This window comes from Phyllopteryx taeniolatus, chromosome 11, assembly GCF_024500385.1.
Source record: "Phyllopteryx taeniolatus isolate TA_2022b chromosome 11, UOR_Ptae_1.2, whole genome shotgun sequence".
In the NCBI taxonomy this organism is placed as follows: Eukaryota; Metazoa; Chordata; class Actinopteri; order Syngnathiformes; family Syngnathidae; genus Phyllopteryx; species Phyllopteryx taeniolatus.
Window position 1 is genome coordinate 17040085 of NC_084512.1, and position 144179 is coordinate 17184263.

The 144179-nt window shown below is 40.6% G+C and overlaps 5 protein-coding genes and 2 non-coding genes across 14 annotated transcripts; 5 read left to right on the top strand and 2 right to left on the bottom strand.

Moving 5' to 3' along the window:
* Positions 1 to 390: 390 nt before the first annotated feature.
* On the bottom strand, positions 391 to 9291 carry slc25a28 (solute carrier family 25 member 28). Its single transcript, XM_061790044.1, has 4 exons — positions 8733 to 9291; positions 4202 to 4430; positions 3570 to 3626; positions 391 to 1892 (listed from the first exon to the last, which is right to left on the bottom strand). Exons 1-4 carry the CDS (start codon positions 9072 to 9074, stop codon positions 1342 to 1344), a joined length of 1179 nt encoding a protein of 392 aa, XP_061646028.1. The 5' UTR covers positions 9075 to 9291; the 3' UTR covers positions 391 to 1341.
* Positions 9292 to 10597: 1306 nt separating this feature from the next.
* On the top strand, positions 10598 to 20840 carry pyroxd2 (pyridine nucleotide-disulphide oxidoreductase domain 2). Of its 2 annotated transcripts, none has more exons than XR_009790890.1 (18): positions 10598 to 10799; positions 11681 to 11756; positions 12464 to 12625; positions 13048 to 13067; positions 13171 to 13264; positions 14325 to 14398; positions 14468 to 14623; positions 14718 to 14871; positions 14961 to 15022; positions 15101 to 15198; positions 15624 to 15765; positions 15870 to 16004; positions 16080 to 16152; positions 17633 to 17786; positions 17889 to 18040; positions 19367 to 19547; positions 19902 to 20008; positions 20200 to 20225. XR_009790890.1 is itself a non-coding variant. In XM_061790613.1 (18 exons), the coding sequence occupies exons 3-18, from the start codon at positions 12496 to 12498 to the stop codon at positions 20464 to 20466; spliced, it is 1743 nt and encodes a 580-aa protein (XP_061646597.1). In that variant the 5' UTR covers positions 10612 to 10799; positions 11681 to 11756; positions 12464 to 12495; the 3' UTR covers positions 20467 to 20840. The 2 variants fall into 2 exon arrangements, 1 of the variants encoding a protein (XP_061646597.1); XM_061790613.1 differs by lacking the exon at positions 19367 to 19547 and adding an exon at positions 20396 to 20840 and having other exon boundaries at positions 10612 to 10799; positions 20200 to 20320.
* Positions 20841 to 20952: 112 nt separating this feature from the next.
* Positions 20953 to 21024, top strand: trnaq-uug (transfer RNA glutamine (anticodon UUG)). The gene has a single exon. It is a non-coding gene; the product is annotated as a tRNA-Gln (tRNA).
* Positions 21025 to 21995: 971 nt separating this feature from the next.
* Positions 21996 to 22067, bottom strand: trnaq-uug (transfer RNA glutamine (anticodon UUG)). The gene has a single exon. It is a non-coding gene; the product is annotated as a tRNA-Gln (tRNA).
* A 2248-nt stretch (positions 22068 to 24315) lies between these two features.
* Positions 24316 to 51833, top strand: zgc:123010 (uncharacterized protein LOC641500 homolog). Of its 5 annotated transcripts, none has more exons than XM_061790450.1 (16): positions 24316 to 24571; positions 39590 to 39672; positions 39769 to 39849; positions 41841 to 41897; positions 41968 to 42159; positions 42943 to 43056; positions 43503 to 43548; positions 44561 to 44651; positions 44785 to 44926; positions 45016 to 45120; positions 45193 to 45286; positions 45395 to 45428; positions 46394 to 46468; positions 47202 to 47304; positions 47365 to 47489; positions 49383 to 51833. In XM_061790450.1, the coding sequence occupies exons 1-16, from the start codon at positions 24514 to 24516 to the stop codon at positions 49516 to 49518; spliced, it is 1536 nt and encodes a 511-aa protein (XP_061646434.1). In that variant the 5' UTR covers positions 24316 to 24513; the 3' UTR covers positions 49519 to 51833. The 5 variants fall into 5 exon arrangements, with proteins under 5 accessions (XP_061646434.1, XP_061646433.1, XP_061646438.1 ...); XM_061790452.1 differs by having other exon boundaries at positions 24317 to 24571; positions 47380 to 47489; XM_061790449.1 differs by having other exon boundaries at positions 47202 to 47489.
* A 6094-nt stretch (positions 51834 to 57927) lies between these two features.
* On the top strand, positions 57928 to 92558 carry loxl4 (lysyl oxidase-like 4). Of its 2 annotated transcripts, XR_009790891.1 has the most exons (16): positions 57928 to 58076; positions 59368 to 59695; positions 61641 to 61945; positions 62026 to 62240; positions 70878 to 70916; positions 71943 to 72156; positions 72241 to 72418; positions 80778 to 80932; positions 81020 to 81187; positions 81462 to 81624; positions 82307 to 82550; positions 84930 to 85045; positions 85342 to 85478; positions 85832 to 85980; positions 88853 to 88964; positions 89049 to 92558. XR_009790891.1 is itself a non-coding variant. In XM_061790620.1 (15 exons), exons 2-15 carry the CDS (start codon positions 59389 to 59391, stop codon positions 89117 to 89119), a joined length of 2424 nt encoding a protein of 807 aa, XP_061646604.1. In that variant the 5' UTR covers positions 57928 to 58076; positions 59368 to 59388; the 3' UTR covers positions 89120 to 92558. The 2 variants fall into 2 exon arrangements, 1 of the variants encoding a protein (XP_061646604.1); XM_061790620.1 differs by lacking the exon at positions 85832 to 85980.
* Positions 92559 to 112902: 20344 nt separating this feature from the next.
* Positions 112903 to 141331, top strand: crtac1b (cartilage acidic protein 1b). 2 transcript variants are annotated; one of them, XM_061790781.1, is made up of 15 exons: positions 112903 to 113026; positions 117688 to 117875; positions 119004 to 119200; positions 120106 to 120242; positions 123866 to 124022; positions 126455 to 126589; positions 127577 to 127719; positions 130723 to 130859; positions 135130 to 135212; positions 135408 to 135508; positions 135610 to 135778; positions 137494 to 137639; positions 137749 to 137791; positions 137888 to 138031; positions 138825 to 141331. In XM_061790781.1, the coding sequence occupies exons 2-15, from the start codon at positions 117694 to 117696 to the stop codon at positions 138950 to 138952; spliced, it is 1902 nt and encodes a 633-aa protein (XP_061646765.1). In that variant the 5' UTR covers positions 112903 to 113026; positions 117688 to 117693; the 3' UTR covers positions 138953 to 141331. The 2 variants fall into 2 exon arrangements, with proteins under 2 accessions (XP_061646765.1, XP_061646766.1); XM_061790782.1 differs by lacking the exon at positions 137888 to 138031.
* The last annotated feature ends 2848 nt before the right edge of the window (positions 141332 to 144179 follow it).

The window sequence follows — 144179 nt, forward strand, 5'->3', positions numbered from 1 at the left end:
CGGTGCAGGCACTTCAGTGTCCAGACTTTCTTTTATACAGCTGTGGTCTCATCAGGAGCATGCCCGGCTCCGGACATTGATGGGGTGCAATGAGGTGCATTCAGGCACATGAGGTCGCACGCTATTAGTTATTTTTAGGAAATTGACAGTATGGCACCTCATTTTTTTCACCGTCCTGAAGACTTGCCTACCTCTTCTACATTTGGGCTTGTGTATTTTCACGCTGCCTCCTGCACTAAAGACAAAACCATTTTACTCGTTTCAAACTTAATTGAAATCCAAGTTTGATGTTCTACTGTAAGCTGGAATCTTCCAATGTCCCACTGGTATTGATTCTAGGAATAGTACTTGTTTGACTTTATCTAAAGTATTCAGAAAGAAACGCCAACACAGTTTTTATTTATTTATTATTATTCATGAGCACTGTCCACTGCTCACATATTATTATTTGATGAGTGCAATTCAGAATCAGTAAGAATGTCAGCTTCCATTTACTCAACAGGGGTACGATTTCAACGTTTTCCAACATAGTTTATTAAGATGACTTAAACGCTTGATTTTTGGGCTGTGGCCTATTCCATACAACCTCCACCTTCAAAGAACATTAGCAGACTTAGCAGCAGCAGTGAGAGAAACTAAGATCAGCCTCAGAACAGCCGTCTGCAGACAAGGCAATAATGGTGAATAGCTGAGAAGTACAAGGGGTTGTCAGTGGAAGCGCCACAAAGCAAACTATCCTAATAGGTTCCTAATTATGGATTACATTTTTATGTGGGTGAAATTGAAAATAAATTAAATAAGATTTAGATTACTCCGATGTCTACTTGTGGACGTAAAACGGCGCAAACAAAGACCAAAAACTTGACCCATGGTCTCATCTCCTCAAAAATGCAGATTTGTACATAACTATTTAAATTACTTTTTCCGGGGTTCCAGTTTACCCTATAATTTTGTAATTTGAGGTGGGGGGGGCGGGGGGGGGGGGCGGGATGAATGATAGTTTTGTGTGGCTTAAAAAAAAAAAACCCTGATCTGCAAACTTAAAGATTTGGCTGTGTTAAAAAAAATAATAAAAAAATTAAAAAAAAGGGTGAGCCGTAACAGCAAAGGTTTAGAAAATAACACTACTGCCCTCTTCTGGCGACAACCCGTGGCCTCAAGTTGAACAATTCTAATACTGTGACATTACTTTAGCAACATAAATCAAAGTGTGCGTAATCAGCAAACAGCGGTTTAAAAACTCTTTCTGAAAATGCCTGTCTGGCCAAAGGGACAGTGGAGATGGGTCTTAATGTAATTTCATGAGCTGTGCGTTATAAGCTGCCTTCCCCCTGGCAGCATCTACATCTCCGCCTCCATCTGCTGCGCTCGCCTCTTGTCGTGCTGGTGCTTGGTGAGTCCGTACTTGAAGAACTCGTACACGGACCAGCTGATGGCCGTGGAGGGCATCTGGTAGATGACCCTGGCCTGCACTCCCTTGAAGAAGCCCCGCAGGCCGCCCAGCCTGTAAACCGTCCGGAAGGCGTGGGCCAGGCCCGTGATATGTCTGTGGGCTCCTTGGTTGGCCGACAGGGAGTTGAGGGCAAGCGACTCTTGGGTGTTGAGCAGGGTCTTGCACACGTCCAGCGGCGTGGTGGCGGCGGCGGCCAGGGCCCCGGCCAGGGCGCCGGACAGCATGTGGGACGAAGGGTTGTATTGTCTGTGGGGGTTGAGCAGCTCCTGCAGGTACTCGTAAGTCATGAAGTGGAGCGCTTGAAAGGGCACGTTCATGGTCAGCTGAGTGGTGTAGCTGCGGTAGAACGCGCCGGGTCCTTCCTTCTGCCACACGGCGCGTATACAGTCCAACGCGCCGCGGTATGGCGAATTATACATCTGCATGCGCTGCTTCACAACTAAAAAGGACCACGTGATGACCATGAAGATGTCAGAGGGGGTGCGGCGGAGAGATGAAGACGGAAAAAAGAAAACGGAAATGAGTAAACAGTAGAAAACTCACTCGAGTTTCTGTACAAATAAAGCAACAGTAATAGTTCATAATACAGTAGAACCTCTAAAGCAGGCGTGGGCAAACATTTGTCCTCAAGAGTCAGATTTGAGTTTAAATATGAACAGATCGCCCAGGTCATTTATATATATATATAAAAAAATAAAAAATAAAAAAAATAAATAAATAAAAAAATAAAAAAAGTTAAAATTTGTATGTAAAACAGTTTTTCAATAATAATGCAGGATGGCGGACATAATTGTGTTAACAAGTTAACAGCAGCAGTTTCCCCGTAGCTATTTGGCCAGATTCACATACTCACTTTTGGCTGTTCAAAGTTTGAGGTTCTATTTTATAGTTCACAACAGTGGCAAATTCAACAGCTACACATTAAGGGCCTGATTTACTAAACGTTTGGACGTTCAAAAACGGGCGCTAACTTGCTCACACACAGAAGCTGATCTACTGACAGGGCCCACTGCATCTGCCAATTACACTAAATTGCCAAACGGTTAATTCTCCATGTTTGAGGACTTTGTGCAAATAGATGAAATTAGCACACACGTGACTCATCAAACCTGAGACGAATTGCGATGGCTGATTTTGCGTCTTTAAGTAGCATGTCCGAAATGGCAGAGGTGCACATTAGGCGCAAAGTGGTGACAGTATAGTGCAGGCTAATCCAATTTTAAAGCTTCGAGTGATTTAAGAACTGACTTGTAGCCTGTCACAAGAAGGAGTCATGCTATTTCAACTATGATAAAACTCCTTTCAACTCTATTTCTTTGCACATGGGTCATTTCAGCACACTGGAACAATTGCTGCTGGTCTCTCACAGAGCAGTTTTCTGGTTGTGCTTTCCCAAGTTTTAAATGCAGGGTTATGCATGACAGGCATATGCATCCAACTGTCACACACTAGGGTCGAGCTAAACAAAACATGGCTTGTATGCGGTTGCTGGCTTCCCCCAAAATTATCAGAGCAATCGATTTTTCTTCTGTAACTCAGTAATATGATTGTTTCTCTTCCACTGACACTTCACATTGCATCAATTCAAAGTTTCATTTTGCGCTTGCGGTACACTGCCAAATTTCCCACAGGGAAAACAATTAGCGAGTCCAAAATCGTATTTTAAATATTACAGTCGCCATCACGTTTACAATTGCTGGCAAAAGCGCACGGAATCTATAGCTACAATCTTAAATCACACGTAACATGCCCACCAACAGCACCCACATTCTGTTATTGAACACGCAATTTAGCACCCACTATTTGCAGTCTTAGTAAATCAGGCCCAAACACTCCTCCAACTGACCATAGGGATCAGCATTTTACTAAATATCATTTTTCAACTATGGAAAATAATTAACAATCATTCAGTAATATTTTTTCAACGGAGTAGGACAATCTTGCTGAATAGCCTGAATGTCCTGCACTCCTGTTTCATTGCCAGTGCTTTGAGCAGAATAACTCTGCCATTTTCTGACAACTGCTCCAAGTTGTGATAAATCAACAATCGACATCACATAATTCTGAAGTTTGGCTCATATAAAAGTGCTATTAAGGTATAAAAAGAGGCCTGTACCTTCTGATGGGTTCATGGATGCATCGTGAAGCAGAGTGGCCACACATCCGGCTGCTCCTGCAATTAACACGACTCAGACATTAAAACGATCTCGAGACAGCCAGTGAGCATTCACAAGGCATACTGACTGCTGGAAAGAGGTAGGAAAATATCAGTATGAAGGCTTTACTAAATAACAAACAAGACATTGGCTTGTATTACTCAGCAAGTCATCCGCTCATGAGAGACATTAAGTGGACAACACCGTTCATCGCCTCTATGAGAGCAAAAGAAACATGGTCAAAATGGGAAGGAAAGAGTAGTTTGGAGGGCAGAAAGAGGACTTACCCAGCCTCCCAATACTCTGGAAAGACGGAAGAGAGAAAGTAGGGAAAACAAGGAATAAGGGACAATGGCATTCAGTATAAGGATTTCCACACATGGGAAATGAGTCATATGTAACTGGAATTTAGCTACAGAGGAGTGGCTACAACAGTTGCAACGGAAATGCTTCATTCAATCAAGATGCTGGAGGGTTATAGCATGTACTAATGGGCCTACATCAGAAATGGGACTATTTATTAAACATTGGGATGGTATTGTATCATCATACATCACTGCCTATTTGTGTAATCGGTGAGTTTTATTGGTACCATTAGCCAAATGGCTGTTAGCGCCGGGATGGATCACATCACTCAGTGTCTTTTTGATTTTCTCATAGCTGGCAAAATAGAGGGCATGGGCAGGCCCCGCCCCGATGGCGGTCACATTCAGCCCTCTCATTGGCCGCCATGCTCCTTCTGTGGCCACGATGCGGCGGAGGGCATCCATCACGTTCCGGTAGCGGGCGGCAGGGTCAGGCTGGAGGCTCTGCATTCTTGTCTGGGGAAGAATTAAAATGGGGCAAAGTCAACAATCATACAGCTATGAAAGAGCCTCGTGAGCAAATAACGGTTCAGGTTCAAATAGGGAGCGTGGAGTGTGTCAGTGTACATTACATTATTGAATAGAAGGAAGCATGAAGTTACAAGCTCCAAGGTCACGGCAAATTTCCTGCCTATGTTCCCACTGACCCGAGATCACAACTTTCTTTGTGTCCACAATTGTAAACAGTGATAAATTAATCTAAGACTGAGTCAATCATGTGTTTTTGGGTGGTGGGGCCAAGTAGCATTTCGAAACCGAGCAGTGATATAGCGGTAATCCCCGAGTAGCAGTGTTCCAGCTGGATGGACAAATTTCCACCCGCCCCTCGGTCTGTATGCACATGCAGGGCTTGGGCAAAGAATAAACATGGCCTCATGAGACCCTGTGCTAACAAGAGAGGAATGCAGGGTGAATAGACCTGTGGTACAGGGCTACTCGGTTTATAGCGGTTCCTAATGGTGCGCATCAAACTAGTTTGCGAAAGAATACGCCTGGGGGTCACCAACCTTTTGGAAACAGAGAGCTACTTCTTGGGTACAGCTCAATACAAAAGGATTCCAATATGATAAAGACTTCTGAATTAATTTCCCTCAAATTACTTTTTATTATACATTATTACTGGTAATTCTCTGCAAGTGTTGACATTGTCAAATGATCACTTCTACAACATTCCTAAGAAATCACAATGTCCCATATCATTGGTGAGGTATTTTAACAACAGGCCCAAGGGCTACTCATATCCTGGGGGGGGGGGGGGGGGGGGGGGGGGGCTGGAATACATGGTCATGCAGCATGCTCGGTTTTACCGTTTTTCATTTGATTGTTTCATATTTATGACCGAGAAGTGTTTTTTATATAAATATTCCCTATATTCATGAGTTCACTACTGCTTTAACATAGATTAGTCAAATCTGTCGTCAACCGACCCTTCACAATATAGATACTGACTGTAAGAATACTATGAAAGACGTCTTTAATTGTAGGACTAATTTCAAGCCAATTAAGGTGAGGTTTAAAAAAATGAAGTGCTCACAAAAATTTCTAAAGATGCAAAATTCACTGCAGACAATCGTCGACCAGTCAAGGGAGAATGACAATCTGGACAGACACACTCCAGGGTATATGCAGCCTCTCACCAAAGTCAACTGGTTCCAGCTCAACTAATGAGGATAAGTTAACTTCTTGTTACATTATTATGACAGTTAAGCAAGTTAAAATGCTTCCCAAAACCGTCCCTGTACAGTTAAAGAGTTTTTTGACGACAGGTGACATTTTGACCCATGAACGAACTATATATACAGCTTCTCCTTTATTTCCCAAAATAAAATAGATTGTGTTGAAGCTTAGAGGTTCCGTTGGAGGTTTTAGTTCATGTGCACTGTGCAAGGATTTCCTGCTGAGCTCCATTAGCTGCGTAGCTCCAAAATAAATCAGTAAACACAAGCCTCCACTCGGTCCGTACAGGCTGTGAGAAAAAAACTACAGGTGTTTAAGACGTGGCTGAAGGGTGGGCGTGCGAGCTGCTTTTCGGTGTGACACAGAGAGCTGGATGTCCGAAGCTCATTGTGTCATCTCGCCAATGCACTGATCAACAACAACAAACAGAAGTGCAAATGTTTGCACGTGATTAAAACACTGCCATATAACGCACTTAGAACTAAGTGTTTGTGGACACAGTTTAACTAGCATTCAGCACAGGTCATGTGACTAGTACAAGTGAAATGTGATATATGAGTTTATTTGCCAGATAAATGACTGACAAAGTAATCATTCAGTACTTCTAACATAAGGTTAAGTGCTACACAATAGCAGTCCCAGCTCTGGAAACACTGGTACCTTTGCCTCTTGTATAATGCTTTTTAGAATACACTGCTGTTCAAGTTTGGGATCACTTAGAAATGTCGTGATTTTTGAAAGAGATCATCACGTGTGCTGTGGGAAATAATCTAGTTTCACCTTATTGGTCAGAAAATTCTTATTCATTTACTCCAAATAATGTATCTTTGTCCATTTATCAATGCCAGCGAAATGCTCTTCCACTAGATGGAAGAAGGTAGAATTAACCTGTGTATTCACCTGATGCCATTCATACAAAAGTATAATAGCTATGTGTTCAACTACACAGGCCCAAATTTCACACTAAGTAAGTTTGCAAGTAAACTGAAATTAGACCATCATTATTTCAGTATACAGTGTCCCCTGCATGTTTGCGGTTCACCATTCAAAAATGTGCATATTTTTGGGGGGAACCAATCCTTCGTTATTTGCTGGAAAACTCACCTGCCTCAGGCCAAGGCAATAAGAGTTTCTTTGGCACCATCTTGTGGGACGTTGGTACCAAGGAACTATGGTGAACTGAGCTGAGGAGCTTCATGTAGTGCTTTGCCGCCATCTTGTGGCAGTTTGGTGCCAAGGAACTATGCTGCAATGAGTTAAGGAGCTTCATGTAGTGCTTTGCTATTTTGGGGCATGGAGGCAATTACAAACCTTTTGGGGGGGGCGTCACTTCCACTGAACCCTCGATATTCGAGGAGGATTGGGAAGGAGCCCTGCCGCGAATGGCAAAAGTGCAAATAATCGACACTCCCGCCTGTAAAAGGGTTGCAATTGTGTATCGATACTAGTACTTAAAACAGAGAGGACCATAAAGCATCAATGCCGTGCTGCTACCGTGTACGCAAACACAAACCTGTTACATTATTACATATGACAGTATTCAGTAGTTTCAGAATTCAACAAAAAAAAAACACCTTCACATGAGGCTCATCAATTGAATCAGCTAGCATACTAGCCTAAATAACATACAAATAACAGAAACATACTTTCAGTTACACTTTTGACTGTTTGACTGTGCATGAGGTGCATTCAAGGACCACCAACAAAACAGGACATCTCAAAAGCTGACGAATAGCACAAGCAATGAATTAGAACAAGATTCCATCATACAAATAATACTTAATTATTTTGGCCTGAGCACAGAAACTGCAAATAAACGTGAATTTCCAGGGAAGACAAGTTAGGAGAAAAAAATCTGCGGCTATGTCACTACGGGAATACCAAACAGAAAATATGTGGGGATTCACTGTCGTCGCTGATTTTTGCTATTTGCAGCAGGGCTTGTTCTTGGACATGAATGACCCGAGCTGGCTCCTGATTGGGAGCTGATTTCTTGGGGGGGTTTCGGTCAAAATTTCCATCATTACATCGATTAGATCGGTGTTAGTTAGCAGGTCCACAAATTTTACTAGGGAGTCTTTACCGATGTTGATGGCAATCAAGTGGGTCGACAAGATCTTAAGGATAACAGCAATGACAAAGATAACTTGACTGTGCAATCCGCGTGATTTGGCTCCTCTCCCTTCAAGGGTTAGGATTATGGTCTTAATTCAAATTAGGTTAAATGTTAGTTCAAGAGATTGTAGTTGTAAAACACTCACCTGTTAATTATTTGTAGTTACAAGGAATAATACCACTACAGTGTAATTTTATAGTTGTGTGAACATTATGGAGTTGTTTGATTTTTAAGAAAAATGCTTTCTTGGAGTTGTCGAGCTTTGCCACTTCTAAGACCTCCTTGAAAGACCTTTCAATAAATTTGATCCCCCCCCCCCCCCCCGATTATCTTCTTACTTTATATTAACTTAGACTACCCAAAATAAAAATTGTTAGCTTTAACTTAGAACCAGATATAAAGAAACCCATTTTACTCAATTCACCCAAACATGGACGTCTGCTTTTGCGTGTAAACTCTTCTATACTGTGCTTTCTTAGTCTTTGTAAGTCGCTATCTGCTTTCCATTGTGTAGCCTATTTAGTTACTCCTTGGACCTGGAGTGTGTAAATAAAGCTGATTGATTGCTCGATAACCATGAGGCTCATTTGTTGACTTGTGTTAGTAACTTTTTTCAAATTAAGTTTCCCTCCAAATAAACGCGTACACGTTGGTTACGAAACAAGCTAATGGAGGTTTTGACTTGATTTCGTGACGAGCGAGACACCGAAAGGGCGACTCGGTTCAAAAAGTGACTAGTAAATGTTCCGGTAACTAGGCGACGTTGGTTATCTGGTTAAGGCTAGCGTGCTAACGGGTTACCTAGGAGAAGCTAACCGCTGACCTTGCGCACAGCTCTGACGCGTGTTTGGGTTAGCATGGGAGGCTAACGAGCTATGCTAACAGCCAGGGAATTCTATCAACATCTATGGCGCAGAAAAACGCTACATTGTGTAAAAAGTTAGCCGCCGAGCCAGCCAGGCTACCTTGACACAATCGATGGGGAACATGAGGCAGTGCTCCATGATCCCGGCCACGGCTCCGGCCAACATGTGGGTGCTCGTGGAGGCTCCCTGTGGCAAGCCTTCGTAGTCCGGTTCCGAGTCATCACTTTGATCCTGTCCGTTACGGGTGAAGTCAACACTCTGTAGTTCGGTCTCGCCCCCGATCCTCGGCGATAGACTTCCAACGATACTTTCCGAAACTCCCAGAAATCTGCCCCCCAGCCATCGAACTTCTGCCCCGGCAGATGCGCCAGCTACCCCGGGATCGTTGCCTGCAGTCTCCGCTGTCATCCGACGCCTCCTTACAAATCCATCCGCTTCCATGAGAAACCGAGGGACGAGAGGAAGTGGGCTCTTCGGCCGCGTACAAATGTCTTAATGTGTACAATTCGGCTACGAGGTTTTGCATTCCCTTAGGTGGGGTTGGCAGCTACTTGCCCGCTACAACATTCCCACCGGCGTCGTTACTTCCCAGCCGCAGCAGCCACGCAAGGCCGTGGAAGGACGGGAACACACGGAAACACTACAAGTGCCGAGAGACGAAGCTGATTGGCTCCAAGAGGCATGCCCTCCGCACGCTATTGGCCGAAAGACCTGTCATTCAAAACGCGGACAGCGTACACTCTTGGGCCACTCCAGGCTTAAGTAATGGTTTGTGGCCTTATGTTTGCAAGAGTTTTACCTTGTTTGTTAATAGTCTGCGCTTACACTCACGAGTACACTTGTCAATGTTATAAGTTTGATATTTACCATCATATTTATGTACAAAGAACTGTTTTTTTTTTTTTTTTTTGGGGGGGGGGGGGGGGGGGGCAGCATGGTAACCTACTGCAGTGTTTCCCATCTGTTTTTGAGCCAAGATACATAATACATTAGAAAACTCACTGCACACCACCGAACACAAATGTCACGAGAGCTATATATACTGACATAATGATGATCTTGTCTCAATTTACTTACAAATGTACTTAGTGTGAAAGCTGAGCCTGTGTAGTTGAACACAAAAAGCTACTATTCTGTTTGAAGAATGGCAATGTGTCTGCAGAGGTTAATTGTACCTTCTGCCATCTAGTGAAAGAGCATTAAATTATTCTGCCGGTGATTATACGTTGCCGGCATTGATAGGGAAATTATCCACTTTCACTTGCCCTTGAATCATCGGTATGGTGGTTAGCACATCTGCCTCACAGTTCTGAGGTTTTGGGTTCAAATCTCAGCTCTGGCCTTCCTGTGTGGTGTTTGCATGTTCTCCCCATGCTTGCATGGGGTTTCTCCAGGTATTCTGGCTTTCTCGCACATTTAAAAAAATCGGATCTATAGTTCAGAACATTCCCAGAGAATCTCCCATCCCATTAAAATCAATTAATCAAATAATGGTTGTTAATTTTTTTCACAGTCAATGGATGGAAATATTCCATTCTATTGCGAAGTGTACTGCACCTAATGAAAAGGCTGGCGAGCATATGGGATTAACTCACACACACACACACACACTACACATGATTAGATAAACTTTATGGTTCGGCACTTCCTCATTGACTTCCACTTTATTGAATGAGAGGCGTCCTGTATTGCTGCACAAGAAGAAGTATCTATTAATGACACACTCAAAGGTCAGCAGTAAAGAACACACTATTAAAATATGATAAAATATATCAATTTATACTCAAGAGTTCTCACTTAAATGTAAATTTGATGCAAACAATTTAGTGTTGTCTTGGCTATCTCAACCTCTTGAGCCATATTTGTACACCCATTATTCATCAAGATAAGATATCTACTGTATAGGTATTTATGTCTGCTGTCAGTTTATATTAGTTACCGAAGCTGGTCTATGTCAAGCTGTCAACATAGAACTTGTTGATCAAGTTCATTGTTTATCTAGTGTTTTGTTCTGCCAGGATGCTTTCTCTACCTGCTCCCCACAAGTTTGCTTTAGCTCTTTACAAGAAAAGAAATCATCGCGGTGGATGCCTAAAACAAGTGGAAATGGTCGCCGCGAGCCTTAAAATAAAGCACTGGAATCCTGAAGCCAATCAGTGAAGAAAGGTAAAATCTTTCCTGCAATACAATCTATTAAATGTGATCTGACAGTTCCATTCCGAGGTTGGATTTTGTTTTCGTATCAACAGTACTGTCAATGAAGCAGTAAAATATAATGTATTTTAAGTGGCATTTGCTGAACATATGAATCAAATATATATGATTTAGTTTATTCTTATAAATGAAGTACTCAGCTTCATTATAAGTATGTTGCTTATTCATGGTTGAATTATTACAGCTTATTCTAATTCTATGATACAATTATGAATACTTCCAAATGTCAGTACATTGACTGTAGGTCATTAGTTTGTCAGCCTGTAGAGGAAAAAGTCCCCCGCCCCCCTACAACTGATGCTATGGTGTTTTGGTGTGGGGCTGTAATAATACCATAATTGAATTTTCCCCTTTAATGCCTGAGAGAGCCTTGGCTGGCTGGAGTGTTGAATTTCTGCTGACAAAGGGAAATGAAGTGTTAATTTCTGCTTACAAGAACAAAATCTCCTCTTGTGATCTCGTTAAGGCCGATTGCAGACGTTCCTTAACGGAAAAGCGAAGCGTTCAGCCTGTCCGGATCATTTCTCTTGCCTGTTCTAATCCACCAAGGGAGAAGGGTGGAGGCTCAGGAGAGAAATCTTAGAACACCCCTTACACCTCATTTTACTCCCTCAGCCAACAGAATGCATCATCAATGCAACCAAGAAGAATTATTTTTCACCGTGTAAGCAAAATACAATCCAGAATTCCCCTCTATGAGGAAAGGATTACACTATGTGGTTATTCTGTTTTTTTTTTTTTGCCCCGAGTAAAACTATTCCTTCATCATACCCATAGTGACATTTTCCCTGTGGACTTCTATTGATGATGATGATCTATGGCTTTTCAACCAGGTCAATATTTTTCGAGCGGTAATGCCTGAAGAGCTCATCTCAACACAACCCTACCTGACATCCTCAAATTAACCAGGTCAAGTACACCATACACTCTACAGTACACTACTTATCATTCAGTAACATGAGCAGGTATATTAGAGCAGTTATTGATAAAGTGTGTCCCTCTATAGTGGTATGTGAAGGATTTACTGCCTAAGTACAGCCCAGTTGTATTTAACTTTTGAGTACAATACATTTGCATTTAATCGTTAAGCGCTGTTTAATTGAGTGATTGAATTGAATCGTTATAAGTACAGTTGATTTTATTTTCCTATATTTAAATGCAACCAGTTCAGGGTGAACTGTATGTATATAGGGGATGTGGGAGTTGGCCCCAGCCCTTTTAAATTCTCTGAGGGGGTTTGACTGTCCCACAATCCCTATTCTTGCACTTTTTTTTTAGCAACTGTTGTAGATAGTGGTAGTTTAGTTTCATAACTTGAGTTTTGCTGACGTGGCTGTTGTGACTCCCTGTATGGAACAACTGCGTCCTCAAGTGGTCAAAGTGGATAACGCCAAGCAGCGGAAACGCTTTATTTTATTTATTTTTAAATAAATATTTTGTCACCATTGATGTATGCATGGCTTAGTCTAGTGTTGAAAATTAAATTAATGATGTATCGCTTGTATAGTTAGTAGAATAGCGACTATTTGAACTTCAACATGTCCAGTGTGTGTCCAGTGTGTGTCCAACCTTTTTATTTATTTATTTATTTATTTATTTGTTTTTTTCTTCTTCAGTGTCTCGGTAGGTGGGATCTAAAATTCTCGGAATGGCTGCTCGTGCAATGTGGACTTATCGTACACAGAGACTTCCGACCGTCTTGGGCACTGTGGCGAGATGCAGAGCCTTTACACACATCGGTTGCAAATCACACTATGATGCACTGGTCATCGGTGGAGGTGAGGTCCGACGAATTTTGGTAAAAAAAAAAAAAAGTGTTGGGTTTTGCAACATTTAATGCAACGTTGCGTCTAATTGTACTTCAACTTAAACGCACGACAAGGTTTGTAATTATTTTAATATTTGTCTCGTAGAAAGTTTACTCTTTGGTTAACATGTAACTGTGCAAATTAAGTTGGAGCTTGAACTTTGTGCGTTTGAACCTCTTCAGCTTTGGACTGAAATAAACTGAACTGGGGGAATACTTATGCAATTTCATTTTATACATTTATCACTGACTTTCTGCTAACTTTATTACCAAAGTTCTTTAAGCAATTATATATATATATATATATATATATATATATATATATATATATATATATATATATATATATATATATATATATATATATATATTTCTTTTTTTATGTCACTGCAGGACACAATGGACTGGTGGCAGTGAGTCAAGACATTTTTTCTGTAACCACCATACAGTATTATGGCCCGTATGATTTCCGGTCAAAGGTAGTGTTTTGTTTTATTGTTCTTGTGTGTGTACCAGGCTGCCTACCTTCAGAAGGGAGGATTACAGACAGCAGTGTTGGAGCGCAGACATGTGCTGGGAGGTGCAGCAGTGACAGAGGAAATCTTCTCTGGTAAAATGCTTCCATCCTCTGGACTGATCCTTAAACAGGACATACAGGGAGTCCTCGGATTTTGTAAAATTACACGAAAACATCACATGCCATATAAATTCAGTCCACTGGTTTACCAATAGGCAATTGGGTGTAAACAGTAGGCAGTTTTCTATCACGTGATTGGGTATTTGTTTGTGCACCATGTTGGAGGTCAAGATTGGAGGACAAACTAGGTTTGTAACAGAAAGGCGAGAAGATGGACTTGTTTGTTCAAAAATCTCTCACCAACCGGGCGAAGACAAGCGGTCATAATACTGCGACTGTTTCACTTAATGACCCGAAATACTGTAGTTGACAGTTTGGTTGACTTTATGTTATATGTTGACATATAATGTATGTTTATATATACATTGACTTTGGATAACATTCGCCTCAAGGCGAGATGGCAGTTACCATGGTGGGAGTCAGCTGCCAGATTTGGGATTCAATCAATCCTACATCGTTTAATATAATGACATGGTAACAATTGATCCTAATGAAATGTCCTAATGAAAGGAGACACCTCCTTTGAAAAGTTCCTCAAATAGCAGTTGGGGTTGTTTTTGTATTCAACTGCAGAGAGTACCCGGCATTATTTGAGAGGAATATTTGAATGAAAAAACTTGAATGAAGTTTTGCTTCAGCCAGACTGTAGCAAAAATCTATTCAAGTTTGCCCTTGCTGCACGACCATGCTGATGTTTGGTGCATGTTTAATTAAAGACTCATTTATGCTCCTAGTGCGTAATGAAATAGATGGAATTTTAAACATTGTGGTTTTCCTCCCCCTCTAGCTGCATTTTTAATCTATATGTACAGCAAAATGCAATAAGCTCGGCACACGTGCCATCCCTCCAAGAGTTTGATAGAAATTGGTAATGCAGTTTTTGCATGATCCTGCTGCTGGAGGTAATAAATACCCCTCTGATGGTTCATATAAAAACCCTTATTATTAGGTTATTTTCCTTATAGGTGTACTTAATGAAGTGTCCAGTGAGCGCACATTAGGTCTAGTTGTAATACCACTTTTGTGTGTGTAGGTTTCCACTTCTCAAGGTGCTCCTATTTGCTGAGCTTATTACGGCCCCACATTTACGCGGACTTGGAGCTGAAGGTAAACAATGTACGCTCAAGGATTCAAGGGATGTGTTTTTGAAGTGCCCGTTGTATCGTTTGTTGTCAGAAACATGGGCTGAAGGTGTACACGAGGGACCCCCATGCTTTCACCCCCATGTTGGAGGAGGGGGTAAGGGGTGGCCTGCCAAGGTCACTCACCCTGGGCTCGGATCTCGCCGAGAACCAGAAGGAGATTGCCAAATTTTCCCAGAAAGATGCAAAGGTGATTCAAGCATCATGACGCATGCACACATGGTTTTATTTACTGTTATGTATTCTGCTGCAAATGGATCATCTTGAACTCTCTTTGCTACCAGGCTTTTTCAGAGTTTGTTTTGCACCTTGAGAAGCTAGCAGGCGCTATCCACCCACTCCTGGATGCCCCTCCTGTGGACATTCCAGGTGTCACAACTGGCTCACTAAAGAGAAGGCTGGCTGCTGCTAAATCATTGAAGCCTGTTGTCAAATGCGGTGTGTAACATGCCTCGGAAGTCCTTTTAAACATAGATGTCAGATAAATGAGTCACCTTAGGCTGTATTTTTTTTTTGGGTTATTGTAGGCTTGAAATTAGGCCGAAACATTCCAGACTTTTACGAGATCATAACAGCGCCAATCATGAAGGTTTGTCGTTAATTATTTAGCTGAATATTTACTGTCTCTAGCTGGCGTCATAATGATGCCTGCGTTTTCTCGTTATAGATCCTTAATCGCTGGTTTGAGTCGGAACCACTGAAAGCAACCCTGGCTACGGACGGTGTGATTGGAGCCATGACCAGTCCCAGCAATCCTGGTAGTGGGTGAGTCAACTTGTTAAGGAAACAGAAATGCTCCAGAAGTGGGACAATTTGAAGTTTAATCAAAATCTTCTGGAAAAGCAGTGGAGCAGTTTCTGGTTTGAATCTCAGCTCAGGCCCTCCTGTGTGGAGTTAACGTGTTCTTCATGTGTTTGTGTTTTTTTTTTTTTATGCTCAAGCTTCCTTCCACATTACCAAAACATTGATGTTAGACTCCACTCTTGAGGAAAAGCACTTTAGAAAATGAATGGATAGTTAGGAATGTTAAAATGTTACTGAAATCATTGCCTGTACAGAATGAATGTGGTAAAAGTAGGAATGGTGAGATTGCAATATTGTACTTTTTTTGGCTTCATTTGGCACTTGTTAAAAACAGTGTAGGATCCATTTACTGTAAGCCACTCTGGGTGGAATTTTGCATGCTGTAGGTATGTGCTGTTGCATCACCTGATGGGAGAGTTGGAGAAGGAGAAAGGTGCCTGGGGTTACGTTGAAGGCGGCATGGGAGGCGTGTCTAAAGCTTTAGCCAATGCTGCCCGATCTTATGGCGCTGACATTTTCACAGAGAAGGTAACGCTTAATTATAGAAAGGAATCCACCACTCGCATATCACGACTGCATAATTTATCATCTCCAAATGTGATCTTTGCTTATAAACCAAGTGTGACTTGCAGGATGTAGAGCACGTTGTTGTTGACTCAGATGGTGCAGCCAGGGGAGTGGTGCTGAAGAATGGCACACAGATTCATAGTAGAATAGTTCTTTCAAATGCTACCCCTTATGTCACATTCAAGAACCTCATGCCACAGGTAATAATAATTACCAAAAAAACATTAGCATGATTAATGACTGCACAAGATTTTTTTTTTATTTTTTTTTTCTAGGGTGCCCTTTCTTCAGAGTTCTTGAAAGCTGTCGATCAAATCGATTACACTTCACCTGTCACCAAGATCAATGGTAAACATTTAGGCCTGTCATGGAAATGTCAAATCCACACAAAAAACAAACTGATTTCAAATACAGTAAAATGGTAGTTTCATACAGGAAGAAATAGAGCAACATTATTTACACAGCAAGGACCCATATTTGGAAACATGAGTCCAAATGGATGCCATACATTTAAGTCTTATTTTATGGCGTGTGGTCTTTCGAAGGCTTATGAAATATGAGAAGTAATGACAAAACAATATTTTCCTTTCAAAAAAATAATATTGCATTCATATATTACTATAAATAAACATTTATAATACAGTATAACTTTTATCCCAAAATTCCATTTCCAATGTTTCAGTCTCAATACCTAAAAATCTATTTTGTAAATTTATAGTTAGAAAATTATTAATCTCTTGCACAGTTTGTCTTTTGCCATTTTCTGCTAAAATATACCATCCATCCATCCATTTTCTGAGCCGCTTCTCCTCACTAGGGTCACGGGCGTGCTGGAGCCTATCCCAGCTATCATCGGGCAGAAGGCGGGGTACACCCTGAACTGGTTGCCAGCCAATCGCAGGGCACATACAAACAAACAACCATTCGCACTCACATTCACACCTACGGGTAATTTAGAGTCTTCAATTCATGCATGTTTTTGGGATGTGGGAGGAAACCGGAGTGCCCGGAGAAAACCCACGCAGGCACGGGGGGAACATGCAAACTCCACACAGGCGGGGCCGGGGATTGAACCCCGCTCCTCAGAACTGTGAGGCTGACGCTCTAACCAGTCGGCCACCGTGTCGCCTAAAATATACCAATTCAACAAAAATAAAAACAAATTTTAGCCTAAAATCTGGACAGATCATGTTCAGTAATATGGGCATTATGGTAACTATATTATAAATATTATGTTACAAATTTTACATTAATAAAAAAAAAATCCAGTAATGTACTACAGTAATTTTCTGGAGTTAAAATGAAAAATGTCAAGTATTTAGTTAATTAGTTTCAAGTATTTTAATGAGTAAGGGTTAAGAAGGATAAGGCCCATATACGGTACATGGTAAGATTAAAGTCCCTGTAAAGTGAAAATAAATATTTTATAACTGACACACTTGTCTTTGCTCTCAAAGGCCCCCAAAAAATCAGCACAACTGAAATTGTTTAACACTATATCTGCACAATTGAGTACTATGTCGTTCTCTGTCTTTTCACATTTTCAGCAGTTATCTTCAAACATGTCTTTAGAAACAACTCTCCAAATTCCCTTTACAGGGTCTTTAAGTCACTGGTAAAGCTCTTAAAGATATATATATATTTTCTTACATTGAATATTCAATTTAAGGGCTTTTTGCACAATTGCTGTGGTTGTAATTCAAACATATAATCAATTTAGTCAGTCTTTACTGTTAAAACAGAAATTTCAAGAGTGAGGATACCCACGCTAGATGCAAACATTGTTTTAAGTGTGATTTATTTATCCCCCCCATTGTGTTATTAACAGTGGCAGTGGACAAGCTGCCAAACTTTCTCGCAGCTCCCACACCAGACAAAAAGCCAGGACCTCACCATCAGTGCTCCATTCACATCAATTGTGAGAGTGTGAACATACTGGAAGTGGCCTACATGGAGGCCATGAATGGACGCCCCTCAACAAGGCAAACCTGTCTCATTATCTCACCAACACTCTGAAACCGTTTGACTGCTTTGCAGAAGCTGTAGAGTAATCTAATCAATTTGTCTTGTGTTTTGTCTTTCAGGCCTATGATCGAGATGACCATTCCGTCTGTGTTGGACCCCACGTTGGCGCCCTCTGGCAGTCATGTGGTGTCATTGTTCACACAGTTCACCCCCTTCCACATCGAGGGCAGAGAGTGGAGTGAGCAGGACAGAGAGGCCTTCGCAGATAACGGTTAGAAATACATGCACAACATTCAAAACACGATTAAATGTGGTGTCTACACTATGCGCATATCACTCGATTTCCTCAAAATGTTTTCACTAACTGAGAAGGATCGATCAAATTATTTTAATCGCTAATTAGTTTGAAGTTTATTTTGAAAAAGCGAGTCAAATGTTAACTTGTCTGAAATTGGAGAGGTTAAATTTCATTTTATTTGCAGTTTTCTCAATATGTTGCTTCAAGTTAAGTTATGAGTCCAAAATTACAACTAAATATTTAAACTCTTTAAGTACTTTTAACCATCACAAGAGGGTCTGGGACAAATTCTTTTGCTCTTTTTGCGAACTAGATGCAAACATTATTTTGGCAATTTTAAATGCAGATGTGAACTATCTAGCAATTGGCACACATAACTCATAACATCTGTTAGTTGTTTAGTAGCTTGGAATTTATCTTTGGTATACACATAAAAGGCAGCATCATCTGCATAAAATTGGCAAGTGACGGTTGGTGGACAACAATCTGTTTCTGGTCAGTGTTCAAATGTTTAGCAAATTTTGCTCCGGAGTATCCACACTACATACTGAAGCAGTTACACCTGGCTGCAAATGTCAGCTTTACAGATGCTATGTCTGCTCTGCAGGTGGTGTCTTGTGGTAAAGACACATGGTGGTATCATTGGGAAGGTAATTACGTCCTGCTAGTTGCACATCGGTTGTTCTTTTTCTTCCTGAGGGGAAAAATTAGGCAGCATCTATAGCCGCTTTTCCATCAACCGGCCCAGGAACTTTGAGCTCCCGGTAGCAAAAGTTCCTGTGGCCCATGTGGTTTGCATTTCCACCACATCTCATAGTTCAGAGTGACTTATCCAAATGGGATTGCTGAAGTAGAAGAGGTACTGCGTTTTTGTGTTGCTCATTACTGATAATTGCTGGATCTAAAAAAAAAAATCATTGCAGCCAACTCAACCTCTCAAGTTTATGTATTATTTTATATCTTAATCTTGTAACTTGTAAATGTATCACGTTGTACAGTTTGTATACCACTGCTGTATATATTTGCTTTTATTTTGCTTTGTTTTATTCTGCTGTCTGCAGCCAAGTCAGCACTGCAAACACATTAAAATAGCTAAAATACCAAATACTTGAAAAAATACACTACTTCATGGGCAGCTCTTATTGAGTTTTTAAATACAACAGTGTGAAGTATTTTGTTACTTGTAAATGTGTTTGCATGACCAGTTAAAAAAACAAACAAACAAACAAAAAAAAAACAGGTTGTACATCGCTAATTTGTATCTGTGCACGTACAAACATACAAAACAAACACCAACAGACAGCCGGTGTTAAATTCCTTGCCTTGCGCCATGGCCAACTCTACATTTTCTGGCAAGTATCCCACTGTCAATGCTGACCGATTGGCACTGATGACCCGCCATCAGAGGGCCCCCGCCAGCCGGCCTCGGACGGCTCCTCCCGCCCACGGTGTCGCCTCTGAAGTGGAAAAACTTAATCTGGTTTGCAGTTTTCCTTTTCAGTGTGTTTTTATGAGCCGTAAAATGTTAATTTTGACTCGCCAATTGTGATATCATCTTAACCCATCCCACCCCACCATCATCTTTAATGATTTGCAGATAAATACCATTTATTTTATGTATTTGTGGGTAACGTGGCTGGCAACTACTTGAAACAGCATTTATTTGAGGGTTTGCTACTTTAGTGGTCTCAATAAATATGCCACAGTAGTTTTTGCTTTTTTGAAAAACTACATACCTGAGCGTCATTGTCAGACATAGTCAGAATATTTGAACTGGAATCTTTTATAGTTCAACCTGGTTAACTTTTAAAATGCATCTGTGTATTTGTTTCAGTATTTGACTGGGTGGAGAAATATGCCCCTGGATTCAAACAGTCAGTGGTGGGCAGGGACATCCTGACTCCGCCTGACCTGGAGAGGATTTTTGGGCTCACCGGAGGGGTAAACACTTGTGACTCGTTTGACACTCGCAACTGTTCATACACGCCTATGTACTTAAATCCATGTCATTCGACTCTCCTGTAATGAAAACAACGAGTGTTTGAACTGAGTCAGCATATTCGCTCGTTTACTGTACTCACACACATACTTATCCATGCCAAAGCAAACAAAATCTAAAAACTGCTTTACAGAATATTTTTCATGGATCAATGTCACTGGACCAGCTGTACCTAGCACGACCACTGCCCTCACTTTCAGACTACCGTACGCCAATTAAAGGCCTGTATCTTTGTGGCAGTGGCAGTCATCCAGGTTTGCTTGGATTGGAACACTCAAGAAACTGGTATAATATTGCAAAAATGTAAACTAAACTTTTTTTTTTTTTAGGTGGAGGTGTGATGGGGTCTAATGGCTGGAACGCCGCACTAACTGCCATGGCTGACCTGAAACGCCACTGACAAACTATTAATGTGTCCAGTAAAAAGACTCTCGACACATCGATCTGATCAGGTGCTATGCTGTGCACACTTTATAGCGTACATAGGTAATACATATGGGTTGCACGTCTGTGACAAGTTATGATCATAATGTTAATTGCGTATTAATGCCAAAGGCTCTCTCGTGGGGAAAAAGTGAGATCACTCCAAGTAAAACAGTGCAATATTGCCACACATAAATATAGTTGCTTTTTAAATTGTCGTATCAATGTATGCATGCAGTGCCTGCTTGATATTGTAAATTGGTACCAACATGCTTTCTCATCATCACCAAATGTGCATCTGTTGAGTGTTTTTAATGTGAAATAAAGTTAATAAAGCTGAATTGAATTTTAGTAGCACTTGTATTTGGTTTTATTATTATATGCACAATATGGGGACAGCAAACATTTTGATTGCATGGCAGGATTATTTTTCCTGCTCATGTTATACGCTTACCTGCTCATGGGTTCCATGGTGTAATGGTTAGCACTCTGGACTTTGAATCCAGTGATCTGAGTTCAAATCTCAGTGGGACCTTAGCTACTAGGGATACCCTGATCAGAAATGTTTGTGCTGATACCTCTGCAACAATATACAATATCTATCTAGCTATCTAAACAATACATTTCTCATACATAGTTATTTAAAAGTGACATACTTATTGAAACGCGTGACTTAAAAGTGTGACTTAATTCAGTGTATAATAAATGCAGCTGTGTAGTTGGTGTGCGATTGTTTTGATTGGTATAATTGCTGTATATTATACCAGGCTGCACAGTTTGTAACATTTTTTAGCTTGCCCTAACTGTTGGCCATGTAAACAATATGTTCCCACTCGTTGGTCTTCTGTTTGAAGGGAAGTTGTTTAACTGTCTCACATTTGTTAACTTGTTGCTCTTTCAACTCTTCAATGATTACATTCAGCGAGCTGTATCAGGCTTTGCACAGTTTGTAACATTGTTTAGCTTGTCCTAACTGTCGGCCATGCAAGCAAAACGTTCCCACATCTCACTCTGAGCCTGTTTTTTTCTGAACAAGCTGCAGAAAGATACTGGGTCTTTGTATATGCATTCAAGGTTCCACCAAGACTTGAAGTCGGAGCACTGGAAGTCCAGCGTGTTAACCATTACATCATGGAACCAATGAAGTTCCACACTGTGTGTCAATTTGTGTTCTTTTCAATTCCTGATGTACAATTATACCCCCGAACCCGACCCCATTGAATCACAACCCTGTATTAACTATAAAATACACATCGAAAGGAAAAAAGAATACCACCTTCTGAATATGCTGATAAGCTCCCCAGGTCTTAAATGCATATTATGTCAAAATTTGGTCAGTTTAATATATTTTCACAAATCGATATTATTGGTCAGATCCCACATGCTAATGTCAGGTTTACAAATGATTTACCAAAAATAAAGTGTTAAAAATGTTTCGAAGATGCATTGTGTTCCCACTCAACACAAGGAACTTATACTGTATGTAAACATACTGAGGACACATTAAGGTTCCACTGAGATTTGAACTCAGATGACTGGGTTCAAAGTCCAGCATGCTAACCATTACACCATGGAACCAATGCCTTTAGGTACTACGTGTCAATTTCTGTTCCTTTCACTTTCTGATGCACCATCGCCGCAGAGGCCAACTTCAAAATAAAAGCCACACCATCACTACATGGAACATCAATGCCTTGTTAGGCCTTTATTTTGAAGTTGGCCTCCGCAGCCCATCGTAGGCTTCCAGCATGAGCAACCACCATTCGCCGCCGGCCCGGCCATGACTACTTGAGTGGATGCTGTCCTGACCGGAGTTTATATTACCATCATATACAGTTTCCACCACCATCAATGCAACACCATTCCAAAATCATGTTCAATCGCTAATTCAATACACTACGCTGTCATTGATTAAATGATAGGATACGCCGCTGGCTCGATGGCATAAGTGGCTAGCAGCTGGCTACCTTAGTACCCGCTAGGCTCGCAAGTCGCGACAGCCGGCGGACTACTTTTCCGAGGCAATTTAATAGGAAAAAATGATTATTTGATTTGATGCCTACAGTCTGACAAAGTTCCAGTTCCGGTCGATTCATTTTTAACAAACTAGGCTTGCTCAAATATAAGGGAAGGCACTAGGTAGTAGCTACATTGGCGGCGATGTCACTTTCTCCCTCTCACTTTAAGGAGGGGCAGATTAACCTCATATTCTAGCTACTTCAGAAAATGGAATCGTAAAAATGGCAGCCCCGATGCAGTGTTTTAAAAGTATATATTTTTTTAGAATAAATACTTTGTAGATTTAAATAAATGGCATCAGACAAAGAAGATGCAGCCATTCACAACACAACACAACAGGAAGGTTTGCCTTGTAGGGTTTTGACCAGCTTTATGGCTCCACTGAGATTTGAACTCAGATCACTGGATTCAAAGTACCGAGTGCTAACCATTACACCATGGAACCCATGTGACAGCACATTGTGTATCATTTATGAGTTTAATGACTTCAGAATTTTTATTTTTCTTAGCGTGTGTGCGTGTAATCGATGCTATGGTGATCTTCGAGTCAAATTCGACTAATTGATGACGCAATGTATTCCCCCCCACCCCCCAAGACGAGATGGGGGAATTTGCAGCTTTTTTTTTTTGTGTTTTGTTTTGATTTTTCTTTAAGAAACCGCCATGCCTGAGTCAGATCAACCACATCAGAGACAGATGGCGTGACCGAGGTGTCAGTCATTCGCTGTGCACTCAAATGCCAACTTAGTATTGTTAGCCCTGCTATTTCGTTGAAGTTGGACAGTTTTCTCTCCTTTATGAATATTTATCACAACTATTCACTTTTATAATTGCATGTCGTTATGAATGGCCACGTTTGACAATCGCGCTTGTTCACATCAGTGAGGGGAGCGAGCGGCTTTGGGCAGACTACAGAGGGGGTAGGGATTAGTGAAGTGAGGCTAAAAACTACAAAACCCCTCTAATACTTTAAATTTGTCAGGGTTGTTTACAACATTCTTCTCTGTGGGGTGTCAAATTTATAAAACATTTATGTTCACTTTACAGTAGCAACGTGACGAGTGGCCGCCATCTTTGTGGAATTTTCTAAAAAACAATGAGCACTATATATTATTAAATAAATTCACGAAAAAACGATTGGTGAAGTACATCACCTATGACATCATTAGAAACATCGTGGTAATTTTGACACGTCGATTTCTCGGAATGCGCGATGGGTGAATATTTTTAACTGAAATTTGTCAGCCAATCGGAGAAGGGTGGCGAACCCCTTGTCCGATTGGAGAATAGCAGACAAATTAAGACGGTCGAGGAGATAAGTTGAGAAATAATTACGTTTTACCCAAATTTGAAGGCATTTTTCTGCAGGTGATATCACACAAAAACGTTCCCCAAATCGGCAATTTTTTCATCTCATTTTCTAAATTCTTGCTGCGTTGTACACCTTTTAAAGTTTCCGTTCCAACCACTCAAATCTAGTCAAGTTTCAATTTTATAAGGACTTTAAGAAAATCAAGTGTTAAGTGCAGCTACACAGAGCAAGAGCATATTGAATTACAACTCTGTTAATCTGGAAAGACAGAACAAAGAACACCACTGCAGGATCTGACTGGGTAGTATCCAGTTTTTTTTTAATTTTAATTAAAAAAAAAAAATTGTTTTTATTGTGTATTCCGAAATGTGATCTTATCAAAATGGAATGTGGCTGTCAGTGCAGTGGAATGACAACTATGCGACACGGGGTAGGAGGGGGGGGGGGGGGGGGGGGGGGGGGGGGGGGGGGAAGGTGCACTGCGGCTTTAAGACGCCGCTCCAGCTCGTCCAACGCCCGCGCTTGACTCTCAGGAAGCGGCTCGGAGGCTCATCCGCCGCGGGCAGATTCCCATAACCGACACGGACTCCGACAATCCCGATGCCACAGTCGTGCGGTGTCTACGCCGTCTGTCGTCTGTGGTAAAAGTGACTCTTCGGCACGGCTTTCTTCTACTGTAGACGATAATGCTGGATGGTTGCGCTCAGGAAAATCACCAGAGACATATGTCGCCTGTTGGGGCTCGCCGGCGGTAAGAAACACTTTACCACAAACTTTTGGAAGTAGGCATAAAGTGAGCAAACAACCCCCCCCCCCCCCCCCCCCCCCACCCCCCCGACCCTCAGAGTCGTTGGCGAACACTAGCCAGTAGACTGATTCTTAATTAGTCGTTTTGTGTTCGGAATGTAGAAATACAAAGTGTGTTTTAAGATGAGTTCTTGTTTGGCACAATGCCAGCTACACCCTTTTCCTCGCACCACCTTCAGTCCATGCCATAAAAGTGAACTTGTGCACGTCTTTAAAAAAACCCTTCCCGTTCCGCGGAATGTGGAAGAACGAAACACACAAGTGTGGCTTCCTACTGAAACAATATGAATGAAAGAAATGAGAGCAGAGGGAGCACGTAGGAATGACACCGATGCCTCAAATCGTTGCTAGCGCCCTGGAGCTAAATAAAAACACAAAAAATAAGGACATTTGTGTGGGGTATAGCATTGTCGGTTGTCACTAGGGATGGGAATTGATAAACATTTATCGATTCAGATTCCATTACTGATTCTTTTACTGATTGTCATTGGGTAGGGGAATGAAATGATATATTATATCATATGATAACACAAAAGATGTTTCTGCATAGTGCTGTGAGATATGGACAAAATGTCATATCCCTATATAGGTACTATTGTCTCTCGATTTTATATATATATATATATATATATATATATATATATATATATATAATATTGGCAAATTTCTCTGATCATATTTCCCTTATTTATAAAACGTTTTGTATTGAAAAACTAAAAGGGATACAAGATAAAAATACAGCACAAATCCTGGATAAATATCTTGTAGTCAACCAGTTTTCAAGAAATGTACTCTCTTTTTGTACATTGTCCATCCATCCATTTTCTGTACCATTTCTCCTCACTAGGGTTGTAATGGTTTGTAATGTACAGTGTTATTTTAATCCATGCTCCTCTAGCAGTGAGGCCTCCTCACTGGAGGACATAATCAATAAATATTGTCCCAACCCTGCAATTGTATTGATCAGATTCTACTTGAGTTCTATAATTTACAATTGCCTGGGAGGCCATAAAGGTAACAGAGTGCGATTTGTAATTGGATGAGGGCGTCGAGGGGTGGGGAAGAGGAAGCAGAGAGTCCGACTCGAAGGCTGACGGTTGTGGGAAATACTGTACAGTACGAGTTTAATGTTGTTTTGGCGTGATTGTGGCCGACAGTAATCATTTGTTTTGAAATAGTTTGTCGATAGCTCACTGCTCATCCTGGTTCCTTCGTCCAAGCTGCCGCACATAGCATTTGAAAAAGTTGGGTACAGTTGCAGGTTGTGCAGGCAAGAGGTTTAATTGCAAAATGAAACAATGAAGGGCTCCAACAAACTATTAGCATGGTTTCAGACTACAAAGTAAAGTGTGGATTAAGGGAGTGATATAGGCACAATCATTGAAGGAGAGCAAGCCAAGCCCCCCGCCCCCTGACACCCCACTATAGTAGCAAACGGCACAACTTGAAGCCTTTGAGAAAATATGACCCCTGACTACAGTTGACCCCCACCGACTCGCGGTTCGGCAATCGCGACTTCACCCGCCCACACATTAATTTTTTTTGGTGTCTTATCCCAGTATATTTTTGACAAAACAAAGTCTGAAAATGCTTTAAAAATTTTTTTTGTGGCAACATACTGTTATAGTATGTATGAAATGTATTTAATTTAGTAATTATCTTATTATTGTGATAAATATCAATAAATAAAATGTTTTCTTTGTGTACATGGTGTCCCCATGCAGCGAACATGCCGCCGCTCATGCACTTCTCGTGTGATCAGTAACAGGTGCAGGTCCCTACAGTAGGCTACATGTGCTGTAAATCTCTGCTTATTTTTTGGGCTTTTCGCCAACACATCAAGATGCCACGCAAACGTCATGCTCCTACAAATGCTTCTGACAAACAGACGAAGCGCCGGCAGAGAGTAATGACGCTCCAGGAAAGTGTTTACGTCCTTAAATTTTTGAAAATCTGATATCAAGTAATGCTGCAGCAGCACAACATTTTGGAGTTAACGAAAATATTGTAAGGTCCGTCAAGAAGAATGAAATTGCAATAAGGAAGACTGTACAGGTTAGTTTTTTTGGGAGTGCTAAAATGGTTGGAGTGGTGTGTGGCAAACTCATTGTGTGGATGGAGTCTGCCTTGGCCGTGTGGATTACAGAGTGCAGCAAAAAGAACGTTCTCGAGGACAGCAACATTATCCAGGAGGAAGCAAAGAATATATACATGCAATTCTAGCAAAGCCCAGCCAACACATAGGAAGCGGGACCATCATTGGCACCACAAGTGGAGTTTCAAGCAAGCAAGGGATGGTTTGAACGCTTTCAGAAGCAGTTCAAACTCAGGAATGTTTTATTGCACAGGGAAGAGTCATCTGCCGACACTGAAGCAGCAGAGAATTACCTTGAGGCTTTCTAAAAAAATGATTAATGAGAATGAGAATGTCTGCCTTCCGCAACAGGTTGTTGATAAGAAGACTCTCATGTTCTGGAAAAAGATGCCTTCCCAAATAACATGGAGGAAACCAAAGCCTTGGGATTCAAGGCACCGAAAGACAGAGTAACACTTATAATGTGTGGCAATGCTACTGGCTTCATGCTCAAACCAGGACTTATTTATAAGTCTGAAAACCCTAGGGCCCTTAAAAATAAAAACCTGCTACCTGTGTTCTGCACGCACAACGCACAACCCCAAAGCTTGGGTCACCAAATAAAGTCCTTGCTTCAAACTGGTTCCATCAGAGCTTAATCTCTCAATTCAAGGATTACTTGAACAATTTACGCATCAAATTGAAAATGTTGCTCATGATGGACAATGCTGGCAGCCACCCAATGGATTTATATTACGAGGGAGTTTAGATCAAAATTCGTCCCAGCCAGCACCACTTCCCTAATCCGGCCTATGGACCAGAGTGTGATTTATGCCTTCAAGGCGCTTTACACACTCAACTCTCTGAAACTCCTTGTGCAAGCAATCGATATGGACAATGAATTTATGCTGAGGCAATATTGTTGTAAATTTACGATTGCCACGTTTAACTGTCATCGGTCTATCTCTGAAGGACATGAAAAAAAACTAACAATGCGTGTTGTAAAAAATTGTGGGCAGGGTAACGCAGCGATTATTAAGGCAGTCACTTTAGCGAAAGCACTTGGTGGGGACGGCTTCGATGACATCACCGAAGAAGTAGTAAGCACCCTCATCGATAGCCACTCGGAACCCCAAGCAAACACGGAATTGGCGGAGTTGACCGAGTCTGCTAGCGAGGAAGAAGATGATACATCGGTTATAGAGCCTCAGGAGGATGAAGGTCTAATATTGGAGCGTTTTTATGAACTTATGAAGCTATCCAAGGAATTAACAGAGAAGGCTGAAAAATGAAATATCCCTCTATGGAACGCTCCCCAAAATTCTGCAATGCCGGCAACGCTATAATTTAGATTTCCAAATGCTTTTTGTCATGATGAAGAAACAGCGATAGCAGCTGCTGATCACCATGTTCTTCAGGCCGAAAGCCGCTGACAAAGTGAAGAAGAGATAAAACTACTGGTTTGCTGTTGAATGCTTATTGCTCTACAAGAACTGTTGCTTGTTCTACACCACCTCTCTAATTTTTTTTATACATCAGAATTGTTGAAGTGTACGTACACAGGTATGTTGTAAATGCCCAGCTGGAAGCTGTTTGCTCTTCAACAATGAATATTTAAACATAAAGCAGTGTTTGAGGACATTTGAACCATTATTAAAGTGTTTTGTGAATGTAGTTTGTGGTATATTTCAACTATTAATACCTGGATAGTGCATAGGCAGTTATAATCATTTTTTGGAGAGTGTCAATTTTATGTGGAAATTCGCTACCCGCGGCTTGGCGCGGTCCTTATCCCCTGCAGTTAATGGGGGTCGACTGTATATGAAATGTGGTTTTATTTGGAGTGTGAGAGAGAGAGCCCAATCTGCAGTTTGTGGCCAAGTGCAAAGCAATGTATTCATGAAACCATCGCAATTGCCATCTCGTAACAAAACACAACACTTATGGACAAACTCGAAAGCATCGTAATCGCCATCTCGTAACAAAACACAACACTTATGGACACACTGCCAGATTTTCTTTAATGAAAAGGTGGTGAATTGAACACTACAGCCTCTTGATCGCCAGAGCAGGTAAACCCCACACAATCGGGGAACAACTGTATTTACAGTACATTTTTTGCAAAAACGTTCTTCCTTCCTTTTCGGATCACCGTTCCTGCTGCTGTGGTTTGTTTACATCATGGTCTGTCGGGGTAGCGAACCTGTCTTGCCTTGTGCTTTATTCTGGTTGGGCTCTCCCTGGATTATCAAGTCAATCTGGATGCCGGTGAGGTGTAGTTCAAGGTGTTGTGCGTTACTTCGGGTAATCCGTTTTAATTCTAATTTACTCATAACATACTGCTGCCATATCGGCTTAGCAGTGCTTAGGGCAGGCACACTTCAAAGGCGACACACAACATATCACTGGCTTTGTTGTTGCTGCTGCTTTGTGCCGGCTGCCATTTCTGGTGGCCTTTGATTAAAGGCCTTTTCACACCGCACTTGAGCTATGTGAAAGGCCCGCGCAACACAGCAGCAATGACCACGACACCCGGTCCACTGTGCTCGAATTTGCAGGTGCTGACATAGCAGCCTACAAGGAAGTAAACAGGAAAGTTTTCCCGCAGGAGACGTAGACCGCACCTCAGCAACTTTGGCAATATATAGTTTTTTGTTGTTGTTTTTTTTTCAAATGAAAGCTCCGCCCCTGCGGCACGGTGACTACTTGACGATTGATGACTCTAAATTGCCTGTAGGTGTGAATGTGAGTGTGAATGGTTGTTTGTTTATTTGTGCCCTGCGATTGGCTGGCAACCAGTTCAGGGTGTTCCCCGCCTCCTGCTCGATGATAGCTGGGATAGGCTCCAGCACGCCCGCGACCTTAGTGAGAGAAGCGGCTCAGAAAATGGATGGCTGGATGGAACGCTCTGCCCATCGCTGTACCTTTTTATATACGTCATGGTATGTATTGTCTCTTGTGGTGGCACGGTGGATGACTGGTTAGCACATCTGCCTCACAGTTCTGAGGTCCTGCGTTCAAATCTGGCCTGTGTGGAGTTTGCTTGTTCTCCCCGTGCCTGCGTGGGTTGGTAGGTTAATTGAAGATTCTAAATTGTCCATGGGTATGAATGTGAGTCTTAATCATTGTTTGTTCCCATGTGCCCTGCGATTGGCTGGCAACCTGTTCAGGATATACCCCGCCTCCTGTCCGCAGTTAGCTGGGATATGCTCCAGCATACCCGTGACCCTAGTGAGGATAAGAGGTATAGAAAATGGATGGATGGATGGATTTTTCTCTTGTATCCCAAAGTTCGGGACACAAAGACACTGCATTTATCAGAGCTCCCTCCATTTTCCCCAGTACAAGTCAGCCAAAAAAGCACAGGGAACTCACTCTGCCGGCCTCTCTCCCATTGGAGGACTATTCTGACGACACCGCGACGCCACTCTCGCAATAGAACTTCTTTCTCTTCGAGTTTGCAGTGGGGTGCGTCAAACGCCCTCTCGCCCCCTCAGCACATACACAATGAATGGGAAAGTCGAGAGCGTCTATTGCTTTGCCATGTACGGTGTGAAAAGGCTGTATTCATACTTCTAAATCCCCTTTTCCACCAACCAGCCCAGGGACTTTGAGTTCCTGGTACAAAAAGGTTCCTGTGGCTCATTTGTTTTAAGGGTTGCACAATATATTGTTAGATCATCGTCATCGTGATGTGTGCATGCACAATAGTCACATCGCAAAGGTCCTGGCTATGTAGGGGGGGCAAAAGAACCTGGGTACCCAACATGCATTGCGCACATCATTCGACAAATCACAATCGTACTGTGAGTAGTTTAAGCTTGCAAAACATTCTCCAAATAAGAGGCAAAAGGTTCTTGCTTCATTTTATGTCATTCCCAGCTGTAATTCACTGTAAAACTTTCACGTAAAACAAATAAACACAGAATGTCTGCTATCTGGTGACTATAATCTTGTAGTCAGATGCAGGCACAAGGTGCACACAGTAGTGTGTGTTGTTTACTTTAAACTAATGCACTCAAATATACACTGCCACCAGAAAGTATTCACACCACTTTTTCCACATTTTTCTATGTTACAGACTTATTCTCAAACTGATTTGAGTATAATTTTCTTTAAAATAAAACCAACCTAAAATATCACATAATGACAAAGTAAAAACATTTTCAGACAGTTGTACAAATTTATTAAAAATGTCAAGATTTAAATGTAATAGGTTCATAAGTATTCACACCCTTGGGTTAATATTTTGTTGAAGCACCTTTGGCAGCAATCACAGCCTCAAGTCTTCTTGGGTATGTCTCTACGAGCTTGGCATACCTGTTTTAGGGTATTTTCTCCCATTCTTCTCTGCAGATCCTCTCAATGTCAGTCAGGTTGGATGGGCAGCGTCAATGGACAGTCATTTTTAGGTCTTTCCAGAGCTGTTCGATTGGATTCAAGCTCTGGCTGGGCCACTCAAGAACATTCATAGGGTGCTCCTGAAGCCACTCCTTTGTAATCTTGGTTGTGTGCTTTGGGTCATTGTGTCGGAATTTGAATCGATGCCCTAGTCTGAGTTCCAGAGCACGCTGGAGCAAGATATCTCGAAGAATTTCTCTATATTTGCCAGCTGTCATCTTACCCAATATGTGGACTAGTCACCCAGTTCCTGCAGCAGAAAAACAGCCCCACTGCATGATGCTTCCACACCATGCTTCACAGTAGGGATGGTGTTAGCTAGGTGATGAGCAGTGCCTCTTCTTCTCCAGATATTCTTCTTTTCCTTTCGACTTGTCCCGTTAGGGGTCGCCACAGCGCGTCATCCTTTTCCATGAGAGCCTATCTCCTGCATCCTCCTCTCGAACACCAACTGCCATCATGTCTTCCCTCACGACATCCATCAACCTTCTCTTTGGTCTTCCTCTAGCTCTCTTGCCTGGCAGCTCCATCCTCATCATCCTTCTACCAATATACTCACTCTCTCTCCTCTGGACGTGTCCAAACCATTGAAGTCTGCTCTCTCTAACTTTGTCTCCAAAACATCGAACCTTGGCTGTCCCTCTGATGAGCTCATTTCTAATTTTATCCAACCTGGTCACTCCGAGAGCGAACCTCAACATCTTCATTTCCGCCACCTCCAGCTCTGCTTCCTGTTTTCTCTTCAGTGCCACTGTCTCTAATCCATACATCATGGCTGGCCTCACCACTGTTTTATAAACTTTGCCCTTCATCCTAGCATAGACTCTTCTGTCACATAACACACCTGACACCTTCCTCCACCCGTTCCAACCTGCTTGGACCCGTTTCTTCACTTCCTGACCACACTCACCATTGCTCTGGACGGTTGACCCCAAGTATTTAAAGTCCTCTACCCTTGCCATCTCTTCTCCCTGTAGCCTCATTCTTCCCCCACCACCCCTCTCATTCATGCACATATATTCTGTTTTACTTCGGCTAATCTTCATTCCTCTTCTTTCCAGTGCATGCCTCCATCTTTCTAACTGTTCCTCCAGCTGCTCCCTGCTTTCACTGCAGATCACAATGTCATCTGCAAACATCATGGTCCACGGGGATTCCAGTCTAACCTCATCTGTCAGCCTATCCATCACCACTGCAAAAAGGAAGGGGCTCAGGGCTGATCCCTGATGCAGTCCCACGTCCACCTTAAATTCTTCTGTCACACCGACAGCACACCTCACCGCTGTTCTGCTGCCCTCGTACATGTCCTGTATTATTCTAACATACTTCTCTGCCACTCCAGACTTCCGCATGCAGTACCACAGTTCCTCTCTGGGTACTCTGTCATAGGCTTTCTCTAGATCTACAAAGACACAATGTAGCTCCTTCTGACCTTCTCTGTACTTTTCCATCAACATCCTCAAGGCAAATAATGCATCTGTGGTACTCTTTCTAGGCATGAAACCATACTGTTGCTCGCAAATACTCACTTCTGTTCTGAGTCTAGCCTCCACTACTCTTTCCCATAACTTCATTGTGTGGCTCATCAACTTTATTCCTCTATAGTTGCCACAGCTCTGCACATCACCTTTGTTCTTAAAAATGGGCACCAGTACACTTTTCCTCCATTCCTCAGGCATCTTCTCACGCACTAGAATTCTATTGAACAAGCTGGTCAAAAACTCCACAGCCACCTCTCCTAGATGCTTCCATACCTCCACAGGAATGTCATCAGGACCAACTGCCTTTCCATTTTTCATTCTCTTTAATGCCTTTCTAACTTCCCCCTTACTAATCATTGCCACTTCCTGGTCCACCACACTTGCCTCTTCTACTCTCCCTTCTCTATCATTTTCCTCATTCATCAACTCCTCGAAGTATTCTTTCCATCTAGCTAGCACACTGCTGGCACCCGTCAACATATTTCCATCTCTATCCTTAATCACCCTATCCTGCTGCACATCCTTCCCATCGCTATCCCTCTGTCTGGCCAGCCTGTATAGATCCTTTTCTCCTTCTTTAGTGTTCAACCTGCCATACATGTCATCATATGCCTCTTGTTTTGCCTTTGCCACCTCTACCTTTGCCCTATGTCGCATCTCAATGTATTCCTTTCGCTTTTCCTCGGTCCTTTCAGTGTCCCACTTCTTCTTAGCTAACCTTTTTCCTTGTATGATTTCCTGTACTGTGAGGTTCCACCACCAAGTCTCCTTCTCTCCTTTCCTGCCAGAAGATACACCAAGTACTCTCCTGCCTGCTTCTCTGATCACCTTGGCTGCAGTGGTCCAGTCTTCTGGAAGCTCTTCCCGTCCACCGAGAGCCTGTATCACCTCTTCCCGAAAAGCTGCACAACACTCGTCCTGTCTCAGCTTCCACCACATGGTTCTCTTCTCTGCCTTTGTCTTCCTAATTTTCCTCCCCACCACCAGAGTCATCTTACACACCACCATCCTATGCTGTCTAGCCACACTCTCCCCTACCACTACCTTACAGTTGGTAACCTCCTTCAGATTACATCGTCTGCACAAGATGTAATCCACCTGTGTGCTTCTACCTCCGCTCTTGTAGGTCACCCTATGTTCGTGCCTCTTCTGGAAAAAAGTGTTCACTACAGCCATTTGCATCCTTGTTACAAAGTCTACCACCATCTGTCCCTCCAAGTTCCTTTCCTGGATACTGTACTTACCCATCACTTCTTCATCACCCTTATTACCTTCACCAACATGTCCATTACAATCTGCACCAATTATGACTCTCTCTCTGTCTGGGATGCTCAGAACTACATCATCTAGCTCCTTCCAGAATTTCTCTTTCACCTCTAGGTCACATCCTACCTGTGGGGCATAGCCACTAATCACATTACACATAACACCCTCAATTTCAAATTTCAGCCTCATCACTCCATCTGATACTCTTTTCACCTCCAAGACATTCTTAGCCAACTCTTTTTTTAAAATAACCCCGACTCCATTTCTCTTCCCATCTACACCATGGTAAAATAATTTAAACCCTGCCCCTAAACTTCTAGCCTTACTGCCTTTCCACCTGGTCTCCTGGACACACAATATATCAACCTTTCCAACAGCGCCCTGCAGGTTGACGGCGCCGGTGGCGGACGTTGTTAACCCGGGCCACGACCGATCCGGTATGGAATTCTTTGGATGAACGCTCATATTTGTTTGGCAAGGTTTTAAGCCGGATGCCCTTCCTGACGCAACCCTCTGCATTTATCCGGGCTTGGGATCGGCCTACAGTTTGCACTGACTTGTGCCCCCCCCATAGGGCTGCATTCTTCTTCTCCAGATATGGCACTTGCAATTCAGGCCAAAAAGTTCTATTTTGGTTTCTTCAGACCAGATAATTTAGTTTCTGCAGGTCTGAGAATTTTGTTTCTGCACGTCCGAGAATCCTTAAGGTGCCTTTTGGCAAACCCCAAGAAGGCTGCCATGTGCTTTTTAGTGTGAAGTGGCTTCCGTCTGGCCAATTTACCATAAAGGCCTGATTGGTGGAATGAGTTAGCAATGGTTCTGGATGGTTCTCCTATCTCCGCAAGGGAACACTGGAGCTCCGCCTTAGTGGCCATAGGGTTCTTGTTCACCTCTCTGAGCAAGGCGGTTCTTCCCCGGTTACTCAGCTTGGTCGGACGGCCAGCTCTTGGAAGGTTCCTGGTATTTCCAAACGTCTTCCATTTCAGAATAATCGAGACCACATGATTTTTGGGACCTTCAATGCTGCTGAAATTCTTTTGTATCCTTCCCCAGATTTGTGCCTTGACACAATCCAGTCTCTGAGGTCTGCAGACAATTCCTTAAGGCCTCTTTATACTCCTGCGCTCGCGCGGCCAACAGTGCCCGCATTGCATCACGTGACCGGTGCATTGGGCCGAGCGGCCCCTATGCGTCACTTGACGCGCACACAGCAGAAATTGTTGCTGCGCGGAGAATGCCGCGGAGACCATCTCTCGTGATTGTTCCGTTTTAGTCACATGCTGTGATGACGGACTCCGCGTTCCCTTTGGTTCTACGTACCATCTACGCCGATTTTGCAGCATAATTAAACGTAACATCTGGTCATCTAGGTCCATTTGTTCGAGCAGACACTGTTCCACGGTCGCCATTGTTGTTGCTTTGTTCCTTGTTCCGGAAAGAAAAGTACAACAGCTACCGGAAATGCCCCAAAACTGCAGAGGAAACTCCACCTTGTGGTGTCCTAGCCAATACCAGCCGTAGCGACTTGGAGGAGAACTGCAGGTCATTTTCAAAACTGCGCGCGTGGGTTGCGCTCGAGTATAAAGGCAAACTACATGCGGAATAGCTGCAGTGACGTCAGTGGGGTCGCCGCCCGCGCGAGTATAAAGAAGCCTTAGACTTCATTGCTTGGTTTCTGCTCTGATATGCACTCCCAAATATGAGACCTTATATAAACAGGTGTCTGCCATTCCAAATGCTGTTCAATCAACTGAAGGTGGGGTCCAAGTTGTAAATGCATCTCAAGGATGATCAGTGAAAATCAGATGCACCTGAGCTTAAGTTTGAGTGTCATAGCAAAGGGTGTTAATACTTGTTTGTTTAAATTAAAAAAAAAAACAATTTACACGTCTGAAAATACATTTTAATTTGTCATTATGGGATATTTGATGTAGATTTAAAAAAGAAAAGAAAACTATACTTAAATCAGCTTTAGAATAAGTCTGTAACATAGCAAAATGTGGAAAAAGTGAAGGGGTGTGAATACTTTAGGGTGGCACTGTAGAAATACTAAGGTATATTATGTTAAAAGGTGTAAAATAACAGATTGATTAAAAACATGAAGAGTGTTTGGAATCTGCTATACATACTACAATATAACTGGGGATGAAAATAAATTATTTTAACTTCATGTCAGGCTGGACACTTACCAGCTCAGTACTATGGTGCATTTAAATAGAGGTAGACTTGACACAAATATGTCAGTATACTCTATTATATAAGAAAAATTGTTGTTCGTCACGCCTCGTTGGGAGAATATGACCGCCTCGCAAGCAAGTTCAGAGCAATCACGCTTGGTTGGAAGCATACCTGGTACCTTAGTAGCAGCTGCTCTGATCGCCTAGCTCTGGCCCACGGATAGGCTGGGAAGCAGAGTCTGTTCTCATCCCGACCTTCGCGGTTACCAAGCCGTGTGCCCGAACAAAAGGAAGGGGAGGGGTGGCCGGGCAGCTGCCAGCAAGACGAGCTAAGAAGCCAGACCAAAAACACAAGAGAGCAAGGAGGCGGGAGGCAGGAGGGGGCGTGTCGAAGACGACCGAGGACCAGACAAGACCACACCCATCAGCTTGAGTCTGGTCTACAAAATTAAATAAAATGGGTTTAAAATCATATATTAATATAAAATAACCTCAACTTGGTACTCTCTTTACTCACATGTCAAGCACATAGAATTGCTTTTTCTACTTTAGTTTTGGCAAATCAACTGCTTATGTTTCAAATCGCATTTCATGCTGCTTGGAGTCAAATCAAGACAAACAATTCTCAAAATCTCGCAATTGCGCTGGTAAAGTTGACACACTGACACAGGCATCAGATAGGCATATATTTGAAATATTTCTGCAGAGTTCGTGAAATATTAAAACAGACATTTATCCTTGGTTAAACATCAAATGAGTTCACGGGTTGCAGTACTCTCAAACACCAGTGGGTGGCACCTTGCATGCACGATTGGATATTAAGCAAATAGTTTGTTGCTGTATTTGCAATTGCAAATAATTACCCTTTAATGAACAAATCCCAATGAAATTGACAAACTGCAAATTGAGAGGAACATGAACAAAGTATTGTTTTGTCGTAGAAAGCAATTTTATTACATTTACACATACAGTATATCCGCTTTCAAAACACTTTAAACATTCCAAAACATTAAATACACACACAGTGATGCTGTGAAAAGCCTTACGTTTCTGTTGTCTAATAGCAAGTGTCTGGGGTGTGTTTTTATACTTACTGTAGCTGTAAAACACTTTAAAAAAATATATATATTGCTCAAAATGTGATATACACACACGTTTATATACAGCGGCATTGTACTTTTAAATCACGGCGTAGTAGGGGTTTAAAGGACCTCAAGGCTGAGAGTTCTTGTTGCAACCCTGTTGTGTTGTACATTTTTGTGGAACGAGCTTTTCTTTCAGCCAAACACTCAGATGAGGAGAGACAGAGGCGCTTTTGTTGCTGCTGTCCGACCACCTCAGATACTTGGTACAACAACATTCCGCTAAAATAAAACAAAAACAAAACCCAAAGTATCAGCGTAGCTAGCTGGACAGACTGGTTTGCCTTCCTTTTATGCTTTGTAAATGTTTTCAGGTCGAGAGAAATTTCAAGTGCTAAAAAAGGACACCCTGGATCAGTAACATGCAGAAAGAATGTCTCCATAATATTTGATCCTGCTTGAACAAATGGAACGGTGACACTGCACCAGTTCCCACATCTCAGTGTTTTCTTATCATTTGTGGGCTTCCACTCGACTCTACTCTGGGTGAAAAATCCAAATTATCTGCAGGAGTTTCACAGTGGTGTTTCTGAGAGGAAGGTTCTCAATGCCAAACACTCCAGTGGCTTGGATTGTTACAGTTCAGTTTTGTGACACCCTTCCTGAGTTTTTGGATAGAAAACTATGACCTCATCTCTGCAATCTCCAACATGTCATCAGAGGTCATTGTCATTGAACTTTGTCACAAGCAAGTCTTGCTATCTTGGTGGCCAAGCAATCTTGCAATCCGAGCTAATCAATCCTGACTTTGCATAATTTAAGTTTCCACCAGGCAATGCATTTCTGTTCAGCATGCTATCCAGTACAGCCTGCAATTGTGTGATCTGTATTGTATTTCTACTGCCGTGTAACCTGCCAGGAAATTCAATAAAGTAGTAGAATATTACAGAGTTCCAATACCAGGCCTGCGGTGTCCTAATTTCATTTTATTTTTTTAAACAAAGTGCTAGTGTGTACGACTTAACTTTTTGATTTGTGGAAATGGGATATTAACATTAAGATCCATGAATCCTTGCTCAGTGGAACCTTTATGGTTGAACACAATCCATTCTTTTTGTCCTGTTCGGCTGTTAGGTCAATCAGAATGGAATCTGTATCCTTTTTATGCCGGAACAGTTTTACTGTGTCTGAGTGGAGTTTTTAAGCTTCCGCTGTGGTATTATAATTGAGGTTTATTGAGAATCAGACTTGATCAGTCGAACAGAACAAAGTTTCTAGAAGGGAGAGAGAAACAAATACAAAGCACTAATTGTAAACAGGATGAGAGAAGTAAATCATTACATTATCTACAACAATGAAACATTAAATATGAGTGTTACATGGGGCTGTAGTGCTACACCCTGTGAGGGAAGGACAGGACAAGCTAGAACAGGACAAGAGCAGGAGAAGAAGCATGCAGGACAAGGGTCGTGAACCCGGCTGTACAATTGAAGTGTGGTTGCATTAATTATGTAAATTATAAAAGTCTACAGGGCGAGAGTATAAGTGAGGGGATACACAAGCGATTTGCATATTCATTAGTTATTTGTTGCAGTAAGTGCATGACCCCACACCCAGTGAAAGAGTCCTAGGGGTGTGTGCCTGCGGATAGATGCAAGTAAATTGATACCATTTCCAGAATGGAACATAATCCATTCTGGAACAATGGTATCCTCTCATTTGTCTGAATTTCAAAAATATTTTCCCCCATTCGAAAATAATGGAAATTGAATTAATCTAATCCAACATCAAACTGTCCTGATTATGAAACCTTTAGTAACCCTATACAGTTTGCCTGTGTGCAGGCAATGTTTTATGTAAAATTTGAACATTCGTGGTGTAAAAATTAGCTAACCAGGTCAATAATAATGTTATGTAATAAAACCCTGTTAACTGACCAGCTAACTAGTCGACAGCTACGTAGTTGTGGACTCTACAAACTTCCCAATGCTCACTCATCCACTCTATATTTGTTTACCAAAACGGAAGATGACACCATTGCACTGCATAAATCCCAGTGTTTTCATGACGTCATCGGGCCAGATTACAATAATGTCAGGATGACAAAGCTGTTCACACTAGAGACAGACTTCTGCTTTGGTAGGTGTGTCACACACACTCAGACGACAGAGTCTTTGCAATTTCCCATGAATTTGTTGGCATATTCAAGAGTAAAATCGGTGAGTGTTTCCCTTCGGCCATATGCCAACCGGGGTTTTTGTCACCAAACAGAATTATGGAAGAACTGTATGCGAGTAGATGGGGAAAACCAACGTTTGATTGGGTCAATTGTTCTTATGGTTAGAGACTTTAGTGCCACCTGCTACTTTGGAAAGTGCTTCAAATGTGTTTTCATGTGGACAGACAGTTGAGAAATGTTATTGAAATAAGCAGTTTATGGTTGCATATAGCATGTATATTATGAGTCATTCTCCCCAACAGGTCCGCCTGCGCAGCAGCAGGAAGGACAGATGGACTGTGTTGCTGCACTCTCTGACCCAAGTGATGCTGGGGCTTTGTCACAGGTAAACAAACGGTGTCAAGCTGACAGGGCACTGTCAACACTATACAGTCGAAGCATAATACTGGAGCCACTCTGACTGACTGTGTGTGCGTGTCAGGATGCATTAAATGTCGAGGAGGATCTGAGCGAGGACGAGAATGTCAGACGCAGAGCAGAGCGACGCAGGACCAAAAGAAAGGTACATGCGCAAATGTTGCTCCATTTTAAACATGAGACATATTTAGAGCTCTTACTCAATTCCAAAGAAGGCGATAACGAGGGCTGCAGGCATTTTTAATTTTAATTTTATTTTTTTAGAAATAATTATTCTACCGTTTCGCCAATCTGTTAATTTGAAACAAATGTATTTTGCATTATTAAACACAATAACATGCATAGGAGGTGTAGTTATTATTTATTTGTATTATTATTATTTATTTTTCTACTCGGACTGCACGATTTCGGCCAAAATAATCATAATTATTTTGATCGATATTGTAATCACTATTATTAATCATGATTATTCCTCATGTTAGGGAAAACTCTTGATTTTTATTGCACTACTTTTCAACAAACAATATGGAACAGGTTTCAGTGCATAATTAATCTTTAAATAAGAATAAATGTACCCCACAAAATTCTACTTTACCCAGGGCTAACTGAATAAATATGCTATTACAAAGTGCAATCACGAATTGCAAGTTAATTGAAGCAAATGCAGTTCATGCATAAAACACAATAACATTAGTCTGCAAGCACCGGCTTTTCATTTGGAAATCCTTGCCGTCAATAAAGTGAATTGTCAAGGACGGGTACATCTCCGTTGTTCTGCTTGACCAGTGGTCAGTCATGGCACAGTCACAAACTGCAAAGAACTCAACAATTGTGATTTTTCCCTCTCTATTTACTTCTGGCGTTTTTTCATTGCGGTCAGGCCAGCCGAAAAAGTTGAAGGCAAGGCAGCTGCTACTACGATTTTTAATAGTGTCTTACCATGACATGCTCCCTCTCTGCCAATGGGCTGAGAGGGCCAACTTAAAAATAAAAGCTTCATATAGTCCTATATTGGACATGAGTGCCATTTTAGGCTTTTATTTTGAAGTTGGCCCCGGAGCCTGGTGCCGCGCTCAATGAAGCCTTAACCATGCGTTTGCCCCCCGGTGGCTGGTTGACTAGGTTGCGGGTACTGCTGCATATGAATCAGAATCAGAATCATCTTTATTTGCCAAGTATGTCCAAAACACACAAGGAATTTGTCTCCGGTAGTTGGAGCCGCTCTAGTACAACAGACAGTCAATTTACAGAACACTTTGGAGACATAAAGACATTGACAAAAAACAATTGTGCAAAAAGTCCTCTAGCACTTAGAGCAGTTCGAATGACTAATATCGCAATAGTCCGGTGCAATGACCATTGTGCAAAGGACGCTGAGACTTCAAGGAGTGTATGCGGTTTAAAGTGACGAGTAGTGCGAGAAGCACTTTTCATATGCAGCATTTCAAATGTAATAAAATCGCCCACGATCAGGCTCCTTTAACCGTGGCAGCCAAAGTCGTGATCAAGATTAAAATTTGATTAATTGTGCAGCCCTAGATTATACTGTAGTATCTGTGCCTTTGACTTTGTCTGTATGTCTTTAAAAGGCTGGGCCTGGCCTAATGAGTGATGTGGGTGTCAGCGAATAAGAGTAGAGTTGGCTGGCTTTTAAATGGTTAGCCCGTCTGCGTGTTGAACAACTCCATGTGAGTTGTGGCCATTGGCCGCTTGTGTGTGAATGTACTTATTATTATGTGTTTGTTTTCTTACCGTTTGTTAATAAAGCGATTAAATGCTCTGATCCCCTGCAGGGGGGATTACAATACGCTCTAACAGTGACTATATTAAACAGTAACTATATTAAAATAGCTAACATCGATACGTTACCTTGTGTTGGCGATTGTGCTGAGTTGCACTATATTGTCCTTAAGTGGGAAATGATCCCAAACTTTGGACATTCTCTGTCTTTAATGGACACTTTCCTCCTGGCTTATTTCTACACATCCGTGATCCGTGTGACTGCAGTAACATTAATCTGTGTGGAAAAATTATCCCTGCAAAGGTTGGAGCCAGATATTTTGCTGCAACCTTTTTTTTATAATTATTTGATTAATCTTTGCAGCCCTAGCGTCAACTTCTAAATCTTTTTTCCAGCGCCGTCGAAAACGTAAGAAGCAGGAGCATGTGAAGCAAAGCGAGACAGCTGAACAGGTAATTGTCATGTTTTTCGCGTTTGATTTTGCTGTGCTATGTTGGATAATAACATGGTCCTCCTCATTAGGATGATGACGATAGAGGCAGCAAGTCTGAATTGGATGACAGTGAATCGGAAGTGGAAGCTAAGACGGAGGGGCACACACATCTGCAAAATGAGGACAAAAAGGATGCAAAACCAGCTGCCTCATACAAGCTTGCTACCTCCAACACCACCACTCCTTCCAGAGAGCATCACAAGGCAAGATCAACTGAAGAGGTTTGTTCACCTGTTACTTCAGTCTTGAACCCCTGTAGTAGGGGGGAACCTATGGCACATGAGAGCATTTGATCTGGCCCGACATGCAATTGTAAAAACAACACTTTAGAGGAACTGTTATACAAAGCCCCAAAACTTTTAATTTAATCCATATTTTTTCATAAACCTTGTATTTCCCTTGGAGGACATTATACAGTGTGTGGATCCTTTAAAAAGTGTTCGCCACTCCCAGGGCAACAGACCCAAACACCAGTGGGCTGAGTTGTTGGGAGAGCACTTAGAATTTACTTACTTACTACATACTTGTATAAAAATGACACTTAATCCTTAAATCATAGGTTGTAGAAAATCCACACAATAAACAACATTGTTGTATTTTCTTTGGGAACAGAGAGAGTTGATGAGCGGAACCATTTTGTGTTCAACCAACGTTATAAATTTCTGTTTAGCTAGCAAAATACAATTGTAAAAAAGGAAAAAGAATAGTCAGTGTTACATTTTGTTGAATGTAGATTTAGATTGTAAGTTGTTTATTGTGTAAAAATATTGTCATAACATTACTTAAGTTACTGTGATAAAATATCCAGCCCAGTATTGTCCACTCCTAATGGAAGTGAAGTTTTATATCCAATCAAACTGGCCTTAAAAAGGTCTAAAATTTTGCTTGCTTAACAGATATTCTGAAAGAGTGAAATGGCCTCTTACAGGACAAAAGTTTGCACTCCCCTGCTCGATACCACATTCACTAAGTCATTGTACAACATGTCTTGCTGTTGCCTACAGGAGCCAGAGTGGGACATGAGCAGTGCCTTCTTTGCAAACGCTGCCAGCCACATCAAGCATAAAGGAACATGCTGCAAGTCCAAAGAGAACAAAGAAAACGAGGCCAAAAAGGAGGTATTATACAGTCATGCAGCGGGATGAGGAATGCGTCTCATAATGTTGGTTATACTGGTGTGTTTGTTCCTGTGGGTGGTGCTGTGTAGAAACTAGACTTTGAATCACCTTTAAAAGCAGCTGCTGGAGTGTGCATGTATTTGGGATGAGCATTTGACTAGATTTCTTTGATAGACTCTGGGGCAAATTAACAAATCAATCAATGAATTGTTATTTTTTAACTCAATGCCATTGACAGCTATATACATCAAATATGCATGTTAACTGGGATGACTGGCAGTGAATAATTAAAGGGGATGAATGTAGCTTTCTGTGAACGATCTGAACTCCTGTGTTGTATTACGTAGAATAAGCTGCTCAGAAGAGTTGTCATAGAGTGCAGTTTGTATCTTGATGTACACATTCATAGCAATGAATTTAAACTGAACATGCAAATCCCATTGCAGACAAACGTAATTGACACCACGACGAAGAAAAGTACATCACTTGCAGGTAAATGACTGAAAATAACATTTAATGCCTCTTCCATGTTCAAAGATTGTGCAATGCTTTAAACGATGTATACACAGACATGGATATTTTCAAAAACATACGTTCCTACACACTTGTTGAAGTGAACAATTCTGTTGATTTTTAATCATCTTTTGTGCATTAATTTGAGTTATGTGTCTATGAATGTACTGTACATGTAATATCTCACTATAATGAGCAACAGGTGTTAGGCCTAGTCAGATTATGTTGCTTTTTCAGACTTCTGATTCCCCAAAATACATTAAAATGTGGTTTCACTTGCAATTTTTTTTTTCAATCCCTCATAAATTGGGTAAGATATCATATACTGTGAACTTCCACTAATTGCAGGGATTCTGCAAATTGATGGTACTCCTAAAAGATGTTTGTAATTGTGTATACTTGCTACAAGATGGCAACAAAGTACTTAAAACAGAGAAGACCATAAAGCACAAACACCATGCACGCGATCATGAACCCATGGTACATGAATGACTGTATTCAATAGTTAACTTATTCAGCACAAACAAAATACATGAGGCTCATCAATAGTATTTGCTAGCATACTCCCCTAAAAAACACACTGGTACAAACTGAGGTAACATCACACATGGACAAACAAATACTGTATGCTCACTACTATTAGTAGCTCTGTTGGGAGAGAAGCAGTAGCATGCTTTCACACTTTTGACAGTGCATGAGGTGCTTAAACTCAACAACAGCACCAACATTCGCTAAAGTAAAACATGATTGCTTTGGAATGAGCACAAAAACAGTGAATAGCTGAATTTTTTTCCCGTGAAAAATAGGATAAATTCTTCCCAAAATCTGTGAGAATATTCAAATTCACAAAAGCTGAACTGTGACTATGCAGGGATTCACTGTACCCGTAATATACTTGGAAAAAGAAATAAATAAGTAACCTATGGATGTACGTGTGGACCTGGCTTGAACCAGTTGCTGAATCACTGACAAGCATATGTTTTACTTGTAGAAAAAGGGATAAAGCTGGTGCAACAAGGGCAGTACTCAAAAGCAGCCTGCTTGTTTACAGAAGCCATCAAATGTGACCCAAATGATTACAGGTGCGTTCCCTTAATCATTTACCTGAAGTTATTCATGTATTTATTTCGTGTTTACGCTTAAACATTGTCAATTACTAAGAAATGGCAGGTATGCTGGAAACACTTGTCGTGATTGAAACTGATGTTTCTGCAGGTTCTACGGGAATCGTTCTTATTGCTATTACTGCTTAGAGAAGTACCCTCAGGGCCTGGCAGACGCCGAGCGCTCCATCCACCTGGCTCCAGACTGGCCCAAAGGACACTTCCGCAAGGGCAGTGCTCTTATGGGCATGAAGGTGGCCACTAGCACCACACTCGCTTCACATGACGTATACCTTTTCACTTAAGAATAATTGATTGACGACTGCATGCGAATGTGTCTTAGCGGTACTGTGAGGCGGAGAAGGCTATGGAGCAGGTGCTAAAACTGGACAAAGACTGTGAAGAGGCTGTCAATGAACTCTATAATTGCAAAGTGCTGCAATTGATGGTGAATGCACATGCAAATGATTCTATTTTTTTAATGAAGACATTTCCTTAAAACCTCTTTATTGTGCTTCAGGAGTTTGGTTTTGAAGAGGTAGAGAGCACATTGCTGCTGGAGAAATTCTCAACAGTGCAAGCTGTTTTGACTTGTTGCTTCGACACTGCCGGAGGTGGTGACAAATGTGACAAATATCAAAGAATCATATAGCATAGGATGCCCCCCACCCCACCTTTCTTATGAACTCCCTTAATCGAGCTTTTGTTTCCTCCTTTTGCAGCTGCAAGCCAAGATCAGTCAGTTACACAACTTGGGTAATGTGACATTTTTTCATGTGACTGTAAAGCATTTTACCACTTGCGTCCTTCTTGCTTAAAACAGCTTAAGTTTTCACCACGTTATCTGTGGTGATTTGAGTTCATCCTCAAAGTTATGGTAATAGTTTCATGTTATGAGACTAAAGTTGGATGTTTTAAGCAAAGAAAATTGTAATATAAGAACAATGGTTACTTTTTTCCATGTATAAAGTTGTAATATCATGAGAACAAAATAATAATAATTGACTTAATGTCTGAATGTCAAAACTTTTAACTTTATTCTCTTTTTTTTGGTTATGCTTTTATTGTCATAAAATGACATTTTTTGTAAAAATATATTTGTAATCTGATTTCATTCTTATAAAAGGACTTTTTTTTCTTAATCATATTCTGACAAAATTATCATAAAATGCCCTTTTTCTTGTAATGTTCTGACTTGATTCCCATAAAATGTCATTTTTATTTTCTCACCTTTATTCTCATAAAATAATTTTTTTTCCTCATAAGAATTAAATTCTATTCTGATGAAATGACAGCTTTTCTCGTAATACTATAACTTTATTCTCAGAAAATGATGTATTTTCTCCTAATATTCTTTTTTCTCAGAAAATGTAACATTTCTTATAATATTCTGACTTTATTGACTGCAAATATATTCTCAGAATATGAGATTTAATATTTCTCATAATATCACAGCTTAATTTTCATTGTAAAATGAAGCATATTGTTAGATTTAGATTGAGTTTCACGTTTGGCCTTACTGTCACTATTTTGAATTCATCTGCATCATCTTGACAATTACAACTGAAATGATTGAAAGATACGTTTAAGCCCTTACCAAAGTTCAGTTGGGCAGCAATTTTTGCTACCTGACACCCAACAATTATCGACCGTGTGACAAATTGTAGTCTTGTTTTGGTATTTGTTGCAGTTTCACATTCCCTCTGTTGTTTTTCCACCAGCCCTTGCCCATCTCTGTGGGTGGGAAATGTGACGACGGAGCTGACAGAAAAACACCTCAAGAACCTTTTTAAAATGTACGATCAAATATTTGTTTAATTATTGTTTCTATTATAAGGCAACAATGTGTAGTAATCTCACAGAAATAATAACACTTCATCATATGGATACTAAACTAGCTTGTAAGTAGGATTGTCTCACTGCCATTATCATGGCAACAATGATGTAGCCTATTGTACTGGTCGCGGACCAGCCTGGGCACTTCAATTGAACTTTATTTGGGATGGCAGGTGTGTGTCCTGATTCTCATTTACCATGAGTTTGAATGTGACTGGTTAATTCTGCACACAGCCACATCCCCTCTTGTAAGAGGGTATGCACGCTTGTGCAACCACACGTCAATTGTTTATTTTTACTACCCCTTAAAAAATGATAAAAACAAATTATTCTATTGAATTGCAGACATTACAGGTCACACTAATGCTGGAAATAGTTTTGAAATTATTTGTCTTGGTGTATTTTTAGACCTGGCATTTGAACACGGGTGGGTAGACTTTCTATGTCCACTTTAAATACAAAATGCTGTTTTTAAATGCTACTTTATTCATTCAGGAAAAAATAAATAAATCTGGCTCCATGTGAAAAGGTAATTGACCCTCCCCCATTGATGAGCTGTAGCATAAACACAAAGGGTGCTAACTATGCAAAAAAAATAAATAAGGAAGGGGGAGGAATACTTTTTCAAGGCATTGTATGTTTGAAATCTTTATTTTATTTGTATATCTTTTATTTTTATTATTTACATGACAGCTATGGTGAGATTGAGAGCATCCGCGTCCTGCACGAGAGGTTTTGCGCCTTTGTTAATTTCAAGAATGTTAACGACGCGGCCCGCGCCATGGAGAAACTCAACGTGAGTACTCTGCAACTTGCACACTCTTCATTGCTGCCACAAAACAAAGCCCTTTTACAGTTGAACCTCCCTCAGGGTTATTTAATTGAGAACACGCGTTTAGTGGTGCGCTATCCGGACCGTCGCTCTCAGCGAGTTCTTCCTCTTCCACTCGGTGTCACGCAGCAGGCAGGTGCTGCTGCTGGGTAAGAAGCTCTCCATTGTACGGTGGTGCCTTGACTTACAAGTTTTATTTAATAAGATATGAATGCAAAGACGCTTAACTCAATCATATTCCCATTGAAATAAATGGAATTGCCATGAATCCATTCCTGTCCCCTCAAAAAAAAAACACACGATTAAAGATTAAAGCAAAGATTCAAAGTGTGCACAGAACCTTACATTTATGTGCCCCTTGGACCCAATTAGTAACATAATTTGACCATAGATTTGGTTTTGTATCCAACCGCCTTTCAACAACATTGACAGAAGAGCCGTGAGGGAAAATGCAGGAGGTGTTACATTAGTGTTTATTGAACTTCAAAGTGATGTTGAATTGAAACTAGACAGAGCGGGGGGTCGTGGGGGATGGTGGTCCGGTGGCCGGGCCCCTCACTCGGGGACTGGTCGGGGCACTTCGGCCGGGCTCGGGACCTCCCTGGGTCCTGGGGGGTCGGTGGCATCCCCCTGGTTGGGTTCCCTCCTGGACGGGCTCACCCTTCCTCAATGTGCTGGCTCAGCAACTCTGTACTCCAGTTGACTAACATGCATGTGATTATGGTGTTCATTCACTAATAAGTTTGATAGACACACTATAGGACACACTAATGCCTTGTTCTGGAATCACTAACAACAACACGTTATGCTAACTCACAGGTTCTTACAGGTGTTTAGACACTAAAAAAAGAATCCCACTACACCACTCATCGGTAGCACTCCCTTGCTCATTTCCCACATCCTGTCCTGCCCTTTTCTGTCCTCTCTTGTTCTCTTGGTTATTTATTGCATGTCCTTACCGGGTGCCCCCCCTCCCCCCAATCTACAAATGACTGTTATAATGTTACTTGTGTTCAAATAGCTAGACTGTCTCACTATTGTTCTGCTGTGGTTGGAATTTATGTTAACATTTCATTTTATTCCTACATTTGAGCATTTTTCTGTATATTACTTGAATTATTGTGCATCGAAGATAAGATACCAAAAGTATCTAGTTCATGTCCCTGTTTGACATTCAGTTTAATTAGAGTTTATGTTCATTCCAACATTTGTTACAAAGCTACAGTGGTGTACTTGTTGTTTTTTAATAGCTTAGACTACCAGTACTAATCTTGGCTTGATATGCACTGGTCCTGTCAAAAGTGTGTGTGTTGGACAGAACCCATACATAATTAACATAATTAAATAGAATCTAAAGATTTGCACAGTTTGTGCATCACGATTTCATGGTTCAATTCACTGCACTGCTCGTCCTGGTGTGTGCACTTTGGTTACCAGAGGGCAGTATAATACATAGACATAATGATGAAACGTAGAAGAACTAAGCTCCAGTAATATTAGTCGTTTTTCATAGAGGGTAAATAATGTCTGTGAGTATTGTTGTATGCTCTTTATGCATGTTTTGCTACCGTTTATACTGTATGTTGTTTAAAGGTTTAGAACTACTGCAATATCAATTATAGATTTGTTAGTCCGTCTGTAGCGTTTCCATTCTGTTAGCATTAAGATAGCGGATTAGTCAAAATTATTATTATATATGGTTTAGTTTGATATACAAGTGTAATCTTCTCAATTTTATGTTTAGTTTTACAGTAAACCCCAACTGCGATGGGCAACAAACAGCTTGAAACAAACATTTGGTCTCTTTTTTTTTTTTTTTTGAAGAATTCCTCACTATCTGCTGCTTCGCTCCCACCATCTAATGCGTTTAACTAAAGTTTTTGCTCACAACTCAAGACAAAAATCCAAACAACGGCTCGTTTTGCGATTAAACTCATTAATTAGGGTCAATGGTAAGTCAAGGTACCACTGTTTTCTTTTTTCTTTTATTTATTTTTTTCCCCAATAAATACAGATTACATGTTCTCCTCCTCTATGCCCAGACCCCGGCGGAGAGGCCCCGTAAATGGAGACGAGTGTTACTTCTGGAGAACCACAGGTTGCCATTTCGGGGAGAAGTGTCGCTACAAACACATTACCGATCACAAAGGCAATGACAGGAAGCCGTGGCAGCCTTAAACTGACGTTTGCCTCCCTAGTTGACAGAAAACTGGGACACACCGTCAATGGAACTGGATGGTACGCTACTAAGCAGACCAGCGTCGCTCGACCAGTATATAATTTACCCTGGTAAAAACGGAGCACAGAAGTCAAGATCAGTGCCAGCACTCGGGTTGAAACGCAGGAGAAGTCAAGCATGTGCCCCAAAATCCACTGGGAATGTGATGACTTTCACTGCAAAACAAAGCAATAACAGCATCGCCCCATGGTGACATGCTGACTGCTCTGTGCCTTAAGGGACCAAACCTCAAAGACGCACGGACCGATGTATTCTATTGGTTCTGGTCTGTACAACAGTGAACAAATGATTGTATTAGTTTGTACACAACAGAAGAGTATTAGGCTACGCTGAAAATAAAGAAATGGGAGAATTACAAGAGAAAAAAAGTCAAGTTACAGGAATAAAGTTTGGAATGTACGAGAAAAGAAAACAAGAGATACAGTATGAGACTAAAGTCAGAACATTGAGTGATTGCCGGAAGTGCCACGTAGATGTAAAAACCACTCTTCTGGTTTTTGTCTCATAATATTCTGGCTTTCGTCTTGTAAAATGAAAACCTTTTGTAAGTATCAGGGTAACTTTGTGTGTAATATTACGGCTTTATTCTTAAAAAATGAAATTTTTTCTCGTTATATTACGATTTAGATTTTCCCAAATGACAACCTTTTTTCACATGGACATTTATTTCTGTAAACTGCAACCTTTTTTTTGAATTACGACTTTATTCTCCTACAATGTTTTTCTCTCCAACTCCAATTTTATTGTTGCAACAATTATTTTCTTATAAAATTGCAACTGTTGTAAAATGAGACCATGTCATATAAAATCTTTTTTCTTGTGATATTACAACTTCTTTCTAGTAAAATTACAGCTATTCTTTTAAAATGCAGAGCTTTGTTTTTTTTTTTTTTTTTTTACACCGGTGTAAAATGACAACTATTCTTATATAACCTTAGATATAATTCACCCCCCCCCCCCAAAAAAAAAATCCTAATATGATTTTATTCCCCTAAAATATATTTTTTCCCTCATAAGTAACTACTTACTTTTTGATAAAATTACATGGTTAGTCCCATAAACTGACATTTTGCTTGTAACATTCTGGTAATTTTTTCAAATGTCTTTATTCCTTGCAATAGTCTGACTTCCTTCTTATACAGTTCTTTTTTTCCTCATAGTATTACACCTTTATTCTCAGATGTGAAATGAGGACATTGTTCTTGTAGTGTGACCTTTTTTCATGTAAAATTTTTTTTTTATTACCCTTGTAATTCTGTGACTGTATACTTGCAGTATCATTCTCGTTATTTCTTTTCAATGTGGCCTTAAAACTTTGTGGAACAACCAGACTGAAACTTTAGTTGTACTTTTCATCATCAGTCTTTCCTTAAAACTGGACTGCATGCTTTTTGTCGTCATCAACCGCCCCATCCTTTTTGTTTTGATTCTTCTAGCCAGTTAAAAAAATAAACTGACAATGAATTTAAAAAAAAAATCCAGGCACCCGATACTAATTCCTGTATCCAACGAAATGGCCACTTTATTATACTTTTTTTTTGCAGTGGAAACAAGTCACTGCTGAATCTATGCAAGCAAAATGCTGGCTGACTTTTTCTGATACATGTTTTGGCCTTCCCCCATGTTGCCATGATGCACATAAAGAAAAGCAGTGTTTGTGATCTCTCAGTATTTCTTTGAACCAAAGAATCTGGTGGCTCTGCACGAAAAAAAAGGCCTTTGCACCAACACTAGCACATTAAAATTGGTGTCATCCAACAGCAACATAACTGAATATTCTCGTTTAGGCCTACACTATGTTCATAAGTAATAGTAACAATATTTATTTCCTATTTATAGATGTTGATCTTTTTTGAGTCCTGCCATAAGGACAGGTTGAACAAATGTTTAGTACAAATGTTTATTGTTAGACAAGCATTCTTATTAAGCACACTTTAAATGTTAACACTGTTTGTGGCACTTCTGCTTCTCGTCCATTATTTTCTGCCTTATGGTTTTTAAAAAAAAAAAAAAAAAAAAAAAAGAAATTGGACAACAGACTTGATGATTGATCACATTTGCTTAATATACTATATTGTTGCTTTTATTTGTGTTTTACCCATTTTCCAAGTGTTATTTCAGGAAAAGGGATTTTCAATTTCGATGTGCACATTTAGTGACCTGCGCACTGCATTGTTAATCCATGACATATTTTGTATTATCGTCACTGCACTGCAATAGTGTTTTGTATTTAATAAATGTTTTTTCAACTACATTACCCACGTTATCTTGTCAGGATTTTCTATGATTTTCTTGTTTCCACAGGGTGGCAGTGTTGCTCATGCAAAATTTCCACAGTTCCCAATCTCACCCTGTCAAAAGATTGCATTTTTCCCTTCCCTCAAATGCAAGATTTCCATCCATCCAATTATTTCTTGGCAGCTTTATTAACCCTGTGAATGTATGTCTGAGTCTGGAAGCAAACAAAGGGACTTGTTACTCATATTAATGTACTGCATGCTCCTGCTGAAAGGATTGGTAGAAATACACTACTTGAATTCAGCATTTTTGTATACATTACAAAATTGAGGATGTTTGAAACTTAAATATTGGTGTACTATGACCTTGAACAAAATCTACAACAATCAATTTCATCAGGTGTATTGTCACTTCTAGTTGAAGTTTACTGTAAAACTAAACTTAAAACACAGAATAACCACAAAGCTACCTTATGAAAGTCCACTAGCTTAATGCTAACACATGATGGGAAACGCCATAGATGGGCTAATAAAACTACCATCAATATTGCAATAGTTAATAAACCTTTAAATTATATTCAGTATTTAACACAAACTGTGCAGCAGCACAAGCAGAAAAAAGCATATAAAAATGTTTACAGGCATTTGCTCTGAAAAATGTCTAGTATGACTAGCTTATTTGCGATGGTCTTCATGTTTCATCATTAAATCTGTGTATGTACACTATTGCCAAATGTATCCTCTCACCTGCTTTGACTCGCTTAATACTTTCTTATTTTTAATCCGTAGGGTTTAATATGACATCTCTCTATCCTTTGCAGCCATGACATCTGAAAGTCTTATGGGAAGGTTTTCTAAAAGGTTTAGGAGTGCATTAATGAAAAGTTTTGAGAATTCTTCAAGAAGCGGATTTGCAATATCACACACTGATGTTGGACAAGAAGGCCTGACTCTGTTCTAATTCATCCAAGAGGTGTTGTAGGTTGAGGTCAGGACGATGTGCAGGCCCCACCAAACTCTCATCGATGATTTTATGGACCTTGCCTTGTGCACTGGTGCGCAGACATGTTGGAACAGGAAGAGGCCATTCTAATGCTGTTTGCACAAAATTAATGTAAGATATAATATAGTCGAACCTCTAAAGATTCTGGATGAAAGTTACTTTGCTGCATCCTAAGTCACAATTCCACAAAATGTAAAGGTTGTGTTTTAAGTCAGCTGCTGTCGAACTAATTTTTGTCGCTGGCCACATCTTAGTTATGGTTTCCCTCAGATGGCCGTTATGACTGTGAAACTAATTGATGGATGGCTAGTTTTGAAATCAGAAGCCAGTAAAAAAAAAAACTGTTCAACTGTAATTCAATTTGATTTAAAAGGGGGATTGGTAACAGAAAAATGTTGAAAAAATATGTCAACGCTTTTATAAGTGGCAACAATTTGCAATTTTGGTATATTATCTAGAAACATGAAGTCGACGCACATGATTTGCTTTCGTGGGCCACATAAAATGATGTGGCAGGCTGGATCGTGCCTACAGGCCTTGAGTTTGACACCCGTAATTAGTCAAATTTTATCAGACATACAGTATAAGTGGACGGCACGGTGGTTGACTGGTTAGCATATCTGCCTCACAGTTCTGAGGACTGGGGATCAAATCCTCTCCTCGCCTGTGTTGGAGTTTGCATATTCTCCCCATGCCTGCGTGGGTTTTCTCCGGGTACTCCGGTTTCTTCTCACATCCCAAAAACATGCATGGTAGGTTAATTGAAGACTAGATTGCCCATAGATGTGAATGGCTGTTTGTTTATATGTGCACTGCGATTGGCTGGCGACCAGTTCAGGGTGTACTCCGCCTCTTGCCCGAAGATGGCTGGGCAAGGCTCCAGAACGCCCGTGACCCTAGTGAGGAGAAGCGGTACAGAAAATGGATGGATGCATACAGTATAAGTGCAAAAACACGTTAACCGCTTAGAAGGAGACGTGTATTAAATTTCACCGTATGATTATGTATTAGGTACAGGGAAGTGCAGGAACCGGAGTTCTTGCTGAAGACTCGTGTTGTGTAAGTGTAAAAAGAAGTTAACTATACAGTATATTAATGGTGCACTCACCATATTCATGTTGACTTTAGTTTTAGCCATATTTTACGGGACTTGGACTTGTCAAAATTTGGTGGACCCCCCACATATTGTATTTGCGTTTGCCATTCGCACAGTCTATTTAGGGATTTTGGGGAGGAACCCGTGTCCCATAATTTGCGGAAACCCCCGCTTATTTGCATTGTTTGACCTGATCCCCTGCACCCTCTGAGTTTTTTTATTCATAGCAATGAGAAGAGAGCATCAATTATTCATGGAATTTCGCAGGGGTCCTCAGGGTTTCCAACTATTAGTGTTGAGCTGTTGTCCATTTCCTAAAAAGAAGACAAACAATTGTTGCGCTTTCCTAAAAAGAAAAGATTTAAGTTGTTGATGTTTCATAAATGTCATAAAATCTTTTTCCTGTTGACACAAAATATAAGCCATTTCCTTACGCGATCAAATGTGAAGCAAAACATAAGCTTAAAACCAAATTATTTTATGTAGTTAACTGTGAGTTTTGGTGCCTTTTATACCCTTGGTGATTATACATTTATGTGGTTTCACCATTATACAATCTTGCGTTATGTAGATGCTCTCTTACTTAGAGTGTCACAAGATTTGCCAACGCCTCACGTGATTTTGTGTATGAATACCAGTGTACGATGGTGCCTTGAGATTAGAGTTACATTTTTTTTTCTCTGACCATGCTCGTAACTCAGAACCATCTCACATCATCATCACTCATTGAAATGAATGGAATTGCCATTAATCTGTTCAAGCCTCACCCCAAAACAAAACAAAATTGGAATGTGTTTTAATAAGGAAAATAGAACTCTATAATATTGTACTTTATAAAAAACATAGAGTAATAACAAAAGCAGTTTGTGCATCATGATTCAATGCTTCAGTTCAATTCGTTGTGCTGCTCCTTCTGGTGTGCCCACCTTGGCCACCGGGGGCAGTATAATAGTCATGGAGACAAAGAATCATTTCAATGCTACTGTTTGACTCATTGACTCAAAGTTGCATTTGATTAGTCATTTTTTTTGCTGAGGATAAAGAATATATGCCTGTGAGGATTGTATTAATGTTTGTCTATGTGTGTTGTGCATATTTTGTATTCAAATGTCAGTTGCATAACGGAGTGTTAGCCCATTAATGCCATTTTCCACTATTTATTAGCATTATGTTAGCATTTTTAAGGTAAAGTTGTTGTAAATACACTAATTGAATTTTAGTTTGGGAGTAAATTTCAACTGGGAGTGGCATAAAACCGCTTGAAGACTTTTTTTTTGAAGGATTGTTTATCTGGCAAACTGCTGCTTATTGTGAAGTGAATTGAGTTCAGTGCCACCATACAGCGCTCGGATCTCAGGTTTGCGCTCGCAAGTCAAAGCAAAAAAACCAAAACAAAAATTGACCGTACAGCTCATATGACCCAAAATGTATAAGTCTGGTCACTTGTAATTTGAGGCACCACTGTACCTCGTAAACTGTGTATGACTTTTGAGGCGTGTTTTTCTAGGAATTGCTCGTCCAATTCCGGGACTATCTGACTTTTGATGTTCCACTGTACACTAGCTTGCACAAGTGCATTTTTTCCCCCTTCTCCGCTCTTTGATTTGAATGTAAAAGTTTAGCCAGCTTTTCAGGGAGCGGGGGGAGGCGGGGCGGGCTGCGGTCATATGGAAAGGCGGCTTGTTTATTGTTGGAGCGCATGTCTGGATTTGATGCCTCCACAGATTGCGGCAAGCTCGGTTGTAGTAATTAGAGAGGTCAAAAAAGAGAGCGACAGCGGTTTAGCGACCTAGTGGTTGGCACGTGTGCCTCATAGTCCTGGGGTTTGCAGTTCGAATCTGTGCTCTGGCCATCTTGCGCTGACTTTACATGTTCTCCCAGTGCTCGTGTGGGTTTTTTCCCCACATCCCCAAAACATGCACGTTAGGTTCATTGAAGACTGTCGATGTCGTGAATGGCTGTTTGTCTATATGTGCCTTGTGATTAACTGGCAACATCTCTAGGGTGTACCCTGCCTCTCACCTTAAATCAGCTGGGATTGGCTCCACGACAGAGCACAAATGATAGAAAATGGATGGATGTAAAAAAGAGGCAGCTGCTGTCTAAGTGTGCTTGAATGAGTGTGAAAGGCAGCATCAATACAACACATACACATGCATAGTACTGCTATTTTAAACCAAGCACCTCCTTTCTCTTTTTATATTAATACCTCGTTCACTTTCCTCCTCCTCTGATTTGGTCTCACTAATAGGGGGTCTGCTTTTCCTGTACGGCTTTACCAGTCAGGGCGGGACCACCGGCTTTCCCACCTCGTCCCTGCCATCGTTCACACGCACACACAAACATCCCAATTACAGCCTTTTTACACATGCACAAAAAGTCACACATCCAATGCAGCAAGGTAGAAATCTGCACGGACGTACAGCGTGTCTAAGAATAAACCAGACCGCCTTAAAAAAAGGATGTCGCCGAGGTTTGCTTCAAACCCGAAATAGTTCATCAACACAACGCCCCATGGCCAAACTTGACCATGTACCTAATTTGGGACCAAATGACTCAACAAAATAAATAAACAAACAGGTCTTAAAGATATGGATGGGTCCCAAGTTGCGCTAGAGTGACCCCTGTTCGGAAAAACCATAAAGGAGCAACGAGTGTCCGTCACGTTTGTCATCTCCACTGATGAGTCTTTCTGCTTCCTATAGCGTGATGATACGTTTGACAATAGTAACATACTCTTGGCTCGGGGTGGTATGTCGTTTTCTCATCTGTCACGTTCACCGTGGCTACATCTGAGGCCGGGGCTATTTTGAACGTCGGTGGTTTGCGGTGCTTTCGACAAGGAAATATCTACGTTGCGGTACAGGGAGCTTCTTTAAGGCAGTTGCAACTCTGGATATTTGAATCTATTCTGGAAGCGAGGCCTTCCTGTTGGTCACATGCATGTTCAACCCCCTCTGCGCTTGTGTAACACACTTTTGCGTTAGCTTGTGTAAAAGTGTGAGCGGCCAATCGGAGAGCGCAATAAAACTTACATTTGAAAAATTGCCTGATATAGTTGAAATTTCAATTTCCTCAGAAATTTTGGGTAACACTCTGCGATATAGTGGGACCGCGAAGCGTATACCATGATATAGCGGGAATTACTGTAAAACAAAACACTGCTAAGATGAAAAACTAATGACAAAGACCCGAAGCAATTTTTACCATCCTTATGTGTAACAAGTTTAAAAATAAGTCAAAGATACTGGGGCTGTCTTTTTCTCTTCAGCTGGAACTGGGGCCTTAGACAACGTGGAGGGAATGATGAACAGTTCCAAATAGCAGTCAGTATTAGCACAAAACCAGGGAAGCCTACCAGAACATCTGAACTTTATTTGGCTGGGGATTATTATAGGCACTTTAAATGCAAGTGGCCGGTGTGTGCTGACTTCCGTTTAACATAAGTTTGAATGTCATATGCCACATCTGTTATAAGAGGGTGTGCACACTTGTACAACCACATTATTTCAGTTATTTTCTTACTTACCCGCTCCAAAAAAAACAAAAAACAAAACAACACCACAGTTGAGTTGTACAGGTTATAGGCCACATTTAATAGGGGCAAAATAGATGAAGGTTTGTATAGATTTGTATAGATTTAAAAAAATATATATATAACAATCTGCCATTTAAACAGGGGTGTTTAGACTTTTTATACCCACTGTATATGCCCTAGAATCTGAACCTTGAAATGATACCTCATTATCGTGACATTACAGCTTTTTCTGCAAAGGTTTGGGAGTGACAAAAGTAATTGTGTTGCTGTGAAAACAATTGGCAAACAAATTGTTGCTTCCTGAATGGAAAACATTGTTGACTCCATCTCGCGCCCGTTTCCATTCAGTTCACTCCGTGCCCACAATTGCATTTGTCTGCAAAAATAACCGAAGCCTCCTGGGCGTCTTATCTCGTCAATAAACGCACAATCTAAAGCTTTGGTTTTTTTTTATTTACACGAGAGATGTGAAGGGAAAGGCAGCAAGGAAGGAGGGAGGGAGCGAGGGGAGTCAAGGAGGAGATATATGGCGAAGGAGGGATTGAAGTGAGATTTTTTAGCAGACACACTGCTTCACTCAAGACGTCCACGACTGCACACGCACACACTTTTCTGCTTGACAGGTAAGTGAACTTTCACCTTGATACTTTAATATTTTACATTTCGTGTATTGGTCTCATTTGTATTCATGTGTAGTATCCGGTTGTTAGGAAGATTTGTATTTATTATTGTTATTATTATTATTTTTACACACTTTTGAAGGCTCTGTGCTGTAGTTTCAAAGTGGTTCCCTCTCTGATTTCCCCAAGTCAGCATATGTACATAAACAGATGTCACGCACCTGGTATTGTAACTGTGGCCTGCAGTGATTTACTGGTGCAGTCCGGGACCACATTTTGAGTCCCCGCGCTTGTTAACCTCCAATTAAAACCTTCCCCACTGCACCGTTTTTCATCTTGATTTGTTGATTTTTCACATGGCTTGCAATACAAACTCATCTCTATTGCGTGACATGCGTTTGTGTGCGTTGAATACATTGGAATCCAGGGCACGTTCACAGGAAAATAATGTTGAATTCACATATTGAGAAGCATAACTGGTGGGTTTATTCTGCAACCGAGCAGGCAGACAGAGACACTTGTTTGTCCAGAAGATGTCATTGTTGCTCTTTTAGAAATTAGGCCTATCCTCTCAGCGTTCTTCATTTCAAGCACTCTACAATGATATCCAGAAATATGAGTCAAGCATTCATCCAAATCTGAGTCAAATATATAATTTGAACCACTGTCATCTCTGACAAAATTGGGATTTTTCATGCTTTTTAAAACACTTTTAACTGCCCTACAAATGTAAAAAAATAATTATAATGAAATAGAAGTGACGTATCGGTAGCACATAGAGAAGTAGACAGTGAGGCTTGGTGAAGACAAGTCGACTTTTTAATGCCACACGCTTTTTAACATTTTTAATGTTTTTAATGCAAATGTAAAAAGAAGTCAACCACTGTTTTAATTATATACAATGATATTTGACGGGGGCAGCACGGTGAACTAGTGGTTAGCTGACTCACAGTTAATAGTTTCGGGGTTCAAATCTCAGCTGTGGTTTTCCTGTGCTTGTGTGGGTTTTCCACGGGTACTCTAGCTTCCTCTCACATTGCGAGCATGCTTCACATGCGTCTTAGTTTCACTGAAGACTCGAAATTGTATACAGTAAGTGTGAAAGTCATCTTTCTAATCACTGAAACCCTATAATGAGGTCTGTCTCTTCTAGTCAAGCTGAAAATTCACACGAAGTCCAAAATAACTCCAAGGCAGTAATTTGACCTTAAAATGGATGGATGCATAGAATATTGAAATCTGGAAAAATATGCTGCAAGTGACCCGTAGGGTGTTTTACCTTCTTCCTCCTTAGACGCCCTCCTCTCCCGTCACAATGTCCCTCGCCATCTGCTCCAGCTGCTTGCTGTTCCTCTTCTTGGTGTCCCTCTCTGCTGGCGAGCCGAGGCGCACCGTTTCCGGTCAGCGCAGGGCGGCGCGCGCACCTGCCGCCAAGGTGCGTCTGGCGGGAAACTTTGCGCGGGAGCCTCACGAGGGTCGCGTGGAGGTGCTGCACAACAACACGTGGGGCACCGTGTGCGACGACGAAGTGGACATCAACCTGGCCAACGTGGTGTGTCGAGAGCTGGGCTTCCAGGGCGGCGTCACGTGGGCGCACAGCGCCAATTATGGAGAAGGACAGGGTAAGAAAAACACTTTGATCCCGCTGAATTGATACTGTAATAGGAGATCTGGCATTTATTGCCCGTTTACACAGAATTGAGTGCAGCGAAACATTGCTGGACCTTATTATTATTTCTTTGCATAGCCTGTGCGACAATTGCTTTTTAACACAACATGGTGGGAGAAGTTAGTGTCAGGTGTTAAAATTCCCACTGTCCCCCGCGGAATTCACACAGGGTGACTTCCGAAGCCAGGGAATTGCCAGGTCACCTTTATTACCCACATTCTGCCATTCACACAGAAGAGCAAAACGGGAAAATGACAACTTTGGGACGCAGCGTAAAAGGGGCTGTAATTAAATTGACTGGTGAAAGCTCAAGCCATACCGCATTAATGAGTGATTGTTGTCGCAGCTTACGTAAACCTCCCTCCTAAAGCTGGCTGTACAAAAACGATCAGAGACGTAACTACTTCAAATGTGTGCGATAATTGTTGCAGTCAACCACATTTTTGAGAGGCCAAGTATGTTGTATGACCGATTGTTGTATGACCAACTGACGAAAAATACCCAACGAGACCTGAAATCACTCCAAATTCAAATGTTAAAACTGGGCTTAAATCAGGCTTAATACGTACAACGTATGCCCATCTTCGCTAAATCGTTGATACATTAAAGCCTTGATCCACCATCCAGTCGAGTTTGGTCTGGGTTGCAAATGATTGTTTTTCCATTGTGAAAACTGCTGTGGTACACAAACAACTGATTCATGTTGTACACATTTTTGGCACTTTTTAGTAAGCTCGCTGAAGGTTCAACGTTATTAGCGATAGAGTGGTCAACTTTCAACTTGGGTTCAGTCCCCAGTTTCAATTCAATTTCAGTTGAAGAATCCTGGATGACCAACAATGTACATTTAGCATTTAACGCCCAGTTAAAAGGTTGCATTAGACCCACTCGTGATTGGAGGATCGTCTCTTCTCTGTGACAATGGAAAGAACACCGAGCATGTAATGATACACACGACTGACTTTCCTCGGATCGATTCCCACTGAGCGACTGTCAGGATAAATGAGAGTCTGAATGGTTGACCTCGATTGACTGGTGCCCAGTCCTTGTCTGCCGGGAAAGGCTCCATCTACTTGGAACAGTATGGATCAACGAACACTGAACACTACTTTTCCCAGACAAAGCATGTCTTCAGCTGCATGCTGGGAAGAAAGAACACAAAACATTGGAAGTCGTCCATCATTGTCGTTACTATGTCGTGTTTCTCTTCTCTGTTGAATTCATTGTGGTTTACGCCACGTGATGTCACACTAGTCACTGTCGCCCATGTTGGAAAAGCAAAACAGATCAAGGCTGACAGGCTGTTGCCTGGTGGAAATGTAGCTTAAATGATCATTGATTGTCATACAGCTTGACATGCAGTGGCAAACGTCAGTCATCATCAATGTTTCATGTTGGTCCAAATGCAATTACAGTACCACATATTGGACCAGTTCCTCCCAATCTAAATACTTTCAAACATGCCACACGGCTTACCGTACGCCAACAGCAGTAATTAAGACACCCGAAATAACTGACATCATAAAGGCACAAAGATGTCATCTCATTAAGGTCGCCCAGCAGCCTGGAGGAGCTCATGCATGAATAAAAAAAAGTGGGGACATTTGTTTTGGAGTAACGACAGCATACGCTTGACCATATTTCTGTAACACTTGCTGCGGTTTATGAGCATTCTTTACTGCTGCTTTTAAATCCAAATTAAAGAGGACGCAAAATGAATTTGAGAGGCATGGTCATAAAATACTCAACTTCTGAACACGCCGCGAAGGTGCAACCCTTAATCATGCTGCCAGTTAAAGTCATACATGAGGATCACTTTTCAGAGCTTGTGTGGTCTGTTTCCAGAACAACCTTGACTGGATAACATACTTAATAGCAACTTACTTTCCTCTGCCAAGGTCCCATATGGATGGACAATGTTCGATGCAACGGTTCTGAGAAGTCCCTAAAGGACTGCAAGCACAACGGCTGGGGGGTGAACGACTGCAAACACTCTGAAGACATGGGGGTGGTGTGCACCGCGGAGCACAGGCGGGAGCAGAGGACCAGCACCCGAGACCACAGCAACGCCATCAGCTCCAATGGGAATCCCTCGCCCCAGTGGCAAGGCCTCGTGGCCACCCGCAGGCACTCTGGATACGGCTATTATGCGAATGGACATCCATACGAAGTCCCCAGGATCCAGAGGCAGCAACTTTACCAGGCATGGCGGCACACCACTCACGAACACTCCACAACTGTTTAATTTTCCGTCTGTAAAAACTGTTCACTTCCTTCCATCAGGGTCACAGTAAGGTCCGAATCGAGGAGGTGCGCCTGAGGCCCATCCTCATGTCGACCAAGAAGAAGAGCTTGGTGACCGAAGGCGTGATAGAAGTGAAGCACGCGGGCAGATGGAGGCAGGTCTGCGATATGGGCTGGAGTTTGAACAGCAGCAGAGTGGTGTGCGGGATGCTCGGCTTTCCTGACGCCGCGCAGCCCGTCCTCAAAATGTACAAGTGAGTAGGTATCTTTTCCTGCAAGAAGCCCAGTAGAACACTTCCCAGCTGTCTACAGGCAGTGTTGGGCAAGTTGGGTAATTACGTTCAACACTGTCTCTGAATTGTTTATACGTGACACTACTTCTCAGTTACTTTCATGAAAAAAACTTAAATTCTTAAGTCAGTGTTTACATGATCTTTAGGTTTTTGTCAGTTATGGAAGCATATTAATCTCTTCAGGCATGGCCGTCAATCACACACAGTATGGTTGGCCTGACTATGAGTGTTTTATGGCGAATCATCAAACTTTGCTAACACGCACCACCCAGTGCAATGGAAAAAAAAACAACAACCTCAAATGCCTCACAATTCTGTATAGTATTGCCCATCTTTCTCATATAAGGGGTCCCAATTTGGTTGCAATTGGACAAACTCTCTAGGACAAGTTTACTAGTGAAGGATCCCTGGTAATGGCCAAAATGACCTTAGAATGGCTGCCTCAAACCAAAATGGCAGACTTCCAGTGTACTTTTTGGGTGTGGGTTCTTGAGACTTTTTTGTGGGTCTACTCATGATAGACATGTCTGCCAAATTTCATGTTGCTAAGCCAAACTTGATTTAAAAATAAATAAATCAGTTTGTGCTTACGGAGCCAGTTTTTTGGGCGTCAAGCTCACAGGTGTAAATTTTCACCAGGATTAACACGCCTGAAAAATTTGGTGGGTTATTGAATATGGAAAAGCCCACAAAATTTGGGGGGGATTTGAATAATAATGACAAATAAATGAAGCTATTGTGGGAGAACATTCCCACCACGTTCCTAAAATAAAATAACCAAGTAAATCACACACTGACTGACATTACGAGCAATGACACATATACAGGGATTGAGAAGCCAGCCAATGGACAATCAGACGCAGGCTTACACTGAAACCTGAATCAGAGAGAGAGGAGTGATGTGTGTACTGACTGAGTTCATGGAATCTTGGGTGATTTTTAAAAGGCAAATAGCGGTGCTTTTTATAGGTCGTAAATGGTGTCCGGAGAAAGTATGACTTATGGTCATCACACGGTTAAAATGTAACAGGTGTAATGTTATGAAATATTACTTTTAATGCATTGGGATTACAGCATTACAGCTAAAAGCCATACGTGTTAGTCCCTCTGGCAACATTGTCTACAGGTATCTGCATCGCAGTTAAATGATGAAGAAGTCAGAATAAAAGAATAAAAAGCAACGAGCAATGGCGTCCGGTTAAGAGGCAGAATAAGTAAAAGCCTTCTGTCACGCTTATCTCCCGCCCTCAGACACGTTTCCATGAGTGTTTCCCTCCTCTCCTCAGCCTCGGGGGTAATGATAAGGGGCATCGCTGTCCCCCCAGCAAAAAGCTTTTCTTTTCACCTCTTTCCAGGCAAATCAACCCCTGCGCACCTCATTGCCTCTGCGTCTCTCCGATGCTATCTCCGCTCCCCAGACAAAAAAAAAAACTACGCTTTTAATTTTGGATCCCTGTCCCGAGGTGTTATATCACCTCCTGATTGTGCTTTAACTGTTCCGTCAATACGGTGGTGGGAGGCCAGATTAAGTTGTGTGTGAAGTCGCCCATTTTATTGGTGGTAGAGAATCTGCAGCTTTGAGTCAGCGATGCTGCGCTCAACTTTTTACATCCTCTCCCGACGGTAGGCTACCATTCAGGCTGTGCCAGGGTTTATTATTTTTTGATATATCATTGCGTGTGCTCGCACTGTCCACATTAGATGCACCTGCACAGTCTAATGCAGGGAGTCCTAAATGATTGACAATGCACTATAAATGCTGGCGTTTTTTTTTTTTTGTGACTACGGGGGTGTGTGCCAGCCCAGGAAGAGCGGATCCGCACGTCCCAAGTTACTGTTGCAAAAACCAAGCAAATCAAGTTGATTCCTGACTAAATTTCAAGCAAGTCAGGTCAAGTCATTACTTGGATTAAACAAGTCCTAAGTCAAACCATACAATCTTGCTCAGTTACAACATAGTGTGTATTTGCCACTTCGCACTCACAGTCTCTGTACTTTTGTTAGTTAGCTTTACGAACACATTCACAATTCACATTATTTAATGGTCCCAATCCAGTCTCCCTATTGTCTATTGCTTTATAGTCTTCTCAATAAAACGCACAACCGACATGAAGCTTACTTAATGTTTGACCGGCTATCGGTTAGCTAAACTGTGACCTTAACGTAGCTTAAGCCCGGTACACACATAAAGACAATCGGCCTGTTTTTGTGCCAATTCTGCCCCTTCCCCGACCAAGCATTTGAAACGCACAACAATTTTATATATTATAAAATGTTCCTATAAGATTGTCCTTAGGTCTGATGTGTGTCATTCTCTTTTTACCGATATTATCAAAAAGCATACCCGTAATTCTTGAATCCACGAATAATCTTCAGAACTGGGAACGAAGTGTAAAGATAAGTTTAGCGACTTAGTATTTGGCAAGGCATGTCATGTGACTTGAGTCCCCCACCTGTGGGGTAGGTGGCTAGAAAAGTCTGGGAAATCTGACCCAATCGTATTGTATCAGTCAAATTCTGTCTTTACAGCCTCTTCTAAATAGAAAAAGAAGGTATCCTAAAATAAATACTAGAAACTATCCTTTGGAATTTGGTGTCGTAATCGCCTTCAAACCATAATGATGTGTCTAAAACTGCCTCCCCCCCCCTTTCTGTCTCCACAAAGGATCATACTATTTGCTCTTTCACACTCAGCATGCATCAGCATTTAAAAGGCCCACCATTTACTGTAGGTATTGTGAAACACTTGGTTTCCACAATGGCATCCCAGCAGTGGTTAAGCACAGTCACCTCTACAACAAGGATGTCCATTTCACTAAATGTCCTTGATTGACTATTGGTATGGGTATCAGTTAATCATCAGCGAATTGTTGCTTCGACTGTATATGCTCTGCCATTGGCTTTCGATCAGTCCAGAGCGCACCTCGCCACTCGCCCAAAGTCAGCTGGGATAGGCGCCATCTCACATGCGAGCCTTATAGCTGTTCTTCTTTAGGTCACAGACTAGTTGAGGCTGACTCACCACCGCCTGGACTGATTTCAGCCACGTAGTGCACTCCATTTTGTCCCACTGACTTCTACACACAATTAATCATACATAAACAACATAACTAATAAGGATCAATCAATCAAACAAGGGTTTTAACCTCTTTTGATCCATTTTGTGTGGACTTAGCTTAAGTTTCCCAGTGCCTGTGTGTGTTCTTTGTGTGAGCCTCCTCCCATAGATTGAAAATATGCATGTTAGATCCTCTGAAGACAAAATTGTATAGAAGTCCAATCAGTCCCTTCGCGGATGATCCACCTGTCTGTTTGAATTACTTCAATCTGATGTTACCGAATCTGAATGGTAGTTTCTCCTTGTTTTGGTGCAGGGATGTTTATCTACAAGAGCATACCAACCGCGCTCTTTCTGCACTTGGTTTGTTTTGCTCATTGTAAGCACAGACTGAATTAGATACTGTAATTAACCCATGTGAGCAACCACAACAATTCCTTTTCAGGCAATATGACCTTGACATTTTTTGGTAACATCTTCACCCGTGACTGGAAGCCAAGAAATGCTTATGGGAATCATGTTGCATGGTTTTGACCATCGGGGACACACCCCCATCTTCCTCCACCTTGCTCAAAAGCCATTCTTAGCAATCCTTAACTGGGCCGCATCTCTGGGGGCCGCCTGTATGTCTTGGATGCGAGTCTGAAGATGCTGTAATTGCAGGGTTGTCAGGAGTGAGGCTCGCTGGGGTTTGTGCTCTGAATGGGAAAAAAACACCCTCCATTATAAACAAGCCACACCAGTTGGATCTAATTTTCACTTGCTTGTGTGAAATATCTTGAATTGTGGTTGCTGTACAAGCTGTTGAATCAGCAGTCGACCGACTTTTGTCATCTGACTTTTGATTTAGGGACTTTTAACCCTGTAAGGATATTTAATGCCATTAATTTTTTATGTTTTACTTTCAAGTTATTTGAGCTGTTACGTCGTATTTGCAGAGGATATTCTTTTTAGAACTTTCATGTATGTGCTTTAAATTAGCCTAAAATGCAAAGTTACACAGAGACTGACACATTTTTTCATTTGTGACAAAAAATGTCTGCCTTTATTTTTTAAATTGTATTATTATTATTATTATTATTTTAAGGCTAACACATAATGTGAAATGCCACAGACGGGCAACCGAGTAGCATCTGTGTCGAATAACCCTTATAACGCTTTTAACGGATATTTGAACACAAATGGTGGAGCAATGCATGTAGACAGACAATACAACAATAATCAAAGGCATATATTCTTTAATCTGTGCTAAAACTGACCAATATTACTGCGGCTTACTGAGGAGCTGAGACGTCTCCATTGACAGTATATCCATGTCTGTTTAATACTGTCCCCTGGTGGCCAAGCCGAGCACGCTAAAAGGAGCAGCGCAATGCCTGTTAACTTGAAGCAGATAATCTGGTAAAAACTGTTTATCTTTATATTCTATTTAATTATGTTATGTTATGTCCAAAGTACAATATTATAGTGCCATTTTTCTTATTAAAAACACAAACATTTTTGCGGGGCTGCAACGGATTAATGGCATTTGCATTCATTTTAATGGGGAAAGATGATTTGAGACATGTATTCTGAATTACAAGCGTGGTCATGGAAGAAATTAATTATCTCAAGGCACCACTACATTTAAAAAAGTGGATGTTTATGTATGTGTCTTTCATTCACAAATTTTCATGAGGTTAAAAATAATTAGTAGTTAAAGTTTAGTGACCTCGGCATTTCATCGTCACAATAGATGCCTTCAAAGACTCGTGTACGCTCCCCTAAATTTTTGTCTCACTGCTTCAGAGGTGTGCCGTCAAGTTTAGTTCAGTTTTGTTCAAATTTGGGGATTTAAGTCATGGCATTGGAAAAAGGACAAGACAAGTGTACTTGATCGTAACGTCTTTTGTCATCCTCCATGAACAACTGAGTATCTTGCTGACTAACAAACAGATGGAGGACCTTTGTTCACCTTTATTGTCCTGCCTTCTAGTGTACAGAAATTGGCAGTAATTTTATAAATGACAATGACATTTTTAATATTTGTATGGTGCACTCACTGGTGTCTCGGGCCTTCTGCTTGGTATCCAGTTGAGTTAGATTTTTGGGGGGATTTTATTGTGACGTTTTAAAGGCTGGTAGAAAACACAAACAAACAACCTGATCCTTAGGTAAAATTATTTGGCATGCTTCCATGGGAATTTGTCCAAAATTTCCCACACTGACAATGGGGAAAACTAACTCTCAATCAATCGATTAACAGATCCTTTTTTAAATGAAACATTCTTATTTGTATGGAGGAATGTTCTGGGCTCCTTTTCCCATTTTCCATGTAGAGCAGAATGATGCTGCTAGGGGAAAATATGCTCAACTTCCCGCAGATTCTTCCCTTTCTTCATACAGCAAAAAAGTTGAGACTGCATCAACAGCGCCTCTGCTGGTTGAAGCAAGTAGTCCATTTTGATTTTGCCATTTTTGTGCACACCACAAAATTCCTAATGAACAATTAAACAGTTATTAGTTCAAGATATAAGTGTAGAGAAACACAATGAACCTTGCACAATGATGTAATTACAGTCTCTACTCACAGGCAGATGAGACCCCCCTTCATTAGCATCATTAGCGTCATTAGCGTCAAGGCTCAACAATCACCGAAGCAATGCATTTTTTGGTCAAAGCCGTTTGATGGATGTTGTGGAGGAAACTAATAACGCAGCTGTCTGGAGCCCACACGCACTGGATCAATGCTCATGCAATATTTATGTAAAAAGATTTCATATGAAAAAAAAAACCCAATAGGTTTTTGATATGAATGTCTTTTGTTTGTCTAAAATTAGTTTGTGTGGTGAGGTCATACAATTGTGTGTTTGTGTGGGTAGCAGGCATGCAGAGCCACATGGGAGACACATTTAACACTTTTAACAAGCGCAGTTGAGGACGTTCTGTGTTAAATAACACGTCAGTGGCATTTTACAGCCGCTTTAGTGACATTTATGGGATTGTTCTGCTCCCGTGGAGTGAAGTGTGCGATACGAATGTCCAGCATGTCGTCAACTGTTTACTAGTGTTTGGCCATCACATCATGTACTTCGGCAACTACACACTTTACTTTGTATTTTGATTTAGAAGTAGCAAATTGCAAAAGACCTCTCCCTGTGAATTAATTAACTGTGATGAATGAAATGAGTATTTTTCTCCCCAAAGTAACTTTTATTTTTGAAAAACATATTTGTTTTACAGTCTTGCTTGAGTAGAGCGCAAGAAGTGATTGAGTAAAGTGGCGCGTCAGCAGCCGGCGACATAACGTCATTACTGTGGCAATACCTTCCTTTATTTTAGCCTACTGACTTTATTAAGTAAGGAGGCTTGCATTCTCACGGAAACGTCCAAAATGCCGGAAGTATGCATGTGAAAATATTTACCTGTCTCTGTCAACAGGCAATCTACATCTAGTACGCTCATTTTGGTTAACCTCTTGATGAAGAGCAAAAATACAATACTGTATTAGAAACACTAAAGGCAGTACTTTTGAAAAAACTCTTGTATTGGATTGAAATTAGATCAGGTGTGGGTGAACTTTTGTGCTCAAGGGCCACATCTGAATTTTAAAATGGACAGATGACCTGTAGATGAGGTTTAAAAAAAAAAAAAAAAAGGTTTAAGAGCTCTATCTCGTATACTGCGCAACGTGCGGCAGAGCGCAAATGCTGGCGCATCATGATTTTGGTGCGTGTGCAAGGGTTGCTGGCGTTTGCCAATATGGCGGACTGCAACAAGCTGGGCATACCAATGCAATTGCGTTCTTTGGAATCCACCCCGATGAAAATTATTTTGCAATAAACTTTAATGCAAAATTATTTTTTTATCCAATTAATCAATGGAATAATCAATAGAATAATCAAAAGTGACCACCCTACATAAAATGATAATGCATTCAAACATTTTAATTTTTACTAAAACAATTGTTACAATTGTTTATTTTGGCAATACCTTTTTATTTTTTTATTTACAATAAATTAATTCCAACACATGAGAATAATGAGATCAATTAATAAAATGAATGAACACATTTTAATTCACCAAATTTTGTGATAAACGGCTAAATCAATGCAACATACTTACGGCCCATCTCTATTAGCTTCTACAGGTCTTCTGCTCTAATAGTAATGTTGTCCTTAGTAAATAAAAATGTCACTCTATAAAGATTTACAGTCCTAAAACAATCCATATACTCCTATAATGGGGATTTGTAAAACAGCCACCAGTCGGGCTGCAGCAGGTTTACCACATAGCGTAATCAATGTGAACATCTGTACAGTGTTTGCACAGTCCAAGTCCAAAGTTTTTGGAAGCCTTCCCGGCACACTCTGTTTGTGGCATGTTGGCGTGCTCGTCGAGCGAGCGGAAGGCTTCCCTCAGCACCCGCGCTGCAACTGTGCATAATTCTCGAATTGCAGCAAATGGCTTAGATTTTCCCTGAAACAAGTTTGGCTTTATTTCCACGGAGGCTTCGCTGACTAAAAGATCACAGTGGAACCTCAATGGTTGAACTACATTTTTTGTTCTGTGTTAAAATTCTTCCCCTTGGAAATAATGCCATTCACCCATTTTCAACACTCGTCCTCATTAGGGTCGCAGATAACTTGAGCATCATATACTGCAGACAATTATTTACGCTCACATTCACACAATTTAGTTGAAGTTGAAAATGTAAAACCAAACGTTAACCATTTTTAATAGCAAAACTTAAAAACAATAAAGCAATCAACTGGAATTGAAATCACAAATGACATCACGACTCACAGCTTCATGTTCTTCTTCCTTTAACGCCTTTTTGGGATTGAAAAAGCAAAACGCAGGGTTAATCTCTTGCTGCTCTCTTAACTGAGGTCTTTCAGAACACAATTAAATACTTGAACATTCCAAATTTAAAGCCTAGAAATGTATTTGCGTAAATTCCACTGTATTTATTTGAGTTTTATGTTTTTCCTGGCAGTCAATTGTCATGGTTTTTCTTTAGATTACCTGATTGTGTTATTCCAGAATGTGCTATTTACTTAACGTCCTAGAAACGTCAAATTTGTCTAATTCTCTCTCACTCTCTTGCTCTCTAAACCTAAATACCAGTCAACTCACATTTCGAAAGGGACTTTACTAAAATCAATTAAAAAAAAGAAAATAGCTGAAGAAATATTGAACCTATCCCAGCCTGCACCATTTGTATACGTAACTTTAACCTTGCTCGAAAACCAGTGTTTTATATACAAAGGTTATATTTGGAGCAGTAGAAAGTCGTTGCCAGAGTGGTGAATATTTTTGGTTGCCAAGTCAGAGCATGCAATGTGCACGTTTGTATGAATGCCACACGGCTGACGCTCTCCTGTGTGGCCAGGTTACATAGAAAACAAACAGCAGACGCCAGAGTATATCTTATAGTCACGATAACGTTGCATCAACTTGGGGTCACCCAGGTCACCTCACAGGGTGATGTATGTGTGGAACCACAGTTGATACACACTCTTGATAGGACCATTTCCTCTCTCTCTTTTTCTTTACAGGAAAATATGGGACACCAAGGTGGCAGATCCTTCAACAAGGTAAGTCACACTTCGGGCCTACTTCATACAGAGATCGCGCAAAATATATGCATCAGACACATAATAATAGAGCCCAGCGGTAGGGCAGAGTGGCCACTAATTGTAAAAGTACTGTTACTTTAGAATAATATCACTCGTATAATATGACTCAAGTAAAAGTAGAAAGTAGTTTTCCAAAAATTACTTAAGCAAGAGTCAGTGAAAAAAGTAACTGGTGATGGTGACCAGGTCAAGTAACTGCCTGGTGCCATTTTATTATTCAAATGAAGTCAAAAGTCCCTCCTAGTTCCGTTGTATTGGTGAAACAGAGTCATGTGACATTGGCCAAGGCGGAGGTCTCTCTGACCAACCAGAATAGATTGCGCAAACAATAATATATCAATAAAAATAAGAGTAGTGAGGGGAATGTACCTCAATGTAATGGAGTAAAACTATTGCTCCGTCTTAACAAAAATACTTAAGTACAAGTAAAAAGTATGTTGCATTGAAACTTCTGACAAGGAAAATGTATTAAAAAAAATACTTAAGTAAATGTAACGGAGTAAATGTAGCGTCTTACTACCCATCTCTGGTTATGATACCTTCGAAGTCAGAATAGTTGTGGGTCGACTTAGAAACCCAATTTCGTGTCGAGCTGATCAGACAGAACGGCGACCCAGAAAAAAAGGTGGAAAACGGAAAAAAAAAAGCTGAATTCTTGGCTTCAATACGCAATGCGATAGGCAGGAGGGACAGGGCTACAGAACTGCCGTCCCGCCTTTGTTACGACCTCAGAAGCCAGGATGTTCGCGGTCGACTTCGATCGCCCATTCTGTGTCGCTGTTGTCCCCACAGAACAGCAATCCACTCTGATACTACCTCAGATGTTGGAAAATTAAAAATTAAAATTCATTTTAATTGCGTTAACTTGGCTCTGTTGCGCCTCTGACACTGCGTCTTAAACTGAGACATTCATGGGTCAACTTCGACCCCACCATTTCAAGCTGTATGGAATGGAATTTTAGAACCTCACCTTGTCCCTTTCAGGCTGAGCCTCATGGCCAAGAAGAAGGGCTTTTGGGTCGAGAAGGTCAACTGTCTGGGCACTGAGAACACCTTGTCCGAGTGCCACGGTCAGCTGTCAATCCCCCGTAGCCCAGCCCCCTGTAAGAACGGGCGGCACGCTGTGGTCAAATGTGTTCCGGGCCCTCAGTTTTCCAGGATTTCCTCGGGAAGACCTCAAGCCCCGTACCCAGTTGTGGTAAGACAGCGCTATATATGAAAAACCACACAAGTGCATTTATGTGGTGTTGACTTTGACTTTCCTTTCCGTTCCTCTTTGTAGCCGGTGCGTCTGAAGGCCGGGCCCAGGCTTGGCGAGGGTCGCGTGGAGGTACTCCGAGACGGAAAATGGGGGACGATCGTGGACCACATGTGGGAGAGGACCGCGGCCAGCGTGGTGTGCAGAGAGCTGGGCTTCGGTACAGCCAAGGATGCGCTGCAAGGCGCCTATATGGGTCAAGGTGAGAAGGAAAAATGAGCTTGTTTTGACTGTGCGGTTTCAAAGTGTTTATCAAGCGTGACGGCATTCCAGACGAGATACGGCAACGTTTGCAGGCCGCGTTTTATCTCAAGTCAGCAGCAGTCTGCCCTGACTGATCAAATGAGATCACGTCTGTCTGTGACACTTTGAAGCTGCGTGTGTTTTCATTGCTGTATCTCCTGATATCTCCTGTGTGTGCTGAGCCAGGACGGTCAGGTGCACACTTTCACATGATGTCGAATACTATAAGCTGCACTGGTTTGTTTAAGCTTTGGCGGCTCAAATAGCAAAAAGTACCTTTCATTTGCCCACTGAAGGCTCAAACTCACATACAGTGGAAAAAAACTGCACATACAATGTTTTAAGTAACACTCTTAACTGGCATACACGTGTAAAAATAAGTTAAGGACTGGTAAAAGTAGTACAGGTCTTAACATTAATGACAAAGTTGAAGGAGTCATGTGAAGGTGATTCCCGTTGCAGATGTGCTTCATTTTTTCAGCATTCTTAGAAGTTAAAAAAGAAGTTGACTGCTGTTAAAAGCACAAGTATACTTTTAAGGCCAAACTTGGAGTTCAACCGGCTTATTATTTGTTAAATGGGTGTCTTCAGTATTCTCAAATTGACCTTACTAATTTAAAGCTTTGCGTTAGATATTAATTAAGGATTATGGTCATTGAACATTTTGCAAAAATAAATGAAATAGCGACTATGTTGAAAATGAATCTCTCCGACCACTCTCATGTGCTAGTTCCTTGGTAAAATAGGCCCAAGGTATGAATACAAAGCGTGGCTCGGTGTACAGCAAATTTGTGACAAAAATGGAACATTTTTTCTGTTAACAACGGTTAGTTAACTTACAGGTGGTTATACTGGTGTGAAAAATAAGAGAAATCAAACACGACCTTAAATTAGCAGCATGGAGTTTTTCTACTTCGAACGTGAGTCTGCTTCCTGTGTATATTCTTCTCGTTTCCCTGGTTGAGACTGCGCCTTCTTTTGGAATAAGTGTTGTAAATAGCAAAAAACGTGCAAAGTCAGTGGCTCGCATTGTGACGTTTTGTACAAATTCGACCATGAATTTTTGGTGGAACTTCGAATTTGACCGTGTTCCCTTGAGAGGTTCTGCTGTGTTCAGCCGACCCAGCTGTGTGTGCTTGGTGTCCCCGCCCTGAGGAGATGTGGGAACGGCCACCCAAAAGCTTTAAAGCCAGGGTGTGCGCTCCCCTCATGCTGATCAAGGCGAAACACGGCAAGACCGTTTGCTTGCTTAACTTAAACAGAGTGCGTTACATCACTCCCATTTTACCTTTTAACCTCTGCCGGTGATGATGTCATTTTGATTATCTGCTTTCAGTTAGCACATTCAGTCACAGACATGGTTAACTGTATATGTGCACACGTCTAAGCATGTACAGTGCTTGCTTTAAAATGTGACATGGCTCTGCAGCTGTAGTTTAACCCTGACAAATGCCAGGTTTGACCCTCTATTATACATCATCACACAAACACACACACGCGCTTCCTGGGCACACACACTCTCCCTCTCAGGTCTGAATGTACCGTAGCGCTGCAGGTCGATGACACTTCAAAGAGGTGGCACGGCTCCCTCCTCTATAGCGTTCACTATATGACGTTTAGCTGCAAGCTGTAATTTCACATGTGCCATGATGGCCACATAACCATAGGCCTTTACGTTGCTTAAACATGCCTAAATTAGACTCTTTAGAGAGAACAAACTCCCACTATGTACAGAAACAAGGATTTTCAGGCAAAGTTATCCAAAGATTTAATTAGTTTAATTTTCTGTGTAAAATAATATACAGTGGAACCTCTGACGTTCGTGATGTGGTACAATTCGGAATTTAACCAAAACACGCCTCTAATGTTGCTCACTGTTTATGTGGTCAAGAGGAGACATTTGATAATAACCGTAGAACCGGAAATTGAAATTCGACGTAAAGCTAAGTGGTACACGTCTATGTCATGGCCACTCAAACAATTCTGGCAAAAAAAAATCCCACTGTGCATGACATCATGAGTGCGAATATGAGAGAGACTGTGAGACTTCAGCTCAGTGTTCTCCACAAGTGTGTTTTGCTTTTTCTTTGCCTTTTTTTGTACAGTATTTTTCTTTTATACACGTGTCCCTCTGTCCTGAGCTACTAGACAAATTCCTGAAAAAAAAGCCTCAGTGTACCTTTTGAGACGTCAGCTCAGCCACTATCAAATGATGAATCTTAATCTTTCTTTTTCTTTGGCTTTTTTAAAAATCACTTGTTTGAAAAGAAGGAGCAGGCTGTTGAGAGATGAAGAACGTGAGAATCAAAGAGAGCCAACTGATGTTCAAAGCACCCGTGACTGCAACGTCACCATACGTTATCAAAGTTGAGGTAGCGTGTTCTTTTTTTTTATGGGGGTTAACTTCTTTTTACACAAATATTCTTCATGTCCTTGCATCATTTCCATCAAATCTTTCAGTTGAGAGTCTCACTGCCCCAAGACCGCCCAGGCTGATGTATTTTTGATGAGCAAATGTGATAAAGCATGTGCTCCGCCAACTGGTCCACCGCTCATAGATTCTAGCTTTCAGTGAGTCCCAATCAGACATCGGCTGTGTGTGGTATACACACACACACACACACACACACACACACACGCACGCACACAAACATAGTAGTGTATGTAAAGTGGCATATTGACCTCAAACCTCTAATCATGTTTGGCATCCCGCTGGTGGAGCAACATGATTCTGGCATGTTTCGTAGGACCTAACTAGCCGCAGACAGCACAGATTAACACACAGCTCTAACTAACACAATCTTGGCTAAGAAACACTGACTCAGACATGTTTCATGGAAAGAGGGGAAACGGGACAGCACATTAATTTCACTGCCTGAAATGGACTGTAATTTCAGCATGGAAAAGAACAGGGTTTTCCTTGTAAGCGCAACCAACTATTTGTGCTATTCCCAAAAAGAATGTGGCCAAAGTTACCCAATTTCCAACCCTTAAAGCCATCTTTCTAATAAGATAAAACCTATGATGGCACCTGCCACATCTAATCACTCTGCAGGAAAACTCACACTGAATCAAAGATAACTCTAGAAGCCAATCATTTGACCTAAAAATAAACTGTAAATGAGTGGTGTCCGTGCGGCCATTTGCATCCTGCCGATTGTTTAATTTGCCAGCGGTAAATTCTAAAAATGACAGTAAACACAGCCCACATCAGAAAAAGGAGGAGTACGATTACTCAGAAGCGAAAAAAAAAATAAAAAAATAAAAACATAACAAGACCACTACTGTAAAAAACAAAATGCTCTAGACAACACAATGAGTAGTGGATAGCACATTGCTAAACAGTTCAGAGTTTCTGGGTTTGAATCTCAGCTTAGGCCCTCCAGTGTGGAGTTTGCATGTCCTTTTCATGTTTGTGTGGGAACTCTGGTTTTCTTCCACATTACAAACACGCATGAACGTAAGGTTCATTGAAGACTCTAAATTGTTGTTTGTCTTCATGTGCCTTGTGATTAAATGGCAGCCAGACAAGGGTGCACCCCACCTCGTGCCCATTGTCAGCTGGGATAGGCTCCAGCTCACGCGCAACTAGGGTTGGGCATTGAGAATCGAGAACCGATTGGAACCGGGACTAACGTTCCGGTTCTCCCAGAACCTTTCAAATTTAAAAATTTCGGTCCTCCAGCCGCAAAGAAGAAGTGGTGAAAAGCAACGAAGAAGCGGCGTAAACCAACAAAGAAGAATGTGCACGATGACGTGCTTGTGCCCAACGGCGGCGGACAAAAGTTTGTCTTAACTTTGTTAAAATGAATGACCACTTGCCTCAGTGCAACACATGGAATAATATTATGTTGCGCAAAGGAGGCTTTCACGATGTGTAGCTTGTGACGCCCTCCGAGCCTCAGCCTACACCGCGTGGCGCTTCGGTGAAGTCAACTCTCAGTCAACTGGGTGAGTGAAACAATAAAATACGTCTACATTCACCTCTCCAACATTGAGGCAGCTAACAAGGTAAACGGTTGGTTGCACTTTTGCACTGATGGTTTTTAGTGTTTATTTCAGTCTTCAAACCAACGTAAGCGGCGATGAGCGAAAAAAACAACAACCCAAAAACATTGGGCTAAAACTTTACATCACAATGAATTAGACAAAATTCACATAAACGTTGTCTCACAGTATCACAAACACTAACCTTGTGCCTCATCGGTGGGTAGGGAAAGGAATCAGCGTTTTATAGCATTTGGTTCCATCCATTAAAAAAAATAAATAAAAAAATCACCGGTGCCGTGTAAAGTTACTTTTCGTGCCAAAATGCTGAGTTCTGGTGTGTATCCTTCAACATAAAAGGCTACAAGCTTAAAACAAGAAGTCAAGTTAAAACTTGTACATATAAACCATGTGACATGACGAAACAGAATACAGGCGCAGCTATATAGCATTGTTAAAATAACTACTTTAACTGTATTTAACTTGAAGATGAAGGGATTAATTATTGCATATTAAGTCAATTGGGTTAGTTCCACACACGTTGCCTTTTTAGTTCATAGGTTTACTATTGATACTGGTTATAAAAAAGTCAAACGTTCATTTTAGTCTATGCTGCAGGCTGCTAAGAAAATGGATGTTCATAATTTGAACACCCTTTATTTAAACCATGCAAACGTTTTTGACCCAGCCCCCTAAAAGAATCGGAATCGAGAATCGTTTGGAACCGGAATCTAACTAAGGAATCGGAACCGAAATCGCTCAAATTCAAACAATGCCCAACCCTACCCGCACCCTTAAGAGGAAAAGCAGGATAGAAAAGGAGGATGGGTGGATGCTTACCATATGTTGACTGGCGTTGCATTAGTTTTAGCGTGTTTAATAAACAAAGGGCTCTTGAATCCTTGTTCTTGTTTCACAGTGTGCTTGTTTTCATTTATGTCAAGAATTTGATTGATTGATTGATTGATTGATTGATTGATTGATTGATTGATGTCTGCTCTCCAACTGCTGAGGCCAGTTAAATATTCCTGGGACATGGTTGACCTCAAGTGGGTTCTTATTAACTTGAGCTTTGAAAGGGCGTCTCTTCTAAAGAGGGTACCTTCAAAAGGGGGTGTAAATTCCCCATACAAATGCCAATAATTGACGTTATGCATGATAGGAAACCATTCATGTCGCATTTATTGTATTTTATTTATTTATTTTAATTTAGGGGCGCATTGCTCCCCCCCCCCCCCGCCCCGCCAGTGGGTGTGTCAGAAGTCTGGATGGGAGAAAATGCGTGAGGGCAATCCCAGCCGTGTGAAAAAAGAAAAACAAAAATGTTATAGACTGTAATGCACATGCCAGAAACCGTAAGGAAAAGTGTCATGATAACCGTAAAACAAGAAATTCTTATTTTTATTTATGCTAGCGTGTGATTGGGAGAATAGAGTAACTTTCATTGCCATGGCGAGTTTACTGTTGTTATGCCATCATGCCACCACAGAATGGTACCAGAATGGTACATGTTTTTCTTAATGCTACTTTAATGTCATACAGTATATTCACTTCATTATGTTTGTCCTCATTTGGGTCATGGGTAGGCTGGAGCCTATGCCCGCTGACTTTGGGCGAGGGGCGGGGTACATCCTGTGTCGGTCGCCAGCCAATCGCAGGGCTAATGTCGTACCATGATGTGGAATTTCGTGTTTTGATCATTGAGAGTAAATCCAACCCACCTAAAAAATTATAGAGGCAAAGTATAGAATGTTTCTATTTCTTGATCAAGTTTAATTTGATTGTATTTATTTAAGAATTTCCACCCATCATGTGTGTTTGCCTTGAGTTTACTCCACACACACAAGGGAGCAAAACACCGTAAATGTTCATCAGAAGTGTGCTGCGACTCCTGTGGGAATTTATTTCAGGGATTTCACAGATTTTCCAAAGGAAGTTTAAAGTACAGCCTGTGACTGTTGTGTTTTTCTTCGGGATCCCACATGCGGGCCCTTGCACACCCTTGTCATGATAAATCCAGTTTATGGGAGTCACCATTGTGATAGCAGCGGAGGCGTTGCAGATATGTGTTTTTCTGACATTTCTAACCACATGCGTAACCAACGTGGAAGCAGGGCTGCAATCTAACAGCGACAGAGCCAGCAATCCTGCATTCTCGGTTCCCGTCGCCTCCGCCATGTTTCATTTCCAATGTCTATCTGGCTTTTTCTCTCCTTCCCTTGGTTTTTGTGGATATGGTGGCGCTTGCTAAAATGCTCGTCAAATTTCCAGGTTTATAGTTTATGTCCTACGCATGAAGAAAACACATAGAATAGCCATAACTGGGCGAGTGGTTTCCTAAAACGGCGTCATTATGGAACCGACCGACTGTTTGCATTCATGAAATGTTGATTCATGTCGTTTTGAAGGTTCTGGTTTTCATCAAATGACAAATGAGACACATTTGCCCTTGTTGAATTGACTTGGCATATGCTCTGTGGTTGTTTTGCCTAAAGCAACAGAGGGTTGGCAATGAGGTGTGTCAGATCCCCAAAGTCGATGCTGCAGGTTCTGCTGCTTGCCTTGCAACAGCACTTTATCAACATAGATATGAACTTTTCATTGTTTCTCAAGTGGAGAAAAACACTCGGAAGAAAAAAGAAATTGTTAGCCGATCAGTGTGCGTGCTTTGCATGACGCAAGTAGGTTTACACTGGGTGGCCCTGAATGAATGAATGTCACTTGAAATCTCAGTAATGTGCACGTTTAAGGGTACTCAAGGATGCGTCGATCCATTTTTTTTATTTAACCCCTTTATGTTCTGCTTCTTGATACCATTGATGGGGGTGGACATTTATTAAGGGGGGTGCTTTATTTGTATGAATAATATTCAAACAATATTACCGGTGTACAGTGGTACCTCAACTTACGAATGCCTCAATGAGATTTTTGGGATACAAATTGTCGCTTGGACGATTTATTTATTTATTTTTTGCCCTGACATGCGAGCAATAACTTCAGTTGAGAGTGCGCTTCAGACCCTCCACTGCTCGAGTGAAGTGAACAAAAATGCAGCACTTTAGGTGGAACTTCGGTTCACTAACAAATGTGTTTACAAATAAATTTCTCGAACGCTGCTCAGTTGTGCTTTCTCCCACACGGCATAAACATCAGTTGCTCAGCATGTCATGTATTTCGAGTATCTTCTTTTCTGCTGTAAATGAGCCATCTGTAGATGAAAATTGCAAGTGATTGTGCTATTAAGAAATCTTGAAAAGTGTGCGAGGTGTCCTCTGAGCTCTTGCTGGCTAGGTATTCCCTCCTCAGTCCCTGCTGCCAGATGGAGGGAGGGAGTGAGGGAAGGAGAGAGAGAGAGAGATAGAGAGAGAGAGAGAGAGAGAGAGAGAGCACACTTTAGGCCACTCCATTTCAAGGCACAATACACCAGTGTACTAAAGTGTGTGTGTGTCACTTTTGGCTTAATTACGCTTTATAAAACCAGTTTACTTCTTTACATTCTTTTAAAATTATTTTATATTAATATTTTAAAATACAGTACTATTTTTCTTCATTCAAAATGTAACAAAAATTTGCTTTTCGGGGTGTTTGGAACAAATTAATGGCATTTCCATTCAGTTTAGTGGGGAGAATTGACTTGAGATGTGAATGTCATGGAACAAATTCAACGAATGTCAAGTGAAACTGGAGTTTAAAACAAAATGAAAATGAATAAATGGCAAGAAAATGGGGCTTACTGGGCTGAAAAAAAAACATTACTTAGCTCCCTGGAACATAAACATGGATGCATGTGGAGTGACGGCAGTGTACTGAATTGCCAAAGATGCCATCTCCACATAATGTAAGCTCATATTTAATACTGCAGCGGGAGGCGGGGGGTCATTTTCAACATGTGTTATGACTCCACACTTCACTTCGAGAATGTTTACAAGGTCGGTGCTGCTGTTTGATTTAGCAATGGAGAGTTCAAATGGGCCAAAGACTTGACTTATTAATGTTTGTGTGTGAACAATAACATCGCTGAATTGAGATCATTCTTATTTTTTTTTTCCACTGCATGAAGATGGATAACTTGTGCATTTGGCTATTTGCTGGGGTACTGTAGAATGGTAGGTTGTCCATATACGTACTAATTAAGGTTATCAAAAAAAAAAAAGAAATACCAGTTTTGCTCCATGATGTGTTTAGTAGTGCTTTTTTTTAAACCTGGAACCTTCTTCCTGTTTACATTATTACGAGTAATAAAAAAGAGTGATAACACGGTTGTTGAAACTGAACCCAATTCAGAGCAGATGAAGCAAACTGTGAAAAAACAAAATTTCTGACCTGTGCAGGTACTGGACCCATCCACATGAACAGCGTGCAGTGCACGGGGACGGAGCGCTCCATTCTCGACTGCTTCTTCCAGGAGGTTCAACCGTGGACGTTCAAACACAGCCAAGATGCTTCAGTGCGCTGTAACATCCCTAAAACCGGCACCGAGTACACAGTATGAAGAACACAAATACTGTACACCACGTTAACACTCATGAATGCCTCACCAGTCAAAGGTAAATAATCTTAAATGTGTCTGCAGGTGCGTCTAGCTGGTGGCAGGGTTCCCTCAGAGGGCCGAGTGGAGGTGCTGATGGAAGTGGGCGGCCGGAAGCGTTGGGGTTCGGTCTGCAGTGAGAACTGGGGTATCAACGAGGCCATGGTGGTGTGCAGACAGCTGGGTCTGGGATTTGCTGCGAGTGCACATCAGGTAACCTGAACGTGACACCACATCAGTCCATCAGGGTTTTTTTGTTTTTTTTTCAAATGAAACCACATGCCTCCATTACTTTGATGTTTAATCATAAATGCCCTGAGTGACCAGTTCCATCTCTTTGATTAACTGTCGCGCTCCTTCAATCTGTCAGAGGTGTTAATGAAAGACAGATAAACAAATGAAGAGATGGAGGTCAATCTATAGTCGGAGCCTTTAATTCAGTCTGATGAATTACAATAATTACAAGCGGCCCCTTGCCTTCCACCAGGACACCTGGTACTGGTCCAGCGACCCAAATGCAGCCGAGTTGATCCTCAGCGGAACTCACTGCGTCGGCACCGAGTTCTCAATTCAGCAGTGTCGCCGTAACAACCACATGCACTGTCCACGAGGGGGGGGACCTAAGGCGGCCGGGGTCACCTGCTCAGAGAGTAAGAAAACAATATACTGTATGTCAAGAACATTTATTGTAACACGACAAAGTTAAAAAAATGAAGGAAAAAAAACCCAGACAATTATTGTAGTACGTTTTCAATTAGTGTGTTTATGTATTACAGGGTAATATGAAGCCTGGTGGCTATCACATCTGCCTCACAGTTCTGAGGTTCAGGGTTCTCATATTCTGTGCTTTTTGCAGGCTTCCTCCCACATTCCGAAAACATGCATGTTGCTGCTTCTTTTGGAAGCAAAAAAGTCAAAGAAAAAGCAAAAGTCATGCCGAGTTGACACCTTGATGGGTGCTAAAATGAGGTCTTGCGTGTCATCATGCATGAAAACAGTGATATCACCCGTAGAGGAAGACATTTTACTTACACAATAATCAGGACATAAAACCCCAACTTTTTAAATACATAAAATAAAATAACACATCAAAAATCTATATAGTATAAAATGAAATTAAAATCAATGATATCAAATAAAATATAAATAAATCATCTGAAATACCATCATTTAAATTATTAAAAATAAAATCAAAATAATCAAAGATAAAATGTGAATCTAGAATAGATTAAGATAAAAATAAATTATCAATCATTTATAAATAATAAATAAATAAAAATCTCATTTTTAATACATTTTTTAAAATATTCTCGCTTGTCTGTCCTGCTTCAGCGGCTCCCGACCTCGTTCTGGATGCCCAGTTAGTCCAGGATACGGCCTACCTGGAAGACCGGCCGCTCCACTTGCTGAGCTGTGCCAATGAGGAGAACTGTCTGTCCTCCTCCGCCGCCCGGATGAACTGGCCCTACGGCCACAGACGCCTGCTGCGCTTCTCTTCGCGCATCATGAACCTGGGACGCTCCGATTTTCGACCCAAAGCGACGAGGGAGAGCTGGACGTGGCACCAGTGTCACAGGTACGACATCTCATCACGGGGTAATTTACAGGTGTTGCAGAGAGTTATTGCAGTGGAAAGAACGCTTTACTATATGCTGGATGTTGTGGTTAGGCATGTGGTCATTTATTTTAGAGGCTCCTGGACACAGATGACTTGAGGTTTTTGGAAAACATGCATTAATGGACCCCGTGTGGAGTAATTTAGAGTTATATTTAATTTAATCACCAGCCGGAAAGAAAACAAGTAGATTATGACAAGGAATCAGCTGGTAGCATGCAAGCCCACCATCTTAACACAAGAATCTTTGTCACCTTAGTCAGCAGCTGTGAATAGTCGAAGAGTGGTCGCCTGCTCTGGTGGACATCATTCCACTTCGAGCACTTGGCAAGCTCTGTCGCATTAGATGACGTGCGCACCAAAAGGCCCGTCACGTTGGGTTTAAGAGAGAAGAAGGAGACGTTTAAATAACATAAAGATTTTTAGCAAGGATCATTTATTTTCCACCTCAATAAATGTATATTATTTATTAATTTGAAGGGGTTACGGGCCTTTCTGTGTGGAGAATGCATCTTTTCCTGGTTGTTTGCATGCTTTTTCTTGGGGTTCTCCAGCTTTCTGCCACATCCTCAAAACATGCAGTTTAGGTTACTGAAAACTCTGAATTGTCCATTGGTGTGAATGTAAATGGTTGCTTCTCTATTGCTGCCCTGTGATTGACTGGCAACCAGTCCAGGGTGTACACCGCGTACAGCTCACCTACGTTCCTAACACAGATGAGCACAAAATGGATGGACTGGTCACCAGCCAATCGTTGGCTCCAGACATAGACGGGTAGAAACTAGTAGAGACGTTTAGGTACCGTGCAGTGGAAAAGTGGGTCACCAAGATACCTATATACAACCTATACAAAAGGTAGAAAATGCTTGACTTTGACCTTAGAGAATGTGTACGAACCCAGACAGGTCATATCTCCAACATGGAGCGCCTGTCGTGTCCCTGCATGTGTGAAGCGATCCCTTTAGCGAAGTCGCGCGGGAGTACAAAGGACAGCCAAGGCAGCCGTAGGTTGTTGCGACAACACATTAGCGCTACGAACGCGGCGTTCAAAGGCCTCCATTCAGCGAGTGCGGGTAAACAGGTCGAGCGATGCTGGCGTTAAAACAAGCTTCTGTGAGAGGTGTTATGGTGACACCCATGTTCATGTTCAAGCAGTGAGGTCATGAGGCTACACGCCATAGGGGAGCAGTGTTCATTCAGTGTCAACCGCTGCAAACAGAAAGGCATGTTCAGTGGTGGGAAGTAATGAAGTACAAATACTTTGTTCGTGTACTTACTGTAAGTAGGTTTTTCAGGTTTCTGTACTTTACTTGCATATTTACTTTCCTTAAGACCTTTTACTTTTACTCCCTGCATTTGAAAACAGATATCTGCTCTTTCTTCTCCTTACATTGTCAAACTAGGCTTTATTTTTTTTCTCAACCTCCTCGGATGACAACACAACGTAAAAAAAGCCAGAAATTAAAGTAAAGCTAACCGCAGCTGAGATTTGGATTGACTGGTTTAGATCTTGGGGACTTAAAAGGTGGGAAAACAGGAACTGTAGCAACATGGAGGAACTAGAACCAGGGAGCATTAACAACAATGGCAACAGATACAAGGAAGCAAGATATTCCCTGTCCATGGCGCTATTAAGAGAATTGTTCCAAGAATAATTTGTGACGAATTTGTTGTCTTGTGTCAGCCAAAAAATCTTCTGGTATTTAAAAAATGATCAGTCTAATTTGAAAAAAACACGTTTGGGGTGGAATGACGAAAGATTTTTTTGTAGTCGACTATAATGTGATGTTGAAAGTTGATTCAAAGTCGATTAAGCAATTATTATTTTTCTTATAGATATTTTCTTAGCACAGTACAGCGGTCCCCAACCTTTTTTACACCATGGCCCGGTTTCACTTCTCGCCACTACCCTTGTGAATGTTTTTAGACCAGCTGCGATCGATACAGCCAAGGTTAGCCAGGCTAAACCGCTGTTCTCAACCACCACCAGCTTACTTTTGTACTCCCTGAACTGGGCAGATGTATGAAGACCTTGTCGCCTTGTTGGCTGGACATTTGCTCCAGAGAGCGTAATATTCCGGCGATGGCAGCAGAAGGTTGAGAAAAGACAACAACAAGAACACATGATTAGCGATTAGCCGACTTCAAGCTTGAAACGTCGACTAATCAGTTCAACCCCTAATACACGTATATACTCCTAAGGTGTATTCCCCTCCAGTTGTTATTTAAACATTTTTTTTGTGAGTCTGTTCACAACGTAGCATGAGTACTTTTGGCATCAATGGCTAAGCTCTTTCTTTCTTACATGGCCTCCCCATCTTTCTCTCTCTCTCGTCCCAGGCATTACCACAGCATTGAGGTGTTCACACATTACGACCTGCTGACACTCAATGGCACCAGGGTTGCAGAGGGACATAAGGCCAGTTTCTGTCTGGAGGACACCTTTTGCCCCGACGGTAATGTTTGCCACCATTCACACGTCCCACGCCCCCGCTGCCCAAATCTGCACTTTCGCATTAGTAGCAAGAAAATAATACTGATATTTCAGCTGCAGCAGTGTGGAGTTTGACTTAGTGGTTAATGTATAAGATTGCTGCTGTGCTGGTGTTTGTTCACTCTCCATTTGCTTGTTATATCATGGATGAAAAAGCAACATTCATAACAAACTGTGATTCACAAAGTGGCATGAAGCATGAAGTTAACTTTGATGATGATGATGATGGGAATTGTATTGGATTTTGCTGTGTTTTAGGTGCTCAAAAGCGCTTTTCCTGTTACAACATGGGTGATCAGGGTATCTCTGTGGGTTGCTGGGATACATACCGGCACGATATTGACTGTCAGTGGGTTGATGTGACGGACGTGCGGCCTGGAGATTACATCTTTCAGGTCAGTACGCTTTTCCTACATGCTCTTGCAGCGCTGAAATGGTCCAAGCTTTGCATGATTTTAAAAAGCAAGTTCAACCACTGCATTTGATGCTCTATTCCAGAAAACTGTGAAGTCTAAAACTGTCGACGAGGGAAAGGTGCTCGAAGCAAACTTGGGACATAATTTTTTTAAAGTGACAAGTTTACACCCAATGATTCTCACAGGCTCAGGGCTTTCTCTTGGTTGTTTGCTGGTTATATACTGTACATCTATTTTCGTTGTTAACATCGCGACCTCCCAATCTAGCTCAACCATATTCTCTCTCTCTCTCTCTCTCTCTCTCTCTCTGTCATTACTTGAACCTCGGCTAGTCCATCAGGTCTGCGGTCACCAGAGTAAAACACATCAAGGACTTCAGCTCGTCATTATCCTCCATCTCGCTCGCACAGATTTACCCATCCCGCACATTTTACGCAGCCGTCTGCAGCTTGTCAATGGCCTCACATGTGGGAACTCTTGGGTGATTATTACTGCTATTCCTCTGAGACACTCACTCATTGTAATTACACTTGTCTGTTGGAGCAACATTTACTTAATTTACGTGTAATCAACACATCACACATGCGTTTGAGCGCTGACTAGATGTCTTTGGAGCACGCTAGTTACAATTATGAAGTTATATGTGTTCTATGTGGAGGAAATAAATGAAGGTAAGAGATAATTCACTCCTAAGAAGGACTCACAAAGTGACTACGCAAATTAGGCTGAATTGCCGTAGCATTTTGTATTTAACGTTGTTAAGTTGACATTTCTGACTTTTGAGTACAGATGCAACAGACCCTCCCTTCGAGCCACCCCGTGCTAATGAAACACAGCAATTACCCAAGTTAACGATTACCTCACTATTCGTGACGCTCCCTCTGCGCTCCCCCTCCCATTAGACAAGGCTAATTTGCCACCAAGGAATTCCTCCTGCTCAGTTTTTTTTTACTTTTATAGCCACTTTCTAACCAAGCAACACACTTTTTTTTGTTTTTTTTTTGTGAGGCAACACAAACTGTGTTAAAGCCTCTCACGCAAAGGTTAAAACACAAATTTACACGGAAAATTAAGTGGGAGTTGTTGAGTAAGGAGTCATTTTAAAACGTAAAAATATTGTCCAGACCCATCTTAAGACTACTTTTGGAGGTGTCTTTCTCTCAATATCTTGGTATTGTCTGTGACTCATACATAGATTTGTTCTCAAGACCAAGAACTGCAGGGTCAGCAGTGGTGGAGCTTGAGTCATCATCTACTGTCATACTTTTCAAACAATTCCTAGAGAAACAATTTGAAAACTATGAAAATATGTGCTGGTTTATGCATATTACATAATTTAGATTTTATACATTTCTACAAATGTTATCATACAAGCATTGAGGGTGGTCTTAGTCTCGGTTAGTGGTCTTGATTACAATCAAAGTACTGGTAGCTTACATGAAGTAAACCAATGCTGGTTGCTCATTGGGCAATCATATTCGTCATTGCAGAATTATTCTACCACACACATTGAGAAATAACAAAAATAAGTGCACTTGCTAATTTTTGCTAATCCTCTTCCTGTGCCTATTGGCTAAGCAATAACAGTATCTACTTTGCTGCAGCTGCCATCAGTCTTCTCTTGAATACCAAATTGCCTTTTTACCTTGGCCAACCGCAAGTACAGCCACATTCTTCTCCATTGTTGTTTGTTAGCGTGTTAATGGTGTGGTTTGTGCAGGATGACATAGTACTACAGAATTTGGAAGTGGAAAAACCACCTCAGTGAACGGTTTCGAAAATGACTTGAATCACTCAAATTCGTGTTAAGTGTCAGCATGTGCTACAACATCACAATCAAAACAACAATGGCAAACCACAGGACTGTTTATAATGTTCCTCCAGTAAAGTGTACAATTATGTCCAAAAGAGGCATATTTCTTATATACGTTTCTTTGCAAAACTATTTTCCTGGCATGCAAATCACAACATTCCATTCCACGTGAACTGGGATCTTTTTGACGACGCTGTCAGAAATTAAACCGAAATGAAAAACTTCTTCTTTGTAGTTTGCCGCCTTTCTGCCTGTAACTGTGTAACCAGTGTTTAAAGTGGGTGGTGCATTTTTACAGAACAGCTATTACAGTCAATGACTTGTTGCCATTATCACTTAAGAGAAAAGTCGTATCAGCAGTTAAAGAGCTGCGAAATAACAGAGTGTCTCTAAAGTGCATGGTGCAATAAGTTGCGAAAATAAGCTATAGTCGGAATAACTTGTAGCATTTTGATTGGAGTCTAAATCATGTTTTCTTACAGCAGAGTGTATGCAAGTTTGTTGTAAGCTACAGTAAGTTCTTGTCGATATGTGGCAGTACAACCACTTGGTGTGAACCACAACTGTAAAGTTACATGAGCTTTTCTCCTCATTTGGTTATTGTGTTTTTGCATAATGTGGAATGTCTTTATTTGGTGTTTAAAATGAATGGGATTTATCTCAAGAGTAAATATATACTGTTGGTATGCTCTGTTTTGTACAACAAAAAGTTAGCATCATTCCAAAGGTGATAGCAATCGTGCAAAAAAAAAAAACCAAAAAAAATTCTTATAGTATAATTGCCTAGGTCATTTTCGGAAAACAAGAAAAAACAACAAAATTAGAACAAACAAGGAGACGTTGCCTCGGTTCAACATTTAATGATTACCATGACCTGGATTACAGAATCTACACAGCTACAAGGAAAAAACAAAGCACAATGGTATTTTTTCTTCATATTGTGATGGTAAATTAAAAATGACTTCAGCAATTATGCTATTAGACTAATGAAATATTTGAGTTTATTGAGTGTGACATCTTTTGAAAATGGTTTGGATAATAAAGTTATTACTTCCTTGAGATACAATGATCCCTCATTTGACCACAACTCATTCTGTGAGGCTAGCCAAATTTGGAAGAATTAAACTAACCTTACAATTTATACCTTCACTCATTGCTCCTCCTTGTCAAACAGCCCTCTCCCCCCAAAAAACACAACAAAACAGAAGGTATCAAATGTGCCACACTTTTAAGAAAATATAAAATAAGAAATTTCTTCACAAAGATCTGAGAGTCCTAGTGTCAAGCCAATGACAATGGAACAAAACCAGGAAGTAGAACACAACCCGTGACCACTAAAAACATGGCTTAAAGGCAATTATCTCCAACTATCATGACACAAACGCTGAACAAAAGTACTTGGTCACCAACCCGGTCTAACTTCGCAGTAACTTCTCTTACCACTGTCGTCCTATCAGTAACTCTTTTTAAATTGAAACTTTGAGGTCAAAATCAGATCAACAACCAGACTAGACTGATGATGATTGCGTTTGTCTGTCAGGTGGAAGTCAACCCCTCGATGGACATGGCCGAGTCGGACTTCATGAACAACGTCATGCGGTGTCGCTGCAAGTACGACGGCCACAGAGCTTTTATGTACGGATGTCATGCAGGTATGCACCGAGGGTCCTCCACCTTTCCCCACCACGCCCGCCCGCCCAGCTCTGTCACTTCTGACCATCTTTTCCCTCTTCAAGGAGACGCATACAGTGCAGAGACCGAAGACCTATTCGAGCACCAGAGGCAAATAACAAACAACTTTGTGTAGAGAATTCTGACACAAAAGCCTTCTGGACGCTCCTCGAAGTGGGCAGAGGCTGGTGGCTCCAAGGCCCTCGGGAAGCTTAGCACCCACAACAACAAAGAACAGCAATTTGCTTGGCAGCGGATCAAATGTCACACAAATGAGACTCAACTAGACCGGCCAACGACAACAGCGGCACACGCAGCTTTTGGCGAGCATTACTCTAGTTAAGTATGTTAATACCACATACTCATTTATTTAAAAAAAAAAAAAAAAGGTCAATGTGGACTACTACGATGTTTCAAAACATAAAAACACATGGAATATTATTGAATCTCTCGTTAAGACAGTGGAGGAGTACTTGGTAAAGCTTATACCAATCTGATATTTATATAAAATTGTTGTTCTTTCAGCTGCAAATCAATCAGGAGGCATTGTAGAAACACTTATTGGATCAGCTGTTCTTATGAAAAAGTGCTTTGGAATTTTAGGTCAATATAACAAACCATGCTGGACTGTCCAACTTATTTTTTTATTTTATTATTTTACAGTGAATTAGGTCATTTCTGATTTATTTCCTTGGCTATTACAAAAACAATTGTTATAATCTCAACCATGTGACAAGATTTAGTAATAGGTTTATGTAACAAAGCACTTTATCTTTTTTACAACGGTATTCTTGGAATCTTCAATTAGCTATCGACCTATTCAGAATATACAGTATATGCTTTATAGTTTTTTATTTTTATTTTAAACATTTATTACAGTGAAATATAAGGTTGGTGTTTTCATATGCACATGTACTATTTATACTGATATTTAATTTATTCATAGGGTTCACACAACATATTCAATAAGAGGTTTGTTGTCTAGAGTTGTTCTTTTTCCATTTTTCCTTTCCATCGTAGCTTGGGGACATTTTACAAGATACAGATGAATTATTCTATTTTCAATGTGGTTATTAAAATGCAACTGTAAGGATTTTCTCTCCCAGATTTTTGGATGGGAGGGAACACCAGTGTGACAACCACATGTTGGTGGCAGGCATGCCAGCAGGCTTTGAGAGTATATATAAATATATGTTAAAAAAAAAAAAAAAGAAGCCTTTTAATTATGTCTGTTTGGGTTAGTTTTAAGGTTAGGGTTAAGACTATATAGTGTGTACTTTTATGCACACTGGAACCGCTGCCTATAGAATTATAGAAAGACTGCTTTTTTGTAAATGTCTCATGCAAGACAACAAGCTGAAAGATTTGATTTAGAGGGAGATGATTAAGTTTTTAGAAATATACTGGCAGATATACACTTTTTATTACCAGAGTAGCCTTTTCGAAGGCAGGCCACAAACTGACACTGATACTCACCAATAAGAGAATAACATGCTTTCCTGAGAGACAAACATTGACATGGTCAACAGGTTTCTTATTTTTGTGAACATCTGCCGAGCTAAACCATCACTAAACTCACTTTCCGTTTTTGCTGATCTTTTATTAGGGATACACTGAAAAAAAAAAAGTTTTAATTTTACAATTGTTTTTAAAAATCCTAGTAATATGAGAAAAGACAATTTTGTGAGGAAAGTTATTTTTTCAAGAAAAAAAAAAAGTAAATTGTAAGAAAATAAAATTTATTTCTTGGGATAAAGGTGAAATTTTACAAAAGATACTACAATGAGAATCGAACAGTAATATTAGTCAAGTTTTTATAAAACCGTTATTTTACAAGGAGAAAGTCCTAATATTTGAAGAAAAAAAAGAATAATTTTACAAGAGTAGTCATGTCATTTAAGAGAATATAATCTGTTTCTGTTAATCTGTTTTACAAAACAAGTCATAGTTTTTAGAAAATTCAGTCGTAAGACTATGAGGGGAAAAATTTTATTGATTTTCCAAGACTATAGTAACAATATTATGAGAGCATTTTTCTCGACTAAAGATGCAATTTTGCGAGGAAAAAAGATAAAAATTGCAACATTGTGAGAAAAAGTCAAAATTATACAAGAAAAATCATTACAAAATTAAGTTTAAAATTTTTTTATTTATATAAAAAGGTGTAATATGAGGCGGCACGGTGATCGACTGGTGAGAGCATTTGCCTCACAGTTCTGAGGACCGGGGTTCAAATCCCGCCCCGCCTGTGTGGAGTTTGCATGTTCTCCCCGTGCCTGCGTGGGTTTTCTCTGGGCACTCCGGTTTCCTCCCACATCCCAAAAACGTATGTTAACTGCAGACGCTAAATTGCCTGTCGGCATGAATGCGAGTGAGAATTGTTATTTGTTTATATGTGCCCTGTGATTGGCTGGCAACCGGTTCAGGGTGTACCCCGCCTCCTGCCCGATGATAGATGGGATTGGCTCCAACACTCCCGCAACCCTTGTGAGGATAAGCGGCTCAGAAAATGAATGGATGGTGTAATATGAGAAAAGTCATCATTTTACAGAACAAAATTTTTTTTTTAAAGAAAAAAGACACTATTATGAAAATAAAATTGGTTGCTGCTTTCAGATTGTCATGTTTAGGTTCATGACATGACATTCACACATTAAAACTACTGACTTTTTTTCTTGAAAATACACAACTCATTTCTTGTAATGCTTCAATATTTTTGTTCGTTTCAGCGTGGCCCTAATACCAGTTTTTACTCTTAAGCCTTAACAGTCATTCAACTGCGTTTTATTTGCATAATAGAATGTTTTTGTTGTGTTTAGCTTATTGCATATTAACCGTGGAACTTGTTCTAAGCAATATTTTCACGAGGAAATTGTATGACATAAAAATCCATTGTCAAACTACAAATAGAACAAAGATATAAACAAAACACGTATTCTCATTCCAATACTTTTCATACAAAATCCTACTAATTTCTTACAAAAGCTGGCTTTATTAGGACTCATACTATAAACTGAACTAATTTACTTTTGGTCAATTTAATTTTGTATTAGTTTTCTAAAATAGCCTTTAATTTGCTTGCATTTCAAAATCAACAGCATTACACCAAATATAAAAAAAATAGCAGACTTGAAAGGAGTGTTGGCTGTCGCTTTGCGGTTATGTACAATTGCCATGTTTATAGTCTATGTGTTATTTAAAATTGTATGCAGTTCCGTAGAGACCGTGGGTTAATGTTCTCCATATTACTCTATGTGCCCCTCCTATAATTGTAGCATGCCTATGGCCAGTGAGAGTGTGAGCCACACGGTGCTTCTTTATAATCTTATTCATCGAAAGCTGAGCTCTCAGGGACTTAGACCTCATTTAACATGTGTCCATGTGGTTGGTTGCTTTTTGCTGTGATGCACACACACACAATTCTCCCCATCTGTACCCTGCCTTTTATTTCTCTGGTACAAATGTATGGAAGTGATCATTGCCATTGTGCTTGAAAAAAATGGGGGATTAATGTGGAAAAACACTGGCTGAGTCATTTCAAATCATGACTGTGAATCAATAAAATTTCATTGTCACACACTAAGTTGCCATCTGCTTCCTGCCTCCTTCCTTCCATATTTGTTCACAATACACTTAAAAGGTTTGGGAAAAAAACAGATGTACAATTATGAGAATAAGACAATCATTATATTTTACAAGAAGTTTTACAAGAATAGAATTTTGTGAAAAGGAAATCTAACAAATATAAACTTAGTCATAACATTGGGAGGAAAAAGTTATTTTACAAAAATAGACTGATAAATGTTGCAAAAAAAAAGTCATCATTAAAAAAATACATAACATAATTTCACGAGAATAAAGTTGTCATGAGAAAATTCATGAAATTAGGTGTATTAAGAACATTAAGAAAAATCTTTTATATCACCCTTCAGTACTGACTGAGGCTGGAAAGAAGAGTCTATTTTACTATGGTCCGTGGTCCTGGAATGACCTTCAAACTAAACTTGATCTCCACTCCATCTCTCTAGCCAGTTTCAAACTAAAGATAGCAGCAATCTGTACCACTAACTACTCTTGCCATGTGCAATTTCAAGATTTTTTACACAGTTTTGATGTTTTACTGGTTTTGTGTGTTGTTTATATTTTATAAATTTGTACTTATTTGTTGTGTGGATAGTTGATATGATTTTGTCTAATTTTGTTGTATGTGATTGGACTTGTTTAACTTACTGCCTTCTTGGCCAGGTCACCATTGCAAAAGAGATGTTCTGTCTCAACTTGTCTTTTACCAGATTAAATATAAGTTAAATAAAAACATTTGACTAAACGAAAAAAAACAGTAATATTTCAAGAAAATCTTGTAATCTTACAACAGTCAAAAACAGCAATTTATGAGAATAGTATGAGGAAAAAAATAAAAATAAAATGGTAATTGTACAGGAATAATCATTATTTTGAGAAAAATAATATATATATGATAAAATATATCATTCTGTATACCCGCTTACATTGTCTGTTGCCACTCCATGGTTAGAGCACTGACAAATCTCCACTCACGCATGAAGCGCTGCGATTATGCATTGTCCTCTTCCGTACAGAGATCTCTGCATGCGAGACTGTCTTTGCACCACATTTAAAGGGAGTGAGAGGAGCCGCTTTGATTGGCGGCAAATGAAGTCGGCTGTAAAAACTCCCACAGTGGCGCCCACTTTTAGATCTGTTAGGCTGTGCAGGTCTACGAAATTACCAACACTGGTCTACTGTAACTCGCCCCGGGTGCACATTTGCACCAGGCGACGCGCAGGATTTACGCCATTTACAAAAATAGGGCGCATAGTTGCAATATTATAACAAAAGTGTTAATTCATTAATTAATTCAAGTGGGAAAGTTGTAAATATTATAAGAAAAGTCATAATTTTCCAAGAAAAGTCATAATTTTGCGAGAAAAATAATTATTATTATGAGAATAAAGTCACAATATGAGGGAAACAAATTAAGAATTATAAAGTCTGAGGAAAAAAAAGCTTAATTTTACAAGTCGGAATATCACAAGGCATTTTTTTGTGTTAAAATTAAAATGTAAAAATGTGTTAAATTACTAGAATTAAATCGGAATATGAGGAAAAAACTTAACTAAAAATTATGGTTTCTTTCTTCATAGCTTCCCAGTCATCCACGTCATGGTAATCGGCAAAGGTTAAATCGAGGCAACTGGACTCTTGTAGTTTGTTGAATTTTTTTTTTTTTTTTTCCTTGTTTTTCAAAAACATTCAAATATGACTTAGGCAACTGTGCTATTAGGCTAACAAAATGTCAAGATTAAAGTCGTCAGAGAATTAATGTGCATAAATACTGGTTGAGTCACTTTAAATCACCATGCATCCATCCATCATGAATGTGAATCAATAAAACTTCGTCTGCTCCCTGTTGATTCGTTCAGACTGCTTGTCTGTATAACTTTCTCCACATTGAACAAGACAAACGATGCTTTGTTGGGTAACATTTGTATACCACCTGCTGGCCGACTGACCAGAATGTGTTGTTTTAGACTCACAGAAGGATGACTGGAACTAAGTTACAAGCGCGCAGCCAAAAAGCCAAAGCCTTTCAAGCTGTTCGACTTGCTTTTGACTTCATCTTTTGCAAACAGCGCCTTCCCTTTCCCTTCCGAGACAACTAGCCAGACTATTTGAGTAACACAAACACACAGAGTCCTGGAAGTGATGACCAAACTCCAGCATATCAAACCAGGTAGAAAGTGTCCGTCTGGGAAGGAAATGTCATAGCAAAATGTTTGACTTGCTCTCAGTTGACAAGTCTGCCCAGAAATAACATAGAAGGTCTGTGAAGTGGTCGCTTGCCGACCGGGATAAAACAGCTGCTTGGTAAACAGGATGAAAGTGGAGCACCTGATTCGATGCATTTGCCTACCTTGGAACGAGCTAAACTTATCTCAGAACACAACTGTCTGGAACATGGAGAATAAAGTTTTGTAAGTTGTGGACATACGAATGAGTCACATCCACATTAGAACCAACCATTAAGGCCGGATTTACACAGTGGGGCCGAATGCCCGATGTCCATTTAGCTGTTGTAATTTACATAAACTTTCAATTGACCCAGTATATGCTATAATATCACTAATGTAGGTAAACAACAACATGCCGGTATAGAAATGAAAGTGATGACATCAGGTTTAGACAACATGAAAGTAAACAACAGCGTTGTGCAAGCTACTTTTAATTGCATGCAGTATTATTACTTCCTCTCTTATGAAAAGAACTAAATTACAATATTGTCTCTGAATAAAGTGAAGTAATGTGTTACCCCACGGCTGCTTTACTTCAACTCAAATTCCCACAACACTGAATTACATTGTCCATTTTAAGAGTCCAAATTATCCATAGGTTTGAATGTGAGCTTGAATGGTTGTTTGTCTGCATGGGCTCTGTGTCTGAATGGCAAGCAGTCAGACACTATACTTCACTATAGAAAATGGATGGATGGATATCATGGACAATGGCAGCAGGGTGGACTGGTGGTTAGAAAGTCTGCCCGACTGCGAGAGGTTCTGGTTTGGAATCTTGACTCGGACCCTCCTGTATGGAATTTGCTTGTTCTTCCCGTGAGGTAATTTTAGGTTAATTAAAGATTCTAAATTATCCGGGATAGACTCCAGCTCACCTGTTACCCTAATGAGGACAAGGCCTTTGCAAGATGGATGGATGAAGACAACAATGTCAAAACTACAACCAACCTTGCTCCTACCAGGTTGAAAGGGTACAGTGGTTCAGTCACCTGACTTCCGTGTAGGTATAAGTCTCAGTGATGCTGTGCATGTCATTATCTATGGTTGCCTGTTGTAGTGTGGTTATAATGAGTGACGTGTTTCTCGCCTAAGGATTCATCAATAGTTAAGTAAAAATCCAGCATGTGTCGCTACAATCAGACAGCAGCAAGGCGGGACTTAAACAGGAAGCCAGGCCATAGCGTAAAGGAGAACAACTGAGGACATGTAATCACACATTATTTAAAAAACCCAGCGGGAACCTTTTTGTAAGTGGACAAGGTCTGATCACCACAAGGTTAAAATTTGTAACCTATAAATGATTGACACAAACGTTGGCCATCTTTTTCCAAGTTAAAAAACAGAGTGTGAGAGTGACCAGTCCTGGGCGTAGAGTGAAGCCTCGCAATTCGTGGGGGATAGGGACTGAGCCCTGACTCCCCCTAAAAGGAGTTTGTAATTGCATTCCATGAGATTGTGACAAAGCACTTAAAACAAAGAAGATCAATAAACCACCAACAACACGCGTCTAGCATCTCCACAATCATGAACCCATGTTATGCACACGACTGCATGCAGTAGTGAAATTATTCAACTGAAGCAAACCAACTTCACATGAGGCTCATTGATACTATTAGACTAGCCTAAATAACACGCTAGCACAAACTGACATGGCATAACATATGGGCAAACAAATATGAGCACTAGTACTTCACACAAATGCTCATTAAATTTACCTTTTGGCATTTCCACACAATAATAAATATCAGGCTCATTATAACGGCAAGATAGACTACTTTTAGCAGCTGCATCGGGAGAAAAGTGGAAACTTTCAGTTTCACTTGACGGTGCACGAGGTGCATTCAAAGACCACTAACAAAACAGGACATCTCAAAATAACACTAGCAATGACTTACTGTAAACCTACCAACAAAATTGCACAAGACCTGAGAACAAAAACAACAAATAAACAAGATTTTCGGAGAATAACGGAGGATATTGTCCACCCAAAAATATTTTTGAATCAGTTAATTAGTGAATCCTGAACTGAATATGCAGGGGTTCACCATAGTCTGCCAATTCCCCACAGTCAGCTGGGATAACCAGTACATAATTGATGGATGAATGGCACTGTGTGGAAAATGAATCCATCCCAGCTGCATAAAAGACAGCCATGTGAACAACAATGACTTATTAAGAACACCCAATCCCGCATTAGGCTACGATGGAAACATGATTCAAAGTTTTCTTGTTTAGCAATAGTGTCACCACATTCCACCATTTTAACAAGTTCCTCATCTTTGTTGAGTTCACTGACTGCCACATTAGCCGAGACCATAATCACAACCCCGCCTACACATCATACAGTCCAGATCAGGGTTTATTGATCTAAAACTGTACCACTTGATACAAAGTGATCCAAGACAGAGGAATAATGAGCAACCAGCACTCATAAACACTTTGCTTCGATGAACCCTGTTTATCTTCCTGCTTGCAGCAAATGTTTTTATTTTGGAGGCCCCCTTGGTCAACCCCACCCTGACCTGCCCGATGGGGACCACAGAGAGCTCCACAATGGAGGGACTGTGTGCACGCTGTGAATGACAGACCTGTCCGTACAAGCTCCAAGGAACCTCCACCCTGTCATACAAACAACTGGCCTGCGTAGCACGTTTTTGCCGTCATCTCTTTCGGAGGCAGTGTTCCATGCTTGGTACGCCACACAGGCATTTCGGGGTGAAGGGGGTGGGGTGGGGCAGAGTTTGCGATTAAACAGATTGCTGCCTTCACTTTAAAGCCAACTAGCAACTTCCATCATTTCAGGTCCTCACATTCACTTCTATCCCGTTCAGGCTGATGAAGCGCTGATGGGATTGCTCGGCCGTTCGCCTGGTTTGCTTGTTTTCTATTTGCACGCTATGCGGGCCTGCTTCACGTATCAGAAGCCGGCCGGTTGAAGACGAATCAGGCGCAATACCCTGCAAACGTTAATATGTGGCGACGCATGTATTTGCATAAAGCTCTTAACCGAAAACAACATGAGGAGGCATATTTGCTCTGCATATCACGTAATGCTGAGTGAAGAACACATAGGGAGGCATGTTGTTAAGCCTTATACCAGTGGTGTCCAAACTATGGCCCCAGGCCCTTTGTGGCCTGCCGTCCATTTTGTAGCGACGTGTCATAATACTAAAATTAACAATTGACATGGCTCGTGTCATTTGCCTTTGTCGCTTGGGTGTGACGCTCCTGATTACTATTACTACTACTACTACGACTACAATTATTTCCAGTATTACTACTATTACTAAAAATATATTAGTTTTATATAGTACATTTCTAGATTTGGAAAAATGCAAAGAAACTATTTACAACTAAAATAGTTAACATTTCTACTCATAACACTACAATACTTGAGTCACAGCAGGAAATAGTGTGAATCGTGATTGCTCTACTTTCTGATCTGTGTAAGGTCTTGTTGAGCTTGTTTTGATTCTGAAGGTGGAGATGTGACTGTGATGCTTCTGAGATGGATCCTATTCTAGTGGATACAGCGGTGGTGGGCACCCCAAATTACTTACAAATCCTTGGCTTGGCTTTATCACCGAGCTGTCGTTTTAAATAAATACATAAATGATGGATTGGTTTTAGCATGTTCTTTCTTCTTTTCCTTTCGGCTTGTCTCGTTCGGGTTCACCACAGTGTGTCATTCTTTTCCATGTAAGCCTATCTCCTCGCTAACACCAACTGCCTTCATGTCTTCCCTCATGAAATCCATCAACCTTCTCTTTGGTATTCCTCTAGTTCTCTTGCCTGGCAGCTCCATCTTCATCACCCTCCTACCAATATACTCACTATCTGCTCTGGATGTGTCCAAACCATCGAAGTCTGCTCTCTCTCGCTTTGTCTCCAAAACATCTAACCTCTGCTGTCACTCTGATGAGCTCATTTCTAATTTTATCCAACCTGGTCACTCCGAGAGCGAACCTCAACATCTTCATTTCCGCCACCTCCAGCTCTTCTTCCTGTTGTCTCTTCAGTGCCACTGTCTCTAATCCATACATCATGGCTGGCCTCACCACTGTTGTTTAAACTTTGCCCTTCATCCTAGCAGAGACTCTTCTGTCACATAACACACCTGACACCTTCCTCCACCCGTTCCAACCTGCTTGGACCCGTTTCTTCACTTCCTTACCACACTCACCATTGCTTTGGACTGTTGACCCCAAGGATTTAAAGTCCTAAGCCCTTGCTATCTCTTCTCCCTGTAGCCTCACCCTTCCCCCTCCACCCCTCTCATTCATGCACATATATTATGTCTTACTTCGGCTAATCTTCATTCCTCTCCTTTCCAGTGCATAGCTACATCTTTCTAATTGTTCCTCCACCCGCTCCCTGCTTTCACTGCAGATCACAATGTCATCTGCAAACATCATGGTCCACGGGGATTCCAGTCTAACCTCAGCCTATCCATCACCACTGCAAACAGGAAAGGGCTCAGGGCTGATCCCTGATGCAGTCCCACCGCCACCTTAAACTCCTCTGTCACACCTATAGCACACCTCACCACTGTTCTGGTGCCCTCGTATATGTCCTGTATTATTCTAACATACTTCTCTGTCACTCCAGACTTCCGCAGGCAGTACCACAGTTCCTCTCTGGGTACTCTGTCATACGCTTTCTCTAGATCCACAAAGACACAATGTAGCACTGTCTGACCTTCTCTGTAGTTTTCTATCAACAACCTCAATGCAAATAATGCATCTGTGGTACTCTTTCTAGGCATGAAACCATACTGTCACTCGCAAATACTCACTTCTGTCCTAAGCCTAGCCTCTACTACTCTTTACCATAACTACATCGTGTGGCTCATCAGCTTTATTCCTCTATAGTTCTCACAGCTCTGACATCACCCTTGTTCTTAAAATAGCCCTATAGGGCTCCATTTATTGGTTTTAGCATGTTACTGTCATTAAATTAATGCCCTTGCACCCTTCAAGTTTTCTGTATGCAGCCCTTAGAAGAAAACGTTTGACCACCCATGCCTTAAACAGTATAGCAGTGATGGCAAAACGATGGATTGTGGGCCATATATTGTGTGACAGTTGACCATGCAATTATAAAAATGGAAAAAAAAAAACCTTGAAAGAATCTTTAAAAAAAATCCTCAGAACATTCATAAACTTACTTTTAATTGTTTATGTGGGGTACACACATTGAAATTTGGGATAAATGTGAGTCTTTTTCCTCTCTTCAGGTCAAAGTCAGCAAAGGCCTCTCTAAAAGATTATCCTGAGCAATTATCCTGTGGTGTGGGGTGTGAGTGATTTTTCCCTCCTAGATTTCCCCCCTCTTGTCAATTTTCCAGCACTCTGGATGCCCTGTGGCACTGTGCTGTCTCTTACAGGTGAGTCTTGGTACTACGACAGCCATCTGGTGTTCTAGAGTACACTACTCTCTATGGGCCTGAGTTACTGGACTAAGATCTTAAATAGTGAGCGTTAAAATGCATGCGTGTTCACTAACAGACTGCATGTACTGATGGTGGGCATGTTACATATAATTTACTATAAGTGCATTCTTTTACTAAGAGCCCAAATAGCGTGTGCTAAATTGCGTGTTCGCTCACTTGAACCGATTGCATGTGCTCCTTGCAACAGGTGTTAAAGTTGTGGAGACCTTGTATTTAAAAGAGGATTTTGTTCTTTTGGTAGCTCTGTCTGATGGTTTTCACCATTCAAAATTTAAGAGGGATCCACATGCTCAAAATGAAGTTAAAAGTGATGGAAGTGGAAGTATTAGTGATAGAGAATCTATTATGAAATAAAAATTAATCAATTGCTACGATAATTTAGGGGAAGCCAGCAACCGCATAAAGTCAATGTTTTGTTAAGTCTAACTCGCCCAGAGTGTGTGGCAATTGAATGTACAGTTATGTGCCCATTGAGTCTATCATTGTGTGTAAATCTTGGGACCACACACCTGGAGAACTGCTGTGGGAGAGGCCAGTATCTTTTGTCACAGTTCGCTGAAATGACCCAGATGGACTGAAATGTAGAGTTGAAAGGAGTTTTGTCATAGGTTATATGGCATGACTCCTTCTTGTGACTGGCTCCCTTAGTTCATTAAGGAAGCTCCAAAATTGCATTACTGAATGGACGATATGTCACAGTAAAATTTGTTGGTATTTCAAAAATGTTGACATGCATTGAAAACTCTCTGGTGCCTCTTGCCTTGCTTAAGCAAAATCAGCCAGAGCAATTGCTGATTTTTCTTCGTCATGTGTGGGGTCTTGGTTCAGATGTTGAAAATCGGTATGTGTGCCACACTTTAGGTTGCTGGGAAGATTAGGGTATTGTTAGGTGTGTCGGTAAGGGATTTGTGTGTTCATTTAGGACTTAAGGGTTATGGTTAGCGTAGCATAAGGTTAAATGGTGTGAGCGTCAAGGGTTAGAAGTAGCGGTCTGGGTTGTGGTTAGGTTTTAGGGGTTAAGTTAGGTTTTAAGGTTAGTTCAGCATTAGGTCAGGGTTAGGGTTTACGTTGATCAGAAAAGGGTTCCCTATCCCTGCCTTATAGGATCTGTGCATTATTTGCCTGTAAAAGAAAGTACCTTTGTTGGTGTGCCTGTGGTACCCACCAAGCCCCAGAAACAAGGTTCCCTGCAAACAGCTTTGTCAGAGCATACACATGGGCTGCCCAGTCTCTGTACTGCACCCTGCCAATTACTGCTATATATACCAGCCCAAATAAGAGTCACGAACCGGCGTGATTACAGGGTGGAGCAGCAGCAAAGTGGTAGAGAAAGAGGGGGACAGAAAAAAGTGAGCAGAGAAAGACATGGAGAAAGATGGAGGCGAGAATACAAAATAAGAAGAGACAGTAGACAATGAGCACGACAAGAGGAAGTGACGGAATTGTGCAGTAAATTGTATCATGTTTCATAAATCACAGTGTGTTTGCAGGTTGTCCTTTGAGCACAAATAGTTTATTTTTAGAGAAAGTGAAGAGGAGCATGATTCAATTAGAGAGCTGAGAGCACGCATGGGTGACATTTTTTAGAAAGTCCCCATGGTAATGACCTTTGTCTATGTGTTTGGTCAAGAAATTAGACAGGAGAAAGAGTTTTGGTGACAGAACAGAGTGGTTGGTTCAGTCGCATTAAGATGTGCTGCCCTCTTCTGGAAGTTAGGAGAACTAGATAAATGTAGTGTCATTTATATACCAGCATGTGGACATGTATTGGGCAGAGCAATTAAATTGATTGAATTGTTTTTAAATGCAATGTTTGGCTTCACATTATCTGCATAGTGTATTTACAGCAGTTGAGTAGTGTTACTGGAGGTTAGGATTAGATTTCTGGCTTCGTGTACAGTTAAGATTTAGGGTTTATGTTAGCATTAGGTTAGGGCGTACAGCACGGACTCGGGCATGGTAAGTTTGGGGTTCATGGTCGAAAATGTAGCATGTCCATATCTTTAAGACAAACACCCACATTCTTAATCTTGCCACTTCCCCTTTCTGTCAGTCATCCCTGAGTTCTCATCTCCCCAAGAAGAGACAGCCCACTCCCATGGAAGGATTTATAACACAGGAAGTCATGTCACTGCAGAAGTCCCTTCATGTGATGCATTGAGTTGCTGGCTTTAATCGTCACCAGAACTCGGGCCCTAGTGATGAGCCTTGTACTAAACTGATCTATCCTGACACTGTGGGAAAAATAGGATGTCCGCTCTGGATCTACTCGCCATTCCTACTGAGGGTGGTGAGAAAAAAGAAAAGAAAAAAGGACCACATTAACCAATAGAGCACTTTCTATTGTACGGGGTGCGAGGGGGTGGGGGGAGCACGCTCCACCTCACTCCAGCGGCTTGCATAATTGGAAGCATCTTGGCAAGAAGATAGCATATCAATGGGCTTGTACTCCAAGGGCATGCCGATAAGAAAAGGCTGCTTGGCTCAACATGTCCAGGATATGGTCACTGGTTCTTCGTAACAGCACAGCAGAATGGCTGTTGACTCACATACAAATAACAACTAAAGCTTATAACTTACAGCACTTGCGGAGTCTTGGAGGATGCTACACTTGTTTTCTTATAAGGCCAAGATACATTTTGGGAATCTTTATCTCCTGCTTGGATTAACAAGTAACAGAAAGTCACCAGTAGGTTACCTTGTTATCATGAAGTACAATAGATAGAGCCACTATAAGAAATTGATTTTTTTAAGTATGCATGTAACAATAAACAAGAACACAGGGACATGTCTTACACACTAGGCTAAATTATTTACATACTGTATCTTAATATGATAAATTATATTCGCTAAGAAAAAAAATAATTGCTGAATTTCCATCAATTCAATTTTTATAGCACTTGTTCTCATTCCGGTTGTGGGTGAGCTGGAGGCTATCCTGGCTGACTTTGGGTGGTAAGTGGGCTACATCCTGGACTGGTGAGTTGACTGATATAAATATATATTTGAATTATTTTAGCCCATTATGAAAAGATGGGGATTTAATAGATCACATTTCTCATTATGTAATCTATGTGTGGAGTTTGGATTTTCAACAATGAGGAATAACTGGAAAAAAAATACAGAATACAAATTCCTTAAAAAAAATCATCACCCTTTAAAGCAAAACCATAATGGAAATATTCCAAATTAACACAGATGTCATTATCCACTGTAACAAAAATTATTGTTTAAAATTCTTATGAGTTCTAAAATGGTTTGTAATGTCTATTATTTCATGTTCCTGTACATCCACATGAAGAAAGCCTCCTTTTCGCCTTTGTACGACTTGAGCGTGATTGTGTAAGCAGGAACTATCAACCCCCTCACACACTCCAAACAAGCTCCTGTGTTTTACGCACTAGTGCACTTCCCTTATTATTTAACACGCAATAAAATGGTCACATGTTGCACTGCACTGTGTCATATCTAGATTGTAGTGAGGTTCCAGTTCTTCTCTTGGTGTTTTTGACTTGAGATGAAACAAAGCATGCGCTAATGTTGGGCCCACACTAGCACTAAATATCTGAATCGTGAAAGTGTGCCATCGTGCTTACTGAAGAGAAATACCAGAGATGTGCGTGATTCTTGCCAAAAGGTGTGCATCAACCAAACAGCTGTGTGTTTGTGAACAGACTGTAAAAGTGTGTTTATTGTCATGAGCATTCTTTCATGCAGTGCACAGCATTTGACACTTTGACATTTAATGCATCACATTAAGCAGTGCACACACCTTTAGTGATACACTGGAGCAGGGGGAATTGGACCTGGGTTCCTTGTTCACAGGCCACATTCTTAACCATTCTTCAGCCTATGAAATCCAGCCGATATAAAAAGTCTACACACCCCTGTTCAAATGCCAGATTTTTGTCATGTAAAAAAAATGAAACCTTTACAAAACCTTTTTTCACCATTAATTTGACCTATAATCTGTATAACTCAAACTTTAAAAAAAATAAAAATAAATCTTGACGAGAGGGTAAGTAAAAATAAACAACTGATATAATGTGGTTGCATATATTCCCATGTGTTAGGGAGATTTTGCTATTGTCCGATGAAACCAAGTTTGAACTTTTTGACCACAATTCCAAAAGGTACACAGCACTGCTACAGCACCATAACTACAGTCGAGCATGGCGGTGGCAGCATCATACTTTGGGGCTGGAACTGTGGCACCTTAATCAAGGTGGAGGGAATTATGAACAGTTCTAAATAGTAGTCAGTTTTAGCACAAAACCTTCAGGCTTTTCTCTAAAAACAACAACAACAACAACAAACAGTCAGGAAAAGCCTGCTAGAACAGCCGAACGTTTTTAGGGGGGTTAATCAGAGGCACCTTAAATGGTGGCAGGTGTGTGCTGACTCCCATTGAACATGAGTTTGAATCCCATTGATTGCTTAATACCGATTCTGTTTATTTGTATTTTCCCTCTCGAAAAGATAACACAAAAATAATTCAGATTATAGGGCACATTAATGGTGGAAAAGGTTTTGAAATTATTTATCTAACTCATTTTTTTATTTTTTTTTAATATCACCAAAAACCTGCCATTTGAACAGGGGCGTCTAGACTTTTTATATCCACTGTCGTCTTTTATCGTGCAGTGGACCTCTTTAAAGTCCCTGAGGTCGTACAATTCGGAATTTGACCAAAAAGCAAAAGCCATCGCCTCAGTACAGGGATCATCAGAGCATTAACATCAAGCGTCACCATATGCATTTCAAGTTCATCTCTTCAAAATTAAGGTGGTGTTTTATTTTTTCTTTTATTTAAAATATCTTACTATTAACAGTGGTTAACTTCGTTTTACACTTGACCATTGTGACCATTAAAAACGTCAGAAAAATGAACCGCGGATCACCTTTGCATTATACCTTTATCATCTGTTGAGTCAAGACTGAGCCTATCATTATATTGTATTGTACTGGTTCTTTATATTTCTGCTATTGTAGTTGACATTAAATTTTCTAGTGTGTTTGCTCTGAGGCCTTTTGTTTTTCATTATTCATCCACTGTCGCCTGAAACTTAGCAGCCTTACAGTATTTGTATAGGCAAAAGTTCACATTCAAGCAGTAGCTCCCTATGGCCTCTATAACTATTTGTATTCGTATTCTTTTTTTTATAACTATGCATTCCACTAATCATCATAATTAGAGATATACAGTAGACTCAGTAATTAGTGTAGAGACGACGCCTTTTCTTTAATGGATGCTTAAACAAAGATTTCAGATAAGTTTGAGAAAAAATAGTATATGGCCTCAGAAGGGATGGGTTGGGAGTTCAGTAATTAATACAGAGTGCAGTAAGAGATGGAGCCTGGCTCTTCCTACCTCTGCATCCCCCTTACATCCTTCCACATTATTTATATGCGCTGTCACGCCATTGTTGTGATTATGGATGTCACGCGCCTGTACAGCGCTCCTCGATCAATGGGCCTGAAATTAAAGCAAAAAATGAATTTCCGCAGTGTCGGCCACATGAGCGCCTGTGCAGAAATTACCTTGCCGGGGGAAAGGCTGATTACCTGAGGAGGGAACAACAGGAATATACGAGGAAGGATGGGTGCAGCAGTAGTTAGGGGTTGACTAGCCAACTGTGAGATGACATTTTAAACAAGTTGCTGCTCACTTAACTCGACAGAAGCCTTATGGAGTCAATGAAGAAGATTTGGGCCTATTATCTAATATCTTGCAACACCCATTGACTCAGACCAGTTTAGTAGATGATCTGAGTTATATATGAGGGGCTGATGGTATGAAACAGTACTCATTACTCCCGTCAACAGATGAGGTGATAAGCTGGTTGAAGACGTGTTAACACCATAAAAGTAATACTTTGTTAATACAATGATGAATGAATCAGCGTGGCACATCTGGACAGGCAATGTTTGGCCACTCTTCAGGCCACCCCACAGCTGTTAACTGGATTAAGGTCTGGGCTCTGGCTGGGCTTTTTACTTTTTTGTGGGTGAAGCCATCAATTAATTGATTTGGATGTATGCATGAAAATATTTACATTCCAATCAACTGGTAACAGGGATGTGTTCCCTCTATAGCCACTGTAAACATGCATGACTATTATTGTCCACGTAAATATACACTCACTATTCATAATATTAGGTACACCTTCACACTCTCGATCAGGGGTCACCAAACTTTTTGAAACTGAGAGATAATTCTTGGGTACTAATTATTGCAAAGGGCTAACAGTTTGATGCTTCTATTATAATTATAAACCATGATTTAACAAGGTAGAAAAGAGATGAATATCAATATGCAACACTTAATTACTCTAAATCTGCAAGTGTTTACATTCTCAAATGACCACTTCTACAATATTCCTAGGAAATCACAATGACCCATTTTCACAAGCCAGTAACACTTACTAATTGAGCTATTTTTAGAACAGGCCCGCAGGCTACTCATGTCATCTTTGGGGCAACCTGGTGCCTTTGTGACCTCTGATGTAGATTATTTAGAAAAGCTCTATTTGCATTTTTCCATTGAATAGATAACAATGGGGAACAATTTGAAAAAAAAAAAAAAATCTGTTGAGTTAGATTTTTATGCTGATTATAACTCAAATTGGCATGCTGATTCCAAAATTGCAGTCATTTTTTTTCTAGCACGTCAATTTTTTTCTCCACAGTTTACCCTCCAGATAAGCAAAATTCCACTGATTAGCTATAGTAAGATTTGCCAGCCGATTATGATTGGACTCATCCACAGCTACCAGGCAACTTGTTTGTGCAGTCACAATTGCGACAGTGTGGTGAGAGGTGTGTGTTGCCAGCAAAAATCTGCAAACAGAAAGCTAGCATAGTAGGAATTAAGAAGATTTGTGCCATATCCTTTGTAAAACATAATAGTGTTAAATAAACATTGCAGTCATGCCTGTTTCCTTCATATTTCATTGTATGTCAATATTTGAAAAGTTTTATAAAACAAGCACATATCTGTTAAGTACAGTATTTTTCATATATTTTAAGCAAATGGGGATCTATAGATCATAAACTTCACGTGATAGAGAAAAACTGAGATCAGTTTTGGATTCAAACATTTGTTAAAAACAGCTGTCAGACCTAACTTAACAAAAATTGTGTTCCCCAGTGTAATATTGCTTAATTTAAATAACACAGAGGTATTATTCAATGTAACCCTTTATACAGCATGCATTTAAAACAGTCACAAGATTATTGTATTGTAGTGAATTAAAACATTTGAATAACTTTTAATATCCGTATTTAATCATCATACCTTTCTCCAAAGAATGGTTAGAAGAAATCACAAGGTTCTACCTTATTGCGAGGTCTGTGGCATCCATTTTAATAAGGTTCTTGCCATAAAGGGCTACCACTTTGCATACGTATTGTGATTTTATTTTCCCTTTTTAATTTAACTCTTTATTTAACCAGGCGGTCTCATTGAAACGCTTGCAAGAGGGACCTTGCCAAGATAGCAGCATGAGATTTCTGACAATAACAACATTAAAGGAACCTAAAAATATTACAAATAAGGTAAATAAAATAACATAACTATATCTATAACAGGAGTCTGCAGTAGCGTATACCTGAATACTTTTTTAAAGTTACATGAGAGAAGCCTATTCAATTCTGCAGGTGTCCAGTGAACAAGCTAAGGATTATATATATATATATATATATATATATATATATATATATATATATATATATATATATATATATATATATATATATAAATGGACCGAGATGTCTTAAAATGTTGTTTTACAAACAAGTCTGCCATTTCAGCATCCTTTCACCAGAGATGGACAGACGCTTTATTTCCTCCCTTGTTTCCGTGTCCCTCATTTTTAAATCGATTTTGCCATTAGCAGCGGAGAATCACAGAGGGACGGTGACGGGCCTGAGATGGCTTTGACAGGCTTCTTCATCTCCCATGAGCACAAGTTTGCTTTACATCAGCCAGGAGGCGGCGACTGTCACTAAAGAGACCCGAGTCCTAATGCGCTAGATTGATACCCTCCTCTCCTCCTCTAAGAGAAGGCTCACATTTGGGAAGTTCTTACTGCAAGTTAAGATAAATGATCAACAAACATTTTTTTCCCCATATGAAGTGATTAATAATAAAAAAAAATCTGTTCCACAGTCAACCTGTCACCATCATAAGACCGTCATTAACTCGACAGACATTTTTAAGTAATATTCTAAAATTCTTAACTGCTATCCATGAAACAAAAGAAGCCTATTCCAGACTTTGGATGAGAGGATGCACACTGGACTGGTTGTCAGTCAAACATGGGACATATATAGATAACCATTCATACTCACATTCACATTCACATATGGATAATTTAGTCTTCAATGAACCGATCAAGCATGTTTTTGGAATGTGGGAGGCATATGTGCCCTGTGATTGGCTGGCAACCACTTCAGGGTGTACGCCGCCTACCTAAAGTAATTTCTTTCCCGGAACTCAACAAATTTTCAGCCATCAATCCATCCTTTGGCAAAAGGTTGTCTTTTCAAATCAATCTGACAAATCCTCTGTGAATGATCAAAATAGTCTCAAGCAAATGAAGGCCAGCCACTCGGCATTAGCAGACAAAATGTGGAAGTGCTCCGTCACTTGTGGCAAGTTGTCAATAAAGGTTAACAAGTACAACACGACAGTGATACCTGGAAGCTGTTTATGCTTCAGTTGTGATCTCGGAGCTAGTCATGCAAACACGATGTGACGCCATGTCTGAATTTCACAGTCAGATCTGAAAAATGAAAGGCAATTGATTATAGTGATGTATTGCGTTTCTTCATCAATCAAAGGCATTTCTGTATTTCCTGCTGTTCCCCCCGCCCCCAAAGCATTCTTTTTCTACTGTCATCTCCCCTTCACGGTATCACAACAACTGCACTCATTCGCAGCTATTTATTTGCTTTATTTCCTGAGATCAGCTATAAAGAACAAACACCATTAAGTCAGCCAATCAATAAAGAAACATCAGCGCTCTGAGCTACCCTCGCCACGCAAAATAGATTTACAACATCGGCACGGGCGACATAAATCACATATTCATACATTAAATTAAAAAATTAGATTGATAGTAATGTGGGGAGTGTGTTATATTTGTCAGAGACCGTGAAAACAACATTTTATTGGTGCAATTCTTCAAAGTCGTGTGAGGATGTCTAACTCTGGCAGATGAGTTGTTGTTTGGGGATGGAGAAAATTGACACTAGCAACAGTATAATGCAAATAATTAACTTTTGGAGCAGAACAAAAAAAACTTGCCTCCACTATACTAGAAGGCTAACAATTGATGTGTTCACTGTTCTTCAAGCTTCTGCACGCCATTCAGTGTGGAGTGTGCTGGAGTGGGCTCTTTGGGTAAGTGACACCTTATGGGATATACCTAGATTGTGTCATGCATTACAGGGCTCAGTGGTGATGGGAGCCTTCTAGAAGAGAAATATTGCAGCATCACATGGGGCAGAGTGGAAAAGGTGTGTAGGAATGAAGGAAGGAGAGCTGGAGTCTGGGAGGGCCTGCCAAGGACATTTAAGAGAACTGTCAGGGGAAGTCTGATCTATTGAGGACCCTTTTGGCTGAATCTATATTTAAGCATGTGTGTGTTTGTGTGTGCTGTGGATTCCAGTGCAGCAGTCACACAAACACACGCTGCAACACATGCGCTCGCACCCCTGGAGGCTGAAGAACACGCGGCCCTCACTGCACAGGTTCAAAGATGCGAACTGGAGCTCATCCACTCGGTAAATCAAATGTTGCTTTTTAATATATATACACAGAGCATGAGATACAACTGAGAATTACAAAAAAAATAACCCAAAAAAAACTATGGGGTAAACAAGTGCTCATCTGCACAATATTGCGTAACTTGCACGGAAATTGTTCATAAGTTCTATCTGGAGACACTCAAGTGGAGAAGGAAATTATACAGGAAGAAGGTTACATCACTTGAAGCGTTTTAAAATTCCGCATTTAAATTTGAATCAACTGAAGTTATGCATGTTAAGGTGTTATTATTGCAACATTGAATATTCTGTTACCTTCTTGATAAGAGCAAAATACCTCTCTTTGTAGTTGTGTCGAAATGCACTGCATCACAAAATAATAAATATATTGTTTAATTACTTACATGACCTAATGTAGCTGGTACATGTAGAACACAATGCATGCTGCCTAAAAGGAACTTCCAGGTCCAGGTGGCATCTGTCGTAACGTCACAATTGATCTGCATTGAGACTAGCCAGCATGCCTATTAGTCAGGTGAATGAACGCCAGGCAATCCTGCCAGGGGAACGTGTGGCATGGGGGCTATTACTGAAGCTTAACGATATGAGGAGAGTTCTCCAAAAGCCGCAGAGGGGATTCATCACGCTGCCGGTGATATACATTTTTCAATGGTCCTTAAGGGAAGAGAGAAGTGTAGGAGACCCACCACTCCCCATTTTCTCTCTTCCCTTGAGCTTCATTCATCCCTCATCTTCAGTCCAAGAAGCACTATTTTAAGAGCCAAGGACGGAGAGGGAGCCACGACCTCGGGAACGACTGAAGGGGAGGTGGAGGTAGAAAGTGGATAAGTCAGAGGATGGTCTCAAATAGGGCCTGACCGATTAATCGGCCAATTTTAGCCTTTTCCGAATCTGCAAAAATTGGCTGATTTCTTTGCAGATTTTTGCCATTTCTTTTTTACACATAAAATAAAACAAAGAAAATGACATTCAAGCAAACAACAATACCAAGTTTTCTGCGTTTATATACAGTGTCGAGTCCATTGAAGTTGTCTTTCGGTGACAGGCAGGGTACACCCTGGACTGGTTGCTAGTCATGTGCATGGAACATACAGACAATTAACCTAAGATGCATGTTTTTGGAATGTGAGAAGAGGTCAGAGAAAACAGAGAAAAGCACGGGGGGGAAAAGCCAACTCCACACAAGAAGACAATTTGAAGCCCAAAGCTCAGAACTGTAAGACAGAATTAGGAACCACTTTTTCACCATGCTGCCTTATTGAGGTCTATTGGCGACACAAATTATCACATTATGCCCTCCTTATTTGCCACTTTGTTACACTTACCATTAACAATAAGGTTATGATGGCAACAGTTAGAGCGTCAGCCTCATAGTTCTGAGGACCCGGGTTCAATCCCCGGCCCCGCTTGTGTGGAGTTTGCATGTTCTCCCCGTGCCTGCGTGGGTTTTCTACGGGCATTCCGGTTTCCTCCCACATCCCAAAAACATGCATTAATTGGAGACTCTAAATTGCCCGTAGGCATGACTCTGAGTGCGAATGGTTGTTTGTTCCTATGTGCCTTGCGATTGGCTGGCAACCAGTTCAGGGTGTACCCCGCCTCCTGCCCGATGACAGCTGGGATAGGCTCCAGCACGCCCGCGACCCTAGTGAGGAGAAGCGGCTCAGAAAATGGATGGATGAATACAATTACATCCATCTTGTAAACTGAGGACCCCCTGTCCAGTGAAATATTTAAACTGCATCCCGGGTCTGTCTTACCTTTTATTTGGCAAATAAGATTATTTTAACAGTTATGCATGAGAAACGTTAACCTTGGGTAAGGGACTTTCCTAAATATAACAAATGTAATTGCTTAAATGTTTAATTTTACTATGTTCCTTGTACACTTGTCATGTTCATCGTCAGTTTCTTAGAAAGGTGACCTGAAAAGCATTTTGAACAGCATGTGTAGTTAATAGTTTTAGTTTTAAAATATGATACTTTATACATATTGTATGTTTCCAAAGACTTTTTTAACAACGCATTTTCCTTATTGTTCTTAACTTTAAAGTTGGTCGCTCCTTGGCAGTACAGTAGGAAAACGCATATACAAAGTTGAAAACTGTTGGGAACCACTGTTCCTGAGAGCTGTTTCTTACAATTAAAGTTTCTCATATTGCATCATAAGGTAAGACAAATATCAGAAACACACAATAACAAACACATTATTGCATTAATATCTCTCAAAACAGAGGATTATCTATGGAAATTGTACAGGACCTCAGGTGCAGGTGTTCCTAATAATTTGACCCGTCTATGAAAACAGTTATTAATGCGTCTCTAAACTGTTAATTGATTGAATAGTTTAGTATGATTGTGATCATAAAAAACAATAATATTATTATATCTAACTACAAACAAAAATAAATTCTACAGTCGACAAAAAAAAAAAAAATCCCATGTCCGTGAGCATCTGATAATCAGTTCAACTTGACACAACAGTATGGTACGTGAACGCGGGAGTATGACGTCGTAGTGCCACGTGATAGACACATATACTCATTATGGCGGCATATAATGAAAGAAATCGAGTGTTAGTAAAGAGCAGATGTCAAACATGATATTTTGTGCCTCACATGACGCAGCACGAAGAGAAGCAACTAGAGAGCGCCTTGTTCTCCTCCCAGCTGAGCCCGGTCTCAACATCGCTGTGAGAGAGCACCCGAAGACACGCCCACGCATTCACGTGCGGTCCTCATTGGCTGTCTACTTAAATATTCAACGAGCTTTGTGCTGATTGGCCCAGATGGTCGCTCTCGAAATTTCATAAAGCAAAACCTTTAGAAGTTGAGTAAAGGGAATAAGTGTCGAGATAAAAAAAAAAAAAAAAGACTCCTGTGTGATAACAGCGGAATCTAGAGCACAATTAACCGAGGATAGTGACTCTTTTGCTGCCTCTTGCTGGAGGTTTTGGTCGGAGTTTTCACCCTCCCCGCCCCCCTTCATCCGTGAGTACCTCATTCACGAACTGCTGCCTTTCACTTAATGCAGGATGCTTGCAGAAATATGCAAAGTTAACTTGGACATGATGGAACAAGTTTATGTAATTGAATGCGTGTGCGTCGTTCAAATATGGCATCAGCTAATTCTTATTTTCAGTGCATGACGGACCGCTGTTTTTTCCCTTGCAAAAATACAGTATTAAAAAATGCAAAGAAATTGGAAAGAGAGTAGTTATTGACGCTATAAAATATAGATTTTTCAATTTCACTATTGATATGGCAGATTAATATTTATAGGCAATACATTTAAACTACATTTAAAACGTTTTTTTATTATTAATGATGATATTTGTATTAATTTAGATAGGCACGCATGCAGGGTGGATGTAAGAAGTTACTGCTATAACTTATTTAAGATGAATGAGTATGAGTATATATGCATATTAGAATATTTAATTAGTACCTCACAATTTTGAATTAAGTTCATAATTCATGTAAACGTTTTTTCATGTAAAAAGTTTTTTTTTTTTTTAATTGATGTCAAAGTAATTGTAAAAAATATGGTATTGATATTAACAGACATGCATGATCAAAAGTCAATTGGATTCCAACTGTATCCTATTGCAAACAATCCTGCAACTGACCACAAATAAAATGTATTGCCCATAAACAATGTATTATGTTATTGAAAAAAGAAGGGATTTGTGCAGTCAGTATTTTTGTCCCTGCTGGTGGTTTGAGAGTGCCGGAGAGTCACTTTGCTCCCTGATGGATAAATTACAGTTCAACTTTAATGGTGACTGTTGATTATACTGTAAGTGAAAATTAAGTGTAATTCGCTGGGACTAGTCCAGCCCTGTGTGTGTGTGTGTGTGTGTGTGTGCTCTGCAGCGGGGGTGCCCTTCACAGCGAAGAGATTCCTGTGAGCGTGTTTTGAAAGTGAACATCTTCACTGGGTCTTTGTCGCAGTGTTATCAGGATGAGAGCTGAGCATGAACGCTCCACAAGGCACATGCTGATGCTGCACGCTGCCGTAATGGCCTCTTAATGCCAGTATAAATAACCCAAAGTGAAAACATTTCTCGGGCCTGAGATGACACATTTTCCCGGGGCTATTTCATGCTATTTGACTGTTTGACTTTAAAAAAAAAAAAAAAAAAAAAAAAGGGGGATAAAAAGGATGCTTCTTGTTCACCCACAAGGGAGGACGATAACAGGCATTATATCCTAAAAAGCAATTGAGTGCACATAACTGTCCAGGACTTCTTGCACTTAGTAAAAAGTCCTGCTGTAACTTTACCTTAAAAAAACTGAGATTTATTGTTGTGAATGCAGGCTGGGCGTCCTTGACTGGAAAAGGCATCACCCTACCATTTTATCAATGCAGTCCCCTGTGGTTTCACACCCTCATCTGTCTTTGGACTTACTTTCCCTTCTTCAGGTTATTGACTCAATTATGGGGGACTCTTTTTAAGGATGGTCTTAGTGCAAAATACAACCTCTGTCCAACTTTAAAATGAAAGGCCAAAACTTTTTATCCATAATGTGCACCTTCACTTAAAATGAAAATGGAGGAAGAATTGGACAACTTCAACCTATCTGGGAAAACTTTCGAAAAGGTTTTTAGAATAAGTCTGATGTTGAAACTGAGAGAGGCTCTCGTCTGGTAAGCATACATTTATGGACCATGCTTCTTGATAGTCAGCTGGGGTTCAAAGCATGCCGGCTGTTGCAAGAAATGACATATTCAAAAACATGCTAATGTTAGCTTACCGTGTCGCTCCACAGTCTCCACTTTGCTGCAGCAGTCCAATTTCCTCTTGCTGCTCAGTTTACTCTCGAATAAAATGTGACTCCTTCTTCGTTATGCCAAGACGTAGGACACCATCATTGTCCTCCATTGTTGTTGTTTGTTCGCATGGTTTATTCCTACTGTAGCGTTCAGTGCGACGTGTGGTTGTCACAGTTTCCCGCAGTACAATTTTGAAGAGGAAAACCTTAGTAGAGTAGAGCAGAGCTGGGCCGAGCAGAGCTAGTACTTTGAAGTGGACTCTTAATGGGTCTACCAGAAAGTGTGTCCATATAGAAAAGTGCATGAGCATGTACTGTATGACATTTTTCTAACCCCTTTTTGATTCACTCCTTCATTTGATCGTCTGACAGTAAAATGTCTCTCTATGGTTTAAAAGTGACCCCCTCATTTGTCATTATCTTCTGGTCTAATGGAGGGAAACTTGCCTTTTCTTGAACCTTTATTGTTGTTAATTAACTTGCTAACACATACAGGCTACACAGTCACTAGTGAGGGATAAGGACGGGCGGGCATTGTCGGCCCCTGCGATATTTCTGCGGTTGTCAGCCGAGGTGCTTCCTCTCATGGCCGATGGGCTTTTGAGAGTATTACTCAAAGCACAATGTGGTTTTTATCTTAAATTGAATTGTTGAGCGAGATGTTAAAGAGGCATCAATCACGGAGCGGCTGCACGCTAGCATCGAGGGCGGAAGCTGCAGCAGTAAAGCAGCCATGGAGCGATGACGAAGGCTGCCTGCATAAATCTTCCAACTGAGCAAATCAAGTTGTCAGCTTGTAAATGCCACTTTGTGTGTGCGTGTCTGCACGCGCGCGTGTGTGTGTGTTACGTTTTGCAGAACTGTGATGACTGCTTTATTTCAAGTTTAAGGTGGTGACCTTATGCTTTCCATTCCTCCCCTCAGAGATGTTTGTCTCCTCTCCCAACTTTTCTTTTTTTTTTTTTTTTTTTTTTAAACCTGCCTGAATATTACAAGCCAACTGGATCAAGTCCTCCTTTATCTGGTGACCATTATTGGACTGTAAGACCTCAGTGTGTCCTATTATCCCACAATGACTTCCCAATTTAGAGGTAGCTAGCATCCCTTGGCAAACAACATCTTAGGTCAAATCAGTTTCCACTGTGTTCTCACTCGGCCTCGGGCTGAGACGCTGTTCCCCGTATGGATTTTCTGTCCTGCAATTCCTTAGCTTGTCTTCACGTGATGGGTTGTTCACTTTCTAAGTCTGCAGAATGCAGCTGAGTGCAAGTGCTATATCTTCATCTTTATGTCTGAGCGCAGCAAAAAGCTCGGCCAAAAATCTTCCGCCGCTCTAGTCACAATAATAGATTTGGAGAATTAGCAACATGGGCGCGTGTTGCCGTTTTCCAACGTGCGATTTACTGTTATTGTACAATTCTCATTTGGTCGGACCGCTCAGAGAAATATATGTTGTCGTTCAAAATAAGCACGTAGCGATAGCTTTGGCATAAGTTATTGTAGAGGGCGGATCTTTGTAGCTCTAATGCAAGTTGACACAAACGAGCACAGAGTGAGAGAAGTGAACATTATAGCTCAATAGTGATGAGATGTTGCACACAACAATGGCGTAAGCAGTTGGCAAAATTGTACTGAGTCATGAGTTTGGCTGCCACAGTTTAGTTTCTTTGTGACACGTCGTACAGTACTGTGGAATAGACTTCGGCCACCAGACTTGTTGTTTTCGCAATGGTACAATAGTGCAGAGACCTCGAACGTAAGCGAAAACTGTTGTATTAGTGTTTCTTGGCGGCACGGTGGCCGACTGGTTAGAGCGTCAGCCTCACAGTTCTGAGGACCCGGGTTCATTCCCCATCCCCGCCTGTGTGGAGTTTGCATGTTCTCCCCGTGCCTGCATGGGTTTTCTCCGGGCATTCCGGTTTCCTCCCACATCCCAAAAAAATGCATTCATTGGAGACTCTAAATTGCCCGTAGGCATGACTGTGAGTGCGAATGGTTGTTTGTTTCTATGTGCCCTGCGATTGGCTGGCAACCAGTTCAGAGTGTACCCCGCCTCCTGCCCGATGACAGCTGGGATAGGCTCCAGCACGCCCGCGACCCTCGTGAGGAGAAGCGGCCCAGAAAATGGATGGATGGATAGTGTTTCTTTTGTCCATCTGTTGTTAGTTAGGATGCTAACTGGCAGTGCCATAATGATTGTTGGGCCCATTGAGGCAAACTCACTAAAGTAGTGAAAATCGCTGTGTCACACTTCATAGCACTATGCCTACATCAGCGACACCTTCAGTGGCACTTCAGAAAGTACTGTACAGTAGAACTGTTAAATTGTACGGGCTAGCCCAGAGGCGTCCAAACACACTGAAACCAATCCATCAAGCGATTATACTATTGTTTAGTTATTTTGAAAAATGGCTACAGTGAATACAAAACGTCTACACGCCCCTGTTCAAATCCCAGGTTTTTGTGATAGAAAAAAATGCAACCAAGCTAAATAATTTAAAAAAAATTCCACCATTAATCCGACCTCTAACTTGTATAACTCAATTGAAGAAAATTTTATCTTTTAGAGATGGTAAGTATAAATAAACAACTGAATCAACAAGTGGCTATGCAACTCATATTCTAACGTACTGTAAATGTTAAGGTCCATGTTCAACACACAGTATCTTAGTTTTTCAAAGGAGTAAAAACAGCATAGATGTATTTGGGCATATGTTGGCTGCATTTGAAAGAGCCCTCAAATTGCGACAGTCTTTATACACTGTCAGCCTTCAGATGCAGCCCCTGAATTAGGACAAAACCATCAAATTCTTGTATCCACACCCTTATCCAAGTCACAAAACAAAACAAAAACATTAGTCTGTTCCTCTTTTCAGGTCACGATGTTGTGGTTTGTTTTATTCCTGCCTGCGCTTTGCTCGACCCAGCGTTCAGAGCCGATGTTCTCAGCCGTAACCAAGGCTATGCTTCCTCCCGACTACGACAACAATCCAACCCAGCTCAACTACGGTGTGGCCGTCACCGACGTGGACGGCGACGGAGACCTGGAGGTGTTTGTTGCAGGGTGAGCTAGTCGGTGGAAATTAGTGGGGTACTTTGTGAAACGATTCCAGCCTTAATGCTTCTCTCACAGTGGTGCCAACATTGTTTAATTTCATCCATTACACAAATTTAAACAGATGATTGAACTTGTGAGTGATAGCTATCGAAGTGTGAATTGGAGGTGCACTTCATTTTCTGAGCTAAAGGTTGAAGACAAAGGCAAAAGACTTAAAAAGACTTAGACTCACTCATGTGATGATAATGGATGAGATTGGACAGAGTGCCACTGATGGAGATGCTTTGGCAAGCTTGCTTCTAACCAATGAAGCGGTGATGAATCCCTCACAGGCTGTGGATAGATGGATGCAAATGGCCGCGCCTCATAAATGTCTTTTCTGCAAAGACGTCCCATTCAGCAGCAATGCTGAGAGAGAGGGCATCGCATTAGAAGAACATCATCACGGCCTTCATTTATATGACAGTATTGGCATAATGACCTTCAGTGGCAAAGTTGAGAGTATTACTCGGATGTGTTCTCTTACTTTTATGCTGTAATAGACATTTTAAATGGCAGGGAACCATATTTAGTTACTTTAAAAAGTTTGATGAACCCTTCTTTGGGAACATTTCAGCTCAAAGGAGAAATTATGGTATATTTTTAAAAAGAATGTTAAAAATGCCACTTAATTGCAGAAGTGAAGCCCAGAGTCCAAGGAAAAAAAGTTAGCACCTGTAAAGACATGAAAAGCACTTTCCCCTGTGGAGGCAGCACTTCATATGCTACAATTAATACACTAGTTTACTGATCTGTCCATATGCAGCCGACACTTGTCACATCGACGTCACGATTTGGCAAAATTCTGAACGGCTTGCTCACAGACACATGTTCAGAAATTGGTGATAACATGGGATTTGATAGTTGGACAGGAACTCCAATGACCCAACTTTGTAAGCCTGTTTACAGTACAAGCAATCAAAAAGGCAATTTTCTGTAACTTGTCCTCTTTAACTAAATCAGTTCAAAGTGATTTGTTGAGAGCCCCTATCAAACTAACACCCATAAACTAAGAACAAAACGTGATTGTATCTGCCATTCAAAGAACCTGCTGACAATTTAATGTAACAAATTCAACTGAGTCCATGTTGGCAGTTACAATGGTCCTAACGTGGTGCTGAAGTACGACAAGGAGAGAAGAAGACTTGTCAACATCGCCGTGGACAATCGCAGCTCCCCGTTCTACGCCCTGAGAGACCGCCAAGGCAACGCTATCGGGGTAACAGCATGTGACATTGACGGAGACGGCCGGGAGGAGATTTATGTACTCAACACCAATAACGCCTTTTCTGGTAACAATACTTTTAAACACGCGAATGTGAAAAGTATACTTACACAAGAATTTCTAGTCATGTGTTAAGAAAGTCTTGTTGCTGCCTAGAGTTTTTATCAATTGAAGACCCACAGCATGCTCACTTTAGCTTTTTAACAATATGTGTATTGTTACATGCTTCTATTGTATACTGAAAAAAAGAAGCAAGCTTTAAAGACGCATATTGAAAAACAAATTACATTGTGCAAAAAGTCAATACGTCTTGTGAACTTCTGCAGTTAATTAAGGCATACCAATTTTATTTTAAAAGGCAGTTTTAACCTCTCACTGCAATCAACAACACAAATCACAACTGTGAAAGTAAGAAGTTGCCCAAACCTTTGGACAAAATTGTCATTGTTAGAAAGTCTGCCCCACAGTTTTGAAGTTCAGGTTCAAATCACAGTATGGTAATAGACAGCCACAATGTAACCAAACATGCATCATCCAGTTGATTCAAAAGAGAGCCGCAATTAAAGCCTAAGCGTATATATTTGAAATTACATTGAATTTAGAAGAGCAGCATGATGAATCAATGGTAAGTACATCTGCCTCACAGTTGTGAGATTTCGAGTTTGAATCTCGGCTCTGGTCTTCCTGTGTGATGTTTGCGTGTCAGCCAATCACATGTCCCCTGTGATTGGCTGACAACCAGCATTTTGATTGACTATTAAAAGCAGGAAAAAGATTAGCTACCCAGATGTAAAAACAACAAATAATAAAAGCATCATTATTACTACTTTGTCATTTGTAGTAATATTAATTGGCCATTGATTTACATTTGAATCTATGTTAGCCTTAGTAGCTAGTTAAGAAAGATTGAGCATTTCCCAATACTGTATTGCCTAATGGGTGAGCTGTTTCTGCTTTTCCTTTTGCGTTAAGGACGTGCGACATATACAGACAAACTCTTCAAGTTCCGAAATGGACGATTCGAGGATCTGCTGAATGATGACATTAACGAACATAGGGATGTGGCCAACCGTATGGCCGGACGCTCAGTGGCCTGTGTGGACAGAAAGGTAAACACACGTACGTGTATACACGCACACACACACACACACACACACACACACACAACACACAACACACACACACATTATATTCACGTGTCGTCTGTGTCCATGCATGGTTGCCTCTGTTTGTTTACCAGTGATAATTCATGCCCTGCCTGCACCGCCCTCCTCAGCTTGTGCTATGACACTTCATTTGGGGGGAACGTTGGGCCATTTTCTCTCCTCTGTCCATCGGTAAGCAATGTAATTACAGAGGCCGGGGCTCGTTTGCTTTATAGAACATGGTACGAGGGGATGAGTGATGACTGCTCTTTGTCCAGTATCATTTTCTCTATTTTTCCATTTGGACCCTATTTCATTTGTTTTCTGCCTCTTTTACTTTCTCTGACGGACTCTTTCTTCGTCTCTTATCGCATGCTGCCTTCCAATCTAGGGATAAAGAAGCTAATAGTCGGGAGAGGACAGTTGGGTTTGCAATAGTTATTTTTTTTCTTCCAACCCGCAGTCCCATCTCGCTGAGCACTGATGGGTTGTGCGTCTGCCACACCGATTGGAAAGATATCTTTGTATAATGGCGTAATGCTTTAAGAGCCAGCCAAAAAGGCGGTGTGTGTGTTCTTCCGTGGCGGTTCCAGGAGGCTGATGGGGAGCATGCATTCATTAAATTACATTCAAACGGGCAACAAAAGATGTGGCAATGTTGAGTAGTGGGTGACTAATCATGCACATGGACTTGTTTGCTCATAAAGAAACTGCTAAGTACCACTTTACATTGCAGGATGCATAGATTGCTTTGACATTGGTTATCAGTTAAAGTCCCTGCAAAGTGACAATAAAATGTAATAAAGTTGACGCACTGCAGAGATTTGTTAACAAGCCTACCAAATTTGAAAGAATAATAAAATCATCAAGTGTATGAAATAATGGCTTCAAAATGGTGAGATGTTCTCTAAGATGCTGTGAGCGTGTCCGCTGAATGCGGTCAAAACACGCCCCTCAACTTCCAACTGACAATCAAATAAATTCGTACATCTAAAATCTAGAAATGGTGAAAAGCAGTTTAACACTGTATGTCCACAATTGAGTAATACACAGTTCTCAGTCTTTGTACATGTTTTCAGCAGTTATCTACAAACATGTATAGTGTATTTGGAAACAAATCTCTGAATTCACTCTACAGGGTCTTTAATATTATGGGTCTGCCCAGGTTGCTGGCATGCTATCTCTTAGCACTGTTTGAATTTCAATTTTTGGTGGGCCAAAATTAAAATAGTTTGACAATGAAAGTACAACTCCCAACCGAAACCTGTCACAAACGTCGGGTTACTGGTTCGCAACAAGTAGCAGCCCCAGTTACAAATTTTAGTACTTTATTATTGATGTCATGAGCTTAATAAAGCTACCCTTTTGCTACTTGTAAATGATAAAAAAAGATACTTCTTATAATTAGAAATTATATTTAAAAAAATACAAAGTTTAAAAGCCTGTTAGAGATTTCACAGAATCGATAGCCATAAAGTGTGGCAGTAGCACGAACTTGCCAAATAGTGAGTGAAAATTAGCTGGTATTAAAAGTACTTTTACAATTTGTAAATTATTTCATTACTGATCGACAAAGATTTTATGTCAACCTACTTATACACTATTACTAAACCCTTTATAAAGGTATAAAGTGGCATCCTCTTGTATGTAAAAATACATAGATCGATAGATCGATCGACAGACAGACAGACAGACAGATAGACAGATAGATAGATAGATAGATAGATAGATAGATAGATAGATAGATAGATAGATAGATAGATAGATAGATAGATAGATCTCTATTCATCCACAAGGGAAATTCACTAGTGTTTAAGTGATCAAGATCTCTCAAGATCTCACATGAAGCTGATACATCGGGAATAAGTGCCACTCAGAGGCCATACTTAAATATAAATCATAGTTCATACAATTAAAAAAAATTAAGTCAATATGGTGTCATCACCTATTGAGCCTTTTTCCAGGGAGTCTGATATAGGAGCCATGCAGGCATATAAGCCAAGCACCCAGTATGCACTTTGCAAAGCGGTATGTCACACGCATCACACTAGCAATTGCACTGACAGAAATTAGCCTTGGGCAAAGACTTATTGAAAAATCATTGACTTTTAGGTTTGTTAAGTAACTGCCAGAGGCCTTCAGGTCTTTCATTGCAGTTCATTCTCATTTTTCACGCTGTGAGGGTGTGCGTGCTTGTGTGTGTGTGTGTGTGTGTGTATGTAGCCGACTCTTCCCACCTCAGTGGGTGGCAATGTGACACTTGATGACATTTTAAAATAATGCTGTATAGGTTTGACACAAATGGTAAAACTGTGAGTGTATTTTCTTTTATGTATGCGTTCTCATTGACTGAAATATGTTTCAGTTTGGTGGGAAAACTCATTGGAATCAAGTGTGTGGTCTATTAGTGTGGTTCCGTTTGTGTCTGCAGGGGCTCTGACTGATAATGGAGTGTGAAATTAATCTCCAAAGGGAGGCGGGGGAAGGGGGTAAAAGCAAGGAAACTGGTAAAGGGGTTTGATTAAAAATGTTTTTTAATATTATTATTATTTTGTTTTACAGTTACAGAAGGACAGAATCAAAACTTTTATGTTGCTTTTAATATGACTGGTTCCCTCGCAAAGTCACTACTCCTACACCCAAATGTAGTAGTTGCTATTTCGATTTGCAGTAATGTATTTCTCTGATGCTGTACTCACTAAGACAAGAAATGCTGAACAGAACCCAAGTGAAAACTAGAAGCTGATTGGCTGAACATGCAGTGCAGGCTGATGAGACAAAACTATCAGCAGTTGAATGCAATGACAAGACAGGAGGACCTTTGTTTCAACCAAACGGTAAAGTTGGTTCACTTCAATACACAAGCATGTTCTCCATTTTCACAGAGGACCATTGTCTGCATCTACATGGACTCTCGGTGTAAATGTGGCTATGGCAACAACAGAAACAGGGTCAAATATTTAAAAGTTAGAATATTGATAGTCCTTTTTGTCTTTCACTTAGCGTGGAAGACTCTTGACGTGCATTTGTAAAATGCTGTAACAAACTGACTTCAGTGACATTGGATTTTCAAGGTTTTACTGAGCTCAAACTGTTGTATGCTCAATAGATACCAGAGGTTCAAATGTTGCACACGTTCGTCTTTCAATGAACTTTTAGTTTGGACTGTTTCCTTGAAGAAAATGAATGAAAATTGTTCAGGTTGAGCGGAAACAGGAAATTGTTTTTGGTCTGAGATGTTGAAGAAATGAAGGTTTTTCAGCAGTATGATACTGCAAAATTGCTTTGTCTTTGTCATCGGTAGGATGCCCGCAAGAAACATCTACAGACAGACGATAAATCGAGCGCAACCCTTCCCAGATATAGGGTCTGGACACAAAAAATGGGTCCTGGGTCATTTTTTTTATTGGGTGGTTGATTATCAGAGTAAAATGCTGTAAGCCATTATATTGATCATCAAGCAGGCACACGTCACTAGTTCTAGTACTGTAGTCGATGTTACATTTTTGTTATCATTTCCTGATGTCCACACATCATCTGTACCTTTTTAAACAATTTTACCAAATACAAACGTTTTCCCCCTCCAGGGCACAGGCCGTTATGCCATCTACATAGCAAACTATGCCAGCGGCACCGTGGGTCCACATGCGCTTATAGAGATGGACGAGGCGGCGAGTGACCTTTCGCAAGGCGTCATCGCACTGTCCAACGTGGCTGAACAAGCGGGAGTCAACAAGTTCACTGGTGGGTGAATATGTGTTTAAGTGTGTGTGCGTGTGTGTAATGAAGACTTTTAGGATCATCCAGCACCAAAGCAGCCATGGTGTGATTTACACAGACGTGTGCAGAGGAGCATGTGCTTGTCGTACCCATAGAGTCTAAAATATTGGCGCAAGAAATGATGAGAGACTTGAAGTAGTACCAGTTGGGAGGAAAAAAAGCTATGCTGTTGTGATTAATTGTAGTGGGAATGAAGAATGTCAGTTGGCTCTTTGTCAGCTGTTTACTCCAGTCAAAGTCACGAGAGGCGAAGGGGAAGGGCGACACGTACAAACTGAGACAACATCAATCACTACAGCTGGCATCTTACCAGTTCACTCTACTGTGTATTTTATGTCTGACTCCTTCAGCCAGTCCAATTACAACCCCAATTCCAATGAAGTTGGGACGTTGTGTTAAACATAAAGAAAAACAGGATGCAATGATTTGCAAATCATGTTCAACCTATATTGAAATGAATACACTACAAAGACAAGATATTTTATGTTCAAACTGATAAACTTTATTGTTTTTAGCAAATAATCATTAACTTAGAATTTTATGGCTGCAACACGTTCTGTGGTCCGACGAGTCCACATTTCAAATTGTTTTTGGAAATTGTGGACGTCGTGTCCTCCGGGCCAAAGAGGAAAAGAACCATCCGGACTGTTATGGACACAAAGTTCAAAAGCCAGCATCTGTGATGGTATGGGGCTGTGTTAGTGCCGTTTGGCATGGGTAACTTACACATCTGTGAAGGCACCATTAATGCTGAAAGGTACATACAGGTTTTGGAGAAACATGTTGCCATCCAAGTAATGTCTTTTTCATGGACGCCCCTGCTTATTTCAGCAAGACAATGCCAAACCACATTCTGCATGTGTTACAACAGCGTGGCTTCGTTTTAAAAGAGTACGGGTACTAGACTGGCCTGCCTGCAGTCCAGACCTGTCTCCTATTGAAAATGTGTGGCGCATTTTGAAAGCGTGAAATATGACAACGGAGACCCCGGACTGTTGAACAGCTGAAGCTGTAAATCAAGCAAGAATGGGAAAGAATTCCACCTGCAAAGCTTCAACAATTAGTGTCCTCAGTTCCCAAACGTTTATTGAATGTTCTTAAAAGAAAAGGTGATGTAACACAGTTGTAAACATGACGCATTCCCAGCTTTTTTGGAACGTGTTGGAACTAAGTTAATTATTATTTGCTAAAAACAATAAAGTTTATCAGTTTGAACATGAAATATATTGTCTTTGTAGTGTATTCATTTAAATATAGGTTGAACATGATTTGCAAATCATTGTATTTTGTTTTTATTTATGTTTAACACAACGTCCCAACTTCATTGGAATTGGGGTTGTAATATAGCTACAGGGGCCAGGGCAACTCGCTTCTTCCTTGACAATCGAGCTATTGCGTTCATGGTTCAATAAAAAAATAATACAGTACAGTTGACCTGTAAGTGGCATCTCAAAAGGTTGTTCCCCAATAAGAACCTTCAGCGTCGCAGCAAGTTGGTTACGTGTGCAGTTCGTAATTTTTTTGCATTTGTCCTGTTCAATTACATTCGGCCATGTCACTCGGTGTGCCTTAAGTGAATGATGCACTCTGAGACAAATTGTGGAACAGCAATTTTTAAAAAGATCTCTATTAATGTGAGGAAAGTTGCAATGATAATTAATGTATTCCTTCGCAACTATATTTCTAAAAAATACGACTTAATTCCGGTAATACGGCATATTTCAGTGCGGCCCTAATACCAGGGTTAGAAAACCAAAATTCTTTTTAGCTAACAAAAACGGCATGCTGTTCCGATATTGTTGCCCTTTTAAAGGAAGCGCTTACCCTTGAAACAGTTTCTATATATCAAAACCACTAACTCACTCCTCCGTCACTTGAACAAACAGCTCACATCTGCCGGGACAAAACAAGCGTGTGATGGATACTTGCTTAGTTGCAAAGACAGCACAATAAATGACAACGTTGACCATTTTGGGTATGATTTCTGTCTTTGATAAATGACACCCTCGGGACTTAAACCGCGGTTTATTGTAGGCCGTCATTGAAAAGTCCTTAAAATTCATCCAAGTAAGTTTTCAGCGATGTTGTGTTGACAAATCAATCTCCATCACATAAATTTTTACAAGCACAGGCGGGCTGCAGGAGCTGTGCCAAAAAATTGGTGAAGGATATACAGTACTCTAGATGGCTTTTTCATCACACTGTTTTCGAAAGGGACATTCAGGGAAGTTGTGTATCAAAATGGCAGGGCAGTCACCTCACTAATGTCACAGGGAAATACCGCTCTGCACTTGAATGAAACTCGAAGCGGCAAACGACAGTCAGGATGTTTGGACTCATCGGCATTTAAGAGCTGCTGTTTATTTTGTCTTTATCTCTTGTAATTATCCGCGCAGGAGGCCGAGGTGTGGTCGTGGGGCCCATCGTGAGCCAGAGCTACTCTGATGTGTTTTGTGACAACGAGTACGGACCCAACTTCCTGTTCCGAAACAACGGCGATGGAACTTTTACTGACGTGGCGCAGCAGTCTGGTAAGAAGAAAGTTACGGTTTAAAGATCCTGACAGACTTGGAATAATAACTTGTCTGTTAGGATTTTTTTTTTCCACCAAGTAAATAAATGAAGGTGTCAAAATCCCTCCTACATCTCATTCTTTGGAAAATCCCAAATGCTATTAATATGCAAATAATGTTAAGTGAAGTGATGGCTATAAGATGTCTCCAACAGTGAAAAGTAATTTTTTTGTGCACCGTTGGCTTCAGATTTGAGACACTTCTTGTTACCCCCAATAATATATTTTACCACAAAAACGTGTAGTGACTTCAATTACCTCACTTCATAGACACTATTGTTCACACAAGGCCTTTAGATAGCTAACTGCTGAGCAATTCTGAACTCTGTTGCTAACCAAAACAGCAGCAGCAGCAACCAGCAAGGTACATAAGTAAACAATATTAAAGATGCCCTTTTTCTATGTGGAGAAGGCATCATTTTGACTATTAGCCTTCCAGTATGCTTAACGTGATCACTCCACGTGGTTGTTGTTTATGTTCTGGGAAAAAATCTTATTTGTTCAAACCAGTCTGCCTCAGTACTTGTAATCTTAATATTATTCGAAACGTGATCCAAATGAAGGCCTCTGTAAATAAATGCTTTTGGACATTATTTGCAGGAATAATGTATTAGGGCAGATACATACAAGCATTAGCAATGAGTGGCTCCAGGCAGGTTCCCGCAACTTTACATTATTGTGCAACGTGTGTATTTGAAATGATATATATTTTTAATAAATATAATAGTTAATTTAATCATGTACTGTCTTAAGAAAGGTTCTGAGATATACAGTATTTCACTGTCTGATATACAAAACTCTGTATGTTACAAATACAAGTGTGGTTATTTTAAAGGGATAATAATATATGGCTATGATAGCATCGGTAAAGCAGGATGTTTTTAAAGATTTGCACAATATTGTATTGTATATGTAAGTGTACATACATGTCACTGTGTCTCGTTAGGGGTGGAGGACCCCATGCAGCACGGCAGAGGGGTAGCCCTTGCAGACTTCAACCGTGACGGGAAGACGGACATCGTTTACGGCAACTGGAACGGACCTCATCGTCTTTACATGCAACTTAACAACCGCAAGCAGAGGTTCAAGGTGAGTCCACACTTCCTGCGTATGCATCCGTATTCCATGCATAGCAACAATTCGCCAAGGAAAGGTGCAGAAGGCAAAAACAGTGGAACCTTAAACGTCAAATGCCTATGAGGTGAAGAAATTTATAATTTGACAGAAATATCTGGAGAAAAACATTTAGAAATTTCACAAAACCCCCAAACCATCACACATGATTATAATTCTTCTCTTTCCTTTACTTCCAATGTTAAACAAATCTAAACGACACGGCCAGCATCCTGGAATGAATTGTTTAAGACATTCACTATTTTAATACTCATGCTTGTTTTTACCAATTGTTCCAATCACAAATTTTTCATGCAGTTTGGCTGAGATGTCAAATATCGTGCTCAAAATATTAGGGAATACCTTTCATTTGTAACCCACACCTAAAACAAACCCTCCAAAATAATTAAAAAGATACCAAAGTGAATTTTAAGGCCACGTTGATATTTACGCAATTAGTTACAGATGCTGACTAATTGTTTTGGAGTCATCAACTGCAGTCGTTGCTACGAATAATCGATCTGAGGTGCTGATGTTAGCTTTTGTTCTTCTGCCCGAATCAATGTCAAGTGAACGCACCTTTACGATGCAGATGGAGGTTGTGATTAGTTGATGAACAATTCTATAGACATCTGTTCAAGAGGTGATCAACTGTGTGCGTATGTATGAGACGGCGATGGCTGAGATGAGCTTTACTGTGTTTGGATCGTCGGAGGCAGCTCACATCCTTTACGGAGGAGATAAATGTCAATGGAGACAACTTTATGGGGTTCAAAGAAGGGGTTAATGTGTGACACAGCCTGAATATAGTTCCATCAACATGACACACATACATTTATACATGATCTCATAAACACACACGCAAAACAAATTGGATAAGCTGTCCAATGTTTTTCCTTTTTTACTTCTTCCTCAGACAAAGCTTGTTAAATCAGAAGCCCACAACAAATTTAAGATGCCAAATCCCCCCCCCCTCCCCTCCCCCCCACCCGTGCTAACATTCCTGCATGCTGTGCTGACCTTTGGCTTGCATAATGAAGCTGTTGTATCACTCTAGTAAACTGCTAATTAAATTGGACTGAAACAGCAGCTTGCCGCCGCAGTGGAAAGTGCAGATTAGGTCTGTTTGGGCTTTAATTAAAATCTATTACTGCGCTTTTCTTTGCAATAGTTTGAACACACAAACACACATGCGAGCACACGCACACACACATACACACACACACACACACACAAATGCACAGAGTTAATAGAAAGACATATCCCAAGTAGAGCTGTCTTAATTATAGTATGGAGCGAGAGGTTTGACCACACAAGTTGAAAACCACTGAGGTCATGCAACTCAGAATTCGACCAAGTTAGGAACATTTACAATGTTAAGAAAATTCTGAGCCATGCATTGTGAGCATGTCAGGGGCGATAGCAAGTCAGGTACTGTCAATGTAGGGCTGGGCAACATGGCCCTAAAACAAAATCTCAGATAATTTTCGCAAAAAAAAGATTTCCGATTTTAATCAGTTTACTCCCCTTCACTTATAAAAAGATAAAGCATATTAGCTTATTCAAAACCAGTTTTGCTTTTTTGTAGTTTTTGTATCAATTGATATTTCACAATGACAGAGTGGACATTGACAACATCCAATTACACACAGTTCATGAAAATTATAAAACATGAGTGTAAATATATCCTCTGCAACCAGGCACTGTTGCAGCTTCTATTGAAGAAAGACAAAATGCTGGTCATAATGTTACTGAAAACATCAGAGGGTTTCTTAAAGGGGAAGTTACCCCATAATGACAGGGTGGACAACAGTTTCAGGGACACGTAAAGTGTTATATATCAATATTGAAATATATTATACATGATCAAAATGACAAAATTTGATCAAATAACTCATTACAGACAGTAAAATCATGGATAATTAAAAAAAAAGTAGTAACAACTTATTACACACAGTAGTTAGCAGAGCAATGTATGGTACATGCCAAAATTAAGTACATCCAATAAAAAAAACGTATAAAGTGAAGGAAACACATTTTAAGAGCCTTATCATTGTGCTGGTATGTGTTCAAATGCTTGACCACTTATAGTAAGACGTCAGAGTTTCCTTATTCTGCTATATTTTCATGACGACTGAATGATTTTGACAAGGACACCAAAAGCATTTTATAGTGATATTGACCCATATATAATTTTCAATAGGAAAATGAGTAAAAATAACTAACTTTCTTTGTGTTTATAATTAGAAATAAATAAGTCAAAATTCGGAGCTACATACTTTTCATTTGACAGTGACCATATCCATAGTTACCCTGAAAATGCTTATTTTTCCTGCTGCACATTTTAGATAATAAAGTGGGTCTTTGTCATCCATGTACCTGAATGCCCAAAGCCCCCACCCTTTTCATGGCCTCCGTCGGCCATTGCCTCTCCTTCACCTTAAAAAGCACGAAGGTCAACCCCCCGCCCCCCCCGACAGGTTTATGAGCCTTATAATTAAAACATGGTGTAAATACTGGAGGTAGTGAAGGGATGCTCTATAATTCTTACCAGACTTATCACTGCATCAGTGAAGCAGGACGAGATCTGTTACTTTCACGTCCAAAAACACTGATGAGGTTTTTTTTTTCTTTTTCTTTTTTCGAGACATACAGTTTACTTTTCTGAGTACAACCTGTCCACCTTAAAATAATCTTTACAGTGAGCAGTGATCATTTGACAGATGAGTGTTTGAGTCAAGGACTAGACCTAGATCATGAATCTTGTCTGCTGAGGAAAATGACCTTGCGAGCTCAAGGTTATGAAAAGAGCCAAGTGCACACTTCCATTTCAAATAATTGATAATGTAGAACCAAAGCCATAAGGCTGATATTGCAAGAAACTCTTTATCTGGTAAACATTTGTTATAAAGAAAAAAAGTTCAGTTCACTTGTAAAATTGTCCTTTTAATTTCGTGCCCTGTTTTGCTTTCTTCCCAGGACATAGCCTCGCAGAAGTTTTCCATGCCATCCCCGGTCCGCACCGTTATTGCAGCTGATTTTGACAATGACAACGAGTTGGAGGTCTTCTTCAATAACATTGCCTACAGGGGGCCCTCGGCCAACAGACTGTTTAGGTAAGCTCTCGGTGGCACAGCATGAACACTTATCCAGCACACACTGTACATATTGAATTTATTGCACTACATACGTGCCACATATACACAAATAGTTGGGCAACTGACACTGTCAATTGTAAGTTAACAATGCATTTATTATTGCCAGTGGTGGCAAAAGTACAGTGCCGTGAAAACATATTTACCCCCTTCTCAAATTTGCATAATTTCCCCACTTTAATGTTTAATAATAATAATAAAGTTACCTGACCCTGTGTGAAAAAGTAATTGTACCCCCCTCTTGTTAATTAATGAATTAACAGTGGCTAATAACATTTTTGGAAAACTGAGTTCATTTTCATTGACCACACCCATGCCTAATTACCTCCAGGCTTGTTTAATCAAGAAATCGCTTACACGAAATAAAACCTGTCTGACAAAATGTTAAGTCGGCCAAAAGATCTTAAAAAGCTGCAACACTATGCCATGATCCAAAGAAATTCAAAAACAGATGAGAAATAAAGTAATTGACATCTATCAATCTGGAAAGGGTTATAAAGCAATTTCTAAAGCTTTCAGACTCTAGTAAACCATGGTGAGAGCCATTAACCACAAATGGAGAAAACATGGAACTGGGGATGAACATTCCCAGGAGTGGCCGGCCTACAAAAATTTCCCCAAGAGCACAGGGACGACTCATCTAGGAGGTCACAAAGGAACCCACGACAACATCTAAAGCCTCAGTTAAGGTCAGTGTTCATGACTCAACAATAAGGAAGAGACTGGGCAAAAATTACATCCATGGCAGAGTTCCAATGCCAAAACCACTGCTGACCAAAAAGAACATAAAGGCGTGTCTTACTTTTGGAAAAAACCAAACAAACAAACAAAAAAACCCATCTGAATGATTCCCAAGACTCTAGGGAGAACATTATATGGACTGACGAGATGAAAGTTGAACACTTTGGAAGGTGTGCGCCTGACATCTGGATAATGTAACAGAGCATTTCAGAAAAAGATCATCATACCAACAGTCAAACATGGTGGTGGTAGCCTGATAGTCTGGTCAGGACCTGGACGACTTGCTGTAATTGATGGAACCATGAATACTGCTCTTTACCAGAAAATCCTCACGGAGAATGTTCAGCCATCAGTTTGTGACCTGAAGTGGAAGCGCACTTGGGTTCTGCAGCAGGACAACGATCCAATACACACCAGCAAGTCAACTTCTGAATGGCTTAAAACAAAAATTAAAAAATGAAGGTTTTGGTTTGGCCTAGTCAAAGTCCAGACTTGAATCCAATTGAAATTCAGTGGCATAACTTTAAAAATGCCGTTCATGCTCGAAAATCTTCCAGTGTTGCTGAATTAAAACAATTCTGCAAGGAAGAGTGAGCCAAAATATCTCCACAGAAATGTGAAAGACCCATTGCAGGTTATAGAAAATGCTTGATTTCAATTGTTGGTGCTGAGGGTGGCCCTACTAGTTATTAGGTTTTGGGGGCAAATACCTTTTCACACAGGGCAACACAACTTTGATTATTATCTTTCCTTCATGAATAAAATCACCATTTAAAAACTACATTTTATGTTTACTTGGGTTATCTTTGTCTGATAGATAATGTTTGATGATCTTAAACTAAAGTGGAGGAAAAATATGAGCTTGAGAAGGGGGAAATACTTTTTCACAGCACTGTATATACTGTATGTACAGAAAACGTGTAAATCTATTTTACCAACTAACCGTGCGATAGAAGAAAAAACAAAAAAACAAAATGAACATTAGAAATAGGGCGTTGATCATTTGTACATGGTCACATTACTTGGCCACATTCGGCGTCTCAACTCTTCTAAAGCTAAACGTGTTTAATTTACCCAATTCCAGCCAGCGCACACCTTTTTACAATGTTTAATGTTGTTTTCGTGCATGCATGTGTAAGCTACAAAATGTGCTGTTGACCTAATGCCCCCCTACCGGATATGCTCTGACACCGACACTGCTTCCCACCACTGATTAGTGCAGTTGTCATTTACAGTGGTGAAAAACTGCACTGTATCACACTGAAAAGTGTTTCTTATATCCTAACACTCTCATGTAGCTAAATTAGGGAACCAAAACACCTCAAAACGATCAAAACAGAACATTAGTCATTTCAGTGAAATAAAGTCCAAGGCAAAAATGTCATAGCTTCATAAAAGTTGAATAAAGACATATATTCTTTTAGCCCATATTGAGATCTCAAGCATCGTTAAAAACATATAGAATTTGAATAGGCTCCTATTATTGTTCTGCTAGTTTATTCCTTGCCTGGAAGAGGAGCGATTGTACAGCGCAGACACACAGAATGCAGGAAACAAGGTTGTTTAACACGGCAGGCTGCTGTCACACTTTAAACAGAATGATCCTCGTGATTGTAACAAACAATCAAACCTGGAACAAGGCATGCAAAGTAACCTTGGGTAATGGTCCACTTGCTGCTTCACTAAGTCTAAAAAGAAATAAATTACATTATTATGATGATATAGTGCAATTCACTACACTACTGTAAATATTTAACACATTGTTAAATGAAATGTCTGAAGTGTCAATCAAAACTGAGCATTACTGTCTTTGTAAACCAGATTTTTTAGTTGTTGATTCTGCAGATGTACCTAATATAGTGGCCATCGACTATGTTTAATATGTTTAACTTGAAGCCGGTAAGAATTCATGGCCAAGGATCCTTATCTGGGCTCCCACCTCCTGCACACATGGGCGACTCTTTCATTAAAGACAGTTTTAGGTTGGGCTTCCTCGCTAGATAATATTAATTAACTCAGCCCTCCAAACACAATCTTAAGATGCATATCAAGTTGTTAAGAGCTTACTTTCTAGCATAAGCCCAAGCAGCTTGAATGAAACAGCTGATGAATGTTGCCATTAGCGGATGAATCCAAACATGTGGAATATCAATAATCAGTTTAAGCCCCAGCGATTTTCCGGATCAAAACACGCCTGCTTGCCAGGTCACTGATGGAGAATTTGTCTTTTTGGACGCAATGATGGTCCGACGGGGGTCACCGCTCCAGAGCACTTGGCTCTGTTGTCGTTTGTTATGAAGATGAAGCAACTCATTTAACTCTGCACTCAGGCCATAAAAAAACAAGCTCACTATTGTGCCCAGGCTAATTAATCTATGATATGACCATCAATATTTGGCTGAACCTTTTAGCATATTAAATTATACTCTATGCATTCCATGTGAAATGTGCAAAGTGGCGTGGTCAGTGCTTTTTTTCTACAAGCCATAATATAAAGTAGGTTTCTTCCTGGAAGTGATATACTATTGTACAATTGTATAAGCCACACGATACTAACTGCATCTTGTCATGTTTTTAGTTCAGAGCCATGTCAGGCATGTCGAAATACTTTAAGGACAAGGATGAAAACACTTTTAAGCTAGTGCGTCATAACTAAGCCCTGTTGCATGAACTGATGAAGCCTGCTTGGATGAGAGGCGAAATGTCTTCTAAGACAAACAGAACACTCCAGTTGCGATCGATTCAATGTCCTGAGAAGGAAATGACCTGGATGAATGAGAATATTCACAGGCATGTTTTAGGCGACTGCAAATTATGCGTTGCAACATGGATGATGAACCACGCCTGGACAGCGACGGCTGGCAAGCACGGTCTTCGCTATGTACTCCTTTTATATAGTGCCCCCTAGTGTGCAGACTTAGATACCATATACTGTAACTGAAGTACCTTGTGTGACAGGCTACATTTAAGTAACATGTGAGGCAAGACTGTTAAACTGCGATTGGCTGCCGTCCAGTTCAGGTTGTACCCCGCCTCTCGCCCGAAGTCAGCTGGGCTACCTGCCAGCTCACCCGCGACCCTTGTGAGGATAAGCGGTTCGGAAAATGGATGGACGGATGGACTGTTAAACTTGCCGTTGGAAGTTAAAATGTCAATAATGGAAAGTTGTTGTCCTAAAAAGTGTTTGGGTGAAACATATGCCATGTTCAAGAAAGGTTTGTGTTTTGCGTTTGTGAACACTATTTGATTAAAATAAATCACATTCTCATCACAATTGTGAGACGTAATGAGATCAAATACTGTATTGGTTTCTCTGTAATAGTGAGGACTCAAATATACGTAAGCCTAATTGTACTGAACTCGTACTCGGTCTGAAAAAAGTGTTATTGGTACATAACCTCTAACGTGCTAATGTTGTGGTCAGTGGGTGGATGACAGCAGTCTGACACAATGATCTCAGTAACACCATGTTCACTCATCTCATTGGCAGGGTGAGCAGGAGAGAGCATGGAGACCCCCAGATAGAGGAATTGAATGTTGGCGAGGCTTCCGAGCCAGAAGGACGAGGAACTGGTGAGTGTGAAACAAATCCTGCAACACAGACAGATCATGTAGAGTAGTTAGAATGAAGCAGCCAAGCTCTAAATAAAGCTGCTGTGCTTCCATCTTCCACTAGATAGCACTAAAACTCCATTACGGATTCCCTCATAGTGGACAGATCTGTGGATTGTTCATTAATGTTGCGTCATTACGGTGATGCATTTCCAGGAGCTGTAGCCACAGACTTTGATGGAGATGGCCGTCTGGAGTTGCTGGTGTCTCATGGTGAAAGTGCAGCGCAACCGCTTTCTATCTACAAAGTCAACCTGGTGAGTGTTAACCCTGAAGACAATGCAACTATTAATATTAGTTACAAGTTAATATTTTATAAAGTCCCACCTTATCCTCCTCATTGGTGTGTTTTCCAAAGGGAACCACAAACTCATGGCTGCGTGTGATTCCCCGGACCAAGTTTGGCGCTTTTGCCAGAGGAGCTAAAGTGGTGGTGTACACAAAGAGGAGCGGACCGCACACACGCATCATCGATGGAGGGTCAGGGTACCTCTGCGAGATGGAGCCTGTCGCACACTTCGGCCTAGGTAAGAAGAAAGATAAAAATTTTCTTGCAAACCTAGGCATGAGTAGTAATGAGGCGGTAAACTAGGAGAAAAAGAGGGGAAAAAAGTATTGGGGAACACCTCTTTAATAATTAATACGGTGTACCTAGTAGTTCGACAATTATTTTCAATTGTTCATCTTACCAAGACATTTCTATACTTCCAGCTTTTTGGGGAAGTCCCTATTGGATGACTTTTGTGTCCATCCAACATCAGTGACCTGACAAATGTTCTTCTGGATGAATTGGATAGAAGCTTCAAACTGAGGACCAATGTTGTCCTCCATTTCACCATATAATATAATATAATATAATATTACCGTGTAATGTAGTGTCCAACTACTTTTGGCCAAGTGCTGTGTTTCTGCTCCTGCTGCAACTGAGAATAATTAACTGGATAATGATATAGCTCACGACGGTCTGATTAGCAGTGAAGTGAAACATAAACATGTAATGCGACGGGAAACAATCAGTTAATTATGAAAACGGATCACATACTGATGACACGCAGATGGCGAGAAACGGAATAAGCAGAGTCGGAAAGTACAATGTGTAATGTGTAAAGCATCAGGCTATTACCTCAGGCGTGATTGGACACCCGAGGGAGAGTGAGGTATCTCTGAGTGGGATTGGGGGACCGGGGGGGGGGGGCGGGGGGGGGGGGGGGGGGGGTGTACAGGTGCTGCCGGCTGGAAACTAGCCTGCTTTGTGACAAACTGGCGCCCAGTTCGGCCCACAAGATCATTTCTCCAAGGCCTCCCCTGTAAGGCCTCGTACACACACGCAAACCAAAACAGCAAACTCTTGGCACCATCCTGACCTCATGAGAGAACTTCACTTTTGCTAAAGGCATCAGTCACTCATCACCTCTCAACCAAAGAGTGACATATGGGAGCAAGTAAAGACAAAATATTTTAGGCACACCTGCTGGCTAGATCGCTGTCTGACAAAAGAACCTGTTTAGACTACAAATGCCACTTGAATTAAGGTTCTCTCTGAAGAGGGATGGACCTCTGTTGAAAATTATGTTGCTTATGGGAGCAATACAGTACTGTGCAAAAATCTGCCATTTTGACAGTCAAACCATAACTACAGAAAGGATACAGGGCTATCAATGACATTGAAGGGTTTTTATTCAATATCAATAAGGAAATTGAAAATATTTTTTTTTCCATTGTAGTTACTACTGTAGTATACTGTAATACTACTTTTTTTTAAACGCGTTAAAAAGCATTACTGTGGGTGCACAAATATGGCAGACATAAAGTTATGTTAAATTTTTTCAGAAAACCTGCCTATTTGCCATCATATAAAATTGGTTAAGGGCATAAATAAGATAAACATTAAGCTTTCCACTAATTTCAGAGTAGTATTACTTTTTCAATACTCCACAATTATGTAATGTCAGAGTGTATACTGTATGCAATGAAATGTAATATTATTATTGTACCCATCGATATGTAATGTAGAACTGTGAACAAGTGGGAAGCCATGTAGAGTGTTAAACTGTAACCGTCATGATTTAAATACAGGAAAAATGTGGACACGGTAAAATACAGTTGTAATCCAAACAGAACACTAAAAACCTGCATATAATTAAAATGTATAACCGTTATCAAATCTGATCTTCTGTATGTCGGATCTATTTACATTGAAATAGAACAAGATTAGCATATGGTCTGTGCTTGTCCATACAAGGTAAGGACATGGCCACAAATGTGGAAGTGTACTGGCCAGATGGCATCTCAGTTGCTCGACCCTTGGAACCGTCAGAGATCAATTCTGTGCTGGAGATCCACTACCCGAGAGACGATGATGAGGTCACCCCCACCGTGGAAATAGAGGTACAGTGGTCCCACATAGCCACATAAACCCCCACACCCCTGGAGCATAAAAACTTCATTCCAGTGCTGTTTTTGTAGACTCTAGGGTAACACAAAGTTTCTCTTGCAGTGTGGTCCTGGCTTTGCTCTAAATGAAAATGGACGCTGCATTGGTAAGTTTAAAACCTTAAGATAGTTGTGATGGTCTTTTGTCTGCGTTATCAAGACCGGGGTCTTTCCCTCCTCCTGTGCCACCTCCTCATCCTCAGATAAAGATGAGTGTACCCAATTCCCGTCTGTGTGTCCCTCTGACCGCCCCGTTTGCACCAACACTTATGGCAGCTTTAAATGCCGTACCAAGAGAAGATGCAACCAGGGCTTTGAGCCCAGTGATGATGGGACAGCATGTGTGGGTGAGTGACCAAGGCGTCGTCGACTCAAGCCATGTTTCCACGTAACGACTTTTGATGTGAATCGAAATCTGGATCGCAAGTGAATGGCATGGAAAGGTCGCTGATATAACAGCCAATCAAAAATGCCTAGTCATCACATGAACATTTAAAACAAAAATTATGAAATGAGATTCAGCAGGCCGCCCCAAAGATGGAGTATTACAGTATATACAGTAAACTGTATATATTTTGTTTTCCAATAAGAGTTGACTATATTTTACATTTTATATCACTGGCGTCGGGCCAAAACCTCCTCGAATTTAATATTTTTTCCACAACTCGATACTATTGGTCAGTCCCCATGTGGTTCAGATATTTTAACAAATTATTGACCATCGATGATCTAAAGTCGCCAGGGCACATAGAGATGAACAACCACTCTGTTATTAAGTGGGAACTGAACCCACGTCGCCTGCACAGAAGTCAGGCAGATCAACCACACTTATCAAAGTCGAGTGCTTTAATTGGTTACACTTTAATAATACACTTGTTTGACTACAATTTTAAAAAGTAAGCTACAGCTGCAATGTGAAAAACAAATGGGAGGCCATCAGATTCCAGGAATGAATTGTGTTCCGTCTCAGAGGTTCCACTGTACTGGCTTGGAGTGCAGTGTTTCACGGTGCTAACATCTCTGACCTGCTCTGATCCCTGCACCCCACTGTCTTTCATGACTAATCCTCCTTTCCCTGCATGTAATTCTGCTGTCAGCCAAAAAGGCACAGATGGTGGTCAATTCCTTCTCTTTCTGCAGCCCAGGTGGCTTACTTTGGGAAGACGCGGTCGTCTGCGGAACGCACATGGTCGGCCATTTCTCTCTGGCTATCACCCATCGGTGTACTTCCTCTCATCTCGACCCATCTCCAGAGTGGACTACTGTAGGTGCCTTCTTTCTCTGCATTAACAAGGATGTACAGAAACTCTCAAAGAAAACATTCTATCCTCCTCCTCTTTCTCCTAAAACAAGCTCAATGGATCTGTGATATCAGTCTTGTTTTCCACCATCCGTCACTTTTGGGGCTCGTCAGGAACTTGCAGAGAGCATGCTAGAACTAACTGCGTTAGAGCCGCATTGCCCTCTTGTCATCACCTGGCATTTATCTCAGTGGGATTTGAACAGCGTCCAAGTCAATAAGTGGTGGCTGCAGCGAATAAAAACCACTGCACCGAACCGACTGGCTCCTCCGGGAACATTCATTAGGGACACGCTGAGGCCACCGTCTGTATGTGTGCACAATGCTGCTCTCATTCTGCGTTTGGGCTTACTGGGATGCTGAGGAACACCAGGTCTCCATGCTACAAGTTGTGTGTGTGTGTGCGTGCGTGTGTGTGTGTACAGTATGCGTGTCAGTGTGTGTGCTAGTGAACATATGCCAGACCATCTGTCAGCAGTTGTGGGTTACATTTTGTTAACTATTAATAATTCTACAACACAGCAAAGATGATGAACACTTTCTTTTAGGGTGATGGCATGAAGTTTAATTTTATTTACGGGAATCCACATAACTTCATTAAAAAAAAGCTGAGCACTATATTATATTTAATTCCATCAACATGAGCTTCACTGTCCCTGTGGGTGCTCCCTGAATGTGCCCAGAATAAAAATAAAATCAGATTAAAAACATGGCAGACACACAATTTAATTAAAAACATTACATTTTACAATAAATACTATATTATTATTTTTGCTTTAATTTGAGAGTGGTAAGCATTTAAAAGCTAATGTTAGGCCATATTTATTTCATTAAAATAATTCATGAAAGCCCAAGATACTCATTACAATGCATTACAAATGACCTTACATTTGGCTCCATTTAGCACAGTCTGACAATCATTTAAATGATCTGCATTGTAGAATGCACACCAATGTTACTTAGTTCTGAATGAATTTTAGAAACATTAAGTTCAAGGAGAAATAATTTTTTTTTTTGAGCAACATAATATACCCGAAATAAAGTCTCCTTCTCGGAAATCAAATCAAACCAAAGTGACCATTTTCCTGCCCATTTCACAAAGGTCACTTTTAAAACTAGTTTAAACCCTTCCACTCTCTACAGTAGTTCTGAACCCTCATCATTTATTTAATCAACACCTCTAAAAACATTTATTGTACAGTATAAAACACAGTAGATTGCTGTTATACATTTTGGTGATAATAATGACAAAATAAAAAATACACAGGCCAATGTCTCTGCCACAAAATATTCCTTTTAATAAATTAATAATATTAACGGTAACAATACTATAATTACTGACACTCAGTTTAGAGAATATTCACCCTCAAACATTTAAATCATCTCACCCTTCGTATTTATACGTGCATCATGGTACCGTGTTACTGTACTTTACACTGATTCAATACATAAACATATCGTTGGCAACTTCCCTCCCGCACAAATTAATGAGCAACCTAAAATATATTTGAAGATAACAAAATGGATTTAAATAATTTTATTTGAATTGCTAAAAAAACAAAAAAAAAAGAAAAAAAAAACCCAGGCTATTAGTTAAGGATGCAAAATATTGCTACTTGTGGGGCACAATTAATGTTAATGGCTCAGCTGGCAAAAAAAATTAATAAAAGAAAAAGGTATGTGTCTCTCACTTGGTCTGCGGGGAACATTGTAGTTAGTTAGCTAGTTCAATAAAAACTGGTTAAATGATACAAAGATTCATCATCAAAACACATTCATAGGACGGCATCCATCCATCCATTTTCTGAGCCGCTTCTCCTCACTAGGGTCGCGGGCATGCTGGAGCCTATCACAGCTATCATCGGGCAGGATGTGGGGTACACCCTGAACTGGTTGCCAGCCATTCACAGGGCACATACAAACAAACAACCATCTGCACTCACAGTCACACCTACGGGCAATTTAGAGTCTCCAATTAATGCATATTTTTGGGATGTGGGAGGAAACCGGAGTGCCCGGAGAAAACGCACGTAGGCACGGGCAGAACATGCAAACTACACACAGGCGGGGCCAGGGATTGACCCGGGTCCTCAGAACTGTGAGGCTGACGCTCTAACCAGTCGGCCACCGTGCCCACTATAAACATTTAGACTTAATTACTTTACGTAATATCAACCTGTTAAATGTATGTAAAATGGTGAAAGGAGTCCAGACTGTCATTCGCTAAAAGTGTGGCTGATGACGCTGCGCATGCGTATGTTGCGATATTTACGTTATCAGCGAAAGTGGCAACGTATGGAAAACCCACAGGACAAAATGTATTTCCTTGCTTTTTTTTTTTTTTTTTTACATAAAATACGTTATGATTTATGTTTAAACAACACACCATGGAAAGGTGAAATAAAATAAATTCTACATTAGAATATTTCATGAATCATACTCATTGCCACTGTTGCGAAAAGTATGGCCTGCGGGCCACATACAGCCCACTGAGCAGTTATCAGGAATCCTGTAATTTTAGTTGCATTAAGTTGACCGTTTTTTTGTTTGTTTTTTTTTTTGGGGGGGGGGGGGGGTTATTTATTTATCTAATTAAACAACATATATTTTACCTCATCAAAAGAATCTGGCCCTCGAGCACAAAGGTTTGCCCAAACCTGTTCATAACAGTAGACTTGTGGATTTAAACACACAGGAAAACATGATTCTAAAAACAGTTTGAAGAACTATTTTGGCTCTAATGATGACCAGAAACATTAAGTTCACTAAAATTTCCAAATGGAATACCCACAATTTTCAACCACACTCTCATCCAGTTTTGATTCCCTTTACCATCATCTCAAAGCTCCATCAATTGCTTTTGGCTAACCAAACTCATTGAAGTCCTTCAGGCTTGCGTGTGAGATTGTGTGATTCATGGACATCTGAAATATTTTGTGCATTTTTGTCAAAAACGTCACACTTTTCATCTGAGCTAACAATACTGGTCCTGACAATAAACAAATCTATTTATGTGTTAAAAAAGATGGATCCAGACAACACCTGTAAATAAATGTATAAAAGAGAGATTTCAGATGTTTTCAATGACAACTAAATGGCACTGAAACAATTAAAATCTCACACAGAAGATGCTGGATGAAGCTGCAATGGTGTCATGCTGTCTCTGCAAGCCAAGAAACTGTTACATAGAACATTAGCAGCTGGGCCCTGCAGATTAGGTCCAATCAATTCCAGCATTTTATATCTTTTGCTCATGTTTGCAACTAAGAAGTTTAACCAAATAGATTTTTTTGGTTAATTTTCTCCTCCATGTACAATAAAGATCCCCATTTTTTAAAGAAATGTGCATGCTTTAAAACTCATTTACTGCTGTTTTAATCCACATAGCACTCGCTGCTCTTCTTCCAACCTCCACCATCCTAGTAAAGTGGGGTACACACAAACTGATAATCAGGCCTGATTTGAGCATTTGCCTCATAACCAGATGTCTCTGAAAGATTATCCTGAGGGATTATCCTTGGGCTGTGTTAAGAGTGACTTTTCCTCCCCAATCTGCTCTGAAAACGGTTTGGGTCGACAATGTAAATGTTAAAAATGTTAACTGTTATTGATGGCAAATCCTTATGTGTGTGTGGTCACCAACGGGTTCGAGTGAGCCACAAACTCCATGATTGTGATGTGAAACGTAACAGTAGCAAAATAGGAAGCGACCTGAAGCTCACCCTGCGGCCGGACTCAATTAGACGAGCAAGTGGTTGTGTTGTTTGTATAATGTGTCTCACAAGTCATTAACCACAATACAAATGACATGGAGAACAGTTTACAATCCCAATGTAGTTACTAGATAAGATAACATTTAGCCTAGCTTCTTCTATTTCTTCTTTTATGTATTTACTGGCAGTCTGGATTCCCTGGGACACCGTACTGCCTCTCATAGGTCAGTCTTGGTACTGCGGAAGACAGCTGGTACTGTAGGTGGAAATATTTATTTATTCAACCGTTATCTATGTGTGCGGTGTGCTGTGTTGGTCATCTCACCAAGGCATTATGAGAGCAGTAAGAAGATACATGCAGATTTTTTTTCCTTGTCATTTGTGGCGTCGCTCACATTTTAAAAATAGGTGTTTGTGTGCCCCACGTTAGTTACTTATCTGTGATAGATCTTTTTCTATTTTCTTATACATGTGCCAAAGAAGGCAGTCATTTAAGTTTGTGACAAGGATTACTGTACTTTTTTATTAAACTTAATGCAATATTCATCTTAATGCACACTTCTGTCATGGATACAACCATCACATTGGGAAACATGGCAAAGCCCGCTAACTGTGAAAAGCCAGGAGAGGATTGTTCAAAGTATGAGCTAATCCTCAAGAAAACAAAAAGGGAAAAAATGACAGCGACAGATATCTCTGCTCGACTGCTTTAGACTTATCTGGAAGAGGGATTACATCGTTTTTGGGAAGAGTGGAAGTATACACGATGACAGAAAGACATCAGTGAATACAATCACAGAACACTGTGATACATTTTGGCTCGAGAGGAAACACAGCCTGCAAAATAGAGTTATTGAATGATGTCCAATAGAGGCTTCTCTTTGGGGTAGGGGATGCTAAGTGTGTAGTGCATCTTTTATATACAGTACCTCCCAAAGATGAAACAAGCTCCTTATTTTCCATGTGCTAAGTGAACTAACACTGGAATACAATGTACACGTGTGTGCGAAACAACCTGCATGCACAAATCATCCAATTTCCTACAAGCACACAATGTCCACATTCAACTTGAGCGTTGAAGTAAAACGACAAGAGAAAGCAGCTATGCAGGCTGAGATACAGTATGTTGAATATTTGTCCTGAAAGGAAATGAACACAAGTGGATTTGTTAAATAAAAATGGAAAAATAAACCAGAACGTTTTGGATGCTTACATTGTATTTGTAGCTGCAGTCACAGTTTATTTTATCTGAAAATGAGCTTGCACCCATATGTTACCTGTAAGTACTGTATTGTGCTCACTGCTCTGTACTGGAAGGAAAGAAAGTCCAGTGCCAAGTGCTTCAATTTAACGTAATTTAATTTTTCTTCTGCATGGGAATATCTGTTGGTTTGTTTTTGTGCAATTTGCTCGCTACAATGTTATTTTTCTAGTTTTATATATATATATATATTTTTTTTTATATATATATATATATATTTT

Bases quoted from the DNA above. Each gene is read 5' to 3' on its own strand.
- pyroxd2 (XM_061790613.1), top strand. From the start codon at position 12,496: ATGGCTGCTCGTGCAATGTGGACTTATCGTACACAGAGACTTCCGACC. The intron at 14,872-14,960 runs GTGTGTAACATG...GGGTTATTGTAG, and splicing joins GAAGCCTGTTGTCAAATGCG to GCTTGAAATTAGGCCGAAAC. The intron at 20,321-20,395 runs GTTTGCTTGGAT...TTTTTTTTTTAG, and splicing joins TGGCAGTGGCAGTCATCCAG to GTGGAGGTGTGATGGGGTCT.
- crtac1b (XM_061790781.1), top strand. From the start codon at position 117,694: ATGTTGTGGTTTGTTTTATTCCTGCCTGCGCTTTGCTCGACCCAGCGT. The intron at 120,243-123,865 runs GTAAACACACGT...TTCCCCCTCCAG, and splicing joins TGGCCTGTGTGGACAGAAAG to GGCACAGGCCGTTATGCCAT. The intron at 126,590-127,576 runs GTAAGAAGAAAG...GTGTCTCGTTAG, and splicing joins TGACGTGGCGCAGCAGTCTG to GGGTGGAGGACCCCATGCAG.
- loxl4 (XM_061790620.1), top strand. From the start codon at position 59,389: ATGTCCCTCGCCATCTGCTCCAGCTGCTTGCTGTTCCTCTTCTTGGTG. The intron at 72,157-72,240 runs GTAAGACAGCGC...TCCTCTTTGTAG, and splicing joins AAGCCCCGTACCCAGTTGTG to CCGGTGCGTCTGAAGGCCGG. The intron at 81,188-81,461 runs GTAACCTGAACG...GCCTTCCACCAG, and splicing joins TTGCTGCGAGTGCACATCAG to GACACCTGGTACTGGTCCAG.
- zgc:123010 (XM_061790449.1), top strand. From the start codon at position 24,514: ATGGTTGCGCTCAGGAAAATCACCAGAGACATATGTCGCCTGTTGGGG. The intron at 39,850-41,840 runs GTACATGCGCAA...TCTTTTTTCCAG, and splicing joins GACGCAGGACCAAAAGAAAG to CGCCGTCGAAAACGTAAGAA. The intron at 43,549-44,560 runs GTAAATGACTGA...TTTTACTTGTAG, and splicing joins GAAAAGTACATCACTTGCAG to AAAAAGGGATAAAGCTGGTG.
- slc25a28 (XM_061790044.1), bottom strand. From the start codon at position 9,074: ATGGAAGCGGATGGATTTGTAAGGAGGCGTCGGATGACAGCGGAGACT. The intron at 3,627-4,201 runs GTACCAATAAAA...TGTTAATTGCAG, and splicing joins TAACAGCCATTTGGCTAATG to GAGCAGCCGGATGTGTGGCC. The intron at 1,893-3,569 runs GTACAGGCCTCT...GGTCCTTTTTAG, and splicing joins ATCCATGAACCCATCAGAAG to TTGTGAAGCAGCGCATGCAG.